At 44.3% G+C, this 130576-nt stretch overlaps 6 protein-coding genes across 13 annotated transcripts in view; 4 read left to right on the top strand and 2 right to left on the bottom strand.

Annotated features, from left to right (window-relative positions):
- Positions 1–37117: 37117 nt before the first annotated feature.
- Positions 37118–38381, top strand: LOC123231072 (microseminoprotein, prostate associated). Its single transcript, XM_044657291.1, is given in 4 exon segments — positions 37118–37142; positions 37145–37519; positions 37794–37902; positions 38201–38381. Coding segments are annotated over 4 exon segments (690 nt in total).
- Positions 38382–38598: 217 nt separating this feature from the next.
- Positions 38599–43245, bottom strand: RGP1 (RGP1 homolog, RAB6A GEF complex partner 1). Its single transcript, XM_044657290.1, has 9 exons — positions 43172–43245; positions 42536–42669; positions 41805–41941; positions 41239–41322; positions 40994–41143; positions 40236–40382; positions 39754–39881; positions 39296–39485; positions 38599–38845 (listed from the first exon to the last, which is right to left on the bottom strand). Exons 2-9 carry the CDS (start codon positions 42649–42651, stop codon positions 38622–38624), a joined length of 1176 nt encoding a protein of 391 aa, XP_044513225.1. The 5' UTR covers positions 42652–42669; positions 43172–43245; the 3' UTR covers positions 38599–38621.
- A 174-nt stretch (positions 43246–43419) lies between these two features.
- On the top strand, positions 43420–70206 carry GBA2 (glucosylceramidase beta 2). Its single transcript, XM_044658814.1, has 17 exons — positions 43420–44191; positions 55625–55716; positions 56219–56334; positions 62859–63077; positions 63305–63544; positions 64103–64205; positions 64530–64683; positions 64834–64959; positions 66154–66326; positions 66474–66578; positions 66973–67080; positions 68153–68304; positions 68475–68581; positions 68761–68903; positions 69048–69163; positions 69279–69470; positions 69575–70206. Exons 1-17 carry the CDS (start codon positions 43812–43814, stop codon positions 69905–69907), a joined length of 2859 nt encoding a protein of 952 aa, XP_044514749.1. The 5' UTR covers positions 43420–43811; the 3' UTR covers positions 69908–70206.
- CREB3 (cAMP responsive element binding protein 3) lies at positions 69938–77141 on the bottom strand. Of its 2 annotated transcripts, none has more exons than XM_044658826.1 (10): positions 76628–77141; positions 75480–75617; positions 75171–75339; positions 74934–75004; positions 74665–74757; positions 71431–71537; positions 71229–71297; positions 71004–71088; positions 70793–70874; positions 69938–70678 (listed from the first exon to the last, which is right to left on the bottom strand). In XM_044658826.1, the coding sequence occupies exons 2-10, from the start codon at positions 75606–75608 to the stop codon at positions 70380–70382; spliced, it is 1104 nt and encodes a 367-aa protein (XP_044514761.1). In that variant the 5' UTR covers positions 75609–75617; positions 76628–77141; the 3' UTR covers positions 69938–70379. The 2 variants fall into 2 exon arrangements, with proteins under 2 accessions (XP_044514761.1, XP_044514769.1); XM_044658834.1 differs by lacking the exon at positions 76628–77141 and adding an exon at positions 76029–76106.
- A 301-nt stretch (positions 77142–77442) lies between these two features.
- TLN1 (talin 1) lies at positions 77443–119811 on the top strand. 3 transcript variants are annotated; one of them, XM_044658790.1, is made up of 57 exons: positions 77443–77525; positions 89997–90156; positions 90515–90612; positions 90907–91036; positions 91143–91295; positions 91457–91599; positions 91755–91882; positions 94673–94733; positions 95388–95492; positions 95753–95908; positions 96329–96430; positions 96608–96684; positions 97185–97365; positions 97485–97598; positions 97701–97809; positions 97958–98166; positions 98393–98491; positions 99640–99807; positions 100057–100351; positions 101028–101194; positions 103683–103811; positions 104121–104237; positions 104394–104507; positions 104855–104989; positions 105447–105575; positions 105748–105850; positions 105983–106191; positions 106609–106728; positions 107015–107212; positions 107470–107609; positions 107773–107866; positions 108035–108124; positions 108219–108341; positions 109157–109300; positions 109738–109899; positions 110126–110266; positions 110397–110578; positions 110696–110828; positions 111132–111233; positions 111314–111484; positions 111591–111740; positions 111849–111950; positions 112033–112152; positions 113385–113531; positions 113637–113803; positions 114010–114193; positions 114274–114399; positions 114482–114598; positions 116738–116923; positions 117042–117149; positions 117696–117801; positions 118048–118172; positions 118293–118418; positions 118529–118591; positions 118683–118865; positions 119026–119154; positions 119248–119811. In XM_044658790.1, the coding sequence occupies exons 2-57, from the start codon at positions 90027–90029 to the stop codon at positions 119377–119379; spliced, it is 7632 nt and encodes a 2543-aa protein (XP_044514725.1). In that variant the 5' UTR covers positions 77443–77525; positions 89997–90026; the 3' UTR covers positions 119380–119811. The 3 variants fall into 3 exon arrangements, with proteins under 3 accessions (XP_044514725.1, XP_044514739.1, XP_044514732.1); XM_044658804.1 differs by having other exon boundaries at positions 77448–77525; positions 89994–90156; XM_044658797.1 differs by having other exon boundaries at positions 77453–77578.
- Positions 119812–130289: 10478 nt separating this feature from the next.
- TPM2 (tropomyosin 2) overlaps positions 130290–130576 on the top strand; it is a 10473-nt gene continuing 10186 nt past the window's right edge. For 2 of the 5 annotated variants that reach the window (XM_044658761.1, XM_044658770.1), the window contains exon 1: positions 130307–130576. This exon is cut by the window's right edge and continues 7 nt beyond it. In XM_044658761.1, the coding sequence (XP_044514696.1) occupies positions 130470–130576 (107 nt within the window). In that variant the 5' untranslated portion in view covers positions 130307–130469. The other 3 variants (XM_044658778.1, XM_044658747.1, XM_044658754.1) reach the window with 3 other exon arrangements.

Below are 130576 nucleotides of genomic sequence, written 5' to 3'. Positions count from 1 at the left end.
GATCTACCCCAGCTCTTGCAATAAGTCCTTATCAGCTGAAATGGACCCTAGAAGTCTTTGCTTCCAATTTTATGCTCCTTCTTTGAACCATAGCTCCTTTTTTCCCTCTTTGGAAATCTAATTCCATTCTGGGGGTACTGCTCTATTCATGAATAATAGCTTTCATATCATGACTGCTAAGAGGAAATATAAATGAGACCCTGAGGAATTTCTTCTTCAGAAAGAAAGAAAAAAAAAAGATCAAAAACTCACTTCCTTCCTCCTTAAGGGGTACCACAAAGGATAGAGCACGTGGGCCTAGAATCAGGAAAACTTGAGTTCAAACTCGGTTACAGACACTTATTACTGTGTGACCCTAGACAAGTCACTTAACCCTATTTACCTGTCTCTTCATCTGTAAAAACCCCAAATGGGGTCACTAAGAGTCAGACACTACCAAAAATACCTCAACAATAACAAAAATCCCCCTTAAAGTGAGTCCTGGTCAAAATCAGGCCAAACCATATGGTCCCTCAGCTAGTTCTAAATCTAGATCTTAAATTCTTTGCCTCTTCTACTTCTAACTTTCCCAGCCACACAATTTAACAGATGTCACTGCTCTAGGGAGAGAATTCTCAGGCTGGACTCAAGGAAGCATGCAATTTCTCTGACATGAAGGCGACATCTGGTGGCTACAATGTAGAAATTCAGGATAAATTCAATTCAATAAATTCTTATTTATTTATTGACAGACAGGTATCCCAGTGGGGAGGAATGTAAGAAAGGTATATGACAAATCTGGTATAGATAAATATAAGCCAAAATCATACTGAGTTGTATCAGAATTTTCCATTCAGCACTCTTGATTAATGAGTCAAAAACAAATGCTTTCATCTTGGATGTGTGATAATGAGATTAAGTCTACCCTGCCCATCCTTAATCTAATCACCAAAGGTGAAAACATCTTCACTTAACTCACAAATTGGGTGGTCTGTAACCCACGTGTGCTAAAGTAACAAATCAGAATTTACTAACTGCCTCCTGGGCAATCCCAAGAAAAGTGTCTGTTGTGATTGGACATATAAACTAAGAGGTCAGCACAGGAAGTGATGCAAAAGAGGACCCTTTAAAAAGAGAGTCAGTGAAGGATTTCTGGTCTGTGAACAGGACCTGAAGGCGTGCTTCTGGTTCTTGCTTAAATGTGGAGGAGCTCTGGACCTGAGACCCTAAGACCTTGGAGAGACTGCTCTTAAATCTCTCTCTTAGAACTACACATGATGAGTAAAGAAGGTTGACTCCTTTGACCTCCCAGGAGGTACTAGCCTCTGGGAGGCTCCCTTGATTGGGAGAAGCCCTTGTGGCTAAAACCCTTGTTAAATGACTTTTAGGCTCTGGCTGGGCCTCTGGAGCCCTGCCAGAGTAAAGGGCAACCCAGGGGAAAGAAACAGCTTGAGATAACATAGCTGTAGTCTGAGATTAAGCCAGTGATTCCCAAAGTGGGTGCTACCACCCCCTGGTGGGTGCTGCAGCAATCCATGGGGGCAGTGATGGCCACAGGTGCATTTATCTTTCCTATTAATTGCTATTAAAATTTTTTTTAAATTAATTTCCAGGGAGCTAAGTAATATTTTTTCTGAAAAGGGGGTGGTAGGCCAAAAAAGTTTGGGAACCACTGGATTAAGCAAATAACATTAAGCATTCATAAATAAAATTTTTGAATTTTATGTGCCAGATATTGTGCTTGTCCAAAAATGACTGTCCCTGCTACCCAGAAGAGTACAATCTAATGGATTTTAATGATGAGTTTTAAACTCTCAAGAAGCACACGGATGCCTTCAAACCTACCAGAGGAATAAGAGTAACTAAAATTTCTGAATGTAACAAAAAGCAGTGGATTTGATGTCAGAGAACCTCAGTCAGAATTTCATCTTGGCTTGGTACTACCTGTATGAACAAGTAACTTAACCTCTCTGGAGAAGGAAATGGCAAATCATTTCTTCACTGGAACCATTTGGAACCATTTCTTCATGGAAACATTTCTTCATCTGTAAAATGAGGGAAGTAGGTCATATTATCTCCAAGATTTCTTACAACTTTAAATCTGATGTACAAACTCTATTTTGTGCTTCTGGTATGAAACTTGTCATACTCCTCATTATTCTCACTGCAGTTTACTTTCATCATATAGGAGGATAAAATTCTAGTTTCAGGTAATATTAGCTATATGGTGACCTCATGTAATCTTTGCAAAGGCCTAGTAGTTTAAGGACCCTTATAGAATTAAGTAACATCCAATCGGGATCAAGTTGTTTTTCTTAAGGTTGAAGTGGCTTCTGTGGTACTACATATATACTCCCCAACTTTCTGCTCCCTTGGGAAGGACCAGTCTAGATGAGGCTTGATTCCTAGGTCTGGATCCAAGTATAGGGAATGTCTCATTGAGAGAAAGATAAGGTGCTAAAGGCTAGTATCATTTGAGGCTACTCCTAACTCCACAAGGATTACATAGAGGCCAGAGAAACTGAATTCTACAAAAACCAGCAAGGTTCTAGTTCATGGTAATAAACTCTAATGTGAACTATGAACCTATACCTCCATAGTCTAAACCCCAGTATTCTTCAGAAGAATCCTAGAACTAACGTTCCCAGTCAGAGAGATGAATTTTGATTTCTCAGCCTTGCTTTGGACAAGAGGAACATGAGCCTCTCCCCCCTCCCCAGACCGATGAGATTCCAGGACAGTAAGTGCCCCCCTACTTCTCCCCCACATCAGTCACCTGTTTGCATGCTCCTACACCAAATCAGAGTGTTTGTGATCTTCTTGCTTCATATCAGATGGGACAGAACACCAAGAGAACCTACCACAAAGAAAACAGAAAAGTTTTGAGAAATAGGTGAATAAGGTATATTTCAAAGTAATACTTTTCAAGATAGGGAAGAGAAGTAGGAAAGAAAAAGGACTGATGAAAAAAAGTTGGCATTTATTTACATTTTTTTTACTAGATCATGTTGGTTTCTTTTATTATTTTTTTAGATGTGATTTGCTTTGTTTTATTAGAAAAAATACTTAGGCAATGGCTACAATCATCTGTCAATTATGAATGACTTACAAGGACATGAAGCAATAAAATAAAAATGCAGATACAAATTATATATCCAATTATTGGCAATTTCATAATAAATTTAAGATAACAATGGAGATTGCAGGTTACTTTATAAAGTACAGAATAAAGCAGTAGATGAAGTGCTCCAGCAAAAGAACAGAAACCAAAAGAAAAATGCAAAAGAAATGTCACATTGCTAGAGAGCATGTGTATAATATTCTTATTAAACAACCTTTCCAGAATATCTTATATTAGAAGTGCTGTAATTGCACATCATTTAATTTCATGACTCATTATTTCTAGCTTTTTTAACCCACTGAAACCAAGAAGGCCTCTCATGTTTATTTAAAAAAAATTTTTTTTAAATTAGGTAAATGCAAAATGCACTATGTACCATGAAAATTCTCATCTTGGAACCAAAGGGTTAATAAATTTGTCTCTTATTTCAAAATTTTAGTGTAAAAACTGCTGGTTTTTATATTTACTGTAGTAAAGTGAAAACTCCTCAATAGGAGGGTTTTATGCAGTTTGACTGCATATTACCACATACTTTACAATAGGTCCTTCCATGTTGGCTTCTTTGCCTGCCCAGCTAGGGTGGCAGGCAAAGAACACCAGACTGTGAGGCCTCTACTGTGCTCTAAGCTCACATACACATGTATATCCCTGTTGACTAGACTAACTTCATTTTGTAAAAAACCCTTATCTTTTATCTTGGGCAGAAGAGAGGTAAGGGCTAGATAATGGGGGTTAAGTGACTTGCCCAGGTCACACAGACAGGAGGTGTGTGAGGTTATATTTGAACCTAGGACCTTCCATCTCCAGGCCTGGGACTCTATCCACTAAGCCACATAGATGCCTACACTTCCTTAGTTTTAAAATGCCTCCCCTTAGCAATCTGGGAACTGATTTATCAAATCTGTAAAATCTATTCCATATGCTAAGGATCTTTGCACATTAACACATACTTTTTTTTAACTAACAAATTTTACAGTGGTTTAAACATTTAAAATTACTCAAAAACACTTTAAAAGCAGGCTCTAGCTCCCAAATTACCTGCCTGGTGATGTATTCTTAAAAGACTATCCCAGGGGAGTAGGGACTCTATTCTTCAGTTTCTATAGTTAGAATTTGAGAACTTTGGACAAAAGTGGTCATTAACTCTGGGCCTGACTCTCAATCCACTGAGCCACCTAACAGCCCAGAATATGATTTCTAAAGTCTTTTCCAGCTCTAAAACTTAAAATCTATCATCCTCTTAGGAGGGCAACTAGATGGTACAGTAAGTAAAATGCCTAGAGTCTTCCTAACTCCAGAGTCCAGTTTTAACTTCAAACACTTTATAAGCTGTGTAACCCTGGATAAGTCACTTACTCTGTCTGCTTCATTTTTAGGGACAAAAATAGCCTCTACTTTCCAAGATTGTTGTGAGGATAAAATGAGATATTTGTAAAGTGCTTTGAAAACTTTATAAAAGCTTTGCCAAAAAATGCTATAAATGTTGTTGTTATTAAAAGGAAAGCGTCACATAAACTCCGGACTCCATATATATCAGAGAAAAGATTGAAATGGAAATGTGATTTCATTCCTATCATACAGAGCTGAAAATATTCTATAATCAATGTATTGAAAGTAACTAAATCCAGGAGCTGCTAGATAGCACAGTAGATAAAGCACTAGGCCTGGAATCCAGAGGATCTAGGTTCAGATCTGACCTCTGACACTTTCCAGCTGGGTGACTCTGGGCAAGTCACTTAAACCCATTGTGTAGCTCTTACCACTCTTCTGCCTTGGAACGAATAAATAATATTGCTTTTATGAAAGGTAAGGACTTTAAAAAGAAAAAGAGTGTCAAACTCAAATAGAAACTAATCTCTGCAAGCACATAGTGACTTAGAAAATCACATACTGCCATTATCTGTGTTATATTATACTCTTCTTTATTTTGTTAAATATTTTCCAATTATATTTGAATATGGTTCCCTGCATATTCCCTCTCAGGCTGCCAATTTGACACCTCTGCAGTAAGAAGTTTTGAAAACGATGGTTTCAGAGAAACCTAAGAAGACTTGTAATGAACTGATACCAAGTAAAGTCAAGAGAAATCAGAACAATTTCTACAGTAACCAGATTATAAAAACAAACAATTTTGGATGACAAGAACTCTGATCAACACAATGGCCAACCCTGATTCCACAAAACCAATGATTTAGAATTGTGCTTGACTATGCATATTTGTTACAAGGATTTCTTTTTTCTTTTTTCAATAGTAGGGGAGGTAAAAAGAAGAAAAATAAATATTTAACCACTGGAAAAGTTTTTAATTGAAAAAAAAAAAAAAGGAAAAACCATTCTTATCCAAATGCAAAATAGTTCACAATAATTCACAATAGTTCCCAATTTTATCAACCAATTTCTGGGTGGAAAAAAAAAATCTAATAAAACTAAAAAAGATCTTGAAAGATTGAGTCCAATTCCCTCATTTTAGAGATGGGAAAATAGGCCACATGGAAAGGACCCCATAATATCTCTTGCTATATACTCCTTTCATGGCTACCACGCTAGTTCAAAACACTAGATTTCTAGCCCAGACTATCTCAGTATCCTCCTAATTATTCTCTCTACCCTCCAGTTTCTTCCACTCACATACTCCTCATAACTGCCAAAAGCACAGTTCTTACCACATCATTACTCTGCTCAAGAAATTTCAATAGCTCCCTGTTGTCCCAAAGAACAATTACAAATTTTTCTATTTCATTTTTTAAGAACTGTCACAATCTGACTCCTACATCCATCCAGCCATCTTTCCAAGTTTGCATACTACATTTCCCTTCATGCATTCTGTAGTCCCACCAAAAAGGCCTATGTACTGTCCCTCAACACGTTATCCCACCTCCCATGCACACTGTGCCTTTGTAAAGGCTGTTGTCGATGCCTGGGCTATATTCCCTCCTCCCCTTCCTAGAATTTCTGGCCTTATTCCAAGCTCTGCTCCAAGGCCACCTTCTACAGGAAGCTCTTCCTGATCCCCAGCTGCTACAGTCACCCCTGAAATTACCTTGTCTTTACTTTGTATCTATTGTGTGTCTATCTGGTGGTCTATATGTTGTCTCCTCCAAAAGAATGCAAGTTTCTGGAGAACATATAATTTAATTTTTATGTCTGCATATCTAGCACCTGCACGTAGTAGGTGCTTAATAAAATAATCTTACTAATTCACAAGACAGATCGCTACACTGTTTTCCTCAAAAATGTTCAATGGCTCCCCTTGGCTCCTGGTCTAGTGTTCTTTCCTTTGTACCAACTAGGCCTATTACCCAAAAACAGATCAAAGAGAAAAGAAAAAACACATACATACAAAAATATTTGTAACAACCTTTTTTTGTTGTGACAAACAACTGAAAACTATGAGGGTACCCCAAAATTGGGGTGTTGTTCAGGCATTTCAATCTTATCTGATTCTTCATGACCCATTTGGGGTCAGGGAAAGATACTAGAGAGGTATCTATTCTCCTCCATCATATAAACAGTCAATCAGTCAACAAACATTTACTAAGTAATTAGCACACAGGTCTAAATGTTCTTCATTCACTTTAAGATAAAAATTCACACATAGATTCATTTTGTTCTCAAATCCAATATTGAGCTATTTTTAAACCTATATAAAGCTCACCCAAGCTATCAGTTTATAGAAACCTTTTTTCAGATGGAGGAGGGTTGACATACAACAAAATACATGTGAAATATGATATGTTTATGAGAGTATCTCACAAATAAATCCATTAATAATGGATTGGATCCAAGTCCCTGCTACCTTCATCATCCAGATGAAACCAAGATCTGCTCTGTGGGGCTTAGTGCAAAAAGCATCTAGCACATGGCTATTCCATTCTAATACCATCAGCTGAAACTCAATCCCCAAAGTTGGGGCATTTTATAATCTCCAGCTGGTCTCAGCCACAGCAGAGGCAACAATAAGTCTAAGAATCCGCCCTCAAAGTAGTTAAAAGGCTTTCAGCCATAGAAAAAGAGCTGACTCCACAGGGGAACCTTTGGCCATGGAGAATTGAGCTGGTAGCTTAATTTCATTGATTCTCAGTGCATGTAGTAAAAACTGTTATGTGAGGATAATGAAATCACAGAATGTACCCTTCTGAAAAACAATTTGGAATTGTGTATCGAAAGTCACTAAGCTGATCATAAAAATGGAATACTGGCTTCTAGTATCTTCTTCCTTTCTCCTTCAACCTCCTCTCAGTTGGCAAAATAATCTTCCTAAATTAGTCAGGGCCTACCCATGTGACTTCCCCAGTCAAAAGTCTTCAATGGCTGCCTATTACCTTAAAGACAGAATACAAATTCTTCAGCCTGACTAAAAGTCTCCCCCAGATTTGGCCACAAACTATCTTTCCAATATTAATTCACATTATTCCCCTTTTAAGTATTCTACATTCTAGTCAAAGTGAAGACTAATAGTTCCTCTAAGGTAGCATTTCATCTTATGCCTCTCTGAATTTGTACAAGTGTGTTTCCCACACTTGGACATATACACACTCTATCTCATCTCCACCTTTTACAAGCCTTGTCTTTCTTCAAGGCTTCCCTCCAATGACACTTCCTTTATGAAGGCTTTTCTGATAGCCCAATTATTAATAGTCTCTTGCTCTTCAAATTACCTCATAGCTAGATACTTCTGAATATATTAATTCCCAACTAGAATGAAGCTTCTTTTGCTTTTTGGCTTTCTATTCCTAATACCGAAAATAAAGTCAAGCATATGTAGTCTTAATTAGTCAATTTTTCATGAATTGTCTATTTTTGTCTTTCTGCTTCTATTTCATTCTCTCTCTTTTTCACAAAATCTCATAGTAGGCAATATGAATCTCCACTACCAAATACCCACCGAGAGATCATCTAACTTCACCTCCAAAAGGAGGGGAACTCACTGCCTTCTAGGGCAGTTCAGTCATTTATAGGGACGGCTAGGAAGTTCATTCTTCATACTGAGCTGAATTTTATCTTTCTTTAACTTCTGCCCATTAGTCCTAGTTCTGTACTCTAGAGCTAAAAAATAAATGAGCCTGAGGTTTAGAAATGATCATATAGTTCAACTTCCTCATTGTAGAAGGAAATAAACTGAAGCCTATATAAGTGAAGTGACTCACCCAAGGTCATACAGGTAAATTACAAAGCTTGAATTTGAACCTGTATCAAATTCCATCTCTAGTATTCTTATTACACCATTTCATCTTTCTTCCACATGACAGCCCTTCAAATATTTGAAAACAGAAACCACTCCCTGTGAGACAGCACAGTATAGCAGGACTAAGTGTCAAAAACCAGGGTACTAATTGTGGTCACCAACTAGCTGTGTGATCCATTCTCTATTTTTATTCTTCTAATTAGAAATCATGTGTATCATTAACCCCACTAGACTTAGGTGCTACCATCTCTTCTGAGCCCTGTGGGCTGTGTTCAGCTGTTTCCCATAGGCCAGAAGACCTCACTTGTTACTTTCCTAATTCAGCAAATATTTATGAATTATCTACTACATTCAAGGCAATGTGCCAGGTGTGAAGGATACAAAGATGAAAATTTAACACTGCTCTCAATTTTACAATAGAATCTACTAGAAGGAAACATGGAGCAGCTGAAAGGTGGCACAGTGAATAGAGTGCTGGGCCTACACTCAGGAAGATTTGTCTTCCTGAATTAAAATCGGCCTCAGACACTAACTAGTTGTGTGACCCTGGGCAAGTCACTTAGTCATGTTTGCCTCAATTTTCTCGTCTACATAATGAGCTAGAGAAGGAAATGGCAAACCACTCCAGTATTTTAGGGGCAGACAGGTAAGGTAGCACAGTGGATAGAGTGTCAAGAGGACCTGAATTCAAATTTGAACTCAGACACTTTTAACTAGTGTGACCCTAGGCAAGTCACTTAACCTTGATTGCCTAGTCCTTACTGCTCTTCTTAGAATTATTATTAAGACAAAAGGTAAGAGTTTAAAAGAAAACAAAAGGAAATGTGAAATGTAGAAATAAAGATGACATAAGCTAAAATAGATAAAACAAAGAAATGCTCTTGGCAAAGTCCTCTAGGACATTTTTAAGAGATGACTTTCAGTTGGTGAGATCTAGGAAAATCCTTGAAGAAAAATCAGAGGATCCTAAGTTTAGAGCTAAAAGGGAGCTTAGAAATCACTCAGTCCAACCCACTCCTTTTACATATAAGAAACTGAGGCCTAGAGAGAGGTGAAGTAACCATGCCAAAAGTCTTACAAGTAACAAGAGAAAAGTGAGGCTCAAACTCCAACCCTCTGACTTCAAATCAAGCCTATCATGCCAAACTGCTCTCCAGAGGAGGGCTTCAAGGGGCAGACACGAAGAGAGCACACATGCCAGGCACAGGCTAGGGCTCATGCAAAGGAATGATGAGGGACAGGCCAGAACAGGAGACTGAGGCCCAGGAACCTCCCACCTCTACCCAGTGAAGAGCACAAGAGGCTGGAGCCGGTCTGTCCTCCCCACACACCAGCATCTACCCACCTGGCTAGCACTAAACCTGCAGGACCAGACAACAACAAACCCTAGAAATCTGTTCCTTTGTCAACCCCAAAATCTAGCTGCAGACTGTCTTACTGAACTTAAAGATAGGATGTAAAAGAATTCGATGGGATTAGTGGTCTGTCTCAGCAGGGCAGTCAGCCGACACCAGACCTAGACAAAGCACTGCGCTGGGTTCCAGGGATCCAAGTTTTTATCTCAGCAAGCTTATAACACAATGGGGCACATTGGGAGTACACGAAGTATACAAAGAGTTGTCAGACCCAAATTGAAACAGGCCCCTGTGGGCATATATCAACTTAGAAAACCACAAATGAACAATATCTGTGTTGTATTGTGTTTTTATTTATTTGCTTCAGCAACAATCCAGTATTTGGTCAAAACCAGTGAACTGTATTTTTTTATACCCTCACCTTCTGTATTAGAACCAGTATCAGCTCTAAGGCAGAAGAGTGGTAAGGGCTAAGCAATGGGAGTTGTGACTGGCCCAGGGTCACACAGCTAGAAAGTGCCTGAGATCACATTTGAACCCAGGACCTCTCATCTCTAGGCCCAGCTCTCAATGGATAAAGAAATGCGGCTGAGCACTGCCCTCTCTTAGTTTAAAATGTCTCCTGAGGGAGCCCACTTTATAGCTGTCTGAGCACTAGGCCCTGTGACAGCTCTGGTGATTAAACAGAAAGAAAGATAAAGGTTATGGAGGGAGAGCTATCCTTGAGGCAAGTGAAGCTCAAAAGAGAGGTCAGGGCCACAGCCATGCAGCAGCTCTGGGGGCCAGCAGAGCAAACAGGGTACCCCAACCCACGGAAGCTCAAGGACTAGCGTTAAGAACTCACTGCTGCTTTCCTTATGGGTTAATGGGGAACACAGGAGGTGAGTTTCCTTAAGACTGTGAGTCAAAAGTTGCCAAGAAGAGAGTGGCAGCTGGGTAGCACAATGGATAGAGAGAAATGGCTAGAGATTAGAGGTCTTAGGTCCTGGATTCAAATTTGACCTCAGGCACTTCCTAGATGTGCAACCCTGGGCAAGTCACTTAACCCCACTGCCCAGCCCTTACTGCTCTTTTGTCTTCTGAAACCTAGTATCAATTGTATCAGACAGAAGGTAAGCATTTAAAAAAAAAAGGTAGATAGAGGTCAGTAATTACTGTACAACAGGAGTTTTAAAGCTTTTTTTGTCATGAACCTCTTTTGCTAGCTGGTGCCCATTTACCAAAATAATATTTTAAAGGTTAAAAAATAAAATAGAAAGGAATATAAAGAAAATCAATTATATTGAAAGTTACCAAAATAGTTTTGAAAAAATTTCACAGAGCCCAAGTCTATTGTATCATAACTAAGGGTTACAGTAACTGAAGAACAATCATTTCCTTAGGAACTGTTGTCCACTAACCTTACTGGGGCATAGCAATGCTCCTCCTGGAAGAGACCATTTTGTCTTCTGACCTATCAATCCCTAGAGACTTTTAATCTCAACTATTCCTAGAATCAGAGAATATCGGGAGTTGGAAGGAACCTCAGTGATCACCTAATCATTGCACCTAGTTGGTGAAACTTAGAGACAGAGTCCATTGAGGGGTGAGTGAAGTGAGGAATGTCCTCAGTCAGTGTAGAGAGGGAGGGGAATGGCCCGAGGGCTCTGCTCCCCTCTAGCTCTGCTGCCTGTGAGCTGCCCCCCCTTATCCCCTGTGTGCTCCCATTGGGCTGCTGGGCAGAGGGGCAGGGGATGTAAAAAGATGTCATCAGGCACAGTGAAGAGGGGGAGGGGAAAAGCTCCACAGAATCCCTCTGCCTTTCTAGTAACCAACTGTGAGGGGGAGTGCCCATAGAGAACACTTTGTGTGCCATCTTTGGCACCTGTGCCATAGGTTCACCATTATGGGCCTAGTTCATTTTACGAATGGGAAACTATGATTGAGAGAGACAAAGGGATCCACTGAAGATTATACAGCAAGCACAATCAAATATATTCAGCATTCAGTTGAAGTTCCAGCCATTTCTCATTTCTTTTCTAAGCAACAGGTCCCAAGGATGCTCACATCCTTCGGAGCTGATGGAAGAATTTGGGGCAAAATACAGGGAATCCCAAGTGGCTATCATAAATATTTTGGAATGCAGTGGCATTCTCTAGGAGTCAATCTATGAAACATCTCTAACATTAAATTAAAAATTCTAAACTTTAATCAGTGAGCAACAAGAAACTCACCATTATAAAAGCAGCAAACAGCAGAGCTGTCAAAGAAGCCCAGGTCATCTGACTCTAAATTTATCATTATTTTCACTGTACTAAAAACCCATTGGATATTTTTGAGAAAAGGGATGTGGGACTTAGTCTTGATTAGGAAAACTGGGAAGATTAATCTGGGTGAAAGGTTAATATAATAAATTCAATTAACCAATTATTAAGCACCTATTATGTGTAGGCACTAGGTGAACAAAAATGAAACAAACAAAGGTCTCATGCTGAAAAAATTCAATCTATCTCCATAGAATTTACGAACTCTAAGTGAAAATTGAAAGATAATTTCCTCATTTTCTTTATTTTTATTGCTTTTTGTGGTATCACCAATGTGGAAATTTATTTTACATGATTTCACATGTACAGTTGATATCATTTTGTTTGCCTTCTTAGTGAATAGGAGAGGTGTGGGAGAAAATTTGGAATTCTAAATTCAAAAAGAATGTTAAAAAATAATTTAAAAAGCAACAAAAACCAAACATGAAACAGTCCTTGTTCTCCAGGAGCTTTTTTTCTATTGGAAGAGACAGCATATAGATCACCATGTAGATACACAATTGATACAAAGAAAAGACAAGGTAATTTCAGGGGTGACTAGCAGCTAGGGATCAGGAAGAGCTTCCTATAGAAAGTGGCCTTGGAGCAGACCTTGGAATAAATGTAGGGATTCTAGTACAGAGAAGGGAGGAGGAAACGAAGCTAAGGCACAGCCAACAGCCTGTGCAAAGTCACAGTGTGCATAGGAGATGGGATAGCATGTTTGAGGGACAGCAACTTGGCTAGAATATAGAATGCATGAAGATAAATATAGTATGACAAACTTGGAAAAGCAGGCTGGACATAGGAGCAGATTGTTATGGGTTTTAAAAAATGAAATAGAAGAATTTGTCATTGTTCCTAGAGGTAATAGGGAGCCACTGAAATTTCTTGAGCTGGGGCAAACAGCACAGTGGATAGAGCGCCCTGTCTGGAGTAAGGAGGACTGGGGTTCCAAAGTGACCTCTGACACTTCCTAGCTGTGTGACCCTAGACAAGTCACTTAACCCTGTTTGCTAACCTTTGCCTTTCTGTCTTGGAGTTGTTACTAAAACAAATTAAAGGTTTAAAAAAAATGGAAATTTCTTGAGCAGAGGAGTAAATGCAGTCATAACTCTGCCTAGGAACATCACTTTAACATTTATGTGGAATATGTACTGTCAGGGAAAACTGGAGGACAGAGAAAATAATTAGGAGGACATTGAGATAATCAGGGCTAGAAATCTGATATCCTAAACTGCACTGACAGCCATGAAGCAAGAGATATTGTGGGGAAGAACAGACAAGACTTGCTGGTCTGATTGGATACGAGAGATAAGGGAAAGTCGAGGGAAGAAAATAACTGAAGTTATGAACATGGATGATTAGAAAGATGGTGGGAATCTGGACAGAAATAGGGAAGTTTGGAAGATAGATAGGTCTGAGAGGAAAGATAATGAGTTTTGTGTTAGACCTGTTGAGCTTGAGATGTCTATAGCACCTCCAGTCGGGAATATCCAATAAAGCAATTGGGACCCATTTTGGCACAAAACAACAAAGCAATGGGAGAGATACAAAGAAAACCAAGTCATGGTCCCTTTCTTCATGGAATTTTAAATCTCAGTCTAAAGGCAAGAAAGCCAGTCTACAAAATCACTGAAATAGTTCAGGTGAGAGCTAATGGGCACCTGAGCTAAGGCAGCAGCAGTAGAAATGAGGATAGGAAAACTAAGGGCAGAGAAAGGAGTCAAAGATCTCTCAAAGGTTACAAACAAGGTGAGAGAAATACAGTGCTTTAACAGAACTAGGGATGAATCAGACATAGAGAAGGGCTCTGTGCTCAAAAGACCTGGATTCAAACACTCCCTCTAAGGTTCCCTCCCTATGTGACTCTGGGAAGGGCTCTTTACCTACCTGAGCCTCAGTCTGCTCATCTATAAAACGGGGGGGGGGGGTAATTAGATGGTCTCCAAAATCCCTTCCATCTATAAATCTATGATACTAACTTAGGAGAAAAAGAATTTGTAGGGAAAGATAATAAATTCAATTTTACTGATGTTGAGTTTGAAGGGCAAAAGAGCAACCTGATGGAGATGGTGATATGGAGCTAGAAATAAAAGTGGGAGTCAGGAATAAAAAGATATAGCAGATTAGTGTAAATGACGGCTGAAACTATAGCTGAGATTAACAAATGAGAAAGTACAGAGATAAAAAAGGGCTGGGAATGGCCTTGGGGGAAGGAAGGAAGGAAGGAAGGAAGGAAGGAAGGAAGGAAGGAAGGAAGGAAGGAAGGACATGTCAAAGAGGCAGGAAGAAAATCAAAAGAATATAACAGAAGCTTGGGAGGTGAATATCAAAAAAGGAAGAGTCAACAGAAATATACTTCAGACTGATCAAGAAGACTAAGAAGTGAGAAAAATGTTATTGCCCTTAATGATGTCATTGCTGACCTCTGAGAAAATAATTTCAGTAGAATGATAAGAGAAGCCAGGTTGCAAGATCAAAAAAATATCTTCACAATTGGATTGCAAGCTCCTTAAAGGCAGGAATCAAGTCTTATATTTCTGAGTATCTCCAAAAGAAATCTATGCCTTTCACAGAAAGCACTCAACCACTATGCTGCTGGTTGACAGAAATATAAAATTAAATGATAATAACTTTTATGTAGTGTTTTGAGGTTTCCAAAGTACAAATATTATCTCATTTTATTGTCAATATTGTCATTTTACAAATAAAGAAACTGAAGCAGATAGAGGTAAGTGACTTGACCAAAGTCCCAAAGTTACTTTCTGATGCCAGATTTGAACTCTTCTTCAATATGGCTAAGTGTAAAATCATGTATTTAGGGTGGAAAAAATATAAACTATACTTTTAGTAGAATAGGCTCTGAATCATCAGAAAAGTGACACGTGTTGTAGGAATCATTATAGACAGGCCCTGAAGAGCCAATGAGCTTTTACAGTCAAAATGTCCAACACAAGTGTTAGACATGATTAGGAGAGGAACTAAAAGTATTAAAAGAGAAACAAAACAAACTTTCCCTTGTACAAATCATAGGACACCATAAGCATTTCTTGGTCACTTTATCTCAAGAAGTAATGACTCTAAGAAGTGGAAGAGCTCTTATCAGTCAGCTGTTCAATTTCCCACCTAAACAACTGTCAGAGGGTCACCTAGATTCTATTTGACCCCCCTCCAGTTATAGGATAGCTCACCATCTTCATAAGCAGCCCTTTTTTGAGAGGGTGGGGGGAGAGAGAGAGAGAGAGAGAATGAAGTTAAGAAGGACAAGGAAAATTAACAAAGATATGTAAAGACAGGCTAAAAGGTGATTCTTGATTAGCCTGGAATACCAAACATGAGAGTATTCCAACAGAAGAGAACCATCTCTCACAGAAGATATAGAAAAGATTGGCATTGGTCCTTGATCTACTCAAATCAAAGGAAAAATTATCAACTCTTTAAGACTATGGAAGGAGGGAATGAGCAAAACTTATGCTTATTCATCAAAGCCTGTCATACCAAAACAAGGAGATTTTCCTTGAAAAAACTGAATGCAAGACCCCCTGAAATGCAACTTTTACATAGCATAGTAAAATTAAGATACTGATAATTCCCAAGATAAAATTTTAATAGAATTTTAAGGGTTAGAAAATTACCTCAATATTACCCACTCCTTCCATTACTTACCTGAACAAAAATCATCTCTACAACAACCCTGACAAGAGATCACCCAACCTCTGCTTAAAGATCTCTAATGAGAGGGAATCTATTTCCTCTCAAGGTAGTACATTCATTTTGGATAGTTGGATTAGTTGTTAGAAAGTTAGCTGCTGATGGTAGTGTTTTATGGAGCTTAAATCTCCATTTCTAAACATCCATCCATTGCTCCAAGTTCCATTCTCTGGAGCCAAGCAAAACAACTACAATCCCTCTTCCATGTAACAGCCCTTCTAATTTTAGAAGGTAGTTACCATATCCTTTCCCCTCAAGTCTTCTCTACTTTCTACTAAACACTCCCAGGTTCTATCACTTGATCCTAATGTGATATCATTTAGAGACCCCTCACCACCAGGATCATTCACTCTCTTCTAGACACATATCAGATATATGCTCGACAGTATTCTTAAAATACTGTGGTGCCAGCATAACACTCCAGATGTGGCCTGATCAGAGCAGAGTACCCACCCTTACTATAGATACTACACCTCTCTAATAGCCTAAAATTGCATTAAATTTTGCAGGTGCCATATCACACTGCTGACTCTATTGACCTTTATTGACATTCTCCTTCCTTCTTCAATAAATTCAGTGCCTAGATCACTGTCATTCTCTCCAATCTAACTCTTGCTCTCATAGAAAAAGACTTAAACACACATTTTTGTGTGTCCCTCAAATATCCAACTACCTAGTTCCTCAATCTATTCAGTTCCATTGAACTAGTCTTCCACTCCACCTCATCTACACAGAAATGATCATACCATTAATCTTGCTATCATTTACAAGCATTCCACTTCCATATTCATAAACTAGAAAATTCCATTATTTGATCATAATATTTTATCATTCTTTCTCTAAGCCTTATGATGCCTAACCCTGTCCTTTTTTGTCCCTGTAACCTCTGACCTTCATTCATCAGTTCTTTCACAAGCAACATTGTTTGCACTGATTCTACTTTCTTTCCTGGAACAGGTAGGCAGTTCAATGGATAGAGCACTGGATCTGGAGTCCAGAAAATCTGAATCCAAATCCAGCCTCAGACACTTACTGGATTGTGGTCCCTGTGTGACCCTGGGCAAGTCACTTAACCTGTTTGCCTCAGCATCTGTAAAATGGGGATAATAATTGCTTCTACTTTCCTAGAGTTGTCATGAGGATCCAGTGAGGCAATAATTGTAAAGTGTTTAACACTGTGTCTAGCACATAATAAGTTACAGAAATGTTAACTATTATCTTGAACTTCTGATGGATCCATTCAATTTTTTTTTGCTGTACTCTGTGTGTGAATCCTTTGGTCTTTTGTCCAACATCCTCTTCTTCCCTTCCCCTCATCGCACATCATTCATTTCTCTTCCTCTACTGTCTCCTCCTTTACTCATTTCACATGAAGTGATCTAACTTCCTTCCAAGGAAAATTCCTCAACATGCACTCATTATACTATCCCTTAGTCTCCAGCAGACTGCTCCCATCATCATCCCTACCCTCTCTAATCTTTATTCTCTCCCTCTCTCCTGGCCCCTACCTTGTAATCTTATAAACATAACATGTCTCCCTACCCTTAATAAAATCCTCACTTGATTTGACCATCCCTGCCATCTGCTATCCCATTTTTTCTCTTTTCCTTTGAGTCTACTTGAGAAAGCCATTTATAATCACAAACCCCCTCTATTTTCTCTCCACCCCTATCCTATAATCTCTCTGCATCTTTCATTCAACCGAAATGTGTTATTTCCAAAGTTAATGATATTTTAATTGCCAAATCTAAGCTCTTTCTTAATCTGATACAATTGGTCACCTTTTCCCAGATATTCTCTCTTCTCTAGGTTTTCATGACACTGCTCTTTACTAGTTCTCTCTCTACCTAGATAATCTCTGTTTCTCAGTCTCCTTTTCTAGATCTTCATCCAAGTCAAGCCTACTAACCATAAGTTTCTAATTCCGAAGACTGTCTTGGGCCCTCTTCTCTTCTCCCTCAATATTATGTCACTTGTGACCTTAGTATCTCACATGGTTTCAATTTTTATCATCTTTAAGCAAATGATTCTCAGATCTCTATATCCAGGCCTAATGTCCCTTCTGAATTCTCATCTCACATCACCAAATGACTTTAAGATATCTTGAGCTGGATGTACCAAAGGCAACTCAAAATCAGCATGTTCAAGACAGAATTCATTAACTTTTCCTCAAAACCTTTTCCCTTTTTCTCAACTTCTCTGTTACTTTTGAAAGTATCACCATTTCTCCAATCATTCTAAGCTCACAATCTTGTGGTCCTCACTCATATTACATCAAAATATCCCCTTTTCTCTATTTACACAGCCCCAACCCTAGGGCAGGCCCTCATCACCTTGTGCCTGCACTCTTGCAACAACCTTCTGGCTGTTCTCCCTATTCCAGTTCATCTACTCATCCACTGCCAAATTGATTTTCCTAAGGCATAGGTATGACCATGCTACCTCTCTACTCAATAAACTCCAGTGGCTCAATACTGCCTTCAGGATCAGCTATCTTGTTTGGCTTTTAACACCTTCACCACCTGGCCCCTTCATAGTCCCCTATGCTTAAAATATTCTCACCTCCACCCTTTGGTTTCATGGGCTTCCTTCAAAACTTAGTTCAGTGCAGGAAATTTCCCCTAATCCTCTACCCATTCTTAACTGCTAATCATTCCCTCTTGAGATTTACCTTCCATTTATGCTCTATACAGTTTGTATAGATATAGTTATTTGCTTGTGAGCTCCTCCAGAACAAAAACCCTATTTTTGCCTTTCTTTAGGTTCCAGGGTTCCAGATATATAGTAGGTACACAATAAATGCTTGTTCACTGACTAACCCTGGGCGAATCATTTAATCTCTCAATACACTAAAGTGAGTTTCCTTGCTGGGAGCTCAAATCACTGTACCAGATTTCTCCTATTGTTCTAGCCTGCTGAGATATTTTCAGATCATGATTTTGATCAATTTTGGCTATCTTTCCCAGCTTCACGAGATCTGCAAATTCAATAAAAACAACATCTGTGGCCACATTTAAGTGATGAATAAGAATGTTAAATAGTATAAAGTCAAGGCCAAATTCCTGATGGATTCTACTAGAGATCTCCTTCCAGGTTGAAAGTGGTCCATTAATCACTACTTTTGAGATTTAGACACTTAATCAGTGCCATATCCTAATCATACAAATATCTAGCCTACAACTCTATATCTTGTCTATAAAGGTGGTAAGTGAAATTTAAAATCTAGCTATCTTATTATGTCTGTAGCATTCCTTTGATTTACCAATCTAGTTACCCTATCAAGGAAGAAAATGAAGTTAGTCTGGTCTGTTCAGTAAGAGCTATATTTGCTCAAAAAAAAGGGGGAGGCAGGGGGCAACTGGGTAGCTCAGTGTATTGAGAACCAGGCCTAGAGACTGGAGGTCCTAGGTTCAAATCTGGCCTCAGACACTTCTCAGCTGTGTGACCCTGAGCAAGTCACTTGACCCCCATTGCCTATCCTTACTTACTTACACAGTATTGACTCCAAAGGAGGGGGAGGCAGCTAAGTGGCTCAATGGATAGAGAGCCAAGCCTGGAGGCAGGATCTGATTTCAAATCTGGTTTCCTAGCTGTGAGGCCATTGGCCAAATCACTTAAACCCTAATTTCCCAGCCCTTACCATTCTTCTGCCTTAGAACCATTACTCAGTATTGTTTCTAAGACTTCGAAGGTAAAGGTTTAAAAAAGGAAAAAAAAAAAGAACCATACTGGCACTTACTGATTATTTCCTCCCTCTCCAAATGCTTGTTAATTATCCTTTTAATAATATGTTGAATAATTTTACTAAGAACTAAGATCTCATTTGCTTACAGATCTCATTTGCCCTCTCCACTTCTTCATATTCTTTTTTTTTTAACATTTATTAATATTCATTTTTAACATGGTTACATGATTCATGCTCCTCCTTTCCCCTTCAACCCCCCCCACGCCCCCCCCCCACCCATGGCCAATGCGCATTTCCACTAGTTTTGTCATGTGTCCTTGATCAAGACCAATTTCCAAATTGTTGGTAGTTGCATTGGTGTGGTGGTTTCGAGTCCACACCCCCAATCATGTCCACCCCGACCCATGCGTTCAAGCAGTTGTTTTTCTTATATGTTTCCTCTCCTGTAGTCTTCATATTCTTTTAAAGATCATTATCAAAAATTACATCATCAAGTTTTTTCAGGGCCTAGTGACTTGAACTGAGGGCAATTAGGGGCTGTCTTGCTATCTTCACACTTACCTTAGTTTATAATCCTTTAATAATAATTTTTATTCTATCTTTCCTTTTCCAGTGGCCATTCTCTCTTTTATAAAGAAAATAGAAGCAAAATAGTAGTTGAGTAATTTCTTCCTACCCAAAACAGTTCCTGACACATTGTTAGTGCCTGTTGACCAACTGATTCTTTATTATTGTCATATCTACCCTATCCTTTCCCTCCTTTAAACCTCCTCTTATCCCCAGCGTAGCTAAAAAAACAACCCTTTTTTGTTGTCCTTAGCATGTTAATTATCATCCTCCAACTCATGAGTTCTAATGCTCCTAACACTAAAGTTTTTTTAAAAAATTAGAGAAATTCATAGGTGACAAAATAATAGCCTCATAAGGTAATCTATGTTAAATATCAAATAGGGAGAATAAGAGAACCCTCCCCAAAAACAACCTTTGATGCTCCTTTCAGAGACAGAATATTAGATAGAATGAACCATAGGTTTGACCCAAATATATGTAGTTCTTTTATACCATTTCCTTTTTGTTGTGTCTTCCCTTTTTTCTTCTCTAAACTGAAAGTATTAGGTAATTCCATTGTATTTTTACTACTTATTTTGAAAAAGTTTTACTTCTAGTATTTAATTTCTTCATTACTTAGCTACTATATTTTTTTCAGAGGGAAGGAGAGGAAGGATATAAAACATTCAATCCTGTAAACTCTTTAAAGTGAGCCACGACAAACAAACTATTTTTCACTGGCCCAAGATTCATTTATTTGAAGGCTTTCTTTGGTAGAAAAGGGTTTGCTAATACTTTCTGTGAATTTCAGTACTCTGAGATAGAATTCATTCAGGACGGGTAACTTGTTCTTATTGGGGGCAACTAGGTACTCCCTTATCTCTTCACTTAATCTTAAATTTCAACTCCCTATTAACTATTTTCATACTATCCTCATTCAAAAGATCATTCTGCTTAGCAGAGGCAAGAGTATTTAAGTAACTCTGCTTTTCTTTCTATAGTGTTTACTGTCCTTGATAATATTATTCTCCTGGACATTGGCCTCAAAATGTTAGACATATAGAACAGATTAGGTTAACAGCCCATTATAGACCTGTCACCTTTTAATTTTTCTTAATTTTTTTTAAAGCACAACACTGGATTGAAAATAGTTCCCCATTCATCAGACAGCCAGGATGAAATAGGCTGCCAACAATCTAAAACAGTTCCGTCGGATGAGGCTTTGTGGAATCAGTGGTGGAAGCAAAGAACATTTTCTTGGCTTTTACCATGTATACAGTGGACTCTCAGTAAATATTTGATGATGATGATGACTATGCCACAGCATAAAAATTTAACATCTCTATGTTGCAATCTGTCCAGTTCAGTGAGATGAGAACCATCTTCTTTCCAGTTTTTTCTCTATCTATTTCATCTGCTGCAAGTCAAAGTTGTGGCATAGTGAAAATGTAAATGGGGAGGGTATTTCAGAGCTTTTTGTATTGATAGTGGTTGCCAGTAAACTGTGACTGTGCAGGGTGAGGGGTAAGGACACTCCTGATCAACTCATTTTGTTCCCCTTCCCTTCCCTCTCCCAGCCCAACTGATGTAATCATAGATAGTAAAAAGCAGATGACAATGACCTTGAATAGAGATAGGACTTTAAGATCTCAAATGGATAGAAAAGGCTACTGTTACTCCTTTACAAGTTAAGAAAAAGTGATCTAATCAAGGCTAATTAGAATTAGAAGACAGGTAGCCAGCCACTGGCTGACAAAGGACTGGCCACACTTCAGTTGTCTCCTTAGAAATGAGCCATATTCTCTAAGAGAGCCAGTGGAGAGTCAAAAAACAAGAAAGCTCTGAGCAATGTGATCACTAGCAACTGGGGGGAAATCAACTATGGAGGAGGCTAGTTCTTGAGGAGGAATTGTTCCTTCGCTTGGAGATGAGGGAGAATTATTTCCCTATTCTTTCCACTGGCCATGACAACCTGCAGTGGAGCTATTCACCTAGTAAGTAACATGACAGCCAGTAAGCAAGTAGCCTCACAAATTAAGGTAGAAGACAGTTCTGAGGAATAATAAACCCTTTGAGTCCAAAAGAAAAGCAATCCTACCTACTAGGAGCTGAGCAAATGGCCCAAGGAATCTAGCCATATACATGCTCAACAGAAAAACTGCATCCTAGGAAAAGAAAGAAGACATGCTCTATATGCTAGAAGTGTGAGTAGCCTGGATTAAATGGATTCCCTAAATATGTGTCTCTACCAGTGTACTCTACAGTGTGCCTGCTCCTCCCAATGACATAGTGTGTAGATTGCATCCCAAATTTAAGATGTTTAATAACTATTGTTTTTTGCTATTTGATCTAAATACTTTGAGCTAATAGTGTTTCCTGGATAACTCATGAAAGTTAAGTGCACCAATGGGAACTTGTGAGCTATAGTTTTAGGAGTATAGACCTACACAGTATCTTAGACCTAGAGGAGGAGCATTGACCCCCAAATGATCAAAAATTCAAAGTCTAAGTTGGGGAGGAGTAGGCTAGCAGGGTACAAGATTATAGATCAACTGGCCTGAACAAACCAGTGGAAAGGGTCATCTCTCCCAACAGGAACTCTGTATTCCACACATCCTAGTCCTAACCAAGAGAAGTAGATGGTCCAGCGGTAACAAAGTAGTTTTTTACCTTCCCATTATTGATTTGTAAAAGGGAATCCTTTGTTCTCTTTTAATTTACACTTGTGAAAGGAAATCCTTTATTTTCTTTGTCTAGTTGGAGCTAACACTTACTTAAGTACCATACTAGATTGTTAAGACAGGATTAACTCTCTTTTGCCCACCTTTTGAATGAATCAACACAAGCTTGAACTAGATGGAGGAGCTGCAAACTTCTTAGTGAATTCACACCCTTAGAAACTCAATCAGCCAGGAATCTGTGAACCCTTTTGATGAGTATTCCCCTCTCCGGAAGGTGAGAACTGGTTCCCACAAACACTGCCCCCTGGGCAGTGCTAGACAATTTAGAAGACAAGAAGCCACTATAAAAGGCCTGAATTTCTGGGGCTAGAGAGAGTTGACTCCAAGAAGGGAGGTGGCTTCAAGAAGGAGTTGGACTTCAAGAGGGAAGTCAGCTTTCAAGAAGAAGGTTGGCTCAAGGATGAAAGTCAGCCTCAGGAATGACTTTCATTGTCTTGACCTGCCCTCTTGGAGGGAACTTGGGTGAGTGGATAGCTGGCTTTCCCTTCCTGTCTTCTGAAGAGTTTAATTCCAGTTGAAGGTCAACAAGCCCTGGCTGAGCCACCACTGGAACAATATTTAGTTAGATAGGCTAATGTGTATTTCTCTACTTTCACTCTTTCCACCACTTTTGTAAATATAAGCGCTATTAAAGGTAATTTCAACTTTGAGCAATAATACTTTGAATTAGTGATTACCATATTATTCATAATTTTCATATAGTCAACCATTAAAATTTAATTCTTACAGATGCCAGGTTAAAAAAAAGTACACTCAATATGTAACACTATTGAAATATGATACAATTTGTAGAGTAGTTGTGAACTGCGGATACATAATCATTAAGGAATCCTGATCATTGGGGAAGCAAATAATAGGGAATCTGTTGTAGGGAAAGGAGTTGAGTAAGCAGAAGCCTAGAGCAGCTGGCAGCACCATGGATAGAGCCCCAGGCCTGTAATCTGGAAGACTCATCTTCCTGAGTTCAAATCTGTCCTCAGACACTTACTAGCTATGTGACCCTGGGCAAGTCTCACACTATATGCCTCAGTTTCCTCATCTATAAAATGAGCTAGAGAAGTAAATGGCAAACTACTCCAATATCCTAGCCAAGAAAACCCCAAATAGGGTCATAAAGAGTCAAGACACAACTGAAATGAGTAAATAATAAAGGAAGAAGCCTTTCAAGAGTTTTTCTTTAAATAATCTGTTCATCTACAATGGCCATATGGTTTCTGCTTTCCTCTATGTGGTTGGCAAGTAAGTTTTGATTAGAACTCAAGAACATTACTTTTTGCTGGGTGAAATAAATGGTTTTCTAAACAAACAGGAAACAAGAAAATGAAGCAGAAAAGGCTCAAAGGGATCTCAGATATACCTTGCCCATAGTGTTCTTTCTTACTGACCTACCTCACATTTCTCTCTGCTCTTTAAATGATTGCTCCTTTTATCTACAATACAGATAGTAAGTCAAGATAGAAGTAGAGCATTGAAGAGCAGTAAATGTGAATTTGGGGCTGAAGCTAGAAAGGAAACCAAAAAAAAAAGGAAAAAGCATTGTTAAGATCTGGGTCTCAGTTTCCTCATTTGTAAAATAAAAGAGAAGGGATTAGATCATTTCTAAAATCTAATTTCTTATGATTCTATATGTCTGGAAGCTGATCTCAGAATAGTGCCAGATGTGGCTCAATTATGATTTTCTTTTGTTTTTCCCATGTAGTCCAGAACTCTATACACACTGAACATTTAGTCAGTGTTGCCAAATGAATGACTAAGAGAGTCACTGAGAATTCTAGGTTATCAGTTTTGTGTTTTTGTGTTGTTCTTTTTTTAAACTAGAAAATATTAAATACTTGAGTAGAGAGTGAGAAGAGTTATACTCAAATGTAATCTAAGAATCATGGGTACAGAGTAGATGAAATCATGAGAAAGGATGAGTTCTGCACCCAAGAAAGGCAATGTCATATAATCAAGGCCAGTTTAACTATATTTCTATAATAAATATTCTAGTGTTATCTATTATGTATGCCATTATTTGCTCATGTAAAGATAAGATTATCAAGCAAGCTAGATCAAAAGGAATGTAACAGATACCAAGGAGAATCTTAAATAAATCTGATATAAAAACCTATCACCCACACCATGTCACAACAAAAATTCTTACAAATAATAGGAATAGCTGTATGTTCGAGGTAGGGGGTACTACCTGATGAATGCATCTCAATTGGCAGCAATACTGAAACAATAGATTCAAATACACGCAAAGCAGATAAATGAATAGTAGATTAATGTCAGCATCAGAAGATAAGAATCTGTATTAGGATAATAGCTGTGGAAACAGAAGATGAAATGGATCCGACTTTGTATGTGAAGAAGGAAAAGTGAAAAATAACTTCAGGTTGTAAGCTTTGAGAAGAAATGATAGTGTCTTTGACAATAATCAGTAATGGAAGTTAGAAAAGGGCAATTGCATGAGGAAGTTAATAATGAGTTTGGTTTTTGATAATGCTGAGTTTATGTGTCAGCAAGCTATCCAAGTAGAAATTGGTATGAGCTAGGATAGACATTTCAGGAAACCAGTATGACTGTGTTTGAACTGAAATCTAACAATTAGAGTTCCTCTAAAATAAAATAGGCAATCTTAGATATCAAGTTCCCAGTTACAGGAGATGTTTATGCAGAGGTTAAAGGACCATTTCCCAGAAATATTTCTGTGAGCAAGGTTTCTTACATTCAGGAGTAAGTTGCCTAAATAATCTGTAAGATCCCTTCCTTGTCTAAGATTCTATGATATTTTTAATTTAATTTCTATTTTTCAGTTAATAAAAATCTACTTTCCCTCCCACCTCCTTTCCACTCTGTAAAAGAAATAAAAGCAAAACTCTTAAAATATGTATAGTAAAACAAAACAAACCCCTTCTTTGTCATATCCCAAAAATATGTCACGGTCTGCAACCTGAGTCTCTCACCACTCTGGCTGGAGGTGGGTAGTATGTTTCATCAATGGTGGGACTCTATCTACAATTTTAAGAAATAACTTTTAAGCATTGAGAAAATATTAAATACTTGAGTAGAGGGTGAGAAGCATTACACTCAAATGTAATCTAAGGATCATTGGTACAGAGTAGTTGAAATAATGAGAAAGGATGAGTTCTGGGTCCAAAAGAGGTAATGTCATATAATCAAGGCCAGTTTAACTATAAATGAGGTGTCAAGTAGAAAGAGCAGTAGATTTACAGAGGCCTTGGGTTTGAATCCTAATTCTGCTTCTTACTGAGTGTCCTTGTAACTCAGTTCTACATCCATAAAATGAAAGAGTTGGACCACATGGCTCCAAAGGTCCCTTTTCCATTCTAAATCTACAATCCTATGATCCTACTGATCCAAGCCAATTAAATAAACATAAATGATTATGAATCAAAAACTGTAAGATAAATACGAAGGGAGCTTAATGTTTTTATTCCAATCAACATCTATCACCAAACAGACAAATGAAAAAGTTAGAAGTGGATCTCTGCTCACTAAGAACTCTGGAGACTATCTACAATGTCTCCTATCTCACTCCAAATCATTCCGTATTTCCAGTGCAGAGAAATCAGGATCTGTGGAAGATGAAGAAGACCCAGGTCTTTGCTTAGGCCTGGGTATCCGCCAGTCCTGAACACATACTTGTGCCTCAGACAAGGGCTACTGGGCAGTTTAGGGGAAGGAGGTAGGTAGATGAGAGGTGGGGCTGACTCCCTGGGGAGAAATCAAGGCAATTGAGCCACAGTCTGTGATGCCTGTGGGAGCCCTGAACCTTTACGGTTTCCTGTGCTCTGGTTGTCCTGGTAACCTGTGGCCTCCCTATTTGTGTTGGCATCATAGTGCCAAGAGCGGAAGCAAAACTGAAGCAGGGGGAAGACTCGTAGGGAAAAATGTGGGTAATGAAGCAACTATGCCATTGCAGGGTCATGCCTAGGGCAAAGAGATGGGGAGCAGTTCCTAAAGACTCAAGCTATGCCTGAGGGAGACAGTGAACCTTGGCTATAGAATAAGATAGATAAGAAAGGTAAATAGAAACAGAAAAATGTAATGCTTAGTAGTAGCTAAATCGTTAAAAAATGAGGGTGATAAACATCTCATTTTAAACAGAAAGCCCAAATTCCTTCACAGGAAAACATTCTGCCCCCAACAGTGATCCACGCACAGCCCTATGTCAAACTATAGAGGTTTATGAAAAATGCCAGAATCATCCAACCCTAGAAAAATCCAGACTCAAAGATGATGATTATTTTTAAGATTTACTAAATCTGTAGAGTGCTTTGTAGTCATCAAAAATTAGCAGAGTATTTTAGAATTCAAAGTCATCAGAAGAGATGTGATACAGGCAGCTTCAGTAGTTTTGAAGACAGAAATGCAAAGTTGACAAAGATTGAATAAAGAAAATTAAGATGTTTGGGGATATCTTCCTAATCTCTTTAGATGATATCACGGGGAAAAACCAGGACTATCCTTACATGACCCTAATGTAAACAGACTCCTAGGTCTAACACAGTATAGCAATTCTTATATTCTTAGAACATCTTCCCATTTTTCATAGAATTTTAGAGTTGGCAGAGACCTTGGAGTTTGTTCCAACTAACCCCCTACAATCATTTTCCTTCCCCACTAAGTCACCTCTCCCAATTCTTAAACTTTAGCTCCTTCATAAATGCTCTCAAGCTATCTTGAAGAACTCTTTCCTCTTACTCTTGTTCACTATAGACAGGGTATTTCCATGACTTCTCCCAGATCTTTATCCCAGGTATGAATTTAGTCTTGCATTTAAATTCTAATATGTACTTCTATCTTCATATTTGCAATACACACACATATATGTTATACATATACTGCATATGTACACTATTCATACTGTAACTTAATTATTTCTGTTAACCATACCTGCATCTGTATCTGCATTATGACAAGGTTAAAGATCTTGGAATAAATCAATAAGCATTTATTAAACACCTATTATGTGCCAGACACTATGCTAAGTGCTAGGGAATACAAAAAAAGGGCAAAAGACAATCAGTCCCTCCCTTCAAGGAGCTTATAGCATTAGATATGAAGAGAAGATATTGAAGAAGGTATTAATTTAAAAAAAAGCTTCCTTCTAACTTAAAATTTTGAGTGCCTTCTATACCCAAGACACTGTGCTGAGACTAGAGGAAGATAAAAATTAATAAGCTACAGTCTCTGCTTCTCAAAGTTCATTGTGTATATGGTTGAAATGATGCCATGAATGCAAATAACTTTCTACAATATATACAGAAATAGTTCCCACAAAAAAAAAAATATATATATATATATATATATAAAATGCAACTTCATTCAGAAGAAGGAAAGATTACTTTGGGCTAAAAGGAAACTAAAAAATCTTCATGGAGATGGCTGAACTAGGCCTGCAATTGGAGAAGAGGTTTAACTGGGCTTGGACCTAAGCACTGAACTGATTCTTGAAGACTATTGGCTAGACCCTTGACTGTAGAAGAAGGTAGATAGGGGAGGGGAGAGGGGGAGAATTGCCACATGGAAACAAAGACAAATCTACTACAGGAAACAGGGAAATGGAAGGAGATAATTATAAATACGGGAAAAGTAGACAGGAGGTCCTAGGTTCAAATCTGGCCTCAGACACTTCCCAGCTGTGTGACCCTGGACAAGTCACTTGACCCCCATTGCCCACCCTTACCACTCTTCCACCAAGGAACCAATACACAGAAGTTAAGGGCTCAAAAACAAACAAACAAATAAATAAATACAGGAAAAGATTAAACAAAAGCAGAGGCAGGAAGTGGGATTATAGGGATCATATTTAAGGAATGGCCAGTGAATGATCTAGATTGGCAGCAACAAAGGATGAAGGGGAAGAAAAAAGAAACTAAGATCAAAAGGTAAGTTTGGAGATTTAGCATGCAGTGCCCTGAATTACCCACTAAATATCTTTGACTTTATTCTGTAGACAATGGGGAGCAATGAAGGTTTTTAACCAGGGGAATAGCATTCCCCGAACTGTACTTCACTGGCAGCAGCATATAGGATAAACTGGAAAGAAGTTAGAAGTGAGGAGATGCAAGGAAACTATTCCCAAAGTCCAAATAAAAAGTAAGAAGGGGTGCAGATTGAAGGAACACAAAAGTTTGAATAAAATTTGAGAAAGGAGGGAAGGAGAATAAAAAGGTCTTCCTGACTGATGAGATTGAAAACCAAGCTTGATACATGGCAAAACGGACATGCCATTACGAGAACTAGGGAATTCAGGATGAAGAGTTTGTTTCTTACATTTGTATTGTTGACAAGTTATCAATAGTGATTTTTAACAGGCAGTTAAAAATGTGGGGCTAGAGCTCAAGGGAAAAAAAACAGAATAAAATGTTGGCTTCAGAATCAAGAGAACTTGGATTCAAGTACTTCTCTGCTACATTCTGTCTCTGTGATCCAAGACAAGGCATTTAAGCTCTTGCAGAGCTGTATTTATAAAGGGAGTTTCCTAGCTAGGAATCCCCTACACCAATGAAATCATAGATCTAGACTAAGTCGGGGAAAGTATGGAACTAGAGATAGAGATTTGATAGACATAAGAAAAGAGGTAATAGCTGAAGTCAAGGAAGTGGATGAGACTGCCAAGAACATATATAAAGTGAAAACAAAGGACTAGGGACAAACCTTTGAAAAATACCTATATTTAGTGATGAGGAAAAGAGACAGATTAGGAGTAATCAGAGTCATATCCTCACAACCAAGGCAGTGTCAAAAGCAAGTTTCAAGTAGGGAGTGTCAAAGGTAAGAAAAATTAATCACATACATTCATAGGATTTGGGAGCTAAAATATTAATCTTAAAGACATGGTAAGTGCTGGGGACACAAGACACCCAAACATTCTGCCCATGAGAAATCTTAAAGTCTAATATAGGTTTATGTAATTAAAAAAAAGTAAAATAAAGGAACAATGATACCTAATTTTTGCTCTTCCAAGTCTTCGCCAGCTGTCATTCCTACTCACTCCTAAAAATAATTACTATCAGTTTTCAATTAACAAGCCATATCTATAATGACCAAGCACTGAAATCATTATTAATTAACTCTACAAATGATTAATTAGACCATAATTCTCATAATAGATTTGAAAAATAACTTCATTAATACTTTGAAAAAAGGGCTAAAATTTGAGTTTTCATTTCATAGGCCATCCCTTTGGTTAGTGAGTGACCAGGCATTTCAATCACTATTAATTAGTTCTCCAAAGAGATATGGGGAACCACTTCATTGATTTTTTTTTAACAGGGTTTGGGTAACCCTTGAAGGTAATGAATTACCCGATTTGCTAAAAGCCTACAAAATAGGGGCTAGCTATCCCAGTTTTTATTACTTTGTATTCCTATCAATCCAGTCACATTACAGATCAGAAACTATAATCCAAGTGAGAAGAAACTTGCCTGGAGTTAGGCAGTTCATTAATGGTAAAACCATAAACACACTTCAGGTGTTGTAGCTTCAATGTTCTATGCACTATAAAAATGCTACCTTACAAAGCAATGAAAGTGGAAAAGGCCGAGAACTTGAAGATATGAGAAGATATGATTCAAGGGTTTATAAAACTGAACATAACTGTTTCAAGTAGGGAAGGATGAGGAAGAGGTAACATACAGCAGAAGTGGAGTTGATTAAAGAAGGTTACAGAAATAAAAAAGCATAAGAACATTAATTTTTTAAGCAAGATTGTGAACTAAAAAAATAGAATGAAGAGGAGTTTAAAAAGAGTTAAAAGGTAAGTGATGAGCCAGAAACAGTTGTGGGCTAGAGAATAAACAAAGGAGGAGGAGTGGTGTTTGCTGGCAAGGAAAAGAGTAGAATTGAGGAAAGAAAGAATTTATAGTAGAGTAAGTCAATGTGAAGTTTTCCTCTAAAAGTGCCCAACAGAGCAGAACAGGAATGAAAGCAAAGGATAAAGGGTGTGAGACATAGTTACTAATATAGGCTGAATGAAACAGCAAGACAGAAAAACAACAGATCCAGAATAAAAGAGAATATTGGAATTAAACGTAAACTGGTTAGAATGTTCTTGTTTTAAGCCAGACAGTAGTAAGATTTAGTAAGCAAAGAACAGTCATTAAAATCTGAGCTTTAAAATATATATTATTGTCAAAATAGAAAAAAATCTAAGTGGAAAAAGGCGTTTTAGAGCTATCAATTAGCCATCATGGTACTTATTATCTCAAATAGATTTTGCTGATTTTTTTAAAAGCAGAAATCTAAAAGTCACATATGTGTCAGTGTTAAGAGAAAATAACAAATTATGCAAGATTAAAAATTTTTTGGATATGTGTATAAGGGAATGGGTCTGTGATTTCATCAGTTCTCAGCAAAGAAATTTCTTTGACCCATGAAGATCAGCAATAGTCAATGGCCTCAGTTGGGTCACACAGGGGCTGGGTCTCTTCTAGGGATCTAGTTAGCTGTCAAGCATTTTTTGTTTTACATCAATTCCTATAAAAGCATACGTTATATTTTTAACATTTAACAAAATCACATTTATAACTTGATAAATGTACATAACAGCTAGATGGTACAGTGGATAGAATGTTTGGCCTGGAGTCAGAAAGACTGATCTTTCTGGGTTCAAAGCTGGTCTCAGACACTTACTAGCTATGTGACCCAGGGCAAGTCATTTACCTTTGTTTGCCTTAGTTCCCTCACCTGTAAAATGAGCTGGAAAAGAAAATGACAAACTATTCCAGTATCTACCAAGAAAACCCCAAATAGAATCCTAAATAATAAGGCATGACTGAAAAACAATTGAATAACAATAAATGTACAATATGCAAACTGAGCTAAATCAAAATTACCAGATTAATCAAATAAAAATCTAACAAACTCACTCAAAAAGAACAAACTCAAAAACAACAAAAAGAACATTTATTAAGCATCTACTATGTATCAGGCACTTGGGATACAAAGACAAAAATTTTAAAAAAATCAATGATTCACTGGCAAGTGGGGCTACCTTATCTCACAATAACTATGTATCACTATGATGCTCATTTGCTCAAAGACCTATAATTGCTACTCACTGTAAAAGAGATCATGTCAGAACTTGTCATCCTAATAATGAAAGCTTTCTATAACTTGTCCCCACCTCTATCAACCCAAGGTTAAAACTTACTCTTCCTCAATACATAATTTCACCACAATATCCCCAGCATATATATGCAATTCTCCAAATACATTGATAAGGCATTCAAGCTGGAGTTCCAACATAAGGGCAAGTCAGGTAAAGGCTTCTAAAGGATGTGGCGTAGAGCTGCTATAAATCCTTAGAGATACTTTTTTGTCTGAGATACTTTTTTAGTCTGTTACTACCTTTTTTTTCCCCTAAGAGCTCTAAAGAGAAAATCTCTGGCCTACTTCCAAACAGAATTTCTCTATTCAGTCAACCCATCGATAAGCATTTATTAATTGCCTGTTATATACCAGACAGTGTTGAGAACGTTGTTCAGTCATGTCTCACTCATGACCATAACATGCCAATACTGTCCATGTTTTGTTTTGTTTTAACCCTTACTTTCTTAATGACAACTCTTAAGACAGGGTTGTGACTTGCCCAGGGTAACAAAGCTAGGAAGTGTCTGTGGCCACATTTGAACTCAGGTCTTTCTGACTCCGGACCCAAGGCTCTGTCTACCTAGAGACCCAGCTACTAGTGCTAGGAATACAAAGAAGCAAAAGGCAGTCCCTGCTTCCAAAAAGTTCACAAAGATCTATGAAAAACAGTCCCCCAGAATGTATTGCAACAGCTTTTTCAAGACCTATTCTGAAGCCATCATATCACTTCTCTGAGGTATTTTAACAGCTTTAGTGTTAGTAAAAAGGAAAAGTGAGGAGTGATCTTTGCCTTCAACAAAAAACTAAATGCAAAATGGTATAACCAGAAAGAGCATCTAATGTGAAGTTAGAAGGGGCCTAGATTCAATCTCAGCTGGTATACTAGCTGACCTGTGACTGTGCAAATCATTTAAACACTAGAAGCTTTTGTTTTCCACCAGCAACATGTGGGATAACATCTATATGGTACTTACTACATCTCATACAATTTCTGTAAGCAAAATCCTATGTTAACTCTAAAAACATTTCAAAATTACAGGCAGATTCCTTAGTTTCCTAGGATCTTTAAATAGAAGTGGTCAATAAAATGGAGGCAGAACTGAGGAGGGGCAGGGGAAGAGAACACAGGCCTAATCCTATTAGCTTGCCACCCAAGACCCTATGCTGAAACTGAGGTGAAATGAAACACAGGATGAAGAGACCAGAGAGAAATGCTTAAGCAAAGGCAGCTAAGAAGGCCGGGAACTATTAGGGCTCCTTGGCCAGCCATTCCCAAGTCATTATTCATCATGTAGGCAGGTTCACAGACTGAGTCTGTTCACAGACAGGTCAGGGAAATACCTGTTTCTTGTCTCATGGCAGGTATGAAATAAATACTTGTTGACTATTGCTCCAATTACATCATAAACTCCTTGAGGGCAGGATGGAAGGAGGTGATGAAGAGGGGAGGTAGGCAATAGTTTTTTAAAAAATTAAAAGGACACCGTTTAGAAACTAGGAAAACAAGTTCTCCCCTTGAGCCATTCACATTCCAGCATCGTGCCTCAGCTTACTCATCACTATAATGGGATAAAAGCACCTGCCTACCCCACCACCCAAGTGGGGATCTTAAAGAGATTTCAAACAAAGCTCGGCAGACAAGCAAGTGCTGTGCAAATACAAAGCAGCCAGTCTGGCACCCCCTTTGCCCCCGCCCGAAGTCTTGGGCATAAAGAAAACATTTTAAAACGCTTAATTTCTAAAATGGTATGTCCGAGGCACAGAGGTGAATTGTAATTGCACAGGGTAGGTCCGCAAGGGAAATCTGGGTGCCCCGAGCCCCACCCGCCCCGTCTCTACCTGGCCTCTTTCCCCACTCCCTCAGCTAGGCTCCCCGCCTATCCGGCCCACTGGCTGTGCGGCAGGCCGGGGGTCCGGGGGTGACTCACCCGGAGGGCCGACCCGCCTGCCTGCAGGCCAGGGGGCCGGAATGTGCTCACTTCCTCAGCAGCCGCGCACCTGCCCCGGATTCCTGGATCACCGCCCAGCCCGGCCCGGCCTCCGGCGGATGTTTTCCTGGTCCCCGCGGGGCCGGCGCGCGCCAACCGCCAGCTCACCCCCACCCCTCAGCACCGAGGACAAGCACCGCGCGCCAACCACCAGCTCACCCCAACCCCGGCCCAGCCCCCACCACGGAGGATAAGCTCCGCGCGCGCCAACCGCCAGCTCACACTCCCACCCCTCCCTCCTGCACCACGGATACGAGCGCGCGCCAAAGCCGCCCCCCACCCCAACCTAGGCCCTATAACGCACGCCCACAGCCCCTACCCTGACTAACGTTTTTTTCGGGTACACAGCGCAGCCCTTTTAGCCATTCTTCTGAACCCGACTCCTAACTGTAGATACCTAAGACGCCACACTGCCCCTCTTTTCCCCGGCTCCATGCACGCAGCCAGCCCCAAACTCTACCTCCCTACCTCAAGTCACAACCTGGAACACAACACACGCTCAGCCTGTTAGGAGGCCCTAGTACCACCACCACCCCAATAAGAGTCAACTGCCAAACCTCTCTTAGAATGCAGATGCCAAATCCTCTGGCATAGGAGGTCCCTACAATTCTTACTCCCATCCCTCCATATCAACAAATGTCAAGCCCACCCCAACTGCAGAGGAGGTCCAACGGCTAACATCTGCTTCTACAGGCCAGCAAGAACCCAAGACCTCCAGGCTCACCCTAGACAAATCTCTGCCAAGTCTTAAGGTTCTCCCCACTTCCCCAGACTGCAAGCTGTACTAGCTGGTAGCCAGCGATCACCTAGCCAGTCTCCAAGCTCCAGAGATCCCTCAGACTACCAGTCACAGGTGGTGGTCAGTAGGATTGCCGATGTCCACCAACTAGATTCACTCACTGCTTTCGGGGCCCCACGGCAGACCCCTGCAGGTTGGTACCCAGCACCCTCTGGACATCTTTTTTTTTTAACTTTCTTCTGTGCAGAGATAGGGAGTTCCCTTTTCCTGGAGGAGAGAACTTGGAATCTGGGGAGAAGGCTGACAAGATTGGGGGAAGGGTGGATATGGTGGTCAGGAAATGAGAGGAATTTGTTAGAGGTGCAAGTGGAGGGTTTCTTTAAAATTCCACCTCCAGAGCCATGCTCAGTAACTAGGGAAAGGTGTTTTAGGACAAGGAGTGTCAGGTGATTTGTAGGAGGGGAAGAGATGGGGCAAATGGGCAATCACAGAATAGTTTTACTGTTTTGAGACCAGATATGAGTGAGGAACCCTTCAATTTTGGCAGTAATATTTGAAAGAATGAACATGGGACAAGGTTGCAAGTAGGAAGAGTGGAGTCTGGAGATGGGAATTTAGGAGTCAGTGAAACATTTAATCCAGAACTGGTTCGAACAAAGAAAAAGTTAATCAAGCAGAATTTAAAAACAAGAGTGGAATATTAAAAGTCCACTAGAGAGAAAAGTGTACCTCCTTTTGTCTTGAAGTTTGGGATTGGAAAGCTCGAGTTACAGAGAATAGGGAGAGGTTCAGACTACACCAACCTTTCCCTTAAGAATTGAGGGGGAGGGGGGCAGCTGGGTAGCTCAGTGGATTGAGAGCCAAACCTGGAGACGGGAGGTCCTAGGTTCAAATCCGGCCTCAGACACTTCCCAGCTGTGTGACCCTGGGCAAGTCACTCGACCCCCATTGCCTACCCTTACCACTCTTCCACCTATAAGTCAATACACAGAAGTTAAGGGTTTAAAAAATTAAAAAAAAAAAAAAAAGAATTGAGGGGGAGGAGGCGGCTAAGTGGCTCAGTAGATTTTGAGCCAGGTCTACAGGCAGGAGATCCTGGGTTCAAATGTGACCTCAGACCCTTCCTAGCTGTGTGACATAAGGTAAGTCCCTTAATTCCCAAGCCCTTATCACAATTCTGCCTTGAAATATACAGTATTGATTCTAAGTGAAAGGTAAGGGTTTAAAATAAGTCAAGGTGAGGCCAGCTCCAGAATATAAACTTAATAGTGGTAGCATAGGATTATGTCAGTGCTGGGACATTACAGATTTATCTGCTCCCCCCACCCCCATCTTCTAGAAGGGAACTGAAATCCATAGAACCACATGGTCGCACAACTAGCAATATAGCTGGGACTCAAAAGTCAGATGCTCTGCCTCCAAATTCGGTGTTCTTTCCTTTATCCAATAATGGCTCCACTACCCACCTTAAGGAATTCTGTGATGGCAAATGGATAAAAAATAGGACATATTGGAGACATGGGGTAGAAAGAACAAGTAATATAAGTGATATGAAGGAAATAACTAACGTGAAGCACAGGAGGGCAAAGCCTGCCAAAAGCCAGCTAGAGCCAAGGGAATGGCATGGAGTAGCCCCTTCTGTTTAAAGGTTGGAAAGTGGTAGGCTCCAGGACTGTAGATCTCCTACTTGAGCAGTGTCTTCTACATATGATCCAACTTACAAGCAACAGTCTTTGGTGACTCCCAGTCTTCTTGCACTTTGAGCAGAAGGCCTCTAAGAGGTCTAATAAGGCACATGCAAAACCCCAAGAGAGTGGACACACCTTGAAGCTTTACTTCCCTTGTTCTCAAGACCTTCAGAGCTTCTAGCCCAGCCTAGAAGGTATGAAGTGAGTCTTTTTTGTCCACGTTCTGCACTGAGTACATCTGTCCATCATAGCTTAGTACAACTCCCACCAGGTTTGAAAGGGAGGCTAGCTTATGTTAGAAGGGTTGGAACAACATCTTTGAAACATCTGGTTGAGAAAAATCCATCTCTGAGATGATATAAATATTCCCTACCTCTGAGGGGAAACCTCAAGCTCATCTAAGGACAACTGAGAGCCTTCCCCCGTGTGTAGGGGAATGTGAAGGTTCCACCTGTGAAGAGAAAAGTCGATCCATCTCTAGCAGACTTAAAATGGGGAATGGGGATCCTTAAAGGGGGGGGTGGGGGGAGAAATGGAAGAGAAGATTGAAGGATATGTGAAAAGGATAACAGTTCCACCGGACGGTGACAAATCCATCTCTGGGGCAATTTCAGACTACTCTCTGGAGGGGGTGGGAATCCTTCTTCACTCCAGGTAGCAAAAGCAATGTTAGTTCCCTTTCCTGGAGCCTCTGGCCGTCGCGCCCCACTGCAGCTCCTTGGTTTGGCTAGGACACAGAACTAACCGTCCCCAGGAAATGCCTCCCTCCGGTCCAGGCAGGAATCCCAATACCCTATACCCTCCCCCTTTGGGGGAAGGAGGGAACAGAAAAGGAAAAAATGCTCCCTCCTCCCTAGGTCAGGGAAACGATCTGGGGACCACCTAGCAGTCCACCACCCCTCCCACTTCTCTTTACTGGTGAAGTGCCCAGGCCAGTGCCCCTTCCATGTCCACCAACCCCCACCCCTCCCAAGCTGTGCTGGGACATGAATCAGCTCTCACAGCTTGTTAAAGCTGGACCTCTTGTTTTCATGCCCTCACCCCAGGAAACAGCAAGTTACAGCTTTTCCAGCTCTCCTCAGCAGGGGGCCAGGGTCCTCACTTTATAAACATCCCCATGCCTGCAAGAGCAGAGGGCATAGAATGGTGTGAGACAAGAGCCCAGGGGAGACAGACTAAGAGGGGAGACAGAAAAGTAGAAGAGACAAGACAGAGGTTCAGAGAAAGAGCAAAGCAGATCTTCGAAATTAGCCCTGCAAGAATGGCCCTGAGGCAGTGGGCTAAAAGGACTAGGGGGACCCCAAGAAGCTGGGGAACCATCTGTTTGATGATTTCACTCCTCTTGCAACTGCAAGGAGCTCACAGCAAATGCTACTTCCAAGCTCAAGGTAAAAATGGAAGAAGGGAGAGCAGGGAAACAGAAGAAACTGGGAGGCTTAAGGGAAATTTATCTGAGCCCCATTTTTACCACTATACTTATTTATAGAAAGATGCTTTTTTCCTTCTTACCCATCCCTCTCCCTGCCCAGGATACACTTGATTTACAAATTCCCCTCGGCTCCCCACAAAATTGCAGACTAATGTTGTTCTTTATTCTCCCACCTCAAGTCAAAGTTCTTATAAATCATCCCATCCTTGCTAACCTTTCTCATTCCTCCTCAGCCCCCTGTTACTATGAGGGAAAATATTTTACCCTGGGTGAATCCTGGCTCCGAAGCGACTGTTTCCACTGCACCTGCCTACATCCCGTCGGTGTGGGTTGCTGTGATACGTAAGTGATCTGGGATTGCTATAATGTGGGAATAGGGAAGTATGGAAGGAGGGAAATGACTAGGGATGTCATAAGATTAACTAGATGTGACAAAAGGGATTAAGGTATATGGAAAAGGAAGAATATATTGTATTTGATTGGGAAGAGAAGAATAGGTTAATGTCTAGGGTGGAAGTCAAATCCTATTCTTGCTTTAAAACAAGGTTCCATGAAATAGAATGATTTGGCTGGAGGCGAGGCTGTAGGGGAGAAGCAGCAACCTCAGTGTGAAATTTCCTTACCCATAATGTTCATCTAGGTCCCAGCATCCTATCGACTTCCCAGCTGGGTGTGAGGTACGACGGGAGGAAGGGACCTGCCACATCTCCCTGGTGCAAAAATCCGACCCACATCTGCCCTGCAGGGGAGGCCCACCTGACCCTGAATGGGGCTCAGCCAATACCCCTGATGCTGGGGCCCCAAGACCACGTCCCAGTTAGATTCTACTGACCATCCACTCTGCTGCCTGCCTGCCCACTGCGGCTGCTGCCACCTCCAGGGAAACCACTAGCAGCTGTGAATTTATTCTAAATAAATAAGTTAATGGACAGCCAATGCCTGCCATGGAGTTCCTTCTCAGACTTGCACAGCCCCAGAAAGGAAGGAGAGGGCCATGGTGTCTGTCTTTCCATGCTGTGTCTAGGCACCAAAAGTGCCATGGTGGGGGTCTAAAACCCAAATCAGATGGTGACAGTGCTGGCACTGGGTCCTGGAGCAACATAGGAAACCAGCGTAGGACTCGTGGGCAGCACCTTGATGGGGAGGTCCCAGCTGAAGGTGTCCACAGGCACTTGTTCAGGTCCCGTCCAGACCACAGGCTCAGGCTGTTCCATTGGGGGTAGCAGTGCCAAGCCAGGTTCCCGAGATGTCACAAATTCAAAATGTAGTCTCCACTTCAAGGACACTGGAAGAAGATGGGGGGAAGGGTCAGAATGAAAGGGAAAAAGCAGATGAGTGGGGAAACAAAAAGGTCAGGAGGGAGAGAAGCCACTGTGATAAGAAAAATGGGGGAAGGGGGATAGTTATCAGAGCTGAGGATGGAGGTTCATGGATACCTCTACAGACCTTCAGACTAGAGATCTGAGATCAGATCAAGGTGGTAGGCAGCAAGAGGCTAATAAGCTAAAGTTCAGTGTGGGACCAGCATCAGATAGCTGGAGTGAGTGTGTTAGGAAGCAGAAGTCAATATTATATTATCACGGAAGACAGGAAGTGTGGGAGTTTGCTGTGGAGTTTTTGAGTGGGATAATATTCAAAATGAGGGTCAGTCCTGCCCACCCAGGAATAGTGTAGTCCCATCCCACAGTAATTGAGGCAGTAATGGGGTGAGACTAGTATCAATATAGAACCTCACCAATGGCTGTGCAGAAGCCTGGAGTAGAGCTTAGTGGAATGGGAAGAGAGAAGCTAGTTCTGGTTGTATGTAGACAGGATTCCTGGTGTCGGGCATGAGTCACATGGGACACAGATGGAGTACCACTTGTCCCCCGGCGCCTCTGATACTCAGGCTGGACAGTCTCTTCTGTCTGTAGACTCACTGAGAACTGATGAAAGCAGTTCACAATCGAAAATCAGTGGCCACTGAATGGATAGAATGCCCCAATTTATAGCCCTTTCTACCCATACACTCTTTATATCATCCCACTGTGGGTCATCCCCACCACCACCATGGATATTCTATGAATCTTACCACCCCCAATGACTTCCTTCATGGACCCCTTCCTGGGCTCCCATCCCTACAACTGCAATACAGGTCAACAGCAAAATGCATCCCCACCTCCCATTTCCCCCATGGCATTCTCTCCCCCTCACCTGTAAACAGGCCACAGTCCCCTCCCCCAGGTTCAGGGTCCCTATTACGTCCTCCCCAAGTCTGTACACGGACTTGAAGATTCCAAAAGTCCCAACTTTCCCTCGACCGTCGCTGATATTGTACAGATCTGGGGGTAGGGGAAATGGGAATCTGTGAGCCAAGACTCCCATGTCAGCAAAGGTCCCTTCCTAAGGATCCAGTACCGATTAGATTATAATGACAACCAATTGAAAGGAAGAGGGCTCAAAAAGGATGGGTATATTGAGGAGGGAGTACCCTGAGTCCTAGAACTGACTAGAGGGCAGTGCTCACAATTTGGTCTAGGAGTATACACGAGGAGTTATCTCTACAGGGAAGTTTTTTCAAAGGGGAAATATCCTTACACAAGATGAAACAGAAGACAGCCCTCCTCACAAATTGTTCTGAGTTTACACATGAAGGTATCTCTGAAGGGAGGCTTTTGGGAGGGAAATATCCTTACACAAACTGCGTCGGGATGTGGCAGCCATGAGGAACTCTCCTGCTAATTCTGCTAGACGGGAGTCCTTTCTACCTACTTCTTCTTCTTCCAGGAATGGGCTAGACGGAGCCACAACCTCATCCTGGGGAAAAAGGGCATCTTGGAAACCTGGGGAGAGAATATGAGATAAAGTATATAGAGGAATGGGCAAGGGAATGAGGAATATTGGAAGAGTTAAAAAAGATTGTGGGTTGAGAAGTATCAGAGGGATTAGAAACAGATTAGGGAGATGTAGGACTCTATACAGAGAACAGATGGCACAGCATCAGAAGGAATAATGGGAACCATAAAGGAATAGAATAGTAAGCACGCAGAATTTTTTTTTTTTTAAAACCCTTAACTTCTGAGTATTGGCTCCTTGGTGGAAGAGCGGTAAGGGTGGGCAATGGGGGTTAAGTGACTTGCCCAGGGTCACACAGCTGGGAAGTGTCTGAGGCAGGATTTGAACCTAGGACCTCCTGACTCTAGGCCAGACTCTCAATCCACTGAGCTACCCAGCTGCCCCTAAGCACGTAGAATTAGGAAACATATGAAGCTCCAATGTAGGAAGAGATCATGGGAACATAAAACTCAACCTATTCTCCAGAGCCCTAATTCTTATCATCCTATAGCACCTTCAATGAATATGGGAAGCTTCCTTGAAGTTCTCCTTATTCCACATCCCAAGGACTATTCTCTCCTCTACTACTTCCCACCTTTCCAGTGACTCTGCCACTCACCAGTCAACACAAGCACCCTCAGTGGGACCCTAAGCAAAGTGATGGGGCAGTTAACCCGCTGGCAGCCAATGGTCAGCTTGTAGACATACTTGACAGATTGACCCCGAAAAGATGGGGGCCCTTCCACAGGAAGCACCTCACTGTAGGAATCTAGGTAGAAAGAAGACAGGAATATGGGAAGGTTTCCCTAACACTTCTGTTAGGCTATGGGTAGAGGGTATTAAAAAGAAAAGCATCCTACTCACAGGACTTGGACTCTCCAGGGTCTAGCCTCAAGTCACAGAACAGAATCTTTGGAGGAGTAGATAAGATACACTGACCCCGCTCACCTGGAGAGAGACCAGTAAATCTGAATGAGACTCAAGGACACAAAGTAAGGGACAGAGGAAGCCATGAAAGTAATGAGGAGGAGATACCAAATAGTGATAACATCTGTACTTAGGATGCCATGAAATTCCAGATTACTCTTCTGCTATGACATGGGCATACAATCCAATAATCTTACTCTCATTTTATGAGACAAGAATCATCAGTGATCCCTCCCATGTTATAGTCAGTCATACAGACAACTGTATGACAAGGCATATAATCCTACCTTCATGTGACTCTGACAGTCATCACCCATAGATGACAAGGACAAGGAGTCTGATAATTCCTGCTACTCTTCCCAACCTTGTGTCAGGGATAGCATAGCACCAACATCACCAGCAATACCCAACCCTTATATGGTAACACCAATTCCTCAGTTAATAAGGTTCTAGTCAAGACAGATTCCATGCCTTGAATAATAAAAGATACATGTGCCCCTAACCTCGGTGTGGCAAGAACACAGTCTGGCTGTCAGGCTGAACATCTGGTTGGCTGGAGTCTGGGGGAGGCAGTGCCACACGGCTCTCACTGGCATGGAACTGGCAATGTATCTGGGCACTGGCCCAGGCCAATGCTTCACTGTTGGGGAAGGGATAAGTATTTCAGAGGCAGGTTCTGATCCCCACAAACTTTGTACTTGCTCATTCACTTCCCCTCACCACCCCTTACTCCAGGCCCAAGAAACCCTGATCTCTTAACTAAAGTCAAATAAAGAACTGCTCCAGATCCATAATCCTGAAGACTATAGGCCTCAAAGAGCATCTAGAAAGCAGAAGTCTAACAGTCTTAGTTGGCAAAGTCATGGGATAGGGGCGTCCTATGTCATGCATAGCATTCCCCACAAAGTTTAGGATGAAACAAGAAGTTCAACAAATCAATCGAGGAACATTTGCAAAGTACTTATATACCAGGCAGAGTGCAAAGTGGTGGTGCTTAAGATTCAAAAACAAAAATGAAACTTTTTCTGCCCTAGAGTTTATATTCTGATCAAGGGGAAAACAATATGTACAAATATAAGTATAAGATTTATGCAAAATGAACACAAACTAAAAGAATGGGAGAGGGAATAGTTATAGAAACTGCCCATCCCAAGGAATACAGGTAAGGGGCTCCCTCCCTCAGGTCACACGACAGAGCCCTGTTCTGTTCCTTGCCATTCCACAAAGTGAGTACCTGGATGCAGAGGTGGCCGTGGGAGATAGGGGGTTTGTGACAGTCACCACACACTCCAGTGCCTCCCCAGCCAAAAACACAGGGCCTCGGCTCAGCTCTGCTACCAACTCAATCATGGTAGCCCTGGGGCAGCTCTACATAGGAATGTCAAATGAGATCAAATGTCAGCATTGAACATTGAGGGCAAAGGGGTGTGAAATAGAGAGGGACAGAATGCTGGGCTCAGTCAACATGCATTTGCTTAAGTGTCTGCTATATGTCAGGATCTGTGCCAAGAGCTGGGGCCCCAAAGAAAGATTCTCAAAAGCTCACAGTCCAAAGGAGAAGCCAATTCCATAGACACGTCACGTGCACCGCAGACAGACGGGGGGGGGGGAATAAGGGGAGGGGGATCGACTGGTGGCAGGTCTTGAGGTCAAGCGGGGTGGGGAGGTGGGAGATCAGTCCCGGGATGCACCTGGAGAACTTGACGCCGCTGCTCTGGGAGAGGAGACACCAGATCATGCCAAAGAAAGACGCTAGGAAAGCTGAGGACTAAGCAGCCGTGGCCCTGCCCTTCCCTACCCGGGGCTGTCCCTGTCCCCACCCCCACCCCCCCCTCCAGCTCTCTCCCTCCAGCAGTTTCCCTTGATTTACCGCTCCTAGCCCAAGGACCCGCCCAGAAGACCCGCGGCTGCCACTCCAAATTTCGAGCTACTTGCTGCTGCCGGTGCCTCTACTTCCTCGTCCTTTCGGCTCGGCGTGGCGTAGTGCGACGTGACGTGGCGTACGTGGGGTGCCGGCCCGAGAGGCGGAACTTCCTGTCTGATTCCTGCAAGAGCCTCTTCCGGTCGGAAGAGCCGGAGGGGGACGCGATCCCTGACTCCGGGCCCCCCGGGACCGGAAGGGGGGGCCACTTCGGGGCTGGGACCTGGCGCCTCGGTCCGGTCCGCCCGCAGGGCGGGGCGGAGCCTTTGAGGCCCGATAAAGGGGCTCCACCCTCCTCCCCTGTGGCTGTCCAGTCGGCCTCTTCTCGGCCCCATGACCAGCACGTCTCGGTCCAGTCGTTCCCACCCAGGATTCAAGGAAGTGATTCAGTCCTCCCTCTCCTCTGAGGCCCAGGCTCAGTTCATCCCTGTCCAAACTGACCCCCAGAAGGACTGGGGAAGCCCGAGGGCAGCGAAGCAAGCGGGCCGGCCGAATCACCGCTCAGCCCAGGAACTTGACAGCAGACGGTTCTCCGGTCAGAACTTTGCTAACGTTGGACTCAGATCCCGACACCCCAGGACCCAGGACCATGGAAGAGCATTTGGGAACCACGACCCCCGAGATTAGAGGAATTAAGGACGCAAAAGGTGACCTGGGAGCTTTTTGGACAGACAAGTCTGGTGCCCAAAAGATGGGGAGCCCAAGATGGGGAATCTTAGAAGACCCGGTGCCTGGGAACAATCCAGACTGTGAGAACCCAGAGAACACAAAGAATGAGCCAAACAATGGAATCCCAGAAGATCCTGGACAGCTGATGGCTGCCTATGAGGGCACAACCATGGGCCACCAAGTACCTCAGTTTGGTTGGCGAATCTGCCTAGCTCATGAATTTCCTGAGAAGAGGAAACCTTTCAATGCCAACAACGTCTCCATGAGCAACAAAATGAAGCACTTGGGCATGGGTTTCAGGTGAGTGTTCCCTGAGTTCTTACTCCATAAAATCTTTACAATGGATGAGTGGTGCCTCGTGTGCCAGACGTATTTTTCCTTCTTATTACCCTATTATTTGAGCTAGGAGAAAATGGAATAAGTGAGGTCTTCACTGAGGGCATGTCATACCTTTACTACTCAACCTCTAGGAAACTCTGGGCCCTGCGTTGCTCAGCACTAAAACTACTAGAACCCTGACCTCCTGCTATCTGTCCTCTTTTCCATGAACTATTGTGCTTTCACTCTAGGCTATTGTTTATGCTTCCAGATGGCTAGTCATCCAGAGCAAGGGAAAGAAAAATAGGGACCAATTTTATGACTGTTGTGAGGAAGCAACAATGAGTTAGCTGTCCCACCAACTCTAAACATATTCAGAATCTCTTCCTATTCCATCAGCTAAACTACCCTTAAAAGTTCATCTGGACACCTTCAAGATTTGGGGGAATGGTCAAGATAGGAGGCAATCTGCAATGGCTCCAAGAGTCATAGATTTAAAGCTGGGAGGAACCTTAGAAATATCAGTTCAGCTACTTTAGTGGATAATATTTGGTGTTTAATAATCACATTAAATAATCAATAATAATTTCAAGATGCCTTCAAAAGAATAAAGAGAGTAGCATACCAGACTGCCAGAGACATTACTTTAGCTTTCCATTTAAAATTTCCATTTATCCTAGAACCTGTCCAAGATTCATTTCAGGACCATGGTTCTCTCTTCCTGCTTTTCCCTACCTCCCCAGATTGAGATCCAAAGGATGACACCGCTTGACAGTCCAAGATGAATAAAGTAGAGAGTGCATGCACCTTGAAATAAGGAACAAGGGGTAGCTAGGTGGCTCAGTGGATAGAGTGCCAGGCCTGGAAATGGGAGGTCCGGGGTTCTGACTTCCTGTGTGACCCTGGGCAGATAAACAGCCCCAATTATCTAGCCTTTACCAATCTTCTACCTTAGAACCAATATTTAGTATTGATTCTAAGGAAGCAAGTAAGGGTTTAAACCAGTGGCTCCCAAACTTTTTTGACCTACCGCCCCCTTTCCAGAAAAAATATTACTTAGCCCCCTGGAAATTAATTTTTTTTTAGTTTTAATAGCAATTAATAGGGAAGATAAATGCACCTGTGGCCATCACCGCTTCCTGGATCGATGCAGCCCCCACTAGGGGGCGGTAGTGCCCACTTTGGGAATCACTGGTTTAAACAGATAAACAAAAAGAAACAGGTGGATGCAGAATGGTCAGGGAAGCATGACTTTGAATCAGGTTAGGAAACACAAGGGTAGGGGAAAAAACCCAGAACTAATTATGTCTAAGTTTGGGAAAATCTAGAGTAATATGAAGAAAGTAGCAAAGTAACTGCTACAAAGGCCCTAAAGTCTGCATGAGTTCAGATCCTCTGCCATTTCCCCACCAGTTACTGAGTAGAGTCAAGTTAAACCACTTTCTGCCTTTGCTTTATCTTACAGCTCTATTCTTTTTGTGGGCACCAGCCTAATCTAGTTTTTCCCCTGAATTGTTTAAGCCAGAGAGTGAACCTTGGGAACATGTGAGAAGAGTAATATATATGTGTATGGCTTAGGCTCCCTGGACCCTTGAATTCAGAGGAGCTTGAACACAGACTGAATCACTCTAGATCCTAAACCTGGGCCTCAGTTTCCCCATGCCAGGGTGGGGAGGGAGCTATGACACAGAGAACTGGAATGAGATTGGGAGTAGGGGTACCTCAGTTAGGGTGGGGCAAAGAGGAAGTCCAAAGGATGATACTATGTGACGTGATTGAAATTACAAAGAAGGCCAAACAAGCCAGGAGATGACTAGGTTGCTCTTAGGGAGAGAGAAAAGCCCAAGAGAGGAGGTTATCAGGGAGAGAAGGGGATGTGGAGAAACGAGAGAATGCTCTTTATGAATCACTGTCAGTAAGTCAGTTATTAAACATTGACTAAGCACCTACTATGTTCCAGGCACTGTACTAAGTCTGAGGATACAAAGAAGGCCAAGAAACAGTCCTTGTTCTCTAGTGGAGGAAACAACCTGCAAAAAACTGTGTACAAACCCTATATGCAAGATAAATAGGAAGTAATCAACAGAAGGAAGGAACTCAAAATAAGAGGAAAGGCTTCTGGTAGAATGAAATTTTAACTGGGGCTCAAAGGAAACCAGGAGGTAAACATGAGAAAGCATTCCAGGCATTGGGGATAGCCAACAAAAAGTCTGAGGTGGTATCTTGTTTTTGAGGAACTGCAAGGAAGCCAGTGTTACAGGATCCAAGAGGACTTGGGGAAGAGGGGTGCAGAATTACATTATAAAAAAGAAAGGTAGGGAGGACTAGGTTAAGAAGAGTCAGGATTTTGTATTTGATCATGGAGATGATAAAGAGCCACTTAAAATTATTGAGGGGGGAAGTGACATGGTCAGAATTGTACTTTAGCAAAGTCACCTTGGTAGCTGAGTTGAGGACAGATTAGAGCAGGAAGAGACTTGTAACAGTCAGTCCCAGCAAAGTAGTAGAGTCCGATGTGAAGAGATGAGCACCTTTACCAGGATGATGAGAGGAGGGAGCATATTAAAGAGATGCTACAAAGGTGAAACCTACAGGCCTTGGCAATAGATTGAATAAGGCAGGGGGATAGGGGACATCTAGTTCAAGATGTCTAATGGGCAGTTAGAGAGGTGAGACTAGAGGTCAGCAAAGATTAGGGAAGAATCATCAACACAGAGATGATCATTGAATCCATGGAATACGATAAGCTCACCAAGTAAAATCATAGAGAGAAAGAAAAGAAAAAGGTACAGGACAGAGCACAATGGGGGTACTGAGGGTTAGTGATCATGACCTGGATGAAGATCTGGCAAAGGAGACTGAGAAAAAGCAGTCAGGAAGGTAGGAGGAAAAACAGGAAAGAATAATGCAATGAAAACAAAGAAAAGAGTATCAAGAGAAGAGAGTGATAGACAATGTCAAACATAACAGAGTGATCAAGAAAGATGAGGACTGGAAAAAGGCCATTGGATATGGCAATTAAGAAACCATTAGTAACTTAGGAAAATTTTTAGTTGAATCTGGTCAGAAACCAGATTGTAAAGATTTAAGAAGGGGAGACAAAAAGGAAGTGGAGGCATCTTCTGTAGATAGCCTTCTCAAGTTGAGCCATAAAAGTTAGAAGAAATATAAGATGATAGCTAACAGAGATGGATGGATCAAGTTAGGGTTTTTTAACAATACGAATCATGAGCGTGTTGTAAGGTAGTAGGGAAGCATTCAGTAAACAGGGAGAGATTGGAGATGAATGAAAGAATGAGTATGAGAGAGGAGATGGGCACTCCCCTTGTACTTGTGCAGATTTTCCTTGGGACGGAGAAAGGCTACCTCCTCATGTAAAACAGGAGCAAAAAAGAAGAGACATGACAGAAAGAACCAGTGTGATAGAAGGGGAGAAAAGAGAATTCTTGGCAAAATAATTTTTTCAGTAAAATAAGAAGCAAAGTGCTCAGCCACAAGAGTAGGGGGAAGCAGAGCTGTGGGAAGTTTTAGGAGGGATGAAAAAGTCTAGAAGAGCTGCTATGGGGAGTGAGATAGTAGTTTAATAATGGAGATATAAAAGGATTACTTAGCATCATTGAAGTTGTATAACATGAATATGCCATCAGCACTGTCACAGCTCTAGAGAGATTTGTTTCTTATCTTTTCCTTTAAGCCATACTCTCCTGCTTCATCTTTTATTACATCTTGGCATGCCTTCCCCCCACTCCTTGTCAAATTGTGTACAAATTTCTTATGCCTTCTCTCTTTCCATCTTAATTCTATCTTCCTCGTTCTCACTTTTCCCTGGAGTGTACTGTTTATCCCACTTCTTCCCTTTGTGTCTCTCCCTGAATCTCTCTTTCATTTCTCACCCCATCATCATTCATTTATTCAACCTATTTTTATTAAATATTCATTTGTGCCATACCTTGTGGAAGACCTTTTGAAAAATACTAAAGTAGGCTAGGACTATTCTGTCCTGTCAAGAATTTAAATTTAGTCAGCATAAGACAATGAAGAAACCTATATCATTATTGTTTAAATGTTTCAGTATAGTAGTCAATTACTAAAATTAATGGTATAAAAAAACTTCAAAAGGCAGCAGAGGTAGTGATAGGCAGATTTCATGAATTAGATGAGATTTGAGTTAACCTTTCAATCATCAAACATACCTACTATTTGTAAAGTGTTTTCTTAACTTTGGGGAGATATAAAATTTTAAGTCATAGTTCTGTTCCAAAAAACTTACAATTTTATTTGCGAGACCAGATATCCATTAGTGTCTTTTACTTCATTACTAAACTTATTGAAAAAGTTATTTATGCCAAATGCCTCCACTTCTTCACTATCCAGGGCCTCTCAATTCTTTGCCACCAAGCTTCTACCACCATGACTCTACTGAAATTGCTCTCTCCAAGATCATCAAGGATTCCATTTCACCAAATTAGAACAACTAGGTGGCAAAGTAGATAGAGCACTGGGCTTGGAATCAGGAAGACTTATCTTCCAGAGTTCAAATCTGGCTTCAGACATTTGTTAGCTACGTGACCCTGGGCAAGTCAGTGTTTGCCTTCGTTTCCTCATCTGTAAAATAAGCTAGAAAGAAATGACAAACCACTCCAATATCTTTGCCAAGAACACACTAAACCAGGATCACAAAGAGTTGAATAGCCCTGAAATGACTGAACAACAATCATAAAATACAGTTTCAGTTTTTTCAATCTTCATTTTTCTTGACCTTCTTTTCCTGTTGGATATTCCTTCATCCCCCAACTTTGGAGAAATCATGTTCTCTTGATTTTCATTACCACTAATTCTTTGTTTTTGTTACTGGCTTTTCACCAATTTCTCAATCTTTTAATGCTTCCCAAGGAATTTGACCTTGTTTCCTTCTCAGTCAGCAAGTATTTTTTTTTAAACCCACAACTTCTGTGTATTGGCTCATAGGTGGAAGAGTGGTAAGGGTGGGCAATGGGGGTCAAGTGATTTGCCCAGGGTCTGAGCTGGGAAGTGTCCGAAGCCACATTTGAACCTAGGACCTCCCATCTCTAGGCTTGACTCTCAATCCACTGAGCTACCCAGCTGCCCTCAGCAAGTATTTTTTAAGCCTCCACTATGTGCCAGGCACTGTGCTAAGTGCTAGGGGTGCCAAAAAAGGCAAGAGACAGTCTCTGCTCCCCGGGAGCTCAGAGTCTAATTCTTTCTACACTATCCCCCTTCGTAATCTCGTTCATTGCCAGAGCTTCACTACCTCTGTGCAGATGACTCCCATATCTGTAACTTCCTTCCTGACTTGCCTTTTAAGCTCCAGACCTGCATCTCCATCTGCCCACAAGATATTTTCATCTGGATGTCTCAGGAGCCCCTCAAGTTGGAACTGGTTGGAACAACTAGATAACACAGTGGATAGAGTGCCAAGCCTGGAGTTGGGAGGACCAGGGTTCAAATCTAGCCTCAGACATGTCCTACCTATGTGACCATGGGCAGGTCACTTAACCCCAAATGACATAGCACTTGCCACTCCTTTGTTTTAAAACTAAGACAAAAACTAAAACTTTTTAAAACTAAGACAAAAAGTAAGGTTTTTTTTTTTTTGTTTTGTTTTAAGGGTCAATTGGTATATTGAAAAAAATCTTGAATTTGGAGCCATATGATCTGATCTCAAATTCTTGTTCTGCAACTGGCTCACTTTATTATCTTGAGCAAATGACTAAAATCCTCAGAACTCATTTTCATTATACAATGAGAAAGTTGGATTAGATGTTCTTTAGAGTCTCTTTTGTCTAAATCATCTAAGACCTATATTCAGAAATACAAGTTCATTATCTTTCCCCTTTAAACCTTCTTCTCAAGTTTTATCTTTGGTATCATCATTGACATAGTATTCCCTATTCATAACCTTGAAGTGATCTTTGACTCTTCCCTTTCCCTCATCCCTCATGTCCTATCAGTCCTATTGACTCCACTTCCTCAACATCCCTCACATCTATCCTGATAGCTTCTGCCCTCTTATAGGCCCAGACTGTCAAACTAGCTTCCTAACAGCTTTTCTTACCAACATTTCTTGCTTCCTCTATTCTATTCTTCATAACATTGTTTTATACATAGATCATATTGTATCATTCCTACTCATCCTTTAAAGCCCAACCCAAATGCCAGTCTTCAAGGAAGCCTTTCCTGATCTGCCTGTCAGTAATGATCTTTCCCTCAGACTGCAAAGAATATTTCATTTTATAATTCTTAACAAAGAAAGAAGTCTTCACAATGTGCTTAAATCATATGTTTACTAGACTGAAAGTTTATTGCTTGGAGAGACTGTATTTTCTAAAGTTTTTACCCTTAATGTTTTCTCCACACAGTAGGCACTTACTAAATATTTGTTCTGATGTTTGCCCATGTGATAAAAAATAAACTAATTTGTCAACTTCGAAATATAGGGAGGATTTGAATTTGGATTAATTGGAGAAGAATGACAGAGCCATTTCAGAAAGAACCAACATCACAAGGAAAAATATGGATGTGGATACATACATTATGTAGAGGGAATGAGAATCCCAAGCTGGGTGGAGTGAAGGATTTATGTAACAGTAACTCCCATTTATAGAGTATTTGACAGTTTGCAGATGGGTAATATAGCTTTTACAGATGAGGAAACAAACTCAGGATATTTCCTCAGGACTCCACTAAGTGCCAATGTCAAGACTCTAATCCAGGTCTTTGAATTTTTTAAATCCAAAACCAGTATTGTTACTGAATTTGAGGTAGTATTGGGACGGACAGTCATTATTTCCAAAACCAGACACATTACCTTGGCTGACAAATCAGATTTCCTCTTGACTTCCTTATGTAATGAGATAAGCCTAGAAAGATAGAATGGGACCAGATAGTAGAGAACTTTGAATGCCCAGCTAAGGAGTTTGGATTTTGGCCTACCATAGGAGCTGGACAGCCATTAAAATTGTTTTTGTTTAAAAAGTAACATAAAAAACTGATGTTTTAAGATTAATCCTATACAAAAAGCCCCGCCCTCCAAGGACGGGGTAAGGAGGGACAGAGGTCTACCAGCCTCAGCCTTGTGGCAGCGGGAGCCTGGCTGAAGGGAGAAGAGAGAGGGGAGGGGGTGGGGTGCGAGCAGAGAAGGGAAAGGGAAGAGTGGAGGACTGAACCTGTCTGGAGAGGAGAGAAGAGGAGGACGCCAGAGGGACATAAACATGCCTCAAGAAAGAACTTGGTAGAAAGTACAGTGTTCCAGCTACTGTGTGGTCCAAGAAGTTTGACTCTCTGCTAAGAATAGAGTCAATTCTCAGGATTCTGCCTTTAAAGGAGGAAAAAGACAGAAGAGGAGGGAATAATGTCTACATTCCTGGCAGTCAGGTACCAGGGATCAGTGACATTCAAAGACGTGGCCATGAATTTTAGCCAGGAGGAGCGGAGACAACTAAACCCTGCCCAGAGAGATCTGTACAGGGATGTGATGCTAGAGAACTATAGAAACGTTGTTTCATTGGATGGGACAGTCAACGTCAGCCCCTGCAGCCATCTCCAAAGCCAAACATTTCTGAAGAAATAGAATCACCAGGGATAGTAATGGTGCCTCTAGATCTTGCATTTGGTGGAGTTTATATACATGAATGCACATTGGATAAAAAGATAACTCTAAAAGGGAGACATGGGAAACATCCCTTTCCCATGAGAGAGATTCCAATCAAGTGTTAATCACTCCCCAACAAAACCATACTAAGGATACAGGCTATGGATGCCACCATACATGTGGGAAATCTTTCTTTGACTGTTCATGTCTTACTCAACATCAATAGACTCATACCTGTTATATTGAATCTCTGGGAGCTTGAAGATCACCTTTGATTGACAAATAAGTCAGTTGGATGGAATGTTCCCAGGGAGGTCATGCGAAAGGCAGGAGGAGGGCAGTTGAGAACCCTGAGCAGAAGTTCTGGGTCTTTGACCTGTGCTGAGGCTGGAGATCGGTGGATCCTGGTCTTGGAGTGAGAGGGTGCAAACATCTCTCTGCAAACTCTTCCTGTACTTGAGATACCGTTCCAACCTGTACCTGATCACCACCTTGGTGTCTACTGCCCCTAGATATTAGGAGTTTCATCATCTAGATATCTAGGTTTCCCATGGCCCGGGAGGGATCTGGGAAGTAGGCAGGAGACAAAGAAGAGGGTGGAAAGGGTGGAAATAACTCAACTGTAAGGCTGAAGATCTATTGAAGAAGAAGTCAAAAATATCCCAGCAGTTTACCTACTCTGGTTTAGTCCTGGCCAGACTGAACCAGAGGGAAGCTACATTGATTCTTCATCTGCTAGCAGTTGAGATTTCATTAGTAATCATTAGAATAGGGTCTCCTATACCACAGTCCTTTACCCTTATCCTTCTTGTTTAATATAAAGTTTAAAGTACCTTCCTAAAGCAGTGTCAAAGCTTGTTTTGGGAAGGGAGAAATCACAGTCAGAATACAAGGCTTAATCCAAGCTAAAGAGCCCAAATCAACATATCAATTAACCCCAGGTGGGTCCTGAAGGGATATACCTCTTAGAACTGAAGGATCCTGCCTGGGCAACTGTTACAAGGGAGAAGGGTCATCTTATTTCTCTCTGTACATCAATTTACCATCTCAAATAGATCAAGAGACCTCCCATAATTATAACATACCTGGGAGAGTCCCTTTGAATGTAAGGAATGTGGGAAACTGTTTAGTTGGAAATGTAATCTTACTTGACACCAATTAGCACACACTGGAGAAAAGCCATATGTTTGTAAAGATTGTGGAAAAGGATTCTTGAGCCATTCATACCTTACTGTACACAGGCGAATTCATACTGGAGAAAAGCCATATGAATGTAATGAATGTGAGCAAGCTTTCAGACATAAAAGTGGCCTTATGAGACATCAGTTGATTCACACAGGAGAAAGTCCATATAAATGGAGTAAATGTGGAAGACCATTCCTAAATCCCTCATCCCTTGGTGTTCATAAGAGAAGTTGTGCTGGAGAGAAGCCCTATAAATGTGATAAATGTGAAAAAGCTTTTGCTAGACATTCATCTCTTTCTCTACATCAGAGAATTCACACTGAAGAGAAGCCCTATGGATGTGATAAATGCAGGAAAGCTTTCTCTAAACATTCATCCCTCGCTGAAAATGAGAGAATTCATACTGGAGAAAAACCTTATAAATGCAATAAATGTGGGAAAACTTTCAGACATAGAACTGGCATAATGAGACACAGGATATGACTCATGATAGAAAGTCTCTAAAAATGTAATAAATGTGGAAAAGACTTCTTAAACTCTTCATCCCTTACTATTCATGAGAATTTATACTGGAAGAAAAGTCCTGTGTGAGAAAATCTCTAGATATTCATCCATTTTTCTATATCAAAGAAACTCAACTTGTGAGAAATCTTGTTTATAAAAGTATTTGTGGGTAAACTTGTAGCAGCATCAAGGATGTTACACCAGAGAGAAATCCTGAGAATATATGATCTTGTACAAAACTTCAGTCAAATTTGTCAGTTTGTTAAATCCAGAGTTGGAGTATAGATTAATAAATCCCATGAAGGTTTAAAACTAATTTTATCTTACATCTTCTCATATCTATTCTCTCTCTTCTGGGTAATTTTCATTTTCTTTTTGCTACCAAACTTGTTTAGACTTCTGTCATCTATATGTATGTTATGAATCTGACTTCAGAGACCCCAATATACAAATGTTACTTTTAGAATGCTCCACCTCAAATAATCTAAGTCTTTGTTTGACTTAGGTCTTTGTTAAGGTACACAAATACCTGAATTGGTGATGACCAGAAAGATAGAGGAGTCAAACATTGAAAGGAAATCTGTCTCAATATTTTCTTAAAAATATCAATAGAAATAACAATAGATGTAGAAACCATGAAAAGAACAAAAAAGAGGTTTAGAGTGAAGTTTCAACATAATATAAAAGTTATGAATTCAAAAGAGATGAAGCCAAAAAAATGATATAATGCTGTATCTACAGTCTCAGAAACAAAGCTGAAAATACAAGACACAGCAAAGTGGAATATTTAACACTAGATTACATAAGGAATTAAAAGCCACAATGTATTTCCAGAAAATGATGACTAATTTGAAAATATCAGTGGAGAACATGTGTTGAGCAATGGGTTCCCTTATAAAAAGATGGTTTTACTTGAAAATAGAATAGCTGAAACAATAGCCCAAACAGGCAAACAAAAAACCAAAATTACTCAATTTGAAAAATTCTGGAAGCTTTGCTGACAAAGGCAAAAGATAAGAGGGAAGATCATGGAAATAAATGAAAAACTATCAGGTTCTTTAAAATCCTGTGAAGAAAAATAAATTTTGAGTCTGATCACTATATTTCAGGAAAGCCTATAAGAAATTTCTCTAAAATACTAATAAAGGTCAGATTGCTGCTCAAAAGAATCAGGAAGATATCAACACAAGTTGGAAGGTTCAATGCATGAAAAAGGCCACTGCACATCCTCCAATAAAGTCTTCATTAGACTATGAACTCCTTGAGAACAGGTTCTGTTTCTTTGCCTTTCTTTGTATTCCCTGTGCCTAATACAAAGAAGGTACTTAATAAATGCTGAACAACTGGAAAAAAAAAAAAAAGATTAATCCTATAGCAGTGTAGAGGTTAGATTAAAAGGAAGAGGGGCAGCTAGGTTTCACAGCGGATAGAGTGCCAGGCCTAGCGTCTGGAAGATCTGAGTGGCCTTAGACACTTCATAGCTTGTGTGACCTTGGGCAAGTCACTTAACCCCCATTTGCTTAGCCCTTGCCCTTCTGTCTTAGAATTGTTACTAAGACAGACAATAAAAGTAAGGGAGGAGGAAAAAAGATGAAAAGAAAGAGATTGGCTATAAAGACTTAGATTAATGTAGTAAAGTAGAAAGAGCTCTGGATTTGGAATTAGAGAACCGGAATTCAAATCCTAACCCTGCCGCTTACTATGTGACATTAGGTAAATCACTTACTCTATCTGGGCCTCATTTTTTTTTCCATCATTAAAATTAGAAGGTTAGAATAAATAATTTCTGAGGTCTTTTTAGAAAGTAGACTGAGTTTGTGGCAGTGAAAAGAAAGAGTTGATATGAAGGACATTTGATGGGAAAAACATGACAAGATTACTAAATTCTGTCTTGAAATCCCCTCTGTCAAAGATGTCCCTAAAGTTAACTTGATTGACTGAAATAATGCATTTGTTGTTGACAGAAATATGAAAGGTTGGGAAAACGGATGAGTTTGGTTTGGAACATATTAAGTTTGAGGTGCAACTGGGACACATAGGGAGCATTTGGATATAGGCAACTTGAGTTGGTGCTGCAACTGTCTCTTCTCTTTCGTTGACATTTCTATCCTTAGGTATCTTAAATGGTGGTACCAGAAGACACAAGTGGAGAAAAAGACTCCATTCATAGACATGTTAAATTGCCTTCCCCTGAGACAAATCTATGGTAAGCACTTCTCAAGGGAAAAAAGGTAAAGCCTTCATATATTTCACTTTCAAAGAAAAAGTCCTAACTTTCTCTTGAGGAAGTTGGAAAGAAGAAAAGAGGTCACTTTCCTTCCCCATATTTTAAAAACCAAAGTGGGGGTGGGGGTGGGGTGCAGCTGGGTGGCTCAGTGGTTTGAGAGCCAGGCCTAGAGGCAGGAGTCCTAGGTTCAAATCTGTCCTCAGACACTTCCCAGCTGTGTGACCCTGGGCAAGTCATGTGGCCCCCATTGCCTAGCCCTTACCACTCTTCTGTCTTGGAACCATTACTCAGGATCAATTCTAAGACAGAAGGCAAGGGTTTTTAAAAACAAACAAAAACTTCCCCATTAGTTCAGTGAACAGATATGACCTTATGATCTCTCATCTATAACTTGTCACCTCCCTATCACTGTTATCCTTTCCCCACCCCCTCCCTTTCGGCCCTTCAAGCTTTGATCTCTGATCCCTGGCTTTGTCTCTAGGTTGTCCACTTGGTGGTATTGGAGGTGGTACCATCACTCGTGGCTGGAGGGGCCAGTTCTGTCGCTGGCAGCTCAACCCTGGGATATACCAACACCGAACAGTAATAGCTGACCAGGTAAGGAGAATGGAGAGGATGAAGGCTATGAAAGAAAATAATTTTAATTCAGTAAATGCCTAGAGGAATAGTCTAGGTAGGAAAAGATTAGTGCCTTGTGTTCTACCCTGGTGTTTTGGTTGCAATCAGTTAGCAATGGGAGTTTAAAATCACAAACCCTTGAAGTATTGCATGCAAGACCATATTTAGAAGCCTAGAAAAGAGGCCTCTAGGGTTAACAGTACGTGCCTTCTTTAGCTCTAAAAAAGGCCTTTTCCAAAGCCCATTAAGCTATTGTTCTGCTGCCCTGGCCACCTGGCTCCTGGGACCATTCATCTTCCTAAACTGAACAAATCCTTTTTTCTTTGGTTCTATAGAGACAAGGTTAGCATTTTTAAGAACTTTGCCTGGGATGACAGCATAGAAATAAACAAGCTTATAGAATATAGATTTCTGATTCCAGATTTGACATCTAGCTCAAGATTGGCATGGGTGGCACAGATTTTAAAGGATAAACTCTATCCCTTTTTCTCATGTCAGCTCTTTGGAGTAGATGCCAGAGAATGGGTGCTGGACAAAGATATTCAAGCTTTTAGCCTGAGGTAGATTCAGATTGTCACCATTGCCAAATCTTGTGGAATTTCAATCCTTCCCAGAACCTGCTTTCAGTATTACTTTCAGGTATGAACTCCTACCTTATCTCCTTTGCTCTAGAATTGTCCTGCCATCTTGGCCTCTGGATAACAAAAGTACTTCTTTATTTACCCCCCAACTGCTCTTGCCTCTTTTGTCCTTTCTGTCAGTCACTGGTTTCCAAACTTCACGTAAAATGGACTGGATGATCCCAGCTCTAAACCTTATGATCCTAACATCTGTCTTCACCCCTAAGCTATATTTCATAATCCTTTTTTCTTTGCCTAAAGCATATTTAACCAGTTCTGTAGGTTGGTTCTACCCTGTCATAAAGTTTAACTTCTTAACCTGTCAGTCTAAGTTCAAGACTGCACTAAGCACTGTATCACCTCAATGACAGATAGCTTTCTTTAAGAGCCTCTATATATCACATCAAACTCTTATCTCTTTGGGGCAGCTGGGTAGCTCAGTGGATTGAGAGCCAGGCCTAGAGACAGGAGGTCCTAGGTTCAAATCCGGCCTCAGACACTTCCCAGCTGTGTGACCCTGGGCAAGTCACTTAACCCCCATTGCCTACCCTTACCACTCTTCCACCAATAAGTCAATACACAGAAGTTAAGGGTTTAAAATTTAAAAAATAAATAAATAAATACAACTCTTATCTCTTCCCCTTTCAGTACTCTCTGTTGGTTTTCCGTGTATCTGGTCTGGGGGATGCCTCAAGTTCTCAGCTTATTTGTAGACCAAAGAAAACTATTAGATCCTGAACCAATAAATGAGGCCATGAGATTTTCATCTTTGTCTTCCACGGATTCTCTTCAGTAACTTTACACAGGTTCCCCAGGGTAATATTCTTCTAGATTCCTTTCAATAATTTTACATTAAAATTATTTAACACATATACAATTAATGATGGATGTCCTTTCTTCTCTTCTCCCTTCCCTTCCCTCTCTCTCACCTCATATCCCTTGATCCTCTCTTCTCTTTTTTCTCTCTCCCTCTCTTACTCTTCCTTCTTCTCTTCTTTCTTTTCTCCTATCCTCTCTCTCTTTTTCCTCTCTCACTTCTCTCTCTTCTCCTTTCCTGGCTCCTTTCTCTTCCTCTCCCCTCTTTCTTTTCTCTCTTCTCACTGACTCCCTTTTGTATTTTTCTCCCTCTCTGTAAAAGAAATAATGATATTGCTTCTACCCAAAGATGATGATTTCTTCATAGCCCTTACTATCAAAGACCTCATGGTCTTTGGGGAAAGACAGGACTTAAGTACACAAGAAAGCAGTTTTTGAGGCAGTCAGGTAACATATTGAATAGAGTGATGGTCCTGGAGTCAGGAGAACCTGAATTCAAATCTAGCATCAGCTACATGACCCTGGACATGTCACTTTGTCTACATCAATTTCCTCAATTATAAAAATGGGGGAAAGGGGAGATAATAACATCTACTTCCCAGGGTGATAAAGTGCTTAATAAATCCTTTTCCCCTTCCCTCTCCTCTCCTCCCTTTGAGACTGATTTAAGTGCCACAAATAAGTGGTAAAGATAATATACCTTATAACAGTGATGGGCAACCTTTTGAGCTTGGCATGTAAAAATTCAAAAAAAAAAAAAAACAAGCATAACTGGGGGGTCACTTCGAGAAAAAAACCATAATTTTGCGATATTTATAGTTTAAATAACAAAAATGTATGATTGTAATATATAACTGTATTTAATAAACCAAAAATAGGTAAATTAATATAGGTAGAATTGTCATCTATAGTGCACAGAGTATCCACACTACACTACAGCAAATGTTTCATCCTCAGCATTCGGGCCCATACTTCTCTGTATGTGGCTGTGTGTCATTGAAAATGACGACACGTGTTAGTGCTGACACCCATGTCATAGGTTTGCCATCACTGCCTTATAATGAAACAGTGGGCAGAAAGACCAACATGAGATTAAGGAACAAAAGAAAGGCCTTATGGAGAACATGGGGATAAAAAGTAGTGTTTTCACCTTGACCCTTTTTTCTGAGGTCCCTTACCCCTTTATACATACACAGCTGAACAAAACTGGAAAAAATCATAAAACCATGCTGACAGGGTCCACTACAAATTAATGTCACGTGATTGTCATCAGATCCTTAGTGCTATAAGGCAGACCTTTTATACCTCTCTCATTAACTCACTGCCATTCACCATAGCACACTTCCACACTTTTTATGCTCAAGCCTTCTTTGGCTCCTCTGCCCTTGGGCTCTCATATTTTGCCTCATCTTTTACTGAAAAAATTGAGGCCATTTGCCAAGAATTCCTTCCCTTCTTATCCCATTTCACTCAAGTGCCTTCTTTTAATCTGTCCTCCTTTGCTCCTATCTCACATAAAGAGGTAGTCCTTCCCTTTACTATGGCAAACTCTTCTACCTGTAAAATGATCCTGTTCCATTCTGTCTACTCCAGCAGATTGTCCCCTCTATTAGCCTCCATTCCATCATTTATCTTCAATCTCTTCCCATCTACTAACTGCTTCCCTACTACCTACAAACATGCCCATGTCTCATCATCATCATCAAAAATACTCTTATTTGAACTATTCATCCCTGCTGCTAGCTATCGTCCTATATTTCTAATCATTTTGGTGGTTCAACTCCTTGAGAAGGCCATCTACAATAGAAGCCTTCCTTTGCAGTCTGGCTTCTGACTTCCTTCAAGTGAAACTGTTTTGTCCAAAGTTGCTAATGATCAATGATATTCCTAAATCTAGTGGCTGTTTCTCAATTCTTGTACTTCTTGACCTCTCTACAGTCTTTGACACTTGTCATCAGTCTTTTCTGTCTAGGATTTTGGAAAACTTACGTCTTCTGATTCCTCTTTTAGCTAGCAGACTGCTCTTTCTCTCTAACCTTTATTGGGTCTTCATCCAAATCATTCCTACTAACTGTGGTTGCCCCCCAAGACTCTACCCTGGGCCCTTTTCTCTTCCCCTTCTATACTATTTCACATGGTAATCTCATCAGCTCCCATCGATTTGATTATTATCTCTTTGCTAATGATTCTTAGTTCTTATCTAGCCCTATCTTTAGATGACCCATAAGTCTCTCATCTCTAAGTAGTCATCTCTAACTGGATGTTCAGTAGACATCTTAAACCAAACATGTCCAAATCCTAGCTCACCTTCAACCTCTTCTTAACTTCTTCCTTACTGTTGGGGGCACCACTAACTTCCTAGTCACAGCTATATGCTTGACACCTCTGTTGTAGAGGACCCAGGAATCTGGTCTTGACTCTGATTTATGAAGCATTTTTACCTAGATGAAGACAAAGATGGCATGTTTATCGACTTACTAGGTAACATGTAGCTGGAAGGGATAGCTACCAATATTATATGACAAAATCCAGATACAAAAAGATCTTAAAAGGCTTATACAATGAACTAAGATAAAATTTAATAATTATAAATTACAAGTTCCATACTTGATCATTCATTTTTAACTCAAGCACATAATAAGGGAGACATAACCACCACAACTGATTTTTTAAAAACTTTTATCTTCTGCCTTAGTAACAATTCTAAGACAGAACAGCAAGGGCTAGACAATTTGCCCAGAGTCACATAACTAGGAAGTTGTTTGAGGCCAGATTTAAACCCAGGTCTTCCCAACTCCAAGCCTGGCACTCTATCCTCTGCTACCTAGGTGCCAACAATTTTTTTTTAAACCTTACCTTCTGTCTTAGAATCAATATTCCAAGGTAGAAGTGCAGTAAAGGATAGGCAATTGGAGTTAAGTGACTTGCCTAGGATCACATACCCAAGAAGTGTCTGAGGCCAGGTTTGAACCCAGGACCTCCCTTTTCCAGGCCTGGCTATCCACAGAGCCACCTCACTGCCCACAATGTATTTTTTAAATGCCCTAATGTAAAATTTCCTAACTTTTTGTTTTTCCTAGACCCCTTTGGCAGTCTGGTAAAACCTATGGATCCTTTCTCAGGACAGTGTTTTAAGTGCATAAAATAAAATACATGGAGTCACAAAGGAAACCAATGATACTGAAATAGCTATCCAAATTTAAAAAAAAAAACTCATATTCACAGACCACAGGCTAAGAAATCCTGCCCTAAAAATTTTACTGACTTGCAGACTTATGGTGACAAAGTAAAACTCTGCTCATTGCTACCATATAGAAGGGTTAGACTTATTTTAATTGAACCCACAGGATGGAATTAGAGGAGAAAAGTTGCAGAGAGGGATTTCGGCTCAAATTCAGAGCTTTCTAACAATAGGAACAGACCAAAAACTAAAATGGGCTTCCTCTGGAGATGGTGGGTTTGCTACCTCTGAAGAGAACATTGAATTTGGGGTCCAGAGACATGACTTTAAAACCTGACTGTGAACTTGGGTGAGGCATTTTACTTCTGAGCTTCAGCTTTCTTCTAGATCTCTAAGATGAAGTGGTTGGACTAGGTGATTTCTAATGTTCTTTCTAGTGCTCTAAATCTGTGATCTTCAGTGATACATGTAAAACCCAGTGGAATTGCGCATCGGCTATGGGGGGGTGGGGGGGTGAATTACATGAATCATGTAACCATGGAAAAAAATTCATTAAAAAATAAATTAATTAAATAAAGGCTGTAAATAAATAAATAACTGAATAAATGAATGAATGAATGAATGAGTGAGTAAGTAAGTAAGTAGCAAAATAAAAAAAATTAAATCTATGGTCTTCCAACTGGAAACTACATGACCACTTCTCATAAAATTATAGAATCTCAGAGTTGAAAAGGACCTCAGAGGACTTTTAAGCCAACCCATAGCCAGGGAAAGAAGATTCTTATTCAAGTACAAATTGGATTAAATCCCTTCCAATTCTGAAATGGAATTATTTTGAAAATGAGTAGGGTTTTGATAAGTAGAAGGGAGAACATTCCAGCTTAGGGCAAAAAGCCTGGAGTTAAGAAGAAGCATACCTAGAATGCTTAGGAGACAATGAGACCATTCCTGCCAGAGTAGGTGGTTTGTATAGGAAAATAGCTGGAGATAAAGCTGGAAAGGTAGCTTAGGACTTGGTTGTGAAGGCCAAAGCTAAGGAGTACTGACTTGATTCAGCAAACACTGGGAAGCCACTGAAGACTTTTCAGTAGTAGGAGAATGAGCATGATGAAGGCAGGGCTTTAAGAAGACTTGTCAATAAGCAGTGGATAAGAGCATCAGGCCTGGAGTTGGAAGGGCCTATGTTCAAATCTGGTCTCAGAAACTTCCTAGCTGTGTTACCCTGGGTACATCAGTTTACCCCAATTGCCTAGCCCTTGCAACTCTTCTGTCTTCGAATTGATACTAAGAAGGTATGAGTTAAAAAAAAAAAAACTCATCTGGAGGCTATTTGAAGAATCCCAAGAAAACAATAACGATAGCTTTGTTCTACAATGGTAGCATTGGAAATAAAAGGAAAAAATATATATGAGGGAGACTTGAAGAGACGTATCAACAAGGGTAGCGAGGTGGCTCAGTAGATAGAGAGCCAGTCCTAGAGATGGGAGGTCTTGGGTTCAAATCTGGCCTCAGACACTTCCTAGCTATGTGACCCTGGGCAAGTCACTTAACTCCAAACATCTACCCCTTACTGCTCCTCTGCCTTGGAATATCCATTCTAGACAGAAGGTAAGGGTTGTTTTAAAAAAGAAAAGAAAAGAAAATTATACCAACGGGATTTGGAGAATAACAGGATGAAGGCATGATATGATAAAAAGAGTACTTGGACTGGTTTAATCAAAGACTTTAGGTGTAAAACCTGGCCTCATACTTAATGATTGTATAAGTTTAGGCAATCACTTGAGCTCCATGGGTTTTTGTTTCCTCATCTCTAAAGTAGGTTCTATTTAAGAGTTGTTGAATTTAAGGTGTTGACAAACTAGCCAAACTCCATCTTCCTTTTTCAGTTCACTGTATGCCTGCGGCGGGGAGGACAGACTGTGTACCAGCAAGTCCTGTCCCTGGAGCGTCCCAGTGTCCTACGGAGCTGGAATTGGGGCCTGTGTGGATTCTTTGCTTTTTATCATGCACTCTACCCCCGAGCCTGGACTGTCTACCAGCTGCCTGGACAGCAAGTCACACTCACTTGTCGCCAGGTCACACCCATTCTCCCCCATGACTACCAGGTAAAACTGGCCTCCAACTAATAATAATCAGGTAAAAACCCACTTCCACAATAGTTCTCTCAGGTATAGCTCTATAGGCATGAAAGGTAGGTGGTCATGAATCACCCCTTCATTCCCCCAAGATAGTATCTTTGATGAATGAAAAAGCTTTAGAAGATAGAAGGATATTTGTTGGAGTGGATAACCTGAGTATACCTCCTTGTTGGCCTCTCCTTTCTCCCTCCCAGGACAGCAGCCTACCTGTGGGAGTCTTCGTGTGGGATGTAGAGAATAATAGCGATGAGGATTTGGATATATCTATCATGTTCTCTATGAGGAATGGCCTGGGAGGTGGACATGATAGCCCAGGAGGGCTGTGGAATGAACCCTTCTGTTTAGAGCGTGATGGAGAAAGTATACAGGGGTTGCTGCTACATCATCCAAACCCCCCAAACCCATACACAATGGCCTTGGCAGCCCGACTCACAGTAAGTGTCAAATAAACAAAGTATGGACTTTGAATGAATGAATGAATGAATGAATGAATGAATGAATGAATGAATTAGCATTAATTAAGCACTTACACATTCGCCAAACACTGTTCTAAGTGTTGAAGGTGAAAAAATAAAAGCAGTACAGTTCTTACTTAGATAACACATAAAAGGGAGTAATGGCCAGAGAAATCAGATGATGAGCAAAGCCATAGAAGAATCTTATCAATATGATTTTTCCAGAAACAATGGAAATATTGATTTGATTCCTTTCCCCAGAGCAAGAGATAGAAAATTGTCAAAGAGATGGTTGGTGAGGTTGGTTGAATGGGATGTGAAATTCATGCTGGCTGACTCACCAATTGGAATAGCATAGCCTCAGGGCAGTTCAAACCCCCATAGCCTCACTCTGGTCCCATAAACCCTCACTATACCCCTAAATTCTCAATCTTCCCACTGGTAAGGCTCAGAGTTGGGAATAGGTAGCAGGAAATTGAAGTCTAGTCTGCAGAGGGGGATGTTTAGCCACCTTAACTAAGAGCTCCACCCTGACAGGCAAATACCACGGTGACTCATATCACAGCCTTTGACCCTGATGGCACTGGACAGAAGGTGTGGAGGGACTTGCTCCAAGATGGACAATTGGACTCCCCAACTGGTGAGGTGGGGGTGGCAGGGAGTGGTGAGGGTGGTGAAGGGGTCTTTCTGGGGTAGAGAATGGTTAAATTTCTCCCCAGTTTTGATAGTCTGATAGCTGATGAATCTAATAATGATACCTCCCACTTTGGTGGAAGGTTTATAACTTATAGGATAACTAGATATAATCTTGGGGGTTAGGACAGTCTAGTGGGGAAGAGCCCAGGAACCTGCTTTATTTCCATGTCCTTCCCCTAGGATACCTCCAAGTCTCCACTAAGAGGTTTCTAAATAGTTCCCAAGACTGGGGGCCTTCCTGTGCTGACCACTCCCATTTCATCCTTAGGCCACAGCCCCCCAACCCAGAAGGGACAAGGCATAGGTGGAGCAGTGTGTGCAGGGACACATTTGCCTCGGAGGGGCAGATGCCAGCTGGAATTTGCATTGGCCTGGGACATGCCCAAGGTTCTGTTTGGAGCAAGGGGCCAAGCCCACTACAGGTAAAGGAGAAAAGGGGGTGTATGCATGGGGGTGGGAGGTTATGAATGATGGGACTTGGAGCTTTGAGAGAAATGTAGGGAGGCTGGACAAAACGTGGAGAACCACATGTTTTAAGCATCCTTTATCATCATAGTCTATCCCTTTTTCAGGAGATACACTCGGTTCTTTGGCCAAGAAGGGAATGCAGCTCCAGCCCTCTGTCATTATGCACTCAGCCAGTACAGATCCTGGGAAGAGAGAATTGAAGCATGGCAGAACCCTGTGCTAGAGGACAGGTATGGGGAGACAACCTCCAGGTCATGACTGCTCTTTCCAGCACTAAACCCATTCCCTATCTTAGTGTGGGCTACAATTTCCTCTAGGTGGTATGGTTATGCCTTCCCCTGCTCACAGACAGAACCGGTCTTGGTCTTCTTGTCCCTCAACCTACAGGCTCTCTCAGACCATCTACTTTCCAGGATGCTCACTCCAGGGCATAGACAAAGAAGTTACAAAATGAAATTCATTATGGTCACAACCGCACAGGAAAGTTGTCTTTGTGTTCCCACAAATGGTGGGTTGAGCCCTGTCTTCATTTACTCTGGTTTAAAGGTGCTAAAGTCTTCTCTATCCACTCACATGGCTGTCTTCTACCTGGACTGCTTGAGGTCTAGTTCATGGAAGTGATGCTCTGGGACCATAGTTGCTACACTGGCTTCTTTTCTCTCTTGCTTCTCCATGCCCTCTAGAGCATGAGGTTTTAACCTGGGGTTCATAAACTTGTTTTTGTAGTATTTTGATTGCTATATTTCTATATAATTGATTTCTTTTGTAATTATATGTATTTTATTTTATATATTAAATAACATTTTTCTGAGAAGAGGTCTGTGGGATTCACCAGACTACCAAAGGTGCCTGAAATACTGAAAAGGTTAAGAAGCCCTGCTCTTAGTTTCATATTCTTCTGTCTTGAGCCCCATTTTTTCTTTTTCTTCTCTAGTTCCAAACCAATATTGCTATATAATTACATGGGCTGTGGGAGGGGATTGGGCTGGGCTGGGGATAGGGTGGTTCAGAGGGTTTCTCTGATTGTCCAGCCCTAGAAAATGAAGGTACTTTTAAAATCTGAGATCATAACATCAGGAAATCTCTTCTATTATCTGGGCACCCAACTCTCTGGTTTAACTTTACATTGTCTTAATGCTCAGGTATTCTTCCATCTTCATTGGTCAATTTTATCATATTCTTAAGCTAATTATTAAAGCTAATCTTCAAACTTGGCTACGCCAATGTTGGTTCTATGCTAATCTCTAGGTCCCTATCTCTTTCCTCAGACAGCATTTCCCATCATTATGACTAGAATACTCATTCCTCTAGTCTTGTTTATGGGTAAACTTTTCACGTTTTGAATATATTTACACTTGTAGATTTTTTTTTAATGTGTTCAGTGGAAATTACATAAATAATTCTTCCCCACCTCTGCCCCATAGGTCCTTACCTGCCTGGTACAAGTCTGCACTTTTCAATGAATTATACTTCTTGGCTGATGGAGGTACTGTGTGGCTGGAGGTTCCAGCAGAAACGACCACAGAGGAATTTGGAGGGATACTGAACCAGCTTCAACCTACCCTGCAGGAATATGGACGTTTTGCCTATCTTGAGGGTATGAGGGAGCATATGGAGAAAGGAGAAAATACAGGAGGCCTTAATATAAAGGGGCAGTGTTTGGTAGGAACTAAGGGTTTGGAGCAATATTGGGAGTGTTTGGAGGTGTGGTCACCCAGGGACATTCAGAGACTCTTCCTCCCAGGACAGGAGTACCACATGTACAACACGTATGATGTTCACTTCTATGCCTCCTTTGCCCTCATCATGTTGTGGCCCAAACTTGAACTCAGCCTCCAGTATGACATGGGTAAGAGTTCCCCAACTGTAATGACTCTTCCTTTAAAAAATATCCTTCCTGGGAACAGCTGGGTGGCTCAGTGGATTGAGAGCCAGGCCCAGAGATGGAAGGTCCTGGCTTCAAATCTGGCCTCAGACACTTCCTAGCTGTGTGACCCCCAGGCAAGTCACTTAATCCCCATTGCCTAGCCCTTATCATTCTTTTGCCTTAGAACCAATGCACAATATTGATTCTAAGACAGAAGGTAATGGTTTAAAATATATATATCCTTCCTGATAAATATATATATCTCCTTCCTGACCCACTTCACCCTCCCCATCCCCCTTCTACCGCACCTCAGTGTGTTTTGTCCTGTACCTCAGATAGTCTCCCTTCACTACCACTGAAGTCTGTTTCCCCTTAGCTGTAGCAACTCTGAGTGAAGACCTGACACGACGGAAATATCTGATGAGTGGCGTGATGGCTCCTGTGAAGAAGAAAAACGTGATTCCCCATGATGTGGGGGACCCAGGTACCTGGATTCCCAGCCCTAACTTGGAAACCCTGCAGAAGTCCCCTCTTTCCCTCATTTCTTTTCACTCTCACTTGTCCATATTAACTCCATGGGCTTACTTATCATCCCTCTGCAATAAAATCCCATATCTGTTCATCTAGCATTGTCTCCTTCCTGAGCTCTAGTCCCCCATCATCATTTCCCTGTTGGACACTTCAAAGTGATTCCCCATAGACAGCTTTAAATCAACACGTCCAAAGGAAAATTCAGTATCTTTCAGCTGAAATCCACCCCACTTGCAAATCTCCTGATTTCTATCAAGGGCATCATCAAATTCCTCCAGTCTTCCAAGGTATTCAGTCTTGATGGTGTCCTCAGTTCCTCACTCTCCTTCACCCTAGATCCTGCCCTTGCTACTTCAACATCTCTCTTATTTGTCCCCTTCTTAATACTTATTCACCCACCATCTTATTTCAAGCCCTTAGCACTATTCACCTTCAGGTTCATCTCTTTACCTGAAGTCTTTTCCCCACTGCAGTCCATCCTCTACTCAGATGCCAGTGATTGATTTTCCTTAAACACAGCTCTGACCTCATCATTCCCCTCACCAAACTCCATTGGCTGACTGTTTCCTCCAGGATCAAAAATAAGCTCCTTTTGACTTTTAAAGCCTTTCGAAACCTGGCCCAGGCCTGCCTTCCCAGCCTCATTATGCCTTCTGGCCAAACTGACCTTGTTATGGTTCCTCTCAAACAACATCCTTCCCATCTCCTAACTCCCTGCCAGGAATGCTAATACACTCATTTCTGTTTTATTCTTCCTTCCAGATTCAGCTCAGGTGCCACCTTCTGCATGAAGTGTTTTCAGATTCTCCCACCCACCCACCCACCTCTCATGTCCACCCTCCCTAAATGGCCTTCTATCTCTCTAAAGATTGATATATGCACACACCGCCTCCTACAGTAGAATAAAAGGCCTCTTGAGAACATACTCTTACATTTTTTACTTTGAATGTGCAGTGCCTTGTACATAGCCATTTCATGAATGCTGAAGGTTGATTAATTGCACGTGTCCCATTTCCTAACACCAGATGATGAGCCCTGGCTTCGTGTCAATGCTTACCTAATTCATGATACAGCTGATTGGAAGGACCTGAACCTGAAGTTTGTGCTACAGATTTATCGGGATTTTTACTTGACAGGCAATGAGAGCTTCCTAAGGGATATGTGGCCTGTGTGCCAGGTAAGGTCCTATATACCATATCGTGGGATTGGGCATGGCTTGTGTACTGGAAGTGCAAGCAAGTCATGCAATTCCATACACCTTGTCATTGGGGATTGGAGAAAATGTGGGGCCTGGGGTGGAGAACCCAGATCTTTATATGTTGATACCCTGGAGTACCCCCACTCTAGGCCGTAATGGAATCTGAAATGAAGTTTGACAAGGACCAAGATGGCCTAATCGAGAATGGAGGCTATCCAGACCAGACTTACGATGGATGGATCACCACAGGACCCAGGTACACCTAGACATGAACCATTGCCCCAGAGTGGGTGAAGTATCATTTTGACCTCCAACCCCACATTCCTGGGCAGGAATAGTAGAACAGGGCATTCCTCTGACCTCTGACACAATGTGCCGAGTCTGTGATGATGGGGTGGAGATGGTGTCCCCCTAACCCCATATTTCTGGCCACAGTGCCTACTGTGGGGGGCTGTGGCTAGCAGCTGTGGCTGTGATGGTCCAAATGGCTACCATGTGTGGAACTCAAGATATCCAGGAGAAGTTCTTGTCCATCCTGAGCCGAGGTCGGGAGGCTTACGAGAGGCTCCTCTGGAATGGTGAGGCAGGTTCCAGGGGAGGGGCACCGTGCGCTGGGGGAGATGGGCTCTGGAATGGATGTGGGTGTATGAGGAGGGTAAGGGGGTAGGAAGTATTGAATCAGAAGCCTCACTGTACTGTGCTTTCCCTCTCTACCCAAATAGGCCGTTACTATAACTACGATAGCAGCACTCAGCCACAGTCACGCATTATCATGTCTGACCAGTGTGCTGGTCAGTGGTTCCTGAGAGCGTGTGGCCTAGGAGAGGGGGATACTGAGGTAAGAGGGGAAGATATGGAAGCGATCTGGTAGAGGGGTCAAGGTGCTGGAGAAAGAAGAAACTTGTGTGTTTCTTTGCCATATAGAAAAAGTGACCCCTTCTCTCTCTGGGCAGGTTTTCCCTACTCCCCATGTGATTCGAGCTCTCCAGACAATCTTTGAAGTGAACGTCCAGGGCTTTGCAGGCGGAGCCATGGGGGCTGTGAATGGTATGCAGCCTGATGGCATCCCTGACACATCTAGTGTCCAGTCTGATGAGGTCTGGGTAGGTGTGGTCTACGGGCTTGCTGCTACCATGATCCAAGAGGTAATCAATTTCCTTCTTTTCTTTCATTCCAGATCATAGTCCAGAAAGCAGAGACTTCATTCCCTTCCTTAATTCTTACTTTATTATTTATTTTCTTTTGATAGGGCCTGATCCAGGAGGGTTTCCGTACAGCTGAAGGCTGCTACCGCACAGTGTGGGAACGTTTGGGGATGGCATTCCAGACACCGGAGGCATATTGCCAGCATCGGGTATTCCGTTCCCTTGCATATATGCGACCACTCAGCATCTGGGCCATGCAGCTGGCCTTGCAACAGCGTGGCAGGGCCCCTGGGCAGGGCATGGGACTGATCAGACAGAAAAGTGGAGAGAGCACAGGAGCAACTGCTGGACAGAAATCTGCACCAGCTGCTGGACTTAATACCAAGCCTAAAGGCAGAGCAGACCTGGGACAGACGGGACTCCTAGATGCTATTTAGAGGAAGAGGAAGCTGGAGACACTGTTGTGCACCTTCCCTCTTCCCATCTGCAAGCCTGAGCCATCAGGACAATCACCCACCACTCACTTCCCCCAGCAGAGCCATGGGGGTGGGGGATACAAGCACCACAATCACTATTTATTTACCTTCCCTCCACTCCCCAATCATTTGTTGCATGAAATGCTTACAAAAAGATCAGCTTTTCCCCTCCCCATCCCAATGCCCTGAGCCAGACTCTCTCATCCTCAACTGGGTGAGGGAGTAGACCTCAATATACAAATAAAAAACCCAAAAACCCAGTAAGAGTGTGATATGAATTCTCAGGTCTGGGAGGCTGGCCTCAGATATACAAGCTTTATTTTCTATCTATACACTGGGCCCTAAGGAGATAATATGCTTGTATATCAAGTCATTCAAACTTTGTTCAGTGTTTCCCAGATATTTTGGCATTTCCTACCCCCAACTCTGCCTATCACATCTCATTGGAGTGTCGTCCGTGAAGAATAATGGTGGGTGTGGTGGGGGTCCAGCCCTGGTTCTCTATGGCCTCCAAGGGCAGAGGAGGAGAATATGTTGGATCTGATGGCTTCAGAATCTGTTCAACACTTATTCCAGCAGGAGAATCAGAGGAAGAGTTGCCTGAGGCTAGAGAGGTTACAGCTTCAGATGGATTTGAGGTGACCTCTGATTTCTCTACTATTAGCCAAGCAGGCGACTCCAGAAGAGAGGGATCATCATCATTGGGGATGGAACGGATCTGACGAGACAGCACTGTGGGAAGATAGTGGAAGAGTAATGAATGGAAGGGACAACAGATGAACTTTAATCCAAACCTCCTGGATTACATAGCCAGTGTCCCCTTTGACCTTCCTTAGCCCCACTTACTGAAAGCTGCTGGTTGGTCACCCCGGATCTCAGAGGGATACATGGCAGGAAAGAGGAAGAGGCAGAAGGAGAAGAGCAGGACCTAGTGATATAAGGAAGATGTGTACATAAGAAGGAATCCTTAATGTCATCCCCTATCCCATCCCACCTACCTATAGGACTAGTGTACAGGAAAGGTGGGGAAGTAGGGTCAGCATGGTTTATTCCTTACCACAATGCAGGTGCTATTGCTGGTGGTTTTGGTTGTCATCTCAGCTACCAAAGCCTGGAACTTCTTCAGCTGATCCAAAAGAGACCTGAAGGAGATAAACAACAGGGGATTCCCCCACCCCATGAAAAGAATGAAATGGGAGGTGGGAGGAGGAAATATGAGGATGACACTGAAACAGTAGTGGTAGGAAAAAAGTAAGGCACCAATTGTTCTGTAGTTACTCACAAATTCTGCTTCTCCAAGAACTGTACTTTCTTCTGTAATTCCAAGTTTTGGGCTGTACAAGCCAAGACCCTGGAACAACCATGGGAACAGCATGTCCTCAGTCATCTCCCCTTTTAATATGGCATCCCCTCAACTTATGTCCTACTCCTCTTCCCATCCACCCACCTCTCTCAGCATTCCCCTCTCCCAACCCCTGATATACCTGCTTTCCAATCCTCCCACATACACTTTCCTTTTCCTTCTACTTTCTTGAGCTGACTGTTTGTTCCGAATCTTCTTCCGAACTCGTTTCAAGGCTCGCTCCTCTGCCTAGAGCCAGGAGTGGACAAAGGAGGGAAGCTATCAGTCATAGACTTTTGGTCTTGAAAGGTAATTTAGATATGACCCCATTTAACCTGATCAGTGTATTAGTTTCTCCTAAATATTCCAATAGTCATATTACTTCTGCTTTAATGCTTCACCTATTATTTTTTAAAAAACTACTTCAAGCCTGCCTTTCAACTGTCATTAAGACAAGAATCTAACAATGTAAAGAACTCTTGCTCCCTTTAATTTCTACCCAGTAGTCTCAGTTCTGGTTTAGGGGCTACATAGATTAAAAATAATTCAAGAGGGAGCAGCTGGGTAGCTCAGTGGATTGAGAGCCAGGCCTAGAGACAGGAGGTCCTAGGTTCAAATCCGGCCTCAGACACTTCCCAGCTGTGTGACCCTGGGCAAGTCACTTGACCCCCATTGCCTACCCTTGCCAATCTTCCACCTATAAGTCAATACACAGAAGTTAAGGGTTTAAAATTAAAAAAATAATAATTCAAGAGGCAACTAGGTGGCTCAGTGTATATAGGACCAGACCTAGAGATAAGGCGGTCCTGGGTTCAAATGTAACTTCAGAGCCTTCCTCAATGTGTGACCCTGGGCAAGTCACTTAACCTCAATAAGTCTAGCCCTTACTGATCTTCTGCCTTGAACTGATAAATAAAATAGAAGGTAAGAATTTTTTTTTTTTAAGAAAAAAAGTTCTTGTTCATATCAAATCACAAACTGCTTGGGGGAAGTGGTGGGGGATGGAGCTAGGTAGCTTAGTGTATAAAGTACCAGGCCTAAAGATGGAAGGTCTTGAGTTTAAATCTGACCTCAAACACTTCCCAACTATGTGACCCTGAACAAGTCACTTAACCCCAACCACCTAGCTCTTACTGCTCTCTTCTATTCAATACACTGTATTGATTCTAATTTTTCTAAAAAATGTTTCCTGATAAATATCATCAATTGGTTTAATTCTATTGCCTGGGACCAGGAACAAAAGGATTCTCTCTCCCAGCTCATGATCTTCCAAATGTGTGAAGACAAAGATCACAACCCATCTAAGATTTTTACCAGTGAAACATCCTCAGCTCCTTCAAATAATCTTCCCATGGTATGGTTTCTAGTTACTTTATCACTGAAGTTACCTTCACCTAGTAGACAGCTAAGTGGCAGAGTGAATAGGGGGCTGGACCTGCAGTAAAGAAAACCCAAATTCAATAGCCTCAGACTCTTGCTGTGTGGCCCTAAGCAAGTCACTTTAACCTCTCAGCCTCAGTTTCTTTATAAGTGGGGTTAATTAGTTAATAAGCCCCTATCTCCCATAGTTATAAGGAAGAAATTAGTAAGTACTTTGCAAACCTCAAAGAGGCATATACATCTGACCTCAAACACTTCCTAGCTGTGTGACCCTTGGCAAGTAGCTTAACCCCCATTGCCTAGTCCTTACCCCTCTTCTGCTTTAGAATCAATACATTTTTTTAAACTCGTACCTTCTGTCTTAGAATCAACTAAGACAGAAGGTACGAGTTTAAAAAAAAAAAAAAAAAAAAAAAAAAAAAAAAGGTATATACACCAGCTTTTCAATGTCCTTGCTAAACTCTCTAGCTCTTAGTTCTAAATATAAAGTCTTTTCAAATCTGCCCTAACAAAAACAAGATATCAAGATATTAGAACTAATAATGCAACTTTGGATCATTAGCTTTTTTTGGCTGTCATGTCATACTTTTGGACTTACATTGAGCTTGCTAAAACACCCAGGCCCTTTTTACATAAATTGCTATTTTATGTCTCTCCCATCCTAGATTCATGAAGTTTTGTTATTTTAACTCAAGTGTAAGACTTTATATTTATTTCTATTAATCATCTTAGACTTGACCTATTATTCTAGTTTGCTAAAATTATTTATTGATCTAAGGACTGGACCTCTGCTAATAATATTAGCTATCTTCCCTTTTTCATTAACTGAAAATTTTATCAGTTAAGTCACCTGTGCCTTCACAATGTTGAACAAAACAGGGCCAGGGACGGTGCATTCTAGCACTCTACTGGAGATTTCCTTTCATGTTGGCATCTTGTTACTCATTCTGAATTCACCTCACTGTACTATTGTCCAGTTCCATCTCCCCACCTCATCTAAAAGAATATCCTAAGACTACTAAAAGCTTTGCTGGAATCTAGATATAATGTGTCCACATCATTACCGTGATCTACCCATCAAAGGAAATGAGTCTAGTCTGCTATGACATTCTTTATGAACCCATAATGACTCATACTCACCATGGGATTTTTCCACCTGACTAGCAGCTAAAACCTTCCATATATGTTATCCTCCTTTATTAAAAGTTGAATTTCTTGAGAGCAGGGGCTATCTTTTCTACTTGTATTTTCAGCAGTGCTTTCTTCATTCATTCATATTGATCATCACTTCCTAATTTGGTTTCACAGCAAGGACTACAGTAGTCTAATCCACAAACATTTTATAAAGTATTTACTATGAGTTTAGGCACCATACTCCCTTTCTGGAGATGTTGTTCAGTCATTTTCAGTCCTGTCCAACTCTTCATGACCCCATGTAGGGTTTTCTTGGCAAAGATACTGGAATGGTTTGCCATTTCTTTCTCCAGTTCATTTTACAGATCATGAAACTGCCCAATGAGATTAAGTGTTTTGCCCAGGGTAACAAGCTTGTAAGTGTCTGAGTCACATTTGAACTCAAGAAGATGTCTTCCTGATTCCAAACCCAGCGCTGCTCAGTCTTTTGGGGGATACTATACTTATATTAATGCTGCCCCAGATTTCATAGCTTTGGAGGGAACCACATCACAGTGCTGCTTCATGTTGAGTTTGCAATCAATTAAAATCCACCAAGTCTTTTCCCCACCAATTGTTGGGTAACATCACCCTCTTTCCTGAATTTATTTGCATTTACCATTTCTAAATGTAGTCACGTTAGATTGAGTACATTGTTTCTGCTTGTTGAAGTATTTTAAAATGTGATTCTGACATCCAGAATGTTAGCTATCCCTCCCAGGTTTGCTGCCCATACATTTGAAATGTATGCCTTTGATGTCCAACTTCATTAAATGGTTATCAAGTGTGATGCCATGCCCCCTTGGCCATGAAAGAATCTCACCTTAGTAAGTGGGAGAGTCTGAGGAAGTGGCAACCCTTCTTTCTCTAGCAGCCTCTTCTCCTCATCTGTCAGTATCAATGGAGGAAATTCATGCTAGAGAAGAGGTTAGGAATAGGACATGTGAGAGGGACAGACCAGGAAGCATATAAAGTGGGAATAGGAAGGATAGCAGTATCCTGAGACAGAAAAGTAGAGGTGATAAACTATGCAATTATTAGTGATGATCATCTCCCCCTAAAATCATCAGTGTCTGCCCCTCTTCTATATACCTTAAGTGTCATTTCTTCCATTTGCAAGGAGACCCTTGATTCTTGAGCCACATCTCTGAGCTCTCTATCATCTGCAGGAGGAAGATATTCTGAATAAAGAACTCTGGGTTCCTAGTTTCCTCCCTTTTTCCATGTCCCTCCCTCAGAATCTTCTTACCAGTTTTCCAATCACTATCTTTCCTCATACCTGGTTCTCTTTTCCCAATTACCTTTGTATCTTCAGGCCCCAAAACTTACCCAGATCAATGTAAACATCATCTTGGGGGGAAGCTTGAACATTCCAGCTCAGGGAGTAAGTGTGATCAGTGTGAATGAAGCTGTAGCTAGAAGAGTCTGGAGGGGATGGTGAGGTGGAGGGTTCCAGCAGAGAGGTCAGAAAATCTTCTACATCCCACTCACTTAGGACCTATACCAGCCACATAGTTTAGAACCAAAACTTGCTCCTTTTCCCCCAGACTGGTCCCAATTCTCCCTCAGATCCTCTTCCCTCTACACCACCACCACGAATACCAAGCCTGACTAAGCCCTACCTAGCCCCCTACTCACCTCTGGAAGCAGTATCTCATCAACCTGCTGGACTTCTTGCCCATCCCCAGGTATTCCCCTCAGATCTCCTCCTTCCTCAATCAGGAAGTCCAGCAAGTCTCGGTCTCCTGGGTCCAGGACTGCCTCCATGGTGGCCACCTAGAAGAAGGGGAAGGAATCACCATTTCATCCCTCTACCAAAGTTAAGGAAGTGAAAGGGAAAGAGGGACAGCAGGCTGTACTGTAATCAGGCAATAAATATTTTTAAGCATATATTATGTGCCAGGCACCCTGCTAAACTCCAGGAATACAAAGAAAGGTAAAAGACAATTCCTGCCCTAGAGGCCCTCGATCTATTTATCTTTCCATCCCGGGTCCCAGAACCCCAGAGGGGAGACCGTGGGAGTATAAGGCTCTTCCAACCCCAGTCCCTGCCCCCAAAGCCAAGAGTTGACAGCTACGTATCCACAGGCGCACCCACCAGCCTACCCTTGGCAGCTGTAATTGTCACTTCTCCGCCCCCTTGGTCCCCACACCACTCTCTACTCAACCCCACCCCATGTCTACTACCTTCCACCTCTAGGCTCACTGCCCAAATTTGGGGTTCCACTCCGACAGACTCTAGCCAGAGCAGCCTCTCCCAAACCCGGCCTAGACTTCAACCTTCCAACATCACGGGAATGACATCAGCCAGAGCGCCACGGCATGCTGGGAAATGTAGTTCCCCACTGCCAGCCCGGGCGTAGTCGAGTACGGAGACCACTGTCATGCGTATCCAAGCCACGTAACCTTTGCCAGACTAGACGCTCCTTAAAGCGATTGGTATACCCCCCCCCCCCCCCCCCGCGCACATCCAGTGCATTTTCTTTTCTTTTGTTAGTTTAGATTGTATTGTTTTCCCTATAGCCTCCTATCCCATTTGGTCACAGAAAACAAACAAACAAACAAACAAAAAGAGAGAGAGAGAGAGAGAGACCTCAACTGCGTTTGCAACATTCCATATGCTTAGTGCCACACAGCTCTACAATGAGTAAAGTTCGTCGATTGTTCTCTTGAGGCCAAGACTGATCTTTACGCTTACTCAGAGTTGAGCTACTTTTCAGCGTTGTTTTCGTTTACGTTATTTACATATGTGTATGTGACAACCTGTTCATTTTATTATCACTTACGAATGCTCCTCGTAGTTACACACACAACACCCCCATCTGTGATTGTTGGAATCCTGTCCACGTGTGTCTCCAACTTTCAGGAATCCACTGCAATGGAGCGGGCGACCACCCTAGATCAAACTTTAGAGAACTTCACTGCGGCAGGCAGGGGCCCTGCCCTCGGAAGGAGGGCGGAAGGGGGAACTCCTGAGTCTGGTGAGAAGACACGACTCACACATGACACATGCAATACATAGAGAACTGGACTATATAAATGGAGCTGCGTCGGGAGGGCAGGCGGGAGGAGCGCGAAGGGCGGCTTGATTACTCCGAGGAAATTTCAGTGAAATAGGTAGGTCCGTTTTGTGTCCCGACCTCCGCATCCTGGCTTCTCCATAGGCCACAGGGGGATGAGGGGGCCGAGAGATGATGATTCACTTTCCCAAAGGCTAGGAAGTAGCCCAAAATACAGGGGACGCCACAGGAGAGCAGCCGGCTAGTGAATTTCCTTTTCCCGATGGGCGGGGCTCTCAGGTCCTAACCTCACAGCTCCGCCAGCCTAGCCCAAATATGAGTTAATGCTTAGTGCGCCCAAATATGAGTTAATGCTTAGTGCGCCTCTGATCCGCTAGGTAGCGCGCAATAACGGAGCAGCCGCCCCACGCCCCACGCATGCGCCTCCAAACGCCACCCTCCCGTTGCAGAGGAAGTCACCCGCGTCTCACTGACGGCTCTAAGGCATAGAGAACAGGAGCCAGAGCAGCTTCCTGCAGCAACCAGGGCCGTAGAGGGGCGGGCCCAGGGCGCCGCCCACGGGTTGGGGGGGAGACGCGCTCCGGGGACGGAAGTGGGGGAGAGTTCGTCAGTCGGCGGGAGGGCGAGGCCGGACCCCGGACCCGGGAACCCCGAGAGCGAACGAGTGAGTGATCTGGAGGGCGGGCCGGCGGGCTGGAGGTCCCCGGGCGACCTCAGGTAGGGTTGCGGCGGCGCAGAACGCGGGGCGGGACCAGGAAGGACGGGACGGCTGCGGGAAGGGGCAGGGCCGCACGGGGGGAGGGGAGGGAACTGGATCCGGGGGAGGGGGCCAAGCCCGTGGCGGGACCTTGGATGGGGGGGTCAGGGGGTATTCACTGAGGGCAGGCAGAGGGCGCAACCTTGGGCTGGGGGCTGGAGCTGACTACTGGCGTGAGGAGTCAGTGGGTGCATGGGCGCTGCCGCTGACTCTCCCTGGCCTGAGAGGTCAGTGTCCGGGTGTGTCCATCCTGCTTGCTCAGCTGCTTGGTGGGTAGAGTTGTGGTACCCTGGATGCTGGGGAGTGAGGGGGTGCCGCTAGTTAGGTGTTAAGGCATGGATGATGGACTAGGTTATGGAGTTAGATGTGCAAAAATGAGTGGGACTTGGCTATAAAGTTAAGGGACAGGGATGGATGGGACAAAAGATGAGTGGGATGAGGCTGTAACTTAGGTAGGCAGATATGATGGATGGAGTATGTGGTCAGGATAAGGTAGTCAGAGATGATAAGGTCAAATGGGCAGGAATAAATGTCACTAGACTGTGAGGTCAAGATGAGATGGAATTAGGTGATCCAGGATGAGAGGGTCTAAACTGTGGAGTCAGGATATGTGTGGATATGGCATTTGCTGGGTAGATTCAGTAAATTTAGGGTTAGGTGTGACAAAGGATTTAAGAAAAGTTAGAGTTCATTTGGTTTGGAATTTTAAACCAGATTGTTTTCGTGGGAAATGAATTGATGTTAGCACCAACTCCCACGGTTATTATAAGGATAAAATAAGATATAAAATGCTATCCACCTACTAGCTGTTATTTTTTAAGATATTGTGATTATTAGCCAACAGGTATTTATGCACATTATTTGCCAGGCCCTATGATAAGCACAGGAGACACAAAGGCAAAAACATGGCCTCTTCCCTAAAGAAGCTTACACTATAATTGGGGAGCCAGCATGCAAACAACTATATACATACAAAATAATACACAGAGTGGCTGGAAGATAATCTCAGGGGAAAAGCTCCTTGCAGGTAAAATTTTAGCTGAGATTTGAAGGAAACAAGGGAGTCATGATTAGAATTTAGGATTATGACTCAGTAGTTTTATTTTTTAGATCAGTATTAGAATACAGAGGAAAAGTTATGGATTGATATTAGGGATAGGATCACGTTTTAGAGCTCAGCATTAGTCTGTGGGTTGGTGTTAGAGATTGTAAAATCATTGACTCAGAATTGGAAATGACCAGTCAGGAATCAAATTAAGAGTCAAGGGTAGCATTTGAGTTTGGGGTCAGCATTAGATGGGCTTATTTTCCAGGGATGAGATTAGGTTTCAGGAGTTAGTAGTCACAATGGAGTTTGTTAGAAGGCAGTCAGCCAACAATCAGTCACAAGCATTTAAGGACTTGCTATGTGCCAGTCAAGCAATGAGAATATGAGAAAAGGCAAAAAGAAAATCCATGTGAGACCCTGGGCAAGTCACTTGACCCCCATTGCCCACCCTTACCACTCTTCCACCTATGAGACAATACACCGAAGTACAAGGGTTTAAAAAAAAAAGAAAAGAAAAGAAAATCCAATTCCTGCCCTCAAGGAGCTTAGATTCTAAGTGGGGAAGACTACATGTAAATACAAAAAAAAGATATATAGAGTCAGTAGAAGGTAATCTGGGAGGTTAAAGCTCTAGCAGATAGAGGATTTGGAAAAACTTCCTCCAGAACAGTGGGATTTGAGCTGAGTTTTGAAGAAAACAAGAGAAACTTAGGAGTTGGAAGTAAGCAGATAGAGCATTCCAACCATGGGGTACAGCCAATGAAAAGGCATGGAAACAGGAGACAGGGTGTCATGTTAAAAGAACAGCAAGTAGGCCAGGATAGCTGAGCAGTAGAGTTCATAGAGGATAGTAAAGTATAAAGACTGAAAAGGTAGGGCCAGGTTGTGCAAAACTTTAAATAACAAGAAGAGTTTCTATTTGGTAAAACATCTAGAAGACTGGGCTTATTGTTAAGCTGCCGGGATGAGGCAAGGATAAATGTTAGTAGTCAGTAATTATTCAGGAATCATTGATAAGCCATCAGGAAGGGATACCTACTAAATATTAATATCCACTAAAAGCCATTATTTAATGAAGTCATTATTAAGAGCTCAGGGGGACAGCTAGGTAGCACAGTAGGTAGAGCCACAGGCCTGAACTCAGGAGGACTTGGGTTCAAATATGGCCTCAGATACTTCCTAGCTATGTGACCCTGGACAAGTCATTTAACACCTAGTTGCCTAACCCTAGCTGCTCTTCTGTCTTAGAATTCATACTAAGCCAGACATTAAGGGTTTTACACGGGGGCAGCTGGGTAGCTCAGAGAGCCAGGCCTAAACACGGGAAGTCCTAGGTTCAAATCTGGCCTCAGATACTTCCCAGCTGTGTGACCCTGGGCAAGTCACTTGACCCCCATTGCCCACCCTTACCACTCTTCCACCAAGGAACCAATACACAGAAATTTAAGGGTTTAAAAAAAAATTTTTTTTAAGGGTTTTATAAAAATAAGAGTTCAGGGCTGAAGGTTAAAGGTCAGTGATTTTTTTTATAATCAGCATTAGGATTCAGGAATTATGTTAAGTGGTTTGGTTGGTCATAGGTTAGCATTAGATTTAAATAGCCAAGAATCAGAAACAGGCTTAGCTTTTTGGACTAGAGTAGAATTAAATGACAAAGGGGAATTTTAGGCGTAAGGATCTGGGCTAGGGTGAGTCAGTAATCAAATCAGGTCAAGATCAGTATTGAAGTTCAGGGATTAAATTTGGAACTCAGCCTTAGAATTCATATAAGGTTGGGATCAGGATCAGTATGAGAGATCATGGGTTGGTTGGGCTCAATTTATAGCCTACACATGATCAGACTGGTAGTGCCTCAGTCTTGAGCTGAGTTATCAAAACATCTCAAGCCCTTGTAAGTGGAGGGGTTTTGCTCCAAATGAGAATCTTGGCCTTGGAGGCCCATGATCCATCCCTACTTCTTGTTTCTATCTCATCGTCCTCATGTATCAGAGTTTTCAGATTCTAGCATAGTCCATTCCATACCCAAGGTCTTTCCATGTGTTTCAGTGCTTCCCAGGGAGTGTGAGTGGGAAGGAGATGGTGGCATAGAAAAGGCAGGGATTCGTTGCCTTCTTATTTGGAAAAGTATTACCAGTGTGTCTATGGGGTGGGGAGGGGTTGGCCAGCCCTAAGGTAATAAAAAATGAGGTAGATTTGAGGAGAATGGCTAGGAGCCCAGAGAACTCAATCCCATCTTTCCCTCATTCCTTAGTCACTTGGTTCCCATCCCCCTCCCTTGGACCTGACTAGGCAAGAGGGTGGGAGATTATGACTTCCTGCTTTTCACATCCTCCTTGACCCCCCACCCTACTCTGTATATGTATGGAGATTTTTTTGTTTATTTCTTATTTATTTATTTTTCAAGAGCTCCCACCAACTTAACTTCCCCCTGGGTCCCTTACCATCTGCTGAGTCCCTCAGCCCTGGACACATACTCTCAGCTCCCCTACGCTTTCAGTTGGCATCTCCCCAATTCTGAACTTCCAGTTCCCTGGTCCAGTCACAGATCTTCCTCCTCCCTCCCCAACAAGAAAAGGGGAAATGAGGCCTGAGAAGGAAGCTGGTCCCTGCTGATCACATCCCCAGCCTGGCCACTGACCACACCCAGGTCTTACCCTCAGCTTGGCCCAAGCACTGACCCCACCCTGATCTCACCCCTAGTTTGTCCAAGGAGCGGACTATACCCTGATACCATTTCTAGTCTTGACAAGCCACCTATCAATTGTACTCTGATCTGGCTACTGACCATACCAAGTGTGGCTCTTTCTCTTTTCTTTATTTATTTGGGTTTTTTTTTTAAGCCTTTACCTTCCATCTTGGAGTCAGTACTATGTATTGGCTTCAAGGCAGAAGAGTGGTAAGGGTAGGCAATGGGGGTCAAGTGACTTGCCCAGGGTCACACAGCTGAGAAATGTCTGAGGCCAGATTTTAACCTAGGACCTCCCGTCTCTAGGCCTGGCTCTCAATCCACTGAGCTACCCAGCTGCCCCTGTGGCTCTTTTTCTAACACTAAGTGGGTAAGTTGGGTAGTCCAAGGTCTCTTGGGCCCTCAAGTCTGTAAGGAGAAGAGGGAGGGAAGTAAAGTATTTCTATGTAGGAGGTGATTGGTGTGTTAAGATATAGTTCTGTTTCTCCAACTGTCTGTTGGATGTGTCTACCCAGATGCCCCATGGGCACCTCAAATTCTGTATAGATTGGAAGCTGAACTCATCTTTCCCACCATTAGCTTCCCCTCTGACTTTTCCTAATTTTCTAAAGAGTAGCACTAGTTTTGTAGTCACTTGGCACTTGAACTCAAAAACTCAGGATTATCATTGACTCTTCCTTTGCCCCTCCCTATCAAATCCTGTTCCTATCTCCCTACAGCATTTCTTATTAGTTCTTTCCTTCTCTTTCCAACTACTGTTACCCTAAATCAAATCCCATCACCTTATGCCTAAATTATAGTAGTAGTCTCCCAACTGGTCTCTCTGCTTCAATGTCTCCTTCCTTCTTATCCATCCTGCACACCATCCTCAGAGCAATCTTCCTGGTCACCACCTTGAAAATATCATTCGTCTATCAAACTCTTATGGTTCCCTGTTGCTTACAGTATAGAGTCCAAATTCAGTCTTGTGTTCAAGTTCATCAGTAATCTAGCCCTGGTTTTCTTCACACTCTCCCTGTGTATTTGCTTAAGACATACTTATAATAATCACTTCTCTCTCTACATTTCCCTATTATCATTAATCTCCCATGGGTTTTTTTATAACTACTTTAAATTTCAGCCATTATTCATGTCAGTCTTTATATGCACCCACCCATGTGGGTCTATTGATATCCCACCCATTTTAAATGTCATTTTTTCCATAACACTTTTTCTGATTGCCCCCAACAAGATATGATCTCTCCCTCCTCTGAACCTCCCCCAAACTTACTTTATGTTACNGGGCCGCACGGGGGGAGGGGAGGGAACTGGATCCGGGGGAGGGGGCCAAGCCCGTGGCGGGACCTTGGATGGGGGGGTCAGGGGGTATTCACTGAGGGCAGGCAGAGGGCGCAACCTTGGGCTGGGGGCTGGAGCTGACTACTGGCGTGAGGAGTCAGTGGGTGCATGGGCGCTGCCGCTGACTCTCCCTGGCCTGAGAGGTCAGTGTCCGGGTGTGTCCATCCTGCTTGCTCAGCTGCTTGGTGGGTAGAGTTGTGGTACCCTGGATGCTGGGGAGTGAGGGGGTGCCGCTAGTTAGGTGTTAAGGCATGGATGATGGACTAGGTTATGGAGTTAGATGTGCAAAAATGAGTGGGACTTGGCTATAAAGTTAAGGGACAGGGATGGATGGGACAAAAGATGAGTGGGATGAGGCTGTAACTTAGGTAGGCAGATATGATGGATGGAGTATGTGGTCAGGATAAGGTAGTCAGAGATGATAAGGTCAAATGGGCAGGAATAAATGTCACTAGACTGTGAGGTCAAGATGAGATGGAATTAGGTGATCCAGGATGAGAGGGTCTAAACTGTGGAGTCAGGATATGTGTGGATATGGCATTTGCTGGGTAGATTCAGTAAATTTAGGGTTAGGTGTGACAAAGGATTTAAGAAAAGTTAGAGTTCATTTGGTTTGGAATTTTAAACCAGATTGTTTTCGTGGGAAATGAATTGATGTTAGCACCAACTCCCACGGTTATTATAAGGATAAAATAAGATATAAAATGCTATCCACCTACTAGCTGTTATTTTTTAAGATATTGTGATTATTAGCCAACAGGTATTTATGCACATTATTTGCCAGGCCCTATGATAAGCACAGGAGACACAAAGGCAAAAACATGGCCTCTTCCCTAAAGAAGCTTACACTATAATTGGGGAGCCAGCATGCAAACAACTATATACATACAAAATAATACACAGAGTGGCTGGAAGATAATCTCAGGGGAAAAGCTCCTTGCAGGTAAAATTTTAGCTGAGATTTGAAGGAAACAAGGGAGTCATGATTAGAATTTAGGATTATGACTCAGTAGTTTTATTTTTTAGATCAGTATTAGAATACAGAGGAAAAGTTATGGATTGATATTAGGGATAGGATCACGTTTTAGAGCTCAGCATTAGTCTGTGGGTTGGTGTTAGAGATTGTAAAATCATTGACTCAGAATTGGAAATGACCAGTCAGGAATCAAATTAAGAGTCAAGGGTAGCATTTGAGTTTGGGGTCAGCATTAGATGGGCTTATTTTCCAGGGATGAGATTAGGTTTCAGGAGTTAGTAGTCACAATGGAGTTTGTTAGAAGGCAGTCAGCCAACAATCAGTCACAAGCATTTAAGGACTTGCTATGTGCCAGTCAAGCAATGAGAATATGAGAAAAGGCAAAAAGAAAATCCATGTGAGACCCTGGGCAAGTCACTTGACCCCCATTGCCCACCCTTACCACTCTTCCACCTATGAGACAATACACCGAAGTACAAGGGTTTAAAAAAAAAAGAAAAGAAAAGAAAATCCAATTCCTGCCCTCAAGGAGCTTAGATTCTAAGTGGGGAAGACTACATGTAAATACAAAAAAAAGATATATAGAGTCAGTAGAAGGTAATCTGGGAGGTTAAAGCTCTAGCAGATAGAGGATTTGGAAAAACTTCCTCCAGAACAGTGGGATTTGAGCTGAGTTTTGAAGAAAACAAGAGAAACTTAGGAGTTGGAAGTAAGCAGATAGAGCATTCCAACCATGGGGTACAGCCAATGAAAAGGCATGGAAACAGGAGACAGGGTGTCATGTTAAAAGAACAGCAAGTAGGCCAGGATAGCTGAGCAGTAGAGTTCATAGAGGATAGTAAAGTATAAAGACTGAAAAGGTAGGGCCAGGTTGTGCAAAACTTTAAATAACAAGAAGAGTTTCTATTTGGTAAAACATCTAGAAGACTGGGCTTATTGTTAAGCTGCCGGGATGAGGCAAGGATAAATGTTAGTAGTCAGTAATTATTCAGGAATCATTGATAAGCCATCAGGAAGGGATACCTACTAAATATTAATATCCACTAAAAGCCATTATTTAATGAAGTCATTATTAAGAGCTCAGGGGGACAGCTAGGTAGCACAGTAGGTAGAGCCACAGGCCTGAACTCAGGAGGACTTGGGTTCAAATATGGCCTCAGATACTTCCTAGCTATGTGACCCTGGACAAGTCATTTAACACCTAGTTGCCTAACCCTAGCTGCTCTTCTGTCTTAGAATTCATACTAAGCCAGACATTAAGGGTTTTACACGGGGGCAGCTGGGTAGCTCAGAGAGCCAGGCCTAAACACGGGAAGTCCTAGGTTCAAATCTGGCCTCAGATACTTCCCAGCTGTGTGACCCTGGGCAAGTCACTTGACCCCCATTGCCCACCCTTACCACTCTTCCACCAAGGAACCAATACACAGAAATTTAAGGGTTTAAAAAAAAATTTTTTTTAAGGGTTTTATAAAAATAAGAGTTCAGGGCTGAAGGTTAAAGGTCAGTGATTTTTTTTATAATCAGCATTAGGATTCAGGAATTATGTTAAGTGGTTTGGTTGGTCATAGGTTAGCATTAGATTTAAATAGCCAAGAATCAGAAACAGGCTTAGCTTTTTGGACTAGAGTAGAATTAAATGACAAAGGGGAATTTTAGGCGTAAGGATCTGGGCTAGGGTGAGTCAGTAATCAAATCAGGTCAAGATCAGTATTGAAGTTCAGGGATTAAATTTGGAACTCAGCCTTAGAATTCATATAAGGTTGGGATCAGGATCAGTATGAGAGATCATGGGTTGGTTGGGCTCAATTTATAGCCTACACATGATCAGACTGGTAGTGCCTCAGTCTTGAGCTGAGTTATCAAAACATCTCAAGCCCTTGTAAGTGGAGGGGTTTTGCTCCAAATGAGAATCTTGGCCTTGGAGGCCCATGATCCATCCCTACTTCTTGTTTCTATCTCATCGTCCTCATGTATCAGAGTTTTCAGATTCTAGCATAGTCCATTCCATACCCAAGGTCTTTCCATGTGTTTCAGTGCTTCCCAGGGAGTGTGAGTGGGAAGGAGATGGTGGCATAGAAAAGGCAGGGATTCGTTGCCTTCTTATTTGGAAAAGTATTACCAGTGTGTCTATGGGGTGGGGAGGGGTTGGCCAGCCCTAAGGTAATAAAAAATGAGGTAGATTTGAGGAGAATGGCTAGGAGCCCAGAGAACTCAATCCCATCTTTCCCTCATTCCTTAGTCACTTGGTTCCCATCCCCCTCCCTTGGACCTGACTAGGCAAGAGGGTGGGAGATTATGACTTCCTGCTTTTCACATCCTCCTTGACCCCCCACCCTACTCTGTATATGTATGGAGATTTTTTTGTTTATTTCTTATTTATTTATTTTTCAAGAGCTCCCACCAACTTAACTTCCCCCTGGGTCCCTTACCATCTGCTGAGTCCCTCAGCCCTGGACACATACTCTCAGCTCCCCTACGCTTTCAGTTGGCATCTCCCCAATTCTGAACTTCCAGTTCCCTGGTCCAGTCACAGATCTTCCTCCTCCCTCCCCAACAAGAAAAGGGGAAATGAGGCCTGAGAAGGAAGCTGGTCCCTGCTGATCACATCCCCAGCCTGGCCACTGACCACACCCAGGTCTTACCCTCAGCTTGGCCCAAGCACTGACCCCACCCTGATCTCACCCCTAGTTTGTCCAAGGAGCGGACTATACCCTGATACCATTTCTAGTCTTGACAAGCCACCTATCAATTGTACTCTGATCTGGCTACTGACCATACCAAGTGTGGCTCTTTCTCTTTTCTTTATTTATTTGGGTTTTTTTTTTAAGCCTTTACCTTCCATCTTGGAGTCAGTACTATGTATTGGCTTCAAGGCAGAAGAGTGGTAAGGGTAGGCAATGGGGGTCAAGTGACTTGCCCAGGGTCACACAGCTGAGAAATGTCTGAGGCCAGATTTTAACCTAGGACCTCCCGTCTCTAGGCCTGGCTCTCAATCCACTGAGCTACCCAGCTGCCCCTGTGGCTCTTTTTCTAACACTAAGTGGGTAAGTTGGGTAGTCCAAGGTCTCTTGGGCCCTCAAGTCTGTAAGGAGAAGAGGGAGGGAAGTAAAGTATTTCTATGTAGGAGGTGATTGGTGTGTTAAGATATAGTTCTGTTTCTCCAACTGTCTGTTGGATGTGTCTACCCAGATGCCCCATGGGCACCTCAAATTCTGTATAGATTGGAAGCTGAACTCATCTTTCCCACCATTAGCTTCCCCTCTGACTTTTCCTAATTTTCTAAAGAGTAGCACTAGTTTTGTAGTCACTTGGCACTTGAACTCAAAAACTCAGGATTATCATTGACTCTTCCTTTGCCCCTCCCTATCAAATCCTGTTCCTATCTCCCTACAGCATTTCTTATTAGTTCTTTCCTTCTCTTTCCAACTACTGTTACCCTAAATCAAATCCCATCACCTTATGCCTAAATTATAGTAGTAGTCTCCCAACTGGTCTCTCTGCTTCAATGTCTCCTTCCTTCTTATCCATCCTGCACACCATCCTCAGAGCAATCTTCCTGGTCACCACCTTGAAAATATCATTCGTCTATCAAACTCTTATGGTTCCCTGTTGCTTACAGTATAGAGTCCAAATTCAGTCTTGTGTTCAAGTTCATCAGTAATCTAGCCCTGGTTTTCTTCACACTCTCCCTGTGTATTTGCTTAAGACATACTTATAATAATCACTTCTCTCTCTACATTTCCCTATTATCATTAATCTCCCATGGGTTTTTTTATAACTACTTTAAATTTCAGCCATTATTCATGTCAGTCTTTATATGCACCCACCCATGTGGGTCTATTGATATCCCACCCATTTTAAATGTCATTTTTTCCATAACACTTTTTCTGATTGCCCCCAACAAGATATGATCTCTCCCTCCTCTGAACCTCCCCCAAACTTACTTTATGTTACTCTTTTTAAAGCAGTATTTTATTTTCCCCCTATTACATGGAAAAACAAAATTTCATTTTATTTTAAGTTTTGAAACACTCCCTCTCCGCCCTCCCCTCTCCCTGATATAGATTTTACATGTGTAACTTTATATTACTCTTGTATCAATTATTATACCCTACCTTATATCAGAATTATTTAGGGACTTCCCCTTCCTCCTCTACTTGAGTTTAAGCTCCTTGAGGGCAAGAACCCTACCTTATTCACATTTATATATCCAGCAGTTCTTAGCCCAATACCTTATATATAGTAAGCATTAAGTAGATGTTTGCCGGAGTTGGGATAGCAGCCCTGAATATATAGAAGACTGGGGGAATACATATATGGGAAGATATCTTGGTTTATGGGAAAGCGGCACTACATATGGAGAGAAGGTGTCCTTCACACACATATGGGAAAATGTCAGGTCATTAAGTGTAGAAGGGGGCTAGATTGATTTGGCCTAGTTCCTCCCCTTGCCCAGTGCAGTCCTAAATGAGCCTCCCACAGCCTGAGGCCGGATGTGTCAGCATCTAACCCGAAGGGCTCCCCCCCCCTCCCCGCCTCCCCGTGGTTAAGACTCAGAGGCCAAATTTGGTAACAGACACTAAGCATAACTCCCCCAGTCCTGTCTACACTTTCTGACTTAGGCTTCCTCTATCTCTGCCTTTCACATATACACATGATCTCCCCTCTCTTTCCCTCATTTTCTCTATTTTTGTCTCCCCTTCTCCTACCCTCTTTCTCTCCCTGTCTCCCTCTCTGCACTGCTTGTACATTGTGTACCCCCACTTTCCCCACCTCTCCTCAAGCACACACACATTCCATTCCTTGCTGGGTTGTGACACCTCCCACCCCCCACCCCCCATTGCCCAACTCCTCTGGAATTCAGCTCTGGAATGTCTTGAGGGAGGGGGATTCCCTGGAGGGGGGAGGAGAAAGGAGGTAGTGCTAAATGGGGAAGGATGATGGGAAGTAGCTCTCTGGACATAACAGTCTCTAAGGAACCCTCTAGGCCTTCCCTTCTCAGGGTTGCATTCTCCTCTCCTCCCATCATAGAATCCTAGATGAAGAGCTGAAAGAGACCCCAGAGGCTGTCTAATCTAACCTTCTCATTTTTAACATGAGGCCACACAGATAATAGTCAAAGATGGGATTGAAACTGAAGCCTCCTGACTCTATTCAGTGTTCTTTCCACCACCTTCTTTTATCATATTCAGTAGGGAAAGAGGAGAGAGAGGGGAGCATGACTCAGTTCTCTTATCGGGGTCTCACCAGAGGTTTTAGTGGTTTCCTACCCAAATGATGGGGAGTCTTTGTGTCCGGAGGAAATTGGAGTATGAGAGTTCACATTTTCAGACCAGGTTGAGGAGTTCTTTCCAGAACTGCTCTGAATTTTGCCAGCTGCCTGCCTCTCTGAATTGCTCCAGTGTGGTCACTATCCCCACCACCAGGTTGGTCTAAATGCAGGGAATTGGTTCCTCAGGGATGAAGGTGGGAGGAGAAAGGGAACTGAAAACAGGATGGAGGGATCTTGATAGAAAGATAGAGAGAGCAAAGGTCAAGGTTAACACTTTCTCCTTAGGGACCTCTGGCTTATTTATAATCCAGAAATAACTGGTGAGTCCCTTTCCTACAGTAGCCCAAAGCTCAATTCTTCCCATCATTTGTTGTCCCTCCAGAATTCTCCCTTTCCCCCCGTGATTACATGTCCCCAAATTGCCCTATTGCCTATCCTCCCAGACCGTCTCCATATAATTTCCTTCCCCAGATCATTACCAGCCTTCCATCACCTCCCAGTTCCTTACCCCCAAATCCTCCTACCATCTACCTACCTGCATACTGGTTTACCTTGGGTAGGGGTCATAGCAGTAGGAAATTTTTATTTATTTATTTATTTTTACTTCAGCCTGTAGTCACATATCTCCCTTAGATATGAGATGACCAATCATTGCACAGAATTTGATTATGTCACTGGCTGCCAGGAAGATTCTTCCCTCTGAGAAAGAACCCTGTGCTACCTGCCACAGTCAGCATCCCTGGTCTGCCTAGAAAAAATAGCTGAAACACCCCAAAGACTAGATGTTGAGACTAAGCCCTTCAAAACACTGAGCAACAGACTTTAGGCTGGCTTCTTTTTCTGGGATATTTTAGAGCTTTTCGTTTTAAGATATTCTTCAGAGTTTGGATTATTTAGAGAGTTTTTTGTTGTTTTGTTTTGTTTTGTTTTTTACTTAGAGAAAACAGCCTTCCTACCCTGCCCTCTCACATTTTCTACCACTCTCTCTCCACCTCCCTACTCTCTGTTCTGATAATATCCCCCACCCATGGAGATGACATCCCATTACTGCCCAGCAGGTGTAGCCAGAAAGAAGAGAAGCCGCCAACATGGTTGCACTGTCGCTGAAAATCAGCATTGGGAATGTCGTGAAGACAATGCAGTTTGAGCCATCCACCATGGTGTATGATGCTTGCCGAATCATCAGAGAGCGTATCCCAGAAGCCCTAGCTGGCCCTCGTAAGTCTAAGCACTGGGTGGAGGAAAGCAGGGACATCCAGGCTAAATTCTGGAGCAATTATACACAGCTCCTTCTACCCCACCCCCAGTTCTTTTCCAGTGGGCTCTCCTTTTTTGCTTCCCCAAGCAAGAAGGGATTGAGTCCTCCTCTTGACTATATTATTATTACCCTATTCCTGGCATTAGATTGTAATATCCCTGGGACCAGGGAATGAGAAAATAATAGGGGTAAGGAACAAACCACATCCTACCACCATCAGAGCAGTATACCATGGAAACATCTGTAGTAGAAACATTTTGGACATGGGAGGGGAATTCTAGGTGAGGCTGGTTTGGATTGATAAATCTTCTCTTCTAGCCAATGACTTTGGGCTGTTTCTGTCCGATGATGACCCCAAAAAGGGTATCTGGCTGGAAGCTGGAAAGGCCCTGGATTACTATATGCTTCGAAATGGAGTGAGTATCTCTGATGTCCAAACCTTTGTCTTTGAAACCCTACAACCTTTTCTCTAGCCTCCCTTTTGATCACTGTAAGCCTGACTAGAGCCAGACTTTGACTACCTCCATGTGCACAACCATCTCTGAACCCCACTCTGCTACAGTCTGTATTCATTTATTGCCTCTTTGGTCCTCTTTGTACAAACTGATTTTTACATTTTAGATACTGAAAAAAAAAAAGTTGCCCCCTTCTGCTGCCCTACACCCCATCAAACAAGTTAATATGCTGCCTTCTTCTCTGGCCCTCCCCAGGACACCATGGAGTATAGAAAGAAGCAGCGGCCCCTAAAAATCAGAATGCTGGATGGAGCTGTGAAGACTATCATGGTAGACGACTCTAAAACCGTCACCGACATGCTCATGACTATCTGTGCCCGAATAGGTAAGAGGGTAGGTGGGAGGAGAAAGAAACTGAGCAAGGGGCAGCCAGCCACCTATCTATCACCTCTGCAGCTGCCTTCTCACCTTGTGAACGCACTCCTGCCTAGGTATCACCAACCACGAGGAGTATTCCCTGGTTCGGGAGCTCCTGGAAGAGAAGAAGGAGGAGGTGACAGGGACACTGCGGAAGGATAAGACACTGTTGAGGGATGAAAAGAAAATGGAGAAGCTGAAGCAGAAACTACACACAGATGATGAGCGTGAGCAGTAGGGGAGGGGCAGCTGAGGCAGAAGGGGAGAAGAGGGGCTCCTGGAGAGTTAGGGAAGAGAAGAGCCATGGGACAGGAACTACACTCAGGAGCCAGCCTGGTGTCAAGGTTATCATAGGTCTCACTGCTGAAGAGGGTATCTTTTCACTCAGTGAACTGGCTGGATCATGGACGAACGCTGAGGGAACAGGGTGTAGAAGAGCATGAAACATTGCTTCTTCGAAGAAAGTTTTTCTACTCAGACCAAAATGTGGATTCCCGGGACCCTGTACAGCTGAATCTTCTCTATGTACAGGTATGAAAATAGGGGACATAGCTGGTAGGGAAGAGGGATGCAAAGATAGTCAGCAGTGGCACTATTAGAAAGGCAATTAATGCCTTCTAGGTGAGCAGTCCTGGCCTGAGGATTCTTTTCCCAGCCTAACCTAAATGCCTTCTTGTATTCTTTAGGCACGAGATGACATCCTGAATGGCTCTCACCCTGTCTCCTTTGACAAGGCCTGTGAGTTTGCTGGCTTCCAGTGCCAAATTCAATTTGGACCTCACAATGAGCAGAAGCATAAGCCTGGCTTCCTTGAGTAAGTGCTCCCTATTCTGACATTAGGATGTATGGCCTCCTCCAAGTAATTCTCAGTCATAGTTTGGGCTTCCTTTCAGACCCTTTCTCCTCTCCCTTGGGCCCAGAGACAGGTGTTCCTGCTCCCAATAGGGATTTGGGGGATCCCTAAAGAAAAGGAATACTACCTTCCAGACTTTTCTTATCCAGAACCTTTTCAAAGTAACACAACAATAGTAACTATAAGGACTCAATCAAGCATTAAACATTGACTAAATGCCTCTTCTATGCTAGGTACTTGGGCACTAGGATAGGCAGTAGGGATAGAGTCCTAGCCCTCAGAGACAGCGGGCATCTATCTATATAGATGTAAGTAAAATAGATACAAGGTAACGGGGTGGGGGAGGGATAATGACATCTGGAGACACGAGAAAAGATCCCATGGAGAAAAGAGCACTTGAGCTAAGCAAGTCTTGAAGAAAATCAGGGATTCCAAGAGACTCTGAGAAGAAAGGCAGGAATGAATTCCAGACATAATGGAGAGCCAGTACAGTGTAGTGGTAGCAGCTTAGTGGCTCAGTAGATAGTGCTGAGCCTAGAGTCAGAAGATCTATCTTCCTGAGTTCAGACCTGGCCTCAGACATTTAACTTAGCTATGTGACCTTTGGCAAGTCACTTAACCCTGTTTGCCCCAGTTTCCTCACATATAAAATGAGAAGGAAATGGCAACCCACTCCAGAATCTTTGCCAAGAAAACCCCAAATGAGGTCATGGAGAGTTGGACACAACTGAAAAACAACAGATGCTGTGTATGAGGCTCAGTAAAAAAACTGAGTTTAGTTGAACCATAGAAGTTGCTGAGAGGATTAATTTGTAATGTTTGGAAAGGCAGACCTAGGCTAGGTTGGGAAGATCTTTACATGCAAAACAGAGAAGCTGTTGTTTGATGTTAAAGGCGTTAGGGAACCACTGGAGTTTACTGAATTAGAGGGTCACATGGTGAGACTTGTGCTTTAGGAAATTGACTTTGGCTGTAGGAAAGATAGATTAGACTTGACAATAGTTTGGGCAAGAGGTAATGAGGTTATAAACTAGAGTGGGGTTAATAGGGCCTGTGCTTAGGGTTAAGAAGGATGAAAACCTAAGTATGCATATAGAAAGGAACAAGTAGTTAGAGACAAAATGAAGATTAGAGAAAAGGAGTGGTTGAAGATACAAAAAGAAATAGATGATATTAGGGAGTTGCAGGATGAGAAAGATGCTTGTGGTAAATGGCCTTAGATTTTTTGATAAAATAGGAAGCAAAATACCTGAGAGGATGGGGGATGATTGAGTGAGGGGCTTGAAGAGAGAAGAAAAGTTTTGGAACAGCCAGGAGACAGAATCAATTAGGAAAAGGGGAAAAGATTGTCTTGCTACTGTGAGAACCCAGTTGGAAACAGAAGAAAAAAAAACAAGCTCAGAGAAAGTTATGAAATGTCTTAGTTTCACAATACAAGTTATTCATAACACACATCTTTTCTGCTACAATAATTGAGGGATTTATGATTTAATGTGTTCCTTCTACACCTGTAAATTATAACCCTTTTACACCCAAGAAGATGGTTTATGTGTTGCTATAGGTTAAAAAAATACATCCCTAGACCAACACTCTGGCAGTGAGGCTTTCTACAGCCTAGCAAGGCTGGTCCGTAGATTACAAATACACACACACACAGTCCTCTGCAGGGCTCCTACTCGAAGAGCTTCCAACTTTGCAGGACCCACCAAAGTTTTCATTCTGTTGGCATAGACTTCCAGAAATTTCAATCAGCTCCATTCCATTAAGAGACCTTAGAGTGGAACTATATTCCCCATAATATAAGGATTTTCTTAAATAGAAGTGGTGCTAGACCTCTTCTGCCTCAGCTCCACTGTACTCTCCTCTTCTGAAAGCTCCATCTCAGGTTCCCTTTCATTCTCCCCAGTGCACTGGATCCTGAAGTTGGGGAGAGATGGCAATCAGATGTCCATGGCTGCTTCACATTAACAGTGAGCCATGGAAGGATAGGGAGGGTTTGAACAAAAGCTCAGTCTTCCATTCAGACACCAGAGTTTTTGTTTTTTTATAAAGCATAGGTCCAACCTTGTTCACTCCCCCACTTAGTAAACTCCTTTTGCTTCTAGGATCAAATACAAAATCCTTTGTTTTGCCTTTCAGCTCCAGGCATTCTCTCTGGTTATCCCCCAAGCCTGGAATGCTCTCCCTCCTACCTTCCTTTAAGTCTCAACTAAAATCTCATCTTCTACAATAAGCTTTTCTTAATCCTCTTAATTCTAGTGCCTTCCTCCTTTAATTATTTCCTAGTTATCCTTTATATAGCTTATTTGTACATAGTTGGTTATTATCTCCTCCATTAGACTTGTAAGCTCCTTGAGAGGCAGGGAGCACCTTTTGCCTTTTTTTTTTTTTTTTTTTTGTATCCCTAGTATTTAGCAAGGTTCAAATGTTTTTTTAAACCCTTACATTCCATCTTGGAACCAATACTATGGTAAGGGCTAGGCAAGGGGGTTAAGTGACTTGCCCAGGGTCACATAGCTAAGAAATATCTGAGGCCAGATGTGAACTCTGGGCCTGTTAATAAATGTCTATTAATTGACTCTTAGTTAACTCTATTTCAGAGGAAGCCCAAGCTCTGTCTGTCTTGTTTCTTCAGAGAGAAAGGCTTTCTCAAAGTGTTCTCCTCACATGCACAGCAAAGGGCTTTTCCTTTTCCAATCTTTCCCATTCCTTCCCTTCTTTCTGACCCATCTTCCCCTTTTTTTATTGTAGCCTGAAAGATTTCTTGCCCAAGGAATATGTGAAGCAGAAAGGTGAACGTAAGATATTTCAGGTAAGGGGGTAGGTCTATTTAGGAAGTGCTTGTGAACTCTGTCTTAAACTAGTCTCCCACTACCTCCACTGAGCTCACCTCCAGGCCCCATTGCTCTTGGAGGCAGCCAACCTAGACTTCTACTTCTAACTCCACCTCTAATTTGCTGTGAGATCTTTGATACTTAAATTGTCTATATCTTAATTTCCCACCTATAAAATGAGGATAATAATACCTACCCTACATGAGGTTGTTGGAAGATCAAAAGAGAACATGGTAGTGAAAGCACTTTGAAGAATATAAAACACTGTACAAATGGAAGGTAGTGGTATAATTAATACCTCATGAGACTACCCATTCAGGCCTTCTTTCTGTCCCCTCAGGTTTACCGTTTCCCTCTTACCTGTTATCCTTGCATAACCCCTTCCCTCACTCCCCAGCCACCCCACACACATTTTCTCTCCATGACCATATAAAATATTTAGGCTCCTTGACCATTCTTTTCTGGTCCATCATCCCATTGTTTTCAATCCCTCTGATCCTCCCCATCCTGGCTCTCCCTGATCCATCAGTCCCTCCTCTTGTCCCTAAAACATCCTTCCTTCATTTCATTCCTCCCCATGAACCTTTCAACTCTCCTCTATGCCATCACCCCTCATTTCCCCATACCCATAGGCCCACAAGAATTGCGGGCAGATGAGTGAAATTGAAGCGAAGGTGCGTTATGTGAAGCTTGCCCGCTCCCTCAAGACGTACGGTGTTTCCTTCTTCCTGGTCAAGGTGAGTTCTGAACATCCCTTTCCATTGCCTGACTGACTTCCCACTCTTGTTTACCTTCCTCATCCTCTGGGAAACTCCCAGTCATTTACTTGCCTCCCTTTCAACTCTAATCCATCAAAGTCCTGCTCCCCATACTGAGCCCCTCCCTTTTATGTGGGTCCACCTTTGCTCTACTCTCTCCCTTGCCACTTTACCTCCACCTCTCAATTCCTTCATGGCTCTGCATCTGACCTCTCACTTGCCCTTCTGAATCTTGACAGGAGAAAATGAAGGGTAAGAACAAGCTGGTTCCTCGGCTACTGGGTATCACCAAAGAATGTGTGATGAGAGTGGATGAGAAGACCAAGGAAGTGATCCAGGAGTGGAATCTTACCAATATCAAGCGCTGGGCTGCCTCTCCAAAGAGCTTCACCCTGGTGAGGGGTCATTGGAGGGTGGAGGAAGTCTCTGGAGACCCCCAGAAGAAAATGCTGGAGTGATTGGGAATGGGAAGAGTACCAACAAGAAGAAAGCTCAGTTGGGTCTGTGCCTTTCTGGAACAGGTCAGGGTTCTAAAGCAAAACCCCAAAAGGGAGAGAATGGACATGAAAGTCCTCTAGATTGGTGGAGCCTGAAGGCTTTGCAATTTCAGCAAGAGGCAGGACAGTTAGGCTAAAAGATAACGTTTACCCACAGTGGATACATATGAGTTCCAGGGAATGAGGAAGTAAGTACTGTCAGCACTAGAGGGGTCTGTGCATCCTATCTAGGTTTGGGGATTTGAGAAGCCCCCCACCCCTGTCTTCTACTTTGTATATACCTAGGGTTTCTCCTGAACACCTACATTCTGCCCCCAGGACTTTGGAGATTACCAGGATGGCTATTATTCAGTGCAAACAACAGAAGGAGAGCAGATTGCTCAGCTCATTGCTGGCTATATTGACATTATCCTTAAAAAGGTGAGGACTTCCTACCCTTATTTCCACAAACATGAATCTTCTACCTTCTATGATTCAAGGAGCCCAAGATCTTGGGGAACCAAGCTAGTAGGGTCTAGAAAAGAAAATCTCTACTTCCCTTCCCCTCCCCTTCTTTAACTGATCTGTCTCTTCCTTGGGGCTGCTTTTTCCTTACAGAAAAAGAGCAAGGATCACTTTGGCCTAGAAGGAGATGAAGAATCTACCATGCTGGAGGATTCAGTGTCTCCCAAAAAGTATGCAGTGGGGGGAGATTTGGGGGAGAAACCCCATATTTTAGGGGGAAGATATAACTATAGCAGCTATAGGAAGGCAGATTCCCTAGAATGGTTATAGCCATAGTGTTGGAGTCTGAAAGGGACCTTAGAAATGATCTAAGCCAACATCTTCCTGAAGTATGAATGCCCTCTATTGCACAGAGATGGTTGTAGTGAGAAGATGATTTTTCCTATAAGGTTAGAGGTGGGAGGGAGGTTGAATATCTAAGATTATCTCTTCCCTATTTCCCCAAATTTCAGCCCTTAATGATAGAGTAGCATAGTGAGAGACAGAAGTGAGACACACTCTGAGAACCCCAGACCACTCATATCCCCAGCTCTAATGATTGTATAATAGCAGTATCACTGTTGGAAGGATGAGGCCTGTTTTCTGAATCTTTTGTCATACTTCCTGCCTAGTTACATTAGAGTGTGAGGTGCCAGTCAAAAGTTTGTCTCTTCCTTCACCAACTTTTCAGGTCCACAGTCCTGCAACAGCAATATAACCGGATAGGAAGGGTAGAACATGGCTCTGTGGCCCTACCTGCTATCATGCGTTCTGGAGCTTCTGGCCCTGAGAACTTCCAGATGGGCAGCATGCCACCTGCTCAGCAGCAGATCACCAGTGGCCAAATGCACCGTGGGCACATGCCTCCCTTGGTAAAAACACCCTTCCATATCCCTGTTTTGTGCTTCTTATGGCCATTCTTCTCATCTCCTTGCCTGCTTTGCTTTTCTCTTCCATATCTCTTTCTTTCATCCTTTCTCTTGTCTTTTAGACCTCAGCCCAACAGGCACTTACTGGTACCATCAACTCCAGCATGCAGGCTGTGCAGGCAGCCCAGGCCACCTTGGATGACTTTGAGACTCTACCCCCACTTGGCCAGGATGCTGTGAGTATAGAGAAGGGCCTAGGGACAGAAGGGTAGATGCACTTGAATTCCAGCAAGGGAGCTTGAGCCAAAGGTGTTTCTTTCTCTTATTCTCTTGCTTAGGCATCCAAGGCCTGGCGTAAGAACAAGATGGATGAGTCGAAACATGAGATCCACTCTCAAGTGGATGCCATCACTGCTGGCACTGCCTCTGTAGTGAACCTGACCGCAGGTGGGATGGTTAAGGATTTTGAGTCTGCTTAAGGATGTGATTGAGTGGACTGGGGGCAGAGGAGAGCAAATTTTACTGTGTTTTCAACTTCACCTCTTCCCTGTCAGTTTGCTGACTACTCTGTCCACATGCTCCTTTCTGTGCCTAGGAGATCCTGCAGAGACCGACTACACAGCTGTGGGCTGTGCAGTGACTACAATCTCCTCCAACTTGACTGAGATGTCCCGTGGCGTGAAGATGCTAGCTGCTCTGCTAGAAGATGAGGGTGGAAGTGGGCGGCCCCTATTGCAGGCAGCCAAAGGCCTGGCAGGGGCTGTATCAGAACTGCTGCGAAGTGCCCAGCCGGCTAGTGCTGAGGTCAGGGACTGGAAGGTTTGGATGGTATTAGGCAAGGCATGGACTTGGGGTTGTATCTGAATTGGTACTTGGCACCTAGTCAGCAATGGCCGTGCTTAGTTAGGGGTTAGAGATTTTAAGGAAGGAAGGAACAGGCTATTTGGATATTGAACACAGGGCTGGGGTTCAGTGTCTTGTGTTTTGCACAGAATGTGGGTGGCATCTGACCAATGTCTGATTCCCTCAGCCCCGTCAGAACCTCCTGCAGGCTGCTGGGAATGTAGGACAGGCCAGTGGAGAGCTTCTGCAGCAAATTGGAGAGAGTGACACTGACCCCCACTTCCAGGTAAGTTACATCAGACTCTCTGAATATTACCCCTAGCCTCTTATCAAGGAGAATGGCCCCTATGCCCCTAAATCCCAACCCTTGCTTCTGATGGGATGAGCCCCTGATACTTGCTTTCTGACCCCTAGGATCCAGCCCTTAAAATATTAATTTAGCCCCTATCCTTCCTACCTGTCTTGTCCTCATCATTGGGGGCAGCTTTGACCCACTCCCACCCCTACCTTTTAGACCCAACTCACCTCCAAACCTATTTCTTCAGCTGACCTTTTTTCCCCAATTTCCCATGCAGATGTTTGCGCCCAGAGGGTCTGGGGTTCGATTCCCCTCTGACCCCCCCACGGTAATGGCCCCCTAGCCTGGGCCTTCTCATTTCTCTTCTCCTTGAGCCGTATACACTCGACTGATATTGCCTCCAGACACCCACCAAACCATTTCCTAATGGGAGGAGGAAGAAAGGGCAGAAAATAATGAGAGAAAAGGGGAACCAGGCTCAGGAATTGGGGAGGGAAAGAATGGAATAAGGGAGGGGAGTGAATGGGACTTTGCGCCCTCAAACAGACAAGAGAAGGGAAAGATGTGCTAGAGGCAGGAGCAACTGCCTCCTGCCTTCCCATCCACATACATACACAACACATGTCCCTACCCCCATCATCATCCGAGTGTATCCGCCTCATACATCTTTCCCTTCGGTTTGGGGTCTTCTAATGATAGAAACTTTTATCTCCTTGGTGTGAGTTTTCTCCTCTTTGAATGGGTTCTGTCCTGCTCTAGGCTCCAGGTATTGCTTTAGGGCAGGGGTTGGCAACCTTTTTGGCTGTGAGAGCCATAAGCGCCACATTTTTTAAAATGTAATTTCATGAGAGCCGTACAGTACTCACAGTGTGCACTCCCGTAACAGTGCCTGAAAAAAATTGACTTTATGGCTCCTGCAGAAAGAGCCATATCTGGCCCTCAAAAGAGCCAGATATGGCTCAAGAGCCATACGTTGCTGACCCCTGCTTTAGGGGATGCTCTGGTGGCTGGTGTTTTCTGCATACTATCTTATGATCAGGGTCAACAGGGACATCGATCAGCTTCTACCTTGGGTGCCTTGAAATCATGGGTCAAGAGGTCTAGGTAGGACCATACCAACTACTGTTTCTCCACAGGACATGCTGATGCACCTGGCCAAAGCAGTGGCCAGTGCTGCAGCTGCACTGGTTCTCAAGGCCAAGAGTGTTGCCCAGCGGACAGAGGACTCAGGGCTGCAGACACAGGTTATTGCTGCAGCTACACAATGTGCTCTCTCCACATCCCAGCTTGTGGCCTGTACCAAGGTGAGTCCAGAAGGATACTATCAGCTCCAAGACGAGGCAGGTAGTAATGCCAAGGACTCAATCCTGTTCCATGACCTCCCCCTTTCCCACTCTTTCTTTGTGGTCCTTTTCAGATGGTCCCACCATTTCTCTGGGACCTCCTAACTTCCTGCTGCTGTCCCTACCTATCAGCCCTGAAGAATACCTTAAAGTTTCACAGTTCACATTCCTTCCTTCAGCCAGTGGTCCTGATGCCCAATCTGTCTGCAGGTGGTGGCGCCCACAATTAGTTCACCTGTGTGCCAGGAGCAGTTAGTGGAGGCTGGAAGGTTGGTGGCTAAGGCCGTGGAGGGCTGTGTGGCAGCATCCCAAGCTGCCACAGAAGATGGGTCGCTGCTTCGAGGCGTTGGAGCAGCAGCTACTGCTGTAACCCAAGCCTTGAATGAACTGCTACAGCATGTAAGGGCCCATGCCACAGGAGGGCGCCCTGCTGGACGCTATGATCAAGCCACGGACACCATCCTCACTGTCACTGAGAACATCTTTAGCTCCATGGGCGATGCTGGTGAGAACACCTGATGAAAATGTCACCACCTCAATCCTTAGATCTTTACCAAGTAAGATAACCCACCCTTACACCCCCAAGGAACACAGTGAACTTTTCCAAGATCCCTACTAAGGACCCTCTCCTGACATTCCCAGGAAGACCTCCTCTGGTTTCAAGCATATAGAGATCCTTAAGAAGACCACTCATTCCTCTGTCCCTAGTTATCCCTAATAAGTTCCCTCTGAAGATCTTTAGTGATATACCTCTCTTCCTCTACACTACCCACCCCATCCCCAGTTTTCCCATAAAGTCTTTCAGAGGCTCTTCCTCTTCCCAGTTGAAGAGGGACCACCTGCTACTTCTATAAAATGGAGGGATTGGACTAACTGGCTTCTTAGGTCTTTCCCAGTTCTAAATCTACAGTCTATGACTTTCCCTTTGATATCTACCCTGGAAACTTCCAGGTATATTCCCTGAGACAATTGAGACTCCCTCTTCTTCATGAAATGGATTTTAGGTCTTCCCAACCTATGCCAAAATCCCATACTTAAGGGGAAAATGGCCTCAGGAAGGTCACTTATGAGAACAAACCTCCTCTCAGTTCATCTCCCCTGTACTTTCTCAGAAAGTCCTTTTTCCCTTTGTCCCCTGGCTCCAGCCTCCCTATGCTGAACCACATCCCTGACCCTTTCAGGAGAAATGGTTCGACAAGCCCGAATTCTGGCCCAAGCAACTTCTGACCTGGTCAATGCCATCAAAGCCGATGCTGAGGGAGAGAGTGATTTGGAAAACTCACGAAAGCTGCTCAGTGCAGCCAAAATCCTGGCTGATGCCACAGCAAAGATGGTGGAAGCTGCCAAGGTATTGCTTCAGGATTCTAACAGGCAACCTCATTGGGCCATTTCCTGTAGGCAGAACTCTAGCCGTCCTGGGAAAGAAAATAGAGGGCAAAAGAGAGGCAGCCCTTGATCTGAAGTAGGCCTGCTAAGAAAAGATAGCCCACCTCTTTCAGGGGGTCTGAGATACAAGGCCTCAAGTCTAAGAAAAACAGACTTCCTAATAACAGGTCTTCCCATATGGAACACTTTAGTGTTCAGGGAGTCCTTTCTTTCACTCCAACCCAGGAAAGGAACGCATAGATTATTATCCTCATTCTGCATGTAAAGAAACATGCACAGAGATTAAGTGGACCTGACAAAATAGTATGAGCAGTCTACTACACATTCTGCTACATTTACTGTGTTTAGGAAGCAATATAATTGAAGGGGAAAGGGTGACTATTAAATGTAAGGGAGGAGGGAGACTTAATCTCCCAGGTAGCTATTTAAGACTATAAATTGTAGAGAAGATGCTTCCTGCTTTGGTAGAGGGAGTTTCCTCACCTGGGAGATCACTATACCAGTGAAATCACAATCTCTGTCCCTAACAAGAGAATACTCACTTTAGTACTTAAAGAATGTGGAAATGTTCTTTCACCTGTACAGATCAGAGTCCATCTTTGCATGAGTGGTTGTTCAATTGTGTCTGACTCTTCATAACTCCATGGACCATACTGTCCATAGGATTTTCTTGGCAAAGATATTGGAATGGTTTGCCATTTCTTTCTCTAATGGTTTAAGGCAAACAGGTGAAGAGACTTGCCCATGGCCATACAGCTAATGAGCATATGAGGCTGGATTTGAACTGAGGTCTTCCTGACTCTAGGCCCAGCACTGAGTTACCTAGCTGCCTCTTCCTTGCATGAATAGACAGTTTAATGAGCTGTGGACCAAAAGAAAAAAGAAATCAGTCATGTGTTGGTCTCCCCTCTAAAGAGGGACCTCTCCAAGCTTGGGGAGTCTGGTTACAAAGTCTGCCCTATATGGTCATTTTAGCCAGAACTTTTTCTCTGCTAATATAGTCTTCAGGAACCTCTATAACAAGATGAGACCTCGGGAGATGGCAGCTTTCCTGGAGGATTATGGGAGCAGGTCAAATGAACCAACAAACTAAAAAAAGGGGATGTTTACAAAAGTTCTACAAATTCTCACAAGGAAGCCATCTCAAACTGAGAGCCTCCAGACTACATAAACCTCTGGGGACAGGTTCACTCCTGGTCACATTTCCCTACACCCCCTGGACAGACTCATCTGTACTCTTCTTAACCACCATTTCCCATGGTTCCTAATTGTAGGGTTTTTTCCTGTTATATCCACTGTAGAATGAGAACATGTCTCTTGGCTTTTTTCCCTACCCCTATATATAAAGTAGTGCAAAGGCTTTCAGATTCTAAGGGTTTTTACTCCCAATAACCCAGAAGAAGAACATGGAGGGGAGAACTGATAAGACAACCCTAAGAGGCTTAATGGGAAATGAGTGTTAGGAAAAACATAGCAAACAAGGGGAAAGTTACTAGAGAATTACCAGAAGTTTCACTGTTGGAGTGATCCCTGTTATTCATTAGACTGTAAATGGAGCCAAGCCTAACCTCTCTCACATCCTCTCTTGGCTACCTCACTTGACTCATCCCTTTGTCTTGTCCACTTCTGAGAGCCTCTCACTCAATACCGATAGTGATTAAGACTGGATACTCACACAGCCCATTTTTTATATCCAGGACTCTGTATAAAGCAGAGACACGGGACCATGGGTGCAAGGTGGCATTGTGGTATAATAGAAGCCATATAGAACTGGGGGTCAGTACACAGGTTCTGGTCCTGGTTCTTCCACTGCTAACTATGTGACCTTGAGTTTCTTCATTTATAAAATGAACTATCTGAATTAGGTGTGTGGTTTTAAAATACATGACCTCTAGGGCTCTTCCAGCTTTGCCATTCTAAGGTTTTATAAATGAGATTCACTTAACATTTCAGGAAATGTCTTTTCCTCAGTACCTTCCCATTTCATGTAGGAAGGTTATCTTAGGACGACATGTGTGTCCTAACAAAACTGTGCCCAGTCCTATCTGCTTGGTTTTATGGGAGTGGAGGGCTGATGCTCCTTCCTCCCTCCTTTGGGGATGTGGAGATGGCCTCCTATATATCCCCTCTATCTTTTTGCAGATTCTCTAGAAAAATCTTTTAAGGAAAGTGGTGGGACCTGAAGGTAACAGTGTTAGGTTGTTAGCAACTATAGTTGCTAAGGCCTGAAGCTTAGTCTCCTTGGGTTTCCTGGCACCTTTTCTTGCCAGAACAGGCAGGATCCTAAGGCCTTTATTCTAGGGATACCAACTAAAGGAATGATAGATTGAGGGAGAATCCATCAGTGAAGACTTCATGGAGGAGGCAGGTTTTGAAGCAGGGCAGGGGCATGGATGGTCAGAGAGATGTTACTGGCAAAGTAATAATTTCTGTTTATCCATATATCTCAGGGGGCAGCTGCTCATCCTGACAGTGAGGAACAGCAACAGCGGCTTCGAGAGGCAGCAGAAGGCCTGCGCATGGCAACCAATGCTGCTGCCCAGAATGCCATTAAAAAGAAGCTAGTACAGCGACTGGAGGTCAGCAGGGAAGAGAGGGGGTTCATGGGGGTGGGGGAGAACACAGAGAGGTAAAAGAGGAACTGTGGAGGGGGAGGGAGGGAGAGGAAGGCTTGGGCATGAGAGATAGGGGAAGACACAAGGAAGGAGAGCAAAAGAAAAAAGGAGAACTTGAACAAAGGAGGAGGCAGAAGACAGGAAGACATGGGGTATTTGGAGAAACCAAACAGTGGTCCCTGAGAGGGAGGAGGCACATAACGGGATAGATTGATGGGAGGTTAATAGAAAGGTCACCAGAAAGTACTCATCTGAACTGCTTTCTCCCTACAGCATGCAGCCAAACAGGCTGCAGCCTCAGCTACCCAGACCATTGCCGCAGCTCAGCATGCAGCCTCTGCCCCCAAGGCCCCTGCAGGCCCTCAGCCTCTGCTCGTGCAGAGCTGCAAGGTGAGATCCCAGCAAGCCTAGGACTAGGAAAAAGGACCAAGGGTGGTCTCCTTATGCCCCATCTGGAATGAGAGGGCTACAGTAGTCTTCTGCATCACTCACTGAGAAATAGAATTGATGAAATTCTCTTGTCTCTGCCCTACTCCCACCCCCCAGGCTGTGGCCGAGCAGATCCCACTGCTGGTGCAGGGCGTCCGAGGAAGCCAAGCCCAGCCTGACAGCCCCAGTGCCCAACTTGCCCTCATTGCTGCCAGCCAGAGCTTCCTACAGGTTTGGAACCATCTCTTCTTGTCATTCCACAGCATGCCGAGTACTCTCCCTTTCCTCTTGCCCCTTGAGACTCCTTTTACAACTGCTTTCCCCAAGACCCAAACCTCCCTAGAACCACTTTCTATATACTCCCTTCAAATTGTCTCTCCTTTAAGGAAATTCAGAGCTTACTCTGTGTGTTTTCCATAATGTAATACTGTCTCCCTACCCCAGAGAAAGATGGTATCTTCACTCTAGGTCCTCTCTCCCATGAAGATGGTGTCCTCAGTGCCTCCCCTACCCTACCCCTGAGGAGAAGAGTATCTTGGTCCCATTGTATCTCCCTTATTTCTCTCTCCTGCCCCCAGCCTGGAGGAAAGATGGTAGCAGCAGCGAAGGCTTCAGTCCCCACAATTCAGGACCAGGCATCAGCCATGCAGCTGAGTCAGTGTGCCAAGACACTTGGCACTGCCCTAGCTGAGCTCCGTACTGCTGCCCAGAAGGTATGACAGGGATTAAGAACATTGGTTGGTGCATGGGGGGCAGCTGGGTAGCTCAGTGGATTGAGAGTCAGGCCTGGAGAAGGGAGGTCCTAGGTTCAAATCTGACCTCGGACATTTCCCAACTGTGTGATCCTGGGCAAGTCACTTGACCCCCATTGCCTAAAGAGAAAAAAAGAGAGAAAAAAAAAAGACCATTGTGCATGCTGGGGGAAAAGATAGAGAAGACTTGGTGATGTTGGGGAAATGCTGAGATGCGTAAGATTCAAAATAGAGAAAACTGGGGACCTGGAGATTTCATTGCAGGGTTAAGGTCAAGAGGAGTAGGGAGGGTAAACTAGGAGAATGGGGGGGTAGGGGGAGTATTCCAAGGCTTCATTGGGCATCTTTCCCAATGTCTGACAGTTTTACCCCCACAATAGCCCTCTCCCTTCACCCATAACCCCCCCTCTCTTTGAAGGCTCAGGAGGCATGTGGTCCCTTGGAAATGGACTCTGCATTGAGCCTGGTACAGAGCCTGGAGCGTGACCTGCAGGAAGTAAAGGCAGCAGCTAGAGATGGCAAACTCAAACCCCTCCCTGGGGAGACGGTAAGAATGACTACATCATAAACTAAATTGTGCTCCAAGTCCCAGATCCTCAGATTAGACCCTCAATTTCCTCTCAAATCTTTCAGATCATACTTCCAATTCTGACTCGCCAGTTCTTTTTGCCTTGGAGACCATAGAGTCCTCCTGAGTCTTCTCGATCTCTCTCTTCCAGATGGAGAAATGTGCACAGGACCTAGGGAACAGTACCAAGGCTGTGAGCTCCTCTATTGCCCAACTCCTAGGAGAGGTAGCCCAGGGCAATGAGAACTACGCAGGTATGGATACAGGAGTGATCAAGGAAAGTAATGATGAGAGAAAATAAGACCAATGTGACTGTGTGAGAGTAGGTCAGTGAGGAACAAAGGGAGAAGCCAGGGTTCTGGCACAGATCCTATGTCTTCTTCTAGGCATAGCAGCTCGAGATGTGGCAGGAGGACTACGGGCATTGGCCCAAGCAGCAAGAGGTGTGGCAGCCTTGACATCAGAACCTGCAGTACAGGCAGCAGTGCTTGACACAGCCAGTGATGTCCTGGACAAAGCCAGCAGCCTTATTGATGAAGCCAAGAAGGCAGCCAGTCGACCTGGGGACCCCGAGAGCCAGCAACGTTTGGCCCAGGTTAGGCACAGGGCAAGGGCATTCATCCATTGTAGGTCACTGGCCAACTCCTTCCCCAGTCATATTGATATAGGCCTATCCTTTTGAAATAAGAAGCATCTACAGCCCCTCCTTCCTGCTATGACTTAACTCACAGACAGATAGACCAGTGGACAGCTCCCCTAGTCTGTTTAGTGAGAAACTGGTCCTCCAATGAACTGACTTCCATTTGTCCACATTTTTGGTGTTTGTCAAACTATGATGAAGGCCTGGCTAAGTACTATAGAGTAACATTGGTGTGGTTCTCTCCCAAGTTTAGGGCAGTTTCTTCAGTACCATTTGATTAAACTAACTTCAGTTTCTTTCTCTCTAGAGCTCCTTACCTGCTCAGAAGTCCCTAGAGTATTGTCACAGTAATAATCATCTTTCCTCCTTCAGGTGGCAAAAGCAGTGACACAGGCTCTTAACCGTTGTGTCAGCTGCCTACCAGGCCAGCGTGATGTGGACAATGCCCTGAGAGCCGTTGGAGATGCCAGCAAGCGCCTGCTGAGTGACTCAGTGAGGAAGGGAATTGGGTGGGGGAGCAGAGAGGCTGACAGGCCCCAAACCTCCAGTGCACTGAGGCTCCTTTTCCTCCCCAGGGCCTCCATTTTTCTCTTCTGCTTTCAAGCCCCATTTCATCTCCCTCCAACTTGCCCCAACTTCTCTCCAGTAAGATGCAATCACCTCTTGCCCATCATTTCTTCTCTTATTTTCTTTAAGTTCTCTCTCTTTGGACTCCCCAGTTCACCTTTCCCCTTACCCAACTTTCATTCCTCAACCCCTTTGACATGTCCCCCTCCAGCTTCCCCCAAGCACTGGGACATTTCAAGAGGCTCAGAGCCGACTGAATGAAGCAGCTGCTGGACTGAACCAAGCAGCCACAGAGTTGGTACAAGCCTCCAGAGGGACCCCCCAGGATCTGGCTCGAGCCTCTGGCCGCTTTGGACAAGACTTCAACACCTTCTTGGAGGCAGGCGTGGAGATGGCTGGACAAGCTCCGGTATGGAAAAGAGAGGATACAATGACTGGGACCACAATTTTCTCACCTGAATGACCATAAGATGGGAGGGAAATGTCTGAATAGAAGTACCTATGGGAGATAGGTTGCTGCTCCCCATACCTTATATACCTGTGCCCTTCCCCAAGAAGCCCAAACCCCCTATTTGTACCTTACACACTCATACACTTTCCCCATAAAGGAAAGGATAGGACCAGAAGACATGTGACACTCCCCCTTCTCTTTCAATCTTTGGACAGAGCCAAGAGGACCAGGCCCAAGTGGTATCCAACCTGAAGGGCATTTCCATGTCATCAAGCAAACTACTATTGGCAGCCAAGGCCTTATCCACAGACCCTGCTGCCCCTAACCTTAAGAGCCAGCTGGCTGCGGCTGCCCGGTGAGGAAGAATGAACAGAGGGGGGATAGGGTCAACACTAGATGTGGATGTGGTGGTGGGTCAGAGAAGTCTAAATCCAGCTAAAATCTGGTGGAAGGACAGGACAAGGCCTAAGAGGAGACCCAGCCTCTTAGGTCTTGTCCTGTCCTTCTCCCCTTCAAAGGGCTGTCACAGATAGCATCAACCAGCTCATCACCATGTGTACCCAGCAGGCACCAGGCCAGAAAGAGTGTGACAATGCCCTTCGGGAGCTGGAGGTAAAGACTGCCAGTGGATGTGGTTAAGTGTTTGGGGAGGGAGAGAGGGTGTCTTTTGGTGTATAAGGAGTTGAGGATACTGAGGTTTAAGGTGGAAATGAAATAGAGGATAGGTTAAAGAAGTTAAGGCTCTCACATGCCACTGTTTCTCTTCCTACCCCACCCCAGACTGTACGAGAACTCCTGGAAAACCCAGCCCAGCCCATTAATGATATGTCCTACTTTGGCTGCCTAGACAGCGTTATGGAGAACTCTAAGGTATGTGGGAAAGGACCAAGGAGGAGAAATGGGCCGGGAGTTAGGATCTATCCTGTCTGTTCTCTGATGGTTGGATCTGATATATGTTCCCTAGGTCTTGGGTGAGGCCATGACTGGAATTTCCCAAAATGCAAAGAACAGCAACCTACCTGAGTTTGGAGAGGCCATCCGCACAGCCTCCAAAGCTCTCTGTGGCTTCACAGAGGCAGCCGCTCAGGTAACCTTCCCTGTCCCAGCCATAACGGGTCCTAGAGCCAGGCCAAGGACCCTACTGCCCAGCCTACTACCTGAATCACCCCCACCCTCAGAGCCCAAGGACCCAACAGAAAACTGGCATCCTGGGACATTCCCCAGCCATCATAGTAAGGTTGGAGTTGACATGGTCACCCCAAAGCTTTGTTTTCACCCAACTATTAGTATCCCCTTGAGTCAGGTCTTTATGGACCAAAGAGCTCAGCAGCTCCCAGCCATAGACTCACAGACTCTGGGGACAGATACTACTGCCCCCCACTAACACATAAAAATGCAGTAATAATAATAATAAAATAATAAAAATGCAATAAAAATTAAAGTTACAGCAGTAAAGTACATGGTTATTGTTTGCACAGAAAATTCAAATGGATATAATACAGACTGATTTGAAAAGAAATTTAAGCACATCATTGCAATAATTTCTTGATTACATTTCCACTCTTACCAATCATTGCTTGGCCTTGATGTAAACAACAAGGACTCGGTGTGAAAAACGGTGACATGCTTCCCTCTGGACCTTTCCTTTGGCACTAAGCATCAGGGCTGCTTCACTTTGAGACAGAGAATTTGCTACTGCAGTCAAGTTACTCATCCTTCCTGTTCCTGGAATCTTAGAGTTGCTATTAAAGTCCCTTTGAAGAGAATTCTGAAGACAATTCATTAGTTAATTAAGCCTGGCCCTTATCTTTCACTCTGACCCTTCCCCATTCTCATTTTCCCCCCTTTCCTTTCATTGCTCACTCATTATCCTCTAACCTTTCTTTGCCTTTCTACCCCCAGGCTGCATACCTGGTTGGCATCTCAGACCCCAATAGCCAAGCGGGACAGCAGGGACTGGTGGAGCCCACCCAGTTTGCCAGAGCCAACCAGGCAATTCAGATGGCCTGTCAGAGTTTAGGGGAGCCAGGCTGCACCCAGGCCCAGGTAACTTGGGAAGGACGCTGGTGGTAAGCAGGCAGGAAGGTGGGTGTTGGCCCTAGGGATGATAACCCATAGAAAGAATAGGGCAGCACCAGCCAAGCAAAAGAAGGAGCCTAGGAAGAAGGAACAGCCTCTTCCCGCTTCTAATCACAATGCCTTCCAGTTAGTGTCCATTTGTGTTCTCTGTCCTATCTTCCATCATTATAAAGAAGGGGTGATTAGGCGCCTATTACTGAAGTCTTATCCATCCTCTAAAAGAGAGGAAAGAAAACCCTGGTTTCTTTTCTTGCCCTAATTAACTATGAGACCTTGTGCAAGTCATCTTACTTCTGAACGCTCACTTTCCTCCTTTGCAAACTGAAGGGGGTGTACTCGGTCATTTCCTAGATCCTCTGATTCCTTGTTCCTTATGCCTTCTCCATGGATGTCTGTGTCCCCAGGTGCTCTCCGCAGCCACCATAGTGGCTAAACACACCTCTGCACTGTGTAACAGCTGCCGTCTGGCCTCAGCCCGAACAGCCAACCCTACAGCCAAGCGCCAGTTTGTCCAGTCAGCCAAGGAAGTGGCCAATAGCACCGCCAACCTTGTCAAGACCATCAAGGTTTTCATGACCATATTCCTCCCAGGCCTCCTCCCTTGGTCCCCACCCAATCTCCTATCTCTTCCTATATTTACTCTTTGTCACCGGACTTGAACATCTGTACCATTTTTCCTAACTTCCCCTCTTACCCAGTCCCACCTGTCCCAAAAGTACTTTAAGATGGGGGAGAATATAGACTTTGTATGCCTTGTTATAATGCCCCAAACTCTGCCTTCACCTCCCTCAGGCACTGGATGGAGCTTTCACTGAGGAGAATCGGGCCCAGTGCCGAGCAGCCACAGCCCCCCTGCTGGAGGCTGTGGACAATCTGAGTGCCTTTGCAGCCAACCCTGAGTTCTCTAGCATTCCTGCCCAAATCAGCCCTGAGGTAAGGTGGGGAGAAGAGAGAAGCATTAGGGTGGAAAAGAGCCTGGGCAGGTGGCCTCCTAGGATTCACTCATCTCTTTTCCCGAGCATGTTGCTCTCTAGTTCTCTAACCACCCTCTCCTTTCTCCCAGGGTCGAGCTGCCATGGAGCCCATAGTGGTCTCAGCTAAAACGATGTTAGAGAGTGCTGGGGGACTAATCCAGACAGCCAGGGCTCTAGCAGTCAATCCTCGAGACCCCCCTCGCTGGTCAGTACTGGCTGGACACTCTCGTACGGTCTCTGATTCCATCAAGAAACTCATCACCAGTATGAGGTAGGATCTCATGGGGGAAAGAGGAGGTGCTTCATTGGTGCCCCAAAGAATGTAGTGACCTGTTGTGGGAATGTGGAAATAGGAAGGGTATGACTTGAGAGGACATGGCCTTCCCAGGGACAAGGCTCCAGGCCAGCGGGAGTGTGAGGCGGCCATTGCAGCCTTAAATAGCTGTCTTCGTGATCTGGACCAGGCCTCCCTTGCTGCTGTCAGCCAGCAACTTGCACCTCGAGAGGGCATCTCACAAGAGGTGAGTTAGAGCAGGCCATGAGGTAAGGTGTCAACATGGCACCCAGAGGAGAGGAGGCTGGGAGGAAGGAGAATGGGGCAAAATGAGAGGGGCAAGTCCAGTGGAGGGGGGAGAGTAGGAGAGGTCAGTACAGACCTGGGGGTCAGGGTTTGAGACCCTCCAACAGACCAAAATTTTGGGTCTTCTTTCCAGCTTTAACCCAAGTTTTCTCCATCCATCCCCCTTAGAGGACAGAATCATCCATCTTTCTCCCTGTGCTGGGCCAGTAGTAAGTGCTAAAGTTGCCGGGCCTTTCCTTTTCAGGCCTTGCACACTCAGATGCTGACTGCAGTACAAGAGATCTCCCACCTCATTGAGCCGCTGGCCAGTGCTGCCCGGGCTGAGGCCTCCCAACTGGGACACAAGGTACTTGGGGAGTGGGAGTCAAGGGAAGGCTCCTGGGATCTTTCCTGTCCGGGCTGACTCCTACCCCCACCCTGTCTCAGGTGTCCCAGATGGCCCAGTACTTCGAGCCACTTACCCTGGCTGCTGTGGGTGCTGCCTCCAAGACGCTAAGCCACCCCCAGCAGATGGCACTGTTAGACCAGACCAAGACCCTGGCAGAGTCTGCCCTCCAGCTGCTCTACACTGCCAAAGAGGCAGGGGGCAACCCCAAGGTATGTGGAGGAAGAATAGGGGATGGGGCCAGGGGCACTTTGAGGAAGTAGAAGGACCCTTCTCATTACTTAACCATCTGTTTTTTCCCTTTCTAATCCCAAACAGCAAGCAGCCCACACTCAGGAGGCTCTAGAAGAGGCTGTGCAAATGGTAACAGAAGCCGTGGAAGACCTGACAGCCACCCTCAATGAGGCAGCCAGCGCTGCTGGTGTGGTGGGGGGCATGGTGGATTCCATCACTCAGGCAATCAACCAGGTATCTTCATTGGTGGAGTGTAGGGCAGCCAGTCTGGACTGGCCTTGTTTCCTGGCCCAGCCAAAGGCAAGGTCTGAAACTCTCCTGTTCCCTCCCCCCATTTCCCAGCTGGATGAAGGACCAATGGGAGAGCCGGATGGATCGTTTGTGGATTACCAGACGACCATGGTACGAACAGCCAAAGCCATTGCAGTCAACGTACAGGAGATGGTGAGTGCAGGAGACCCCAGGAGTGAGCCTAGGGAAGGGCAAGGAGAAATGTATTTTGCTATGACTTCTCCTCTTTCCCCAGGTTACCAAGTCAAGTACCAGCCCAGAGGAGCTGGGCCCTCTGGCCAACCAGTTGACCAGTGATTATGGCCGCCTTGCCCTTCAAGCCAAGCCTGCAGCCATGGCTGCTGAAAATGAGGAGGTGAGCAGAATAACCACTGGGACCCTAAGTGAGGGTCCCTCCTCTCTATGGCACTCCTTCCATGTGCCTTGTGTACCACCCCCATCCCAGAGCAGCAGGCTGGGGTTTCCTCCATGCCATTCTGACTACCATGAGAGGATTTATGCTTCTATTTTGAAGCATACCCCCATCCTTTTGGGGGGGAGCTAAATACTCCCAGGTCAGTCATCATGAGGGCAACAAGAATGCTTTTTGCTACAAATAAAGAATGATCTGGACATGCCCAGAATCCTCAGGTCCTCAGCCACTGGGACAAAGTGGAGACAGCCCAGTCTGGGGCTCATCTCACTTTTAGAATTCTTGTTTCTGGGCCCTTCTCTCATCTCCATGCCATTCTGAGCCCTGGGCTTTCTCTCCCTTGTTCCCCCAGAAATCTGGGGAACAGATTGGATTACCAGACGACCATGGTATGAACAGTGAAAACAGATTTTCACTTTCCCCTGTTTGCTTATATCTCAATCCTACTAAGCCAGAAGCCTCTGAGCACATACAGAAGGTTTTGCCCTCCCTCCCTCCCTCCCTTCCTCACTGGTTTTCTTGGTCCAGCCCCTGCCACACAGGCCAGCTCCTGGGTCAGGACTGACTTTCATCCACTACTGCCTTCCAAGGACTGGGCCTAGCAGATATGTGTTCAAATCCTTAACCCTGACACTTTGTAGCCATGTGACTATGTGCAAATCCCATAACCTCTGATCTCTGCTTCCTTTCACTACCTCCCTCAAAGGATTATTGTGAGGAAAGCACTTGGTAAGCATTACAAAATGCTGCATAAATGTGAGTAGTTGTGGTTAGCTTGGACTCAGAGTCTCTCCATGACATCATTGTCGTCTTCTCCCCCATCTCCATCCCCATCCACATTTAATACTGAACTCTGCATTCATATGTGTGCTTATGAACACAGTACATTTTCTCATGTAAGCATTTTCTGTCTACAAGATAACACATCCAGGAAGATACATGTCGTGAGTTTTTGGCTTTTCTTTTGTTTGTTTTAATACCTCAAAACATAGCTTCCGTGCTCCCATCGGCTCCGTATGTTAGCCGCTGTTACCGTTCTGTGACCCCCCCAAATACCTTATATAGGTTCTCCCTTGCCCCTTTTTACTTCCGCCTGAGTACCTCAGTACATCTTAGATAACCGCCAAGAGATGCCCATTCATCGCCTGTCCTGCCACTGTCCTTTGTGCTCACAGATTGGTGCCCATATCAAGCACCGGGTGCAGGAGCTGGGCCACGGCTGTGCGGCCCTGGTCACAAAGGCAGGAGCCCTGCAGTGTAGCCCCAGTGATGCCTACACCAGGAAAGAGCTGATGGAGTGTGCCCGACGTGTGTCTGAGAAGGTAACCTCCGCGCCCATCGCCCATCCTGAACCCCTACAGCCAGCTCACCCAGGCCAAGCACTCTGCCCATGAGAAACCGCACGACATCGTCCTCTCTCCTTCCAGGTCTCCCACGTTCTGGCCGCACTCCAAGCTGGGAACCGCGGCACCCAGGCCTGCATCACGGCAGCCAGCGCCGTGTCTGGCATTATTGCTGACCTCGACACCACCATCATGTTCGCCACAGCAGGGACACTCAACCGTGAGGGTGCCGAGACCTTTGCTGATCACCGGTGAGGAGAAGAACCTGGGGGTGGGGAGGAGGGCGGAGGTGGTTTGGAAGGGCAGAAGGAGCCAACGAACCTCATCTAGGACAGACAGACTGTCTCGAGGGAACCAAGAGAAGAGGAAGGATAAGAAACTGGAATGAGAGAGGAAATAGGAACAGGGGGGCCTAAAGAAGGCTGCGTAAGCTCTACAGGTAGCATTTTCCACACAGGGAGGGCATCCTCAAGACTGCAAAGGCACTGGTGGAGGACACAAAGGTCCTGGTACAGAACGCGGCTGCGAGCCAAGAAAAGCTGGCCCAAGCTGCCCAGTCCTCTGTGGGCACCATTACCCGCCTGGCTGATGTGGTTAAGCTAGGTGCAGCCAGCCTGGGTGCTGAGGACCCTGAGACCCAGGTATCTACCCCATCCCATCCCTGTCCCCAACCAAACAACCCCCCATTTCCGAGCTCCAGCCAGCCTCTCATTCCACGCAGGTGGTGCTGATCAATGCAGTTAAGGATGTGGCCAAGGCTCTGGGGGACCTCATCAGCGCCACCAAGGCTGCAGCAGGCAAAGTGGGTGATGACCCTGCTGTGTGGCAGCTCAAGAACTCTGCCAAGGTGGGTAGGAGAAGGCAGGGGTGAAAGGGAGATGGAAGGAAGGGCAGGGCCTTCACACTCATGCCGTGCCTCACTCTCCCAGGTGATGGTGACCAATGTGACGTCATTGCTCAAGACTGTGAAAGCAGTGGAGGACGAGGCCACAAAGGGCACCCGGGCTCTGGAGGCTACCACAGAGCACATCCGGCAGGAGCTGGCGGTGAGAGCGCTCATTAGGTGAACCCGTGACTCCTACAGCCACGCAGAAATGCCCATCCAGACGTGTGCACATACTCACATTCCCTTCGTTACCATCCCATTGAGACTGCCACACTCACTTTTTTAACTCTAACCTTCCACCTTAGAATCACTACTGAGTATTGGTTCCAAGGCAGGAGAACAGTAAGGGCTAGGAAATGGGGGTCAAGTGACTTGCCCAGGGTCACACAGCTGGGAAGTGTTGGAGGCCACATTTGAACCCAGGATCTCCCATCTCTAGGCCTGGCTCTCCATCCACTGAGCCACTTAGCTGTCCCCTAAACTCCCTTCTTAATATTGTAGTCTCTTTTCTGCCTCTACCATTCTGCCCCCCCCCACATGACCTCTGACCACCAGATCCAGGGCCCTTCTCATGTCCCTTATCATCTGGAGAACATGACTGTGTCCACTGAGCCCCTCCTGAAGCCTTGCTCCTTTGGTTTCCATGGCACAGCAGGAGCCTCTTTAGCTCCTCCTTCTCTGACCATTTTTCCTTTGTCACCATTGCTGGCTCCTCATCTGTGTTTTTTAGTATGTGTATGTGCACATTCAGAATGTATGTATATACATGTGGACATGTGCCTGTGTGTGCACATGTGTATGCATACACATGTATTCAAGCATTTGTGTGTGTGTTGTACATATCCATATGTACATCCACATACCACTCCGTCTCTTTCTCTCTCTTTCCCTTTCCTCGTATATAATCATTTTCCAGGCCTTCTTGGTTCCTCTTTCAAAGTCTCTCAGATCAGTCCCCATTTTTCCATTCATTCCTACTGCTGTCATCTTCGCTCATTCCAGCCCACATCGCTCTCTGGTCCGGGCCTCTCCCTGGCCTTCTTTGTCTAGTCCGCCCGCCCCTACCCCTCTTGCCCAGAGCTGCTAAATCTGTCTTCATAATCGTTCATATTACTGCCCTGCTCAGAAGTCTTCCCTGACTCCCCATTGCTTACCCAATCAAGCCCTTCCTCTTCATACTACTTTTCAAGACCCTGAACATGGCCCAAATCTGCCTCTACTGCACTACCCAGACACTGACTAGGCTCCAGTTATACAGAGCAGCAGATTCAGTATTATCTGAACACACCCAGGGCTCTGCCATACCTGTGCCTTTCTGCATGCCATTTCCTCCACCCAAAATGCCCCTCTCCACCCTCCCCAACCCCCCCCCAAGAGCACCCATCACTCCAGGCCCGGAGTACCCAGAGTTCTAATTGCTGGAAATAACAAAAAAAAGGTAAAAAATAGTCCCTGTCCTCAAGGCATTTCTATTCTGATGGGATGGCACCATGTAAATAACTAGGTACATACCAGATAATGTGAGGAAATCTCAAAGATTTCAAGGCACTAGCAGCTGGGGAGACCAGGAAAGGCCTCCTGAAGAACATGGTATTTAGGCAAACGCTCAATAGTAGCTGATGGAGCAGGTGTAAACTGTAAAAAACTTGCATAAGCTGTGAACTATGAAACTTTTCTGCCTATTATCATCCTACAAACTGCTTCCCTCTCCCACCCCTACCTATTCCCTTTAGATCTTTGTTTATGGCACTTCAGTAAATCTTTAAATACCTAAAAACTTTTTTTTTAAAGCAGGGAAGGGTAATGATATATTATTAGCAATATTATATGTCTTCTCTTCCTTATTTGAATTTAACTTCCTTATGGCTAGAGACCATTCGTCATTATATCTTAGATTTGAACAAAATATAAGCCCCCTTGGAGTAGGAATTGTTTCATATTTGCACCCCCAGTGCCTAGTACAGTGCCCAGCAACAAAGTAGATTCTTAATAGGTCATAGTTAATTGATTAGTGCTTAGTAAATGTTATTGAATGAATCCACATACCCAGCACCAGAAAGTACCTTAGAAGCCCTGATGATTGATCCATCGATTTCTCATTCCAGTCTAATGACAAAGAGGATGAAGTTCAATTCCAGTTCTGCTACTTGGACAAATCCCTTCCCATTCATAGCTTACTTCTCTGAAGAAGTGCTGCTTGCTCTTCCTTCAGATCAGTCTCCTTGAGCTCTGTAGCCCAAGATTAGATGACTGTCCAAATCCTGCTGCATCACTTTTCATGACTTTGTCCTCTCTGCAGGTTTTCTGTTCCCCAGAACCCCCTGCCAAGACCTCAACCCCAGAAGATTTCATACGAATGACCAAAGGTATAACCATGGCCACCGCCAAGGCTGTTGCTGCCGGCAACTCCTGTCGCCAGGAGGATGTCATTGCCACAGCCAACCTGAGTCGCCGTGCCATAGCCGACATGCTGCGGGCCTGCAAGGTATGCTGGGTAGGAAAGAGGTGGTGGAGACTGAAGGATGCACAGGGAAGGTGTCCTGGCTGGAGGGATAGATAGAGGGACATTCCTGGTGCTGACAGTTTTTTCTCTGGGAAAACAGGAGGCTGCCTATCACCCTGAGGTGGCCCCTGAAGTTCGACTCCGGGCTTTGCACTACGGCCGGGAGTGTGCCAATGGCTACCTCGAACTGCTGGACCACGTGCTACTGGTGAGGGAGGAGGTTCTGGCTTCTGGCCACCCCCCAGCGTGTCCCCTCTACTGGCTTCTCGGCTCAGGCCCCTGTACCCCCTCAGCCCTTCTCCCAACCACCCATCCTACAAAAATCCTGGTGGCTTCTAGAACGTCCCATTCTGTGACCTCCCAGCCCAAGACTCTTCCATCTGTCATTCTCTTCTTCATCCGCTTGTGTTTCTGTCCCTGCCCCAACTCATACGTATTTCTTCCTCGCCCGCTCCTCTTGCTCTTCTCATTCGTTTCTTCTCTCTTCATTCTTCTTGTTCTTTATCAGCCGGTGAGTGCCTCTTAACCTCACTGCCTGGACTGAATGTGAGGCATGATGGTTGAAGGGTCTGCTGTGCCGTGTCGTGAAGGGAGCATGATGAGTGGTGGGGAGGGCAGTTTGGGGGGGACGAATGATGAGGGGAAGATGTGGGGGGGGCTCTTGTGTCTATCAAGAGGGTCTGAAGTTCTTAGGGGGGAAGAGTTGGTTGGGCAGAACGTGGAACCTGTCACCTGATCCCTGCCATCGCCACAGACCCTGCAGAAACCGAGCCCAGAACTGAAACAGCAGTTAACAGGACATTCCAAGCGTGTGGCTGGATCTGTCACTGAGCTCATCCAAGCCGCTGAGGCCATGAAGGGTGAGGAAGGGCACCGGGTCAGGGTAGGAAGCAGCCCTCAGCTCGACATGAGCCACCCTTCTCCTCCTCAGGCCTCATCAGGCCATTCATAGCCAGAGAGAAACGTGGATTTCCCCCGAGTTCCAAATCACCACCTAAGCTTTGAGTTTTCCACACAAGCCCAGTCCCACAGTCCAATGTCCTGGGTTCAATTCCCCCAAAGCTGCTGCACCACTTGCTTTGCCCTCACCTAACCCACTCTCCTAGGAACGGAATGGGTCGATCCTGAGGACCCCACAGTCATTGCTGAAAACGAACTACTGGGAGCTGCAGCAGCCATTGAGGCAGCAGCCAAGAAGCTGGAACAGCTCAAGCCCAGGGCCAAGCCCAAGGTCAGCCCCCCCCATCACCAACCATTTTGTGGCTCTTCCCCCACACACACCTTGAGCCCATCCCCTCCCCATTACACTCAGCCCCATCTCGTCTCCCTCCAATCACCTGCTACATTGCAGGAAGCAGACGAATCGCTGAACTTTGAGGAGCAGATCCTAGAAGCAGCCAAGTCCATCGCGGCAGCAACCAGCGCCCTGGTGAAGGCGGCATCTGCCGCCCAGAGGGAGTTGGTGGCTCAGGGGAAGGTAAGGCCTCGTGGAAGGAATAATGTGGGTGAATGTTATGCTCGTCATCCGTACTCTCCTGTCTGGCTTGGGCAGAGCGGCCCCAGGCACCCTTCCATCTCTCCCCGCAGGTGGGGGCCATCCCGGCCAACGCGTTGGATGATGGGCAGTGGTCTCAGGGCCTCATTTCTGCTGTGAGTACCCGGCGTGCAGAAGCTCTGGGGAAGGGCTGCTGGAGATGCGGGGGCTCCGCCGGGTCTGACTCCCCTTCCTCTGCCCACCCAGGCCCGGATGGTGGCCGCCGCCACCAACAATCTGTGTGAGGCGGCCAATGCGGCTGTGCAGGGTCATGCCAGCCAGGAGAAGCTCATCTCATCTGCCAAACAAGTGGCGGCCTCCACGGCTCAGCTGCTCGTCGCCTGCAAAGTCAAGGCAGACCAGGACTCGGAGGCCATGAAGCGGCTACAGGTGGGAACCCCTGAAGCCCTCCTCCTGCACCCCCTGTCGCAATGGGTCTTGGGCTGCCTGCTCTGGAGTGTCCCCAGAAGACAACTGTGGGGGGGGACCCCCTCTGCCCCCAGAGCCCCCCATCTGGGACACAGCCTCACCCCGATCTGTCTCGTCCCAGGCGGCTGGCAACGCTGTGAAGCGAGCCTCGGACAACCTGGTGAAGGCCGCGCAGAAAGCCGCAGCCTTCGAGGACCAAGAGAACGAGACCGTCGTGGTGAAGGAGAGGATGGTGGGCGGCATCGCCCAGGTGAGCGCTTCCTCGGGGCGGCGGGAGAAGGGAGCGGAGGAGGGTGGCCACTTCCCAGGCTGAAGCCGGCCCTTCCCTCCTTCGTCCGCCCAGATAATCGCAGCCCAAGAGGAGATGCTTCGGAAAGAGCGAGAGCTGGAGGAGGCCCGGAAGAAGCTGGCACAGATCCGGCAGCAACAGTACAAGTTCCTGCCTTCAGAGCTGCGGGACGAGGGCCAGCACTGAGGACCAGAACTCTGTTTGAACACAGCCTGGGCCGGAGACTGCGCCCGCCCTTCTGTGGCCCAGAGCCTCCCGCCACCCCAGGCCGGGCTCTGCCCGCACCGCCGCACGTCCCCTTTCCCCTGCCCTGTCCAAGTGCCTTCATGCCTGGGGTTCAGCCTTCAGCCCAGCCCTGGGATCCCCCAAGTGCCTCCCCCTCCTCAGAGTATTAACGCTCGCTCCGAGTATTAACGCTGCTGCACCCGCCCGCACCGCCAGGGGCTGCACCGGCCCCACCCGCCGTGGCTCTCAGCCGGTCCCCACTAGCCTTGGCTCCGTCACCTTTTTTGATATTGTCCCCCTACCCTAGCCGTGTGGGGATGCAGGGGCCACACCCCCCACCTGCCCCCAAACAGGCCACCCCCCAATAAAGGTGGTTCTGCCGCCAACTCCTAACAGGTCCTCTGAGGTCACTGCACTCCCCGGGGGCGGAGGAGCCCCGAGCCAGAGGGCGGCCACCCCGCAGCGGTAGATGGGGAGGGGAGAGCCCGAGCCTGCTGCTGACCCACAGCAGCTCCTCGGCTGGAGGCTGCAAGCCTCTGTCTTGGGATTCTTCCTCGCCGCCACCCCCATAGCCATAGCCCGTGTGGGCCGTGCCTTTAGCCCTGCGCTCCCCGGAATGTCCAGTTGGGCCATAGAGGGTGGACAGCTTTGGGTCTGGAGCTGAAGAAGCTCGTTTGGATCCTGGATCCAAACTTCGTCCTCACGCAGCCTTGCCACAGCGTCAGAGGCAGGTTCCCCCCTCCTGTGACGAGCTCGCCGGGTTCTCCTGCCTGTGACACGAGCGCATCGGCCCAAATCTGCGGTTCTGCGCCGCTCCTCAGCCTCGCTTCGTTTATAAAATCAAGTGGGCTGGATTTCAAAAGGGATGCCGGTTTCCCTTCGGCTCTGCCTCCGGCCCCCTATTAACCTTCAACCCCAGTTTGGGAAGCTTCCCCACTAAACCAGCGGAAAGGGAAGGGGCCATCTTACTTGGATGCCTCTTGGGACTCGTAAGGACTCTGGATCCATCTGCCAGATGGCTGTTTCCTCGCGTTCTCACGGCACCAGCCTTGGGCCAGGGGACAAGCAGCTGGGTCTCAGGCCCCGAGTTTCCCCTCCTTCCTCAGGACCCAAACTGGCTTTATCTGCCATTGATCTCTTAAAACTGCCCTTTTTGAATCTCTCCTGCTCAAAAAGTAATTAGCTTTTGGGGCAACTGGGCAGCTCTGTGGATTGAGAGTCAGGCCTAGAGACGGGAGGTCCTGGGTTCAAATGTGGCCTCAGACACTTCCCAGCTGTGTGACCCTGGGCAAGTCACTTGACCCCCATTGCCCACCCTTACCTCTCTTCCACCTATAAGTCAAATACACAAAAGTTAAGGGTTTAAAAGAAAAAAAGTAATTAGCTTTTACTGGGGCCTCAAGGCACCCAACGAGCCCTGGATATTGCATTCATGGACTCGGTCTAGTCAGGAGAAGACAAGTCTGAAGGGTTTAGCCATCCGCTCTGCAGGAGAGATTCAGGGACCGTCCCAGCCTTCGAGGACCTCCCCCTCTCCTGTACGGCTGGTCCTGGGGTCAAACAGGACCTCGGGGCCAGGGGTCACGGGGGCTCTGGAAGAAATGATGTCCGAGTTATCCTTTAAAGGGCTGGTAGGAAGTAAGGGGGGACAGGAGGACGGGCGCAAGTGTGTCAGGAGGTCACTTTGGAGCTTGCCGAGTCCCAGTACTGGGCCTGGAAGGTGGCGTGTCCTGATTGAGGCCCGCAGACGCGGGCGCTGTGCCCGCCTCTCTCTTGGGTCCCGCTTATCAGATTTGCCGCTGATGTGGGGAGGCGAGTCTGACACCAGAAGGCAGAGCCGGACCACATTCCTCTGGGAAAGACTGGGGGGTGGGAGAGGGCGAGGGGAGTGCCAGCTCCGGGTGAGTCGGCTGCCCCAAAAGCTCGCGCAGTGTCCAGACCCGTTAGTGTAGACACGCACACACACCAACTACTCAGCCCTGACTGGACCGCATCTCCACCGCCCAGTTGGGTTTGGGCTGTGACGTTCAGAAGCCAACTGGATCGTGTTCCAAATTAAATGTTCTGGGTGTCAGAAGAACTGGCGGCAGTGCTCAGACAGAGCTCATGCCCGCTTCTGCATAAGAAGTTCTGGGCCCAGGACGACGCCCGAGTCGGTGGTCTCCGAGGTTCCGGCCAGCTCTTACTCTGATGTGGTCAGAGGCGTGGCGTGATCGGGTTTGCTTATCAAAAGTTCTGAGACCTCTTAGGAAGCGCCGGGGCCCTTCGAGTGGCTGCTCCATTGAGGGGGTCTGGGGGATAGAGGAGAGCGTCGGGAGAAGGGCCGGCAGGAGCTCTGCAGCTGGACACCGGAGAGCGGAAGGATGGAAAAACGCAAAGCTCCAAAAATGGGAGATGGGGTAAATGGTGTACCCCAAGCAGAAATAGTGAGGACAGGAGGGGAACAAGCACTTATTAAATGCCTACTCCATGCCAGCCACCGTACCAAGTGCTTTGCAAATATTTCATTTGATTCTCACCAAAACCCTGGGGGAGAGGCACATCTTTTTTTGATTTTTCATTTTATTAATATCTATTATAGTTAGGGAACAGAGACAGGTTTGTTGTTTTTTTAGTGATTTACCCAGGGTCACATGGCTAATGGGCGTCTGAGCCCAGGTATTCCTGACTCCCGGACTCTAGCCACTGCACCATCTAGCTTTCTAGCAAATAAGCTGTTTCAGACATGTTGAGTTTGAGGTAGGATTGAGGCATTCAGGTGGAAACACTGTGGACAATTGGAGATTTAGAGCTGTAGTTTGGAAGGAGGGACTAGATTTCTGGGTCATTTGCAAAACAAACAAAAAAAAAAACTAATCAAAATCATGGGACCAGATGAGATTTCCAAGGGAATGAAGACATTACAAATAAAGCTGAGGAGAGCTGGGTGGCTCAGTGGAGAGAGAACTGGGCCTGGAGATGGAAGGTCCTGGGTTCAAATATGGCCTCAGACACATCCTAGCTGTGTGACCCTGAGCAAGTCACTTAACCACAACTGCCTCCCCCTTACCTCTTTACTACTTTGGAAGTAATACTTTTAATCAATTCAAAGCCAGAAGATAAGGGTTATAAAAAATAAAAGTAAGACAGATCCTTAGGTAATATATTTGCCAAATATTTGTTAAAAACAAGAATTCAGAAAAGGAGCAATTAGAGGGGTAGAGGGAGAATGAAAAGAATATGATATATCCAAAGAAGACAAGATTCTCCAGTAACAGATCACATCCTCTAGAGAGACTGGGGATGAGGACTAAAAGATGCCCATTGAATTTAGGGATTAGGTCATTCAACTATGAAAGGTACAATTTTATAGGGATTCTGAGAAGAGGAAAAGCACAACTAAGTGGGGAATAAGAAAAGGTTGCCTAGAGGAAATGGCATTTGAGGGAGAGCTAAAGCAGCCATTCCAAATAGGGGAGAAGAAAGAAGGCAAGAATAAGCTTGTCGGTCCAACTAGAATGGAGGGTGCCTTCAAAGAATTAACTAGAAATATGACTGGAAAAGTTAATTGATACTAAACAGAAGGTTCTAAAATGCTGGACTAAGGAGTTTTTATTTAATTAGAACACTTTTAAAATGGTTTATTAAGTTTAATTTAGAACACTTTTTAAAAATGTTTAGCAAAGGGGGCAGCTGGGTGGCTCAGTGGATTGAGAGCCAGGCCCAGAGAAGGGAGGTCCTGGGTTCAAATCTGACCTCTTACACTTCCTAGCCGTGTGACCCTAGGCAAGTCATTTGACCCCCTACTGCCTAGCCCTTACCACTCTTCTGCCTTAGAACCAATACACAGTATTGATTCTAAGATGGAAGGTAAAGGTTTAAAAAAAATTTTTTGCAAAGACATGACATGATCTGAGCTATTCTTTAGAAAAGTGAATCTGGTGACCAGGTACAGAATGGACTAAATGTAAGAAATACAATTAGGAGGTGACTGAAGTAGTTCTGGCAAAAGGCAATAAAGACCTGAATTAGGCTTGTAACAAGGAAACTGAAAATGGAAGGATGCTATGAGGTACTGGGGAGAAAGGATTTGAAAAAGCCTTGCTGATTGAATAAATGGAGGGAAGGAGGAAGACAGAGAGAGATTTGGGTTTTGGGGTTTTTATCCTGAATGAGGGGGAGATTAGTGGTGCTATTAACAGAAATGGGAAAGGAGCTATTTGGAGTTTCTTTGGAGGAAGGAGACATTATAAATTCCTTTGGGGATATCCTGAATTTACGACACTAAAGGAAATGCACAGATCTCTAACAGGAAGTGCTAGTTTGGAACCTGGAGACACAACTAGAGATAAAGACTGGGGACTCATCTGCACAGAAATAAGAATCGCAATCACAGAAATGGGTGAGCTGATTCAGTAAGACCCCAGAAAGAGAAAAGATAACCATGGAAAAAAAAAACTTAAGGACTCCCTGAAGAGAACCAAAGAAACTATCAGAAAAGTTAGAGAACTTCAAAAAAGAGTATGGCCCAGAGTGAGAAATATTGCAGAGAAGCCAAGAACAATAAGAACTGAGAAAGCACCTTGAGGATGGTGCTTGGGAGGTCTCTGATCTTTACAGCAAGAAATGAGTAGAGAAGGAGAGACTAAAGGTGGAAGAAAGATCAATCAACATTTATTAAATACCTAGAGTATACCAGGCACTATCCTTAGATCTGAGGAAAAAGAGGAAATGATGGAGTAAGGACTTGGAGAAGTCTAGAGGGAATGGGATAAAGAACACAGGTGAAAGGGTTACTAAAGAAGGAGGAATGAGATAAAGGAGAAAAAAGAAATGAGTCTAAGGAAGTGTAAAGAGTTCAGGTCATTTGCACAGAGTTAATTAGGTAGAGTTTAAAGCTCAAGGAAAACGCAGAACTAGAACCGGGAAGGAGCCCCAGAAGTCTTTTAGTTGAAACCCTTCAATTTTATAGTTGAGAAAACAAAGATTCACAGAGATTAATTTCTTTTTAAACCTTTACTTTCTGTCTTAATACAACCCTAAAACAGAAAGACGAGCTAGGCAAATGGGATTAAGTGACATGTCCAAGGTTACACAGCTAGGAAGTGACTGAGGTCACATCTGAACCCAGGTCCTCCTGATTCCAGACTTGGTGTTCTATCCACTGTATAAACTAACTGCCCCCTCAGAGATTAATTTGACTTGCCCAGAGCTACACATAGATATACTGGATTTTGAATCAAAAAGAATAGGCTTCTATATTGCCTCACCTGTTTAATAGCTGTATGACCCTCAGCAAGTCATTTAACCTCCGAACCTCAGTCTCCTCTTCTGACAGGTCAGATGACCAGATCAGACTAAGTAGTAAGTCCTTTCTAGCATCTAAATCTATGAAATTATGATTCCAGGTCTTTTGGATTCATAAAACTCACATTCTTGGGCAAAGGGAAACCACAAGAGAACAGCTGTGATAGCTTGAGAACATTGGTCCATTCCTGCCCAGGTTTTTCTTCATAGAAGGGTATAAATTTATACTAAACCTAGTCAGCACAGTTTAACAATTCTCAGCAGCCTAGGAATAAAGAAAGTGAACAGTCAAATCTGTGCCACTTCCTTTATACCCATTTTCAATGGAGGCTTCTCCTCCGAATCTCCCTAACCCCTGAGGTAAGGAATTAGGATTCTCCTTGCTCTTAGTTGCCATTCCTAGGAATTGAATTTGTCAGCCACTCAGAAACATCTCATGTTTCAAAGGCTGAACCATCTACCTCCAGGACACTCCCACATTCTACAATGATTTCTTCACCATGTCTCGAAGTCTTCCTGTCCCCACTTTACCTTATAGGGAATTGTTTTATACCAACTATTCTTACTATACCATTTAATAAATACCTTGGCTAAGAAGCTCATTGGGGCCACTGGCTGATAACCAAAGAGAAACATACCAATGGGGGCATGTGAGCAACAATACTAGAAGCCTTACTCCCTAAGCATTACTTCTAGAACCATGAGGGAAGAAGTGATCAGCCAACTTCTGGGGATCCCAGCCTGTGAACTCAAAAACTCACTTGGAGTGTGGCAGCCCTAGTGGAAGGGCTACACTATTAAAGATCAGGGGCAAGAACAGACTTTATAAAGTCACATGAGATCAGACTGAAAATCACTGATCATATCTTTGGAAATAGACATCTCCAAGCTGCTGCACATTCTTTACTTTGGGATTTACCCCTCTCATGTCCTCAGCAAAACTTTTTTTTTAACCGCTTACATTCTGTCATAGTATCAGTTCAAAGATAGAAGAGCGGCTAAGCAATGCGGGTTAAGTGGCTTGCCCAAGGCCACATCTCCAGTCTGTTGCTCTATCCACTGTGCTTCCTAGCTGCCCCCTCGGCAGAACTTTTTAACCTCATCTTATACCCATGGAATCCTGCTCATCCTGCAAGACTGAATTCAAATGCTACCTCTTTCATGAAGCTATCTTTGGTCTCCCCAGCTCCAGCTCCAAAGCCAATGGGATCCCTTTGCTTTCCTGATTTCCACTGCCTTCTGATGCAAGATCTTTTCTGTGATGCCTTTTTTCCCCCTCTACTAGATTGTAAATTCCTTAAGGGCATGTTTATTTATGGGAAAAGGAATGAAATAAGGATTTACATAGCACCTACTATGTGCTAAATGTTTTCTTACAAATATTATCTCATTTGATACAATAATCCTAGGAGGCCAGTAATATAATTATCCCCATTTTACAAGTAAGGAAACAGAGGCAGACAAAGGTTCAGTGATTTGCCAGGGATCACACAGTAAGAGTCTGAGGCTGGATTTGAACACAAATCTTCCCAACTCCAAGCTCAGCACCTCTAGGCCACCAGCTATTTCTAAGAGAAGCATCTAAGTATCCCACTCAGTCCCCAGCACAAAAGATATAGTAGGTGTGGAATAAATATCCATGGAATGATTTAAAGAAGTAAATTAGAGGTAGAGAAAGAAATGTATAATCTCTGCCAGGATTCCTAGGACTTGAATGATCTTTGGAGAGAGTGACTCAGACCCAGAGAAGAAAGGGAGGCAGCAACAAAGTTGTCTTTTTTTTTTTTTAACCCTTACCAGAATTCTGTCTTAGAGTCAATGCTAAGTAATGGTTCCAAGGCAGAAGAGAGGTAAGGGCTAGGCAAAGGGATTAAATGACTTGTCAAGAGTCACACAACTAGGAAGTGTCTGAGGGCAGATTTGAAACCAGGATCTTCTGGTTCCAGGCCTGGTTCTCTTTCCACTGAGCTACCTATCTATTCCAGCAGCAAGAATCTTGAGGAATGGGGATATTGGAGTATAGGATAAGTATTCCTCTTAGTCCCTTCTCTCAAATCTACCTAACACCTGGCCCCCAATCAGAAATAACCCTCTAGAGCAGGGGCCGGGAACGTATGGCTCTCAAGCCAGATGTGGCTCTTTCTGCAGGAGCCACAAAGTCAATTTTTTTTTTCAGGCACTGTTACAGGAGCGCGCACTGTGAGCACTGTACGGCTCTCATGAAATTACATTTTTAAAAATGTGGTGTTTATGGCTCTCATGGCCAAAAAGGTTGCCGATCCCTGGTCTAGACCCATGGTGGCAAACCTATGGCACATGTGCCACAGATCCCTTTCTGTAGATACTTGAGCCATCACCTGCCAGGGTTCATGACTAGAAAGGCAGAGGGACTCAAGTGGAGCTGCTCCTTTCCCCCTCTCCACCTTGCCTGAGGACAATGTTTCATTTCACTGCCCTTCTGCCCAGCAACACAATGGGAGCACTTCCTCCCTCCCCTGTCTGGGGTAAGGGGAGGGGAGGCAGCACTCAGTCTCTAAAAAGTTCGCCATCACTGCTCCAGACCCTCTCTTCAGTTTCCCTTGACAACTCTAAGCACTTCAAGTTAGGCATTTTCAATTTAAAGATAAAATAAAAAACAACCTGGTGACTCCCAGTCTTGGCAGCAGGAAAAGCTGGATTTAAGTCCTACCTTAGACATTGACTAGTCTAATAAAAATCTCACAGGCTTCTGGGCTTAAATTATCTAATCTACATAATGTAAAGGCTGAACTAGATGATAATTTAAAGTCTCTTTTAGTTCTAAATCAAAGATCTTTTATAAAGGATTCTTTCCATTAAGGGATCTAATGGTTCCAGAAGGCAAGGAAACACGATCAGTGTACAAGTAATGACATAAGGTTAAAAGTTATGGACTTTTTATAGTTAATATCCTCGTCCCAAGAAATTAGAAGGCGAGATCTAGAGGGTAAAGTCTTGAAGGAGAGGCACCTTTAGAATGGATGGGAAGCAAGGAAGGTGGGGCAAAGAATGTGACATGAAGATGTTGGGGGGTGGAGTTGGAAAGTGGAGCCTATTCTAAACATGGGAGCTGCCTAAGCAAAGGCAGAATCAGAAGGCATCTATTTTTATTCTGATCAACAATCATTCTTTCCTATGTAGACAAGTCTCAGTAACTGCGATTAAGAAATCAAGGACAACGGGGGCAGCTGGGTAGCTCAGTGGATTGAGAGCCAGCCAGATCTAGAGAAGGGAGGTCCTAGGTTCAAATGTGGCCTCAGACACTTCCCAGCTGTGTGACCCTGGGCAAGTCACTTAACCCCCATTGCCTAGCCCTTGGAGCCAATAAACAGTATTGACTCCAAGATGGAAGGTAAGGGTTAAAAAAAAAAAAATCAAGGACGATTTATTATGAGCTCTCACTATCTCATTAACCGGGAGTCTGGTTTGTGGTACCCCCTCCCTCATCTCTCACCCCCTCCAGGACAGATTAGATGTAGACTGCCTGGGGGCTCCTTCTTGGGCATTTTCCAGTCTCTTCTACGAGGCAGTGGAAGTCAGCGGAAGTCAGCAGAGGGGAAAGCCCCAGCCAGACCTTGTATCCTCAGTGCATCTCCCTCCCATACATAGATCGCCAGCCCCAAATCCTAGATGTGGGTCCCTCTTCTCACTCCCAAAGCCCTGTGAATAGGGTCCCCCCTGTTTAGTTCTCTTGGACCCGGCCATCATCCCTTTCTTCCTCATCCTCGGGATTAATACTAAAAACACATAAAAGCATCTTTTCCTCTCGCCCCGCCCCCCGCTTGTGAAACTCTAGGCGAGTCTGACCACTATTGGTTCCCTCCCTGGCCACTGTGGGCCCCCTCCGAAGGCCATGTCCCTGAAGGGTCTCCTCCTTTGGTTATGCCATAATTCGTGGGAAGGTCGACTCTGAGCAACCCCACCCCCGACTTCAACCCGGGCTAGCTCCCAGGGATGCTTCCCCTCTTTCCAAGGGGTTGGTAGCGGATCTCTCTTTTTTTACTTGAGTAAGAGCAGAGATGGGGGGGGCGGGGAGGAGTGGGGGTAGTAGAGGAGGCTGCCCGCTACCAGTACCACCTCTGTTCCGCCCCAGCCTGGCCCCGCCTCTCCGCGGAAAATGAACCCAAAAAAGGGCCGAAAAGAAATTTCAGAGCAAAGTTGGGCAGCGAAGTTGGAAGGGCGGAGAGAGTGGGAGGGAAGGGAGAAAGGGGAGTGAGCTGGAAAGAGTGGGGAGGAGGGGAAGATGGGAGATGAGGGGGAGGGCTGGGACCAGAGGAATGAGAGCGATCCCGTCCTTTGACAGCCCCCAGGGACGTAGACTCAAGGTGGGAACCCTGGGTGGCCAGCATGCACAGAGTTGGAACTGGGGTGAAGGGTTCCGGCTGCCGAAGGCATCGTGGAAAAAATGCTGGGCACGTGGGGGGGGGGGGAGTGGCGTGTCCCAGTGCCAAGGGGAGGAGGGGAGGAAAGCGAGGGAAGGGGGAAGGGAAGTGAGAAGAGAGAGGGCAGACTGCTCAGGTCCTTAGGAAGGACCATTTATTGGGCGATCTGGGAAAGCCGGACTGTCACATCCTGCGTCGATCCTGAGCGTCGCGCCATCCGTCTAGAGTCTGGGCGGGAAGGGCATTGGTTCTTCCGCCAGGATCACACCACCTCGCTGGACACCGCTTGTGTCTCTGCTGCCCGGCGGATTTCTGGCTCTTCTTCGTAGCTCGGCTCTGCACCAGCCTTGTTAACCTTCAGTCCTATCTTCGAGACCCTCTTGGCCTCAGTTTCGCCCTAAAGTCCTTGGTAGAGACGTTCGCGCCCCGTCCCAAAAAAGAGGTGGGCCAAGGGAAGGAACTGAGGCGCGAGGGTTCAGCTGTAATGCTGCTGCCCTTCTTCCTCTTAGCTCTTCTCTCGTTCTCAGCAGAATACCAAACTCCAGGGGGAAACTGAGGCACACGGAGAGCCAAGGCTAGGAATAACTACTGCTAGCCCCTGACAGCTTCCCAGGAGACATTCTATCCGGGGTGGATTTAGTGGAAATATCTAAATTAAGGGTAGCGACTGCTGCAAACCCAGGGCGGGGGTGGGGAGAGGGGAGTGACTGCCCCCCGCCAGCTGCCGTGAGCTCACGCACCGAAATAGCCCCAGGGACCGCAGGCGGCAGCTGCCCCGTGTCACTCAGCCCGGACCCCTGACTGTGGGTGCTTTCTCTCTCAAGACCCCGGGGTCCCCTGTCCGTATTCGGAGCAAACCGTCCTGTTCCCGGGGACTTCTCCCCGACGCCACTTCTCCCTATCCCTAGCCTCCTCAAAGATCAGGGTCACCACTTCCGACAGCAGGACTCCAGCCCAGGTCACCCACAATGGGCGGGGCCAGGGAGGGACTTAGGGGGGAGGGGCAGTTCTGTCAGAGAAGATTGGGGTGATCCCGAGGGGCAGCTGTGTAGGTAGAGACCCGAGAAGTAAAGTCCCTACCGCCTGCGTCCCCCTCCCCCCTACACGCACACCTCGTTTCTGCCCCTCCCCCTTCTGCCCAGCTCTTGCTTCTGCCCCTACAAGGTTCGGGCGGCTGGTGGGGGAGGGTCCCGGGTCCCCGGCTCCGCCCGATCCCTCCCCGCCTTTTAGGCGGCGGCTCTGAGTTGGGACGTCTCAGTGCCTCCTGGTCCATACAGTCAGTCGACCACCCGGCCCGTTCCGAACCCGGTCCGCACAGTCCATTTGCCCCAGTACAGCCTCTCCAGCCCACTCCCAGCCGCAGCCATGGACGCCATCAAGAAGAAGATGCAGATGCTAAAACTCGACAAGGAGAACGCCATCGACCGAGCCGAGCAAGCAGAAGCCGACAAGAAACAAGCAGAAGATCGCTG

This window comes from Gracilinanus agilis, chromosome 1, assembly GCF_016433145.1.
Source record: "Gracilinanus agilis isolate LMUSP501 chromosome 1, AgileGrace, whole genome shotgun sequence".
Taxonomy (NCBI): domain Eukaryota; kingdom Metazoa; phylum Chordata; class Mammalia; order Didelphimorphia; family Didelphidae; genus Gracilinanus; species Gracilinanus agilis.
Note: the sequence above shows the minus strand (reverse complement) of the source record. Positions and strands in the feature narration are given on the sequence as shown.

Excerpts from the sequence above, each read along its gene's own strand:
- RGP1 (XM_044657290.1), bottom strand. The coding sequence starts at position 42,651 with ATGATTGAGTTGGTAGCAGAGCTGAGCCGAGGCCCTGTGTTTTTGGCT. Across the intron at positions 41,323-41,804 it reads TGTGTTCTTGCCACACCGAG|GTGAGCGGGGTCAGTGTATC; the intron begins GTTAGGGGCACA and ends GTCTCTCTCCAG. Across the intron at positions 39,486-39,753 it reads GGACTGTGGCCTGTTTACAG|TTCTCAGTGAGTCTACAGAC; the intron begins GTGAGGGGGAGA and ends TGCTTTCATCAG.
- GBA2 (XM_044658814.1), top strand. The coding sequence starts at position 43,812 with ATGGAAGAGCATTTGGGAACCACGACCCCCGAGATTAGAGGAATTAAG. Across the intron at positions 66,579-66,972 it reads CAGCCTCCAGTATGACATGG|CTGTAGCAACTCTGAGTGAA; the intron begins GTAAGAGTTCCC and ends GTTTCCCCTTAG. Across the intron at positions 68,904-69,047 it reads CGAGAGGCTCCTCTGGAATG|GCCGTTACTATAACTACGAT; the intron begins GTGAGGCAGGTT and ends CTACCCAAATAG.
- CREB3 (XM_044658826.1), bottom strand. The coding sequence starts at position 75,608 with ATGGAGGCAGTCCTGGACCCAGGAGACCGAGACTTGCTGGACTTCCTG. Across the intron at positions 75,340-75,479 it reads ATGAGATACTGCTTCCAGAG|GTCCTAAGTGAGTGGGATGT; the intron begins GTGAGTAGGGGG and ends TGGCTGGTATAG. Across the intron at positions 74,758-74,933 it reads TGGAAGAAATGACACTTAAG|CATGAATTTCCTCCATTGAT; the intron begins GTATATAGAAGA and ends CCTCTTCTCTAG.
- TLN1 (XM_044658790.1), top strand. The coding sequence starts at position 90,027 with ATGGTTGCACTGTCGCTGAAAATCAGCATTGGGAATGTCGTGAAGACA. Across the intron at positions 116,924-117,041 it reads ACATGCTGCGGGCCTGCAAG|GAGGCTGCCTATCACCCTGA; the intron begins GTATGCTGGGTA and ends CTGGGAAAACAG. Across the intron at positions 117,150-117,695 it reads TGCTGGACCACGTGCTACTG|ACCCTGCAGAAACCGAGCCC; the intron begins GTGAGGGAGGAG and ends CCATCGCCACAG.